This window comes from Bombina bombina, chromosome 1 (assembly GCF_027579735.1).
Source record: "Bombina bombina isolate aBomBom1 chromosome 1, aBomBom1.pri, whole genome shotgun sequence".
Classification (NCBI taxonomy): domain Eukaryota; kingdom Metazoa; phylum Chordata; class Amphibia; order Anura; family Bombinatoridae; genus Bombina; species Bombina bombina.
The window spans coordinates 1,342,115,175-1,342,259,353 of NC_069499.1; the positions used below are offsets into that span (position 1 = coordinate 1,342,115,175).

Below are 144,179 nucleotides of genomic sequence, written 5' to 3' on the forward strand. Positions count from 1 at the left end.
CAGCTGCTGAGATAAAAGTATGTAATTGTGGATTAGAATTATATGAAAAACACATAGGTTACCATAAAGATAACGTGAGTCACGATTATAATTCTAAACAGTTGATATGAGTTTCAAGGAAAAAAAAATAATAGCTTAGAACTGCCACCTGTATGTTACTACAGTTGAATGCAGTTAAGTTTAGTAAATGAAACTTGTGTGGAATAATGACAGAAGTTATAGGAAAAAATATAAGCTGAGATATGTAGTAGCAAAAAGTATCAACTTGCTGAAAACAATTTGGAAAATGAAAGATACAAATGAGACTAATTTGAAAACAATAGGCAGAGTTAAATAGAACTTACATACTCCTGATAGTATTTTGTTAGAGCATGATAGCTGCGAGTATTTGGTTAATTATAATAAGCCATGAAGGAAGAGTGGTACCTTATCAGAGCCGGATGGCAAGTTTAGATTTGAGAAGTAAGTTCAATGTCACTTAGAGTTCCGATGAGTATGAGAGCTGCGGCAATTGCCTGGTTGAACGATCCCGTTGGCGTGTGACGTCACCGCGGATTGATATTGTAGATCCGGCCGGAATATCTGATGGTATAGTAACAACGGGAGAATCTTGAATAAGAGCACAGCAACGAAGTAAAAGGCTTGAAGGGTATTTGTAGATTTGTGCTGAATCACTAGAAAGTTAATCTGTAAATTCTCAAGAGAGCATAGTATCAAAGTTGACTCAATACCAAGCACTGAACTAAAGGAGTGGCAGTCTTTTATAGGAAACAGGAAGTGAAGCAACCTGTTGTTAAAGGTACAGCATCCCTAATTCTTGTTAACAAGTGATACTTAAGGTGAATCCTGACACTAGCATACTTCAGACGGGCCCGGACATGTACTGGCTTAAGCAAGGGGACATGTCTGGCACTGCAGGATCTGAGTCCCTGGCGGCGTAGTGTGTTACTGATGGTAGCCTTTGTTACGTTGGTCCCAGCTCTCTGCAGGTCATTCACTAGGTCCCCCCGTGTGGTTCTGGGATGTTTGCTCACCGTTCTTGTGATCATTTTGACCCCACAGGGTGAGATCTTGCGTGGAGCCCCAGATCGAGGGGGATTATCAGTGGTCTTGTATGTCTTCCATTTTCTAATTATTGCTCCCACAGTTGATTTCTTCAAGCCAAGCTGCTTTCCTATTGCAGATTCAGTCTTCCCAGCCTGGTGCAGGTCTACAATTTTGTTTCTGGTGTCCTTCGATTGCTCTTTGGTCTTCACCATAGTGGAGTTTGGAGTGTGACTGTTTGAGGTTGTGGACAGGTGCCTTTTATACTGATAACAAGTTCAAACAGGTGCCATTAATACAGGTAATGAGTGGAGGACAGTGGAGTCTCTTAAAGAAGAAGATAAAGGTCTGTGAGAGCCAGAAATCTTGTTTGTTTGTAGGTGACCAAATATTTATTTTCCACCATAATATGCAAATAAATTCTTTCCAAATCAGACAATGTGATTGTCTGGATTTGTTTCCACATTTTGTCTCTCATAGTCGAGGTATACCTATGATGAAAATTACAGGCCTCTCTCATCTTCTTAAGTGGGAGAACTTGCACAATTGGTGGCTGACTAAATACTTTTTTGCCCCACTGTACATGTTCAGATTCCTAACGCACCAGGATCTTTATTATTTTTTTCATTACCTAAATTACCTGGAATAGTTGACCAAGCGCTATTATTATTAATACTAACTGCAGCCAAAAAACTAATTCCAAAATACTGGAAAACTTTACCCTCTGAACAAGAATGGAGAATGCAGGTCTCTGGCCTCTTAACATTAGAGAGATATTATTACTTAAAAATACATCAACTAGTGAACCATGAAATGATGCTAGCGATTTGGGACAAAACAATATAAAATCTAGGCCAAAACTACTCTATAACCCTTATCATACAAACACAGCATTAACCTTTTAATACAAATACCATGATTTATGTTTCCTGAAATCCCTTCCCCCTCCCTCCCCCCCTTTGTTTTCTCTCTCTCTTCTTTTGACTATCCCCATTCCAGCTTTCTTTTCTCTGTTCTCTCTTCTTCTTTTTCTTCAGAAGTTTCCTCTGAAGATAAGTATTGGTGAAACACAACCCTTTATAATGTTTGTAGTTACGCCTCTTGAAAAATAAAAGAACAAAAAACGACAAGCTCTTTGGGGAAAAATGGATAATTCTTACCTTATATAAAACTTGACAAGATATACTCCCTATCTATTACTCTGTTAACATAAGTGACATTGTTATACTCCCTTTATAACATCTTGTTAATTTATCTTATTTTTATATTTATACTGAAATGATCATTTACTCTTCTTGACATGATACATGCTTGATTGTTATTGTTGTAAAACTCAATAAAGCTTGTTTAAATTTTTTTAAAAAATAATTATAATATTAATAAAATATGGCGACTGGTGGTACCAAACTATTAAGTAGTTATCTAAATCTGCAAATTAATATAGGCAGACTATATACTCAAATATAACAATGTTCTGCACAAAAGAAAGATAATAAGTAACTACAATGCAAGAATAAGAGCAGGATGATATGATATATCTCTGAGGAGTGGGAGTTCTATAGAAAGTGTCATATATAAATATCTATATATAATAATACTTAGGCCTAACATATTAACAGAAAAGATAGACTACAAGATACACAACTTAATTGGACCATAGTGTATGTGTTCAAAAGAAAAGCCTACTCAAATATATATAGAGAGAGAGAAAACTAGTTTGATGGAAAATATAGAAAGTGATGTGTCAATTAACTTTACTAAGGCTTTGGAACTGCTAAGGCCTAATACATAATTAAGAATTGGATATTTGTAAACTTATTATTATTATTATTATTATTATTATTATCGGTTATTTTTAGAGCGCCAACAGATTCCGCAGCGTTAAACTTATCTTTATTATGTGAGCTTATAATTAAAGGGACCCAACCACCTATGTCACACTCTGCTCAATTGCAAGATAAAGACAATTACTCAATATGCTGAAGTCCTTTTGTGCAAGTATGAAGTATTAACTAAGTAATCACGGGAAAAAACATAGCAAGAAAATGCACATTCATTTTACTATAATTGAAATGTGCATGTGATCAGGTACAAGCAAAATACTCATTAATATGTAAATTTCTGGCACCACAATTGGCCAAACTGAAATGACGAAGTCACAACCATTTTATGGGCTGGAGTACCTGACCTCAATGTGTAAAACAAAATGTACGTTTTCATTATTACAGCAGCTTCATTTCCAGGATTCAGTAAGTGCTTTTTACATAGTATAATTTACACTTTTTGAATTATATATTTATTAGATGGTCAGTTTTGTAAACTTTTGTAATCTTTAACTGAAACAACAGAAAACGTGTACTAAAGTTAGTGAGATCATGGCCCATATACTGCCTTTAAATGCATTTTGTAAATCAACTTCATATTTTCTAAGAAATATCATAACATAGAATGTATTGCCTCCAATAAGTTATCGTAAAAGTTATATTACGGTAATCCCATGAGTATGGGGGTGACTATAATATCTAGCATCAAATTGCATAGTAACAGGTAAACAAAACTACTAGAAATAGTTATAACTGTACAAAAAAACTAAGAAATAAAGCTTTTTACACATAAATGATGAAATGATATTTAAAATGTGCAGCTATTTAAGTTGTGCAATAATAATTCTGAAAGAAGCTGCTACTTGGGTTCATATTCAAAGACATAGCAGGATTAGTAGTGAGCTATAACGTAAATATGCTGAAATATAGAACTTTTGAATCGTTTTGCACTGCTATATTCCTAAAAATACTTTATGAATAAACATATTAAGTGATACAAAAGAAACATTACTGCAACAATTAGTAAACAACATGGCCCAGATAACGAGTGGCGCTAACGGTTGTGCACGATATCGGGTTTATACCGCCTGTTTGTGCGTGTCGGAAGTAGTGTGCATATTACAAGTTGAAAGTAAACGCGCAATGGAAGTTAATGCGCATCGTGTTAGCGCAACCTGAGAGTTCTGGTTAACTGTTACACTCAAATAAAAAGTTGCACCAAACGCACCAAAATGACATGCAAACATAGTTACACTCATAATAACACCATATAATAAAAATGATTGAATACAAAATATTGCACAAGACCAGTGATGTATATAACTGAACTCCTGGCGTTAATAATAATTTGTTATTCATGCACACTGCCAGCATTGCTATGGGTCTTGTTATAGTGTAACTAATCTCTTCTACATCTGTGTTCTCTACAACACAGCAAATCTGTATTTTTACATTTTGACTATAGGGCTTTATTATTAACTATTAAAGGGACAGTGTACTGCAAAAATGTCTCCCCTTTGCTTATATAAAACTGATCTATGTCTAATAAGATGGGGTGGTTATACATAGGCTGACCATATTGCCGCTTTAAAAAGGGACACATATGAAAAATACATATGTCAGGGCTTTTTAAAGAAATGCTTTGAATAATGTTCTGTTATAAGAACCCTGATATATGTATTTTTCATATGTGTCCCTTTTTAAAACGGCAATATGGTCAGCCTAGTTATACAGTATTTAATGTATATCATATACATGGTATCTGATTTCAAAGCAAAATAAATGGTTTGATCAACTCCAGTCTTATCATTAAAGGTACATGGAGACAAATCAATAGGAGTGACACATCATCCTAAACTGATACATTGTTTAACCCTATATAAGGACAATTTCCCAGCATACTTTTCTGCTGTGCTGGTAAACTGAGTATTTTGGAGTTGCTTCATAATAGGGAAAAGCAGTTTCAGCTATTAACTAACTGCAAAGACTACCTTAATGCTGAGAAATGTATTTTTTCTCCCATTTTTCCGCCCCCCCCCTGTATCATTTGACAGACATCAGCCAATCACAGACTAGTACATGTATTTCCTGTAAGCTGGTGCACATGCTCATTAGGATCTTGTTCCCCAGAAAGTGTGCATATAAAAACACTGTGCAAAATTTGATAATATAAGTAAATTCGAAAGTGTCTTAAAACTGCATGTTCTTACTGAATCATAAAAGTTTATTTTGACTTGAGTGTCCCTTTAAGAAACAAGAAAACTGCAATTCCCATAAGTTTATGCCATCACTCAATATATAATCAATAACTAGTTTCCTTCTGGTTTAATGTGGCAATAATGAAAAACATTAATGTCTGCTAAACATCAGGTGACATTAAAGTTGTTGTTTCTTTTATGCTGAGTTTCTACTCAAATCTGAATGTACATCTGTTGTGCTGATCATTTTCCTGTTCTGGAGAGCAGATTAGTCAATGGGTTATTTGGGGTCACTAGAAACAAGCTCTACACAATGCTGTTGAATCTCCTGTAAGCTATATGACAACATATATATCAGATCTGACATTCCTCTATAGGTGTGCTTAGGTTTTAATTACATGAGATATGATCTCCATGTTTTAGTTTCTTTAATTGCTTAATTAGTTTTAAAATTGTTAGAATTCATTTAAAAACCTCCTCTCTTGCACCAGCATTGTGTTTATACCCTGTACAAAGTAGAAATGCTTGTGATAAATAAGCTTAAAATATTTCAAAGGAAGCATCTTATGATTTCCAGTCTGTGGTATGTTCTATAAATTGTACTTTAACTTAAGAAACTGTTATATACTTTCACATGAAATCAGCTTACACAGGTCTCATCTTTTAATACTGGGGTTTAGTGTAAATTGCTTTTGAAGCTTGTTACAGAGACATGTAAACTTGAACTTTCTATTTACTTCTATTATTAAAGGCATATTCCGGTCAAAATTTAAATTCTTCTAGTAAAGGTTATCACTGTTTTTAGTGTTAACATTTTTCTCTGCACATGCATGTGAAGCATACCTGGATATTCTCAGTGCACCAACATTTTAAATACTGCAGCAGCTTAGAGCACCTGTGGGACTTATATCATGTCAGCAATTAACAAATTGAGTCATTACCAGATGCTGCAAGCCCCTTAGGCTCTCTGAGCAAGTGCTGTGTTTAAAATGCTGGTGCACGGTGCATACTTAAATACACCTTTGGAACAGCTATAGTTTTTATTAGAAGCATTTTTGCTAATACATGTATATTGCAAAAATGCTTCTATTCAAAACTGATATGCATCAATGGGGATTCCAATTACATCTTTCTCTTGGTTTATCTTCCTTCCATGACAGCATACTGAGGGAGGCTAAAGAGCGTGCACGTGTTTTAAAACTGTTACAAACTGTGGCCTCAGTTCTGATCTTTCTGAAATTCTGATTTGATATTGAAAAAAACAGGAATGTATGTTACTGTTTTAATCAAAATGATAACAAATTTGTTAACTCCCATGATATAAAATCTTCATTTCACCACAACACCGTTAATGACCTATAATGGCTGTTGATCACTGAAACAATTAATCAAGTGAATTACAGCACTGACCATGTAGATACTAATAGTGGAACCTAAGAACTTTTAGGGCATCATTTTAGTGTTTTAGGAGATGTCACTTAAATTTTATATAGGCTGGAACACCAACTAAAAGGGGCTGAGAGCAGACCCTCACCCTCCTCTGCATATGAAAAGACTCCTTATGCAAACAGTGGCAAGTAGGAGTCTGTAGACATCAATATAGCTCTAAAACTTGGTTAGGAGTCTGAAAATCAGCACAATGTTTTCAAAAAATAAGCAAAACTATACATTGTTACAAAAACACTCCAAAACGGGCTATATAAATGGATCATCTACAAAACATTTATGCAAAAATCTAGTGTACAATGCCCCTTTAAGTCAATTTTGAGAGGATCCTGGAATATAAATATCATTGACCTCCTGACATTTTATAAAGTTAATTTTACAATGAAATGAGCAAAACGTGTTTGTATTATTCATTTACAAAATAAATTCACAAATTTGAACCGATTTTGTCTGAAATGCATTCATTAACTTTATAAACTAATGAACAAATACAAATGTTAATACATTGGGGAAGTTAAATATTTACTTAATTGTATTTTGTAATTGTTTATTAGTTTATTTAATGAAAGAATTTCAGACAAAATAAGTTCAAATTCAATACTTTTTTTTTGCAAACAAATAATGAACACACTTTAATAATTAATAAATGTGTCTAGCTTCAACCAAGGATACTTGGCAGAAGAGATTATTTTTTTAAATAGAAGGAAATTGGAAAGTTTTTTTTAAAATAGTTTATTGCTTAGATTGTAAGCTTTATGTAACACTTTTTTTATCCAAAATATTTTGCTTGAATTTCTTTTTATTATAACTGTATTGTATTCTAAACTATGACATTTTATCATGAGTGCCATTCTGTTATAATTACGTCAGAAAAAAATGTAATAGCAATAAATTATTTCAAACAGTGAGATTCGATGAGCAATTAAAATTGTCTTGGTGCTGACATATATTGTTTGCTTGAATGCTTAACGTTTTGCCGCCAAGTTCAATTTTGTCATCAACAAAACAAATCTGTTCTGCCAGAATGAGGTCTCAAAATCCTCTTATAAATAGACAGATGGCAGTCGGGGAGCAGGGGGGATCGGGGAGTGCGCGCGCTTTACGCTTTTATTTATCCTGGGATCTGCTAGAGATGACAAGCACACAGAGCATGCGTTCAATCTATGCCTTGCTAGGTTATAGATTAATCAGGTTTTATTGCAGTCAAGTGTATGGAAGATCTAGTACAAGGTGCATTGCTTTCTATGCTGGATGTTTGTTCTTTTCATTCTGCATCTATTGGGTTCTGTATCAGCAGATATATACCAGTATGGGATTAAAGCTTTGGAATTTTGGAAGAAAATAATTGCCCTAGACAGAACAAAGTAATAAATCAGATTCATGGTCTGCATTTTCTTTCAGTTGTCTCCAAAAAGAAGAAGATTCTAATGATGGTCGGGCTAACTTTTTTCTATTTAATTTGAACTAGTTTTTATTTGTCATGGAAATAATATCCCAGTAGGACAGATATGAATGACTAAAGCAATAGTGGATTATTAAACATATGCTTCTGCAATCATGTATGTGCTTTGCTCCCTGCTGATTCTGTACTTACAGCATTTAATGAGAGAAGAGAGGAAGTTGGGGTCTGGGAGTCACGATGATATCAGGAAAAAAGAAAAAAGGAAGAAGAAAATATCGCCTGTCAGTTCATTATGTGAAGGTTTCATCTGTCACCGCATGATGCTGCTACCAACGCAACAGGTAAGGAAATCTGGCTCTGTCAAATGAAGCAAATACTATTTACAATGAGTAAATGGGGAGGGACATGGAATTCAAAATTAAATTTTTATTAAGATAGAGCAATTGTAACCAATTTTCCATTTTACCTCAGCTATTAATTTAACCTTTTTATCTAGATATTCTAGTAAAACCATCTCACTTTTCCATGAGATTATATCTAAATACACTCAGGAGTGAGCAAGAACCTTGAGCACTTGTATGGCAGCATTTTTCGCAGCAATGTTTGTAACACATAATACATATAGCACTTAAGACACCAGTAAGTTCCTGAGCTTACCTGTCCATGCTCTCATGAAAAAGAGCTAAGTATTAACCAAGGATACAAAGAGACAGAGGTAATAGAAGAATAAGTAAACTGGAACATTTTATTAAAAAATTGACATTCTCTCTGAGATCCTGATGATCTCAAGCTCTCCACACAGGTGAGATGATCTAAGGAGTCTCGTCAGTATGATGAGGCCCCTCAAATAAAGTTGAAACAAGATGTTACCTTGAGACAAGTTTATGTCACTATCTAGTGCTCTTGGTGTGAAGGGGAGACACCAACATTACAATATAAGGTCTAAAATAATCCCAAATATTTTGTGTGATTTCTCTCCATGCCGGAGAGGTTTTTATCACAAGGCCCTAAATCGTTGAAGTTTTATGTTTACTGTTTCTTTAAATCGTATTAAAATAATGATTGTGCATTTGTAGAAGCCAGTGATGCGTGTCCTCACTGATATAATGGGTCCCATTTATGAAGTCATTAATAAGTAGAATTCCCAAGTTGGGAACTGATATGCAGTGCCTCCAAAATAGCTTAATCTAACCCAGACATCAATATGACTGTCTTGTCACATTTTGTTAATTTGAGGCACAATTGATATGAACCATCAGATAGATTACACATTATATTATTTTCTTCATGCAATCAGTAGGTATTATGAATCCCAAAGATAATTGTTTGCTTTATTTTGTTTAGTGGCAATATCACTGTATCTGTGGATCAGGGTTTTCCGGGGGGGGTTCAGGGTATTTTAAGTACTGTGCAGTTACCTATATTGTTATATTGCTTTTATTCTTTTTATTTTTATAAAGGGACAGTAAACACGTTGTAATTTCAACGTTATCTGCAGTCTTCCAACAGATTAACATATCAGCAAAACATTGCTAGAACAGATTAAAATTGTGTTTGCTGCAATTATTTTGCAATAGTCAAACTACACCCCAACTCCTCTTGGAGGAGCCAGATCAGACTTACTTCTGGAGAAAACAGGGCTTGACGCTTGCTATTATTGTGTTAGGAAAATCTCCAGAAGCAGAAACAATAACAAACTGCAAATGACTTAGATATGTGGCAAGGTTAGGCTTGTAAAGCCTGCCATGTTCTCTTTCAGCTTTCAGAATTTAAAAATTCCCAATATTTAGACTTAAATTAAAGGAAACAGGGAAAAATAAATTATTTAAGTAAGTGGTTTGGATCCTTCTTGGTATTGGCATGCACCTTCATCAGGCAACTTGCCCCATAACTGTTTATTTGCATTATTTTCAAGCTTTATATTCTCTGTTGCTATTTATAACAGCACAAAGAAAGTGTCAGTAAAACAAATAAAACATATGGGTCACTCCCAGAGTATCATCACTTAACCCAAAACTAATAAAGAACACACAAAGACAAGAGTGGAAGGAAAGACCATGTATTGGTCCAGTTATTGAAAATGATTAATCATCAAAACTGACTAAACATTTCAACCAATCCACCCCAAAATCTGTCGTGTTGGGTCCGGCCATGACCTACCGAAGTTAGAGTGTAAGAGATCTCCAACCCTTAAAGGGCCTCGTTGTCACCAGCTGTTGCAACCAGCTAACAAGGGGAGTTCAAGATTAAGGTCATGGGCTTACAAAGACTGGTGTGAATAACCCTATCCCCACCATGACGTTCTACTAGCAGCACTAAGGGAGCCATATTACTTACACCGCCATCCAAACATGATTGGTGGGAGGGAAAATCTCACCAAGGATCAACAGGAGAAGAGATTACACATTGCAGTCTTCAACTATTCAGCTCTCCAACTCTTTCCTCTCCCCTAAGGCCTTAAACCATAAGCTATATTTTTCCTAGGTGGCCTAATACTGACATTATTTTCCATGTCGATGATGGCTGAACTTTAAAAAAAAAAAAATGTGTTCATGTACATATATTCAGTATATAAATACATATACACATACATTAATACAGAAATCTAGAATGTGACAATCTTCCAGAAACACATACCAAATAAATATAATTAATGGCGAGTAATTTTTGAATATCAGTATATATATATATATATATATATATATATATATATGTATATTACAATTTATAAATTGTAATATGAGATTATACACATTCTCAAAACAGGGTACTTGACTTAGCAAGATCCAATACAAAGGGTTAAATGCATTCTGGATTTTAACAGCAAAAAAACACATCTTTTATTGTGATGTTTTGTGTTAACCCCGAAACCACAAGCCTTTGTACTGGATATAAAATATCTCATAAGGCAATTACCTCTCCTTTTGCTCATTTATGGCTATTGATTTTTGCAGGATATCTTACTTAATAGCGGTAATAACATTCCATGGTTTAAAAAAATAAAGAATGCCTTTATTTTTTTAAGCAATGGAATATTTGGTAAATGATGAATTAAAGTGATGTAACACGGCACAGTACAGGTATATGCAGATATGCACAGCTGAGGGTATAAATCAGAATCATATCAAGAAAAAAAATAAAAAAAGTACTTTCTCCGTCTATAGAGTAGCTAGTGCACATTGCTGGCTGACTTGTTCATACCTCCTGCAGTGTCTCAATATGATAGTAAAAAGCAAATAGGGAAAAACATTAATGGTTACAACAGGTAAAGTGAATCAACAAATTGAGAGGCTGCATTGCTCTTCATACTTGTTTTTCTATCATTTGTACATTTTTAGCTCTGACATCAGTACGACCTCTAGTTACTTCCTATAGCTTTCAGGTCTCCTTGAAGAAATGATAACTTTGAAAATAGGCGCTGTAGCTGGCATGGAACAACCTAGCTGCATAAAAAAATATCATCTCTCATGGTCTCATAACCATACTGATCCCAAATGTAAGGTTATTTTATCTAAGGATGACAGCGCTTCATAATTTAGGGTATGGTTAGTGCTGTACTAGACATTGAGAAATCTGTTGCTCCTCAAATTCCCCACCTCCACCTGTTCCAAGATCACATTTATGTTTCTCACAAACATACAGAACACTTAATTTTTCACTCATTCCTGCCAGGTAATTAGAAAAGCATTTAACAGTGACCATACACTTTTGTAAGCCACCTTTAACTCCAGTTACAATTCATTTCTATCCCCTGGAGAGCATTAGAGTGACAAGTCATCATAACATAAAGCTTTATTTCAAAATTTGCCTAGGCAAAAATACGCCCTGCTCAAGTCACTGTGGAGTGTGGCACAAAGTATTGAGCATAAATAACAGTTTGGAGGTGAAGCAGAATAACATGCAACAATGGCAACAGCCAGTGAGAATATCAAATATTAGAACTTTCAAATTCCTCTATTGTGCCCCTTGGCCCTGCTGCCCTCTGGTATATGTAAAATATTAAATAGTTATATGGCCATTTAAATCTACAGACCATAGAGAATCCAATAAAAGATGACAAAGCAGTTAATCAGAAAGGCTAAAGATGATGCAAAAGAGAAAATACACAATCTGTAAAAAAAAAAAAAAAAAAAAAAAAAACGGTGACAAAACCTTCTTTAGATAAATCAGTGAAAAGAGAAAAACTAACAGATTGTAAAGTTATTACGATTCTATTAAGGGATCTTTAATCGATAATGTGAGTAGTACTTTTATTTTTACAGAGGAAGAGGTTTCAAGGGCTTTATCAAAAATAAAAATAAATAAGTCTGTGGGTCTAGATAATATTTATCCAAGGGTTCTAAGAGAACTTAGATCTGTGATAGCTACTCCATTAGCTGATTAAGCTGATAGAAAAGTAAGGAAACATTTTTTATTTTTACAGAAAGGGTGGTGGATTCATATATATATATATTAAAATTTATAAATTGTAATATGAGATTATACACATTCTCAAAACAGGGTACTTGATTTAGCAAGATCCAATACAAAGGGTTAAATGCATTCTGGATTTTCACAAACTTCAAATTCAAAGACTGTAAAGGAATTAAAAAATGACTGGGACATGCATAAGGCTATCCTAAGAAAAAAGTAACATAATATGGGTAGACTTGATGGGCCTTTTTAGTTCTTATCTACAGTCAAATTCTGTTTCTATATTTTTTATTTATATATATATACACACAATTTATTTAACATGTCTTTTTTTAATATTATAATTTGTCCCTTTTCTAGCATTGGCAGAGGTAAATGATTACTATGCGTCTGGGTGGAATGTACCTGAAGCAATTGCTTGCTAAGACCTGGCATCTCTCTGCTCTCATCATTGTCATGTAAATGAGATTTTGTGCCGTAGGTTCATAACTACATACACACCCTCTAACCCATAAACTGCTGATCAGTGTGGCATCTTCAAAGCAATGGATTTCTAGCATACTAATGTTCTAATAGTCAGTTACTGTGCTAATAGCTTATTAGCACCTAAGATAAATTACTGGTATTACGTACAAACACACACATAATGCTATTAATTTCAGGACAGCTGCCAAATTGTAAAGATCCACATCAGGGAGATCAAATGTGAGTGTGTAATGCAGAAAAAATATAGTAATAGACGCAGTTCATATATCACACCCTTCACCTTATTCTTCTTGAATCTCAGATTCCCATGTATCGAAGCACTGGCTCTTAGCGCCATTTAACTGGATACTAGAAGTGTAGATTTACAGTCACAATGGTAGTTCTGTGAGGATGCTAAGTAACCCATTTTCACAGGTTTGCTCTACTCAAGAAAAGGAGAGCGTTAAATGATTGGAAAAGGGGCATTTAAAAAAAAAAAAAGCAGGAAAAATTGCAAAAACTTAAATTACCCACCAGCCTTAATATATATCTCTATGACAGCCTTTGTTTGCACCTCAAATTTCAAAGTCAAGAACCTCTTCTGCGTCATGGAAAAATGAATAAAATGCCCAGGTATGGTTATCCCAGTGTAAACCATGTTCCTGGTCTCCTCTGCTGTGGTGAAATAGAAACAGATATACCTGAGCCTGTGCTTTAAGCTAACTAACCACAGTGTAGAATGTTACAGGGAGATATAAGAAGGAAGACAGAAAGATAAATCATGAGGGAAATAGAAGAGTTAAATATGAGTGTAGAGGTAGAGATGAAATACTGTGTGACATAGGTATTCTCCAGGGGGGGAATTATCCCCCCCCCCCCACAATGGTTACCCCCCAGTTTGCCCCTCACTAGAGATCATTCCACAATTATATATATATAAATAGACATATATAAGTCAATGATTTCTTTTTTTATTAATAGGTCATTGTCCTTTATTGGTGGCCCCTCTACTTTTGACTGTGCCCCCCCCCCTCACCATTTGCAGTTGACAAGTAATTTATAGTAAACAAAGAAAATAACTATACCTTGGGTTATGAACCACACATTTTTCTTAATTTGTGCTTTTTGTACTGTATACTCCATGCAATTTATTTTCACAATGTTTTTCTACTAGACAATATATGCATAAAACATTTAGGGTTAGATTACAAGTGGAGGGCATAATGACGATTTACAAGTTAAGCGCAATCAGAATGCGACCTCGCATTCACATTGCACTGAAGTAACTGTTTGTTACCTTTCAAAATAAGTTTGTTTACTATGCACAATTACTGTTGTTTTTTATGTTATCACTGTTTGTGTTGATTACTTTTAATATAATGTGAGTATACATGCATCTTTATCTACTCGATGGACACTGGACTATTACAACAGATTCCTTTGTTGGAATGACATGATAATACTATGTATATGACCATATCCAATGTATGACTTGAAACGTTTAAATGTATGTTTACTTTATTTCAAATAAAGAATTTTTGAACTGAAAAAAAAAAAAGCGCACATCCATAGGCTCCAATGGGAGCCTCGTTCTCATGCCGTGAAACACGTCATGAGAACCTAGCACAGCGGAGGGGGTAAGTCGCGCAGCAATGGGCAGCAAATTTGAATATATATATTATTTATGTATTAATATATCTATGTACACACATTAACACAAAACTATATATGTATATAAGCATATACATATATATTTACAGGGAACACACAGTTCCCATAGACAGCAATGTAAAGGCACCCCACACCTGCCACTTTTAACCTCTCATAACTGCTTCTTGCGGTTTTTATTTATTTATTTTTTAAATAAAAATGCTACTTTTTTTCCGTTTATTAAAAACTACACTATATAGTATTTTGGGGGCGATTGGGGTACATTTTGAAAATGAACCAGAGGCCGCAAGCTCGCGGTAGCAATAACTAGCAATAACTAGCCACTTGTAATACTACAGATTTATTTAAGCTCTGCATTGCCTAAGGTTTGCATAAAAAATAAATGATTTTTTTTAATTTAATACATTTTGCGCAGTTTTTTACATACAAAGCTACCTAAGGCCACAGCCAATGAATAGAATCTAAGTAAATTTATCTTCTCTGCTTTGCTTGGGCAAGTTAGTGCCTGTGCACCTATATAAGCAGTTGCTATAAAGCCTGCCAGAGGCTCAGGTTAAATACAAACAATATGCAGTGTGCACTACAGCAGATAGATGGGGGCAGATAAATAATTACAGAAAATGATGAAAAATAAATATGGAACTCATTGAAAGGGATGAAACACAACATTTGTCTTTCATGATTCAGGAAGACAGAGCATACAATGTTAAACTTTCTATTTTACTTCCACTATCAAATTTTCTTTGTTCTCTTTCTATCTTTTGTGGAAAATCAGGGATGTAAGCTCAGGAGATTGCACGTGTCTGGAGCACTATATGGCAGAACTATTTCCTGCCATATAGTGCTCCAGACACCTACCTAGGTATGTTTTCAACTGAGAATATCATGGGAGCAAAGCAAATTGGTAATAGATGTAAATTGGAAACTGTTTTAAAAATGGAAAGTCTGAATCACCAAAGAATATTTTTTGGTTTCATATCCCTTTAATTAAAAAAATTAAGAAAAATACAATTTCATATAATATCCCTTTAAGGATTTTAGTACTTGGGCTGTCTAGTGTATCAGCCACTGACAAATCCAAGCTTAGATGGTGAAATCCTTTAAACTTGGCCGGGTAGGGAGGGACACTTAAAGGCTGGAGAAACTGCAGTACAATTAGAGTAAAGCATTTTGTGATACAGCACTGGACGGTTCTCTCTCTCTGGGATCAAAGAAAGGGTTAGCTGCTAGTCTCTCACTTAATATAATCCCTAGTATATATCTGTAATATCACTATGATGTGGCAGAGCAGCATACAGCGTACAAGGAATTATCCAGTCTTGCAGTACTTCATCTGGACAACTGCCCCAAGCAATGAAACTAGGAGCGATTTGACAAGGCTATGGCCTAAACAAAACTGTGTAAGGGAACGTGTAGGGAATGGGCATTGTAATGTAAAACTAATTTACTTTTTTGTCAGAGCATATAATATTCTAACAAATCCCTTTATTTTACTATGTAACTAACACATGAACGGAGGTCGGATACATAGTCAAATTCTGTTTGGGTGTCTATTTTTCTTTTAATCAATATGATTTCAAAGCATCCAGTGTGGCCTTCAGCTGAATTTGTAAATATCAGGGCACTCCTTTTCCACCCAAAGACTTTTTTTTTTCACATGGGTGGAACCATTGCCTAAAGTGTAGAACCCATGGACTGAGGATACTTGAATCCAAAACACATTGGCACAAACGATTATCTTAAGTGGAACAGAGGCAGGATTTGGCCCAGTTTAAGACTCTCAGTGAGCTGCAGAACAACCTGCTTGAGTTGAGAGATTACTCCATCTGACAGGTGATTAACACTGTGTAGTATGAGACGGTGTAAGCCAATGTCTACTGAGGCAAAACACCCGACATAACATGGGCACGTGTATTTGTATGTCAGACCATGTCTCATGTCAGAAAATCTGCTTAGTATAGAACATGGGGTCGGTGTCCCAATAAGACACAACATATTGCTTTGGTTTTGCACTCTGAATATATAAAAAAAAAAAACTTGTGAATTTGAATTAAGACAGAAGCTTGTTAAATCTATATTACATTTCTTATGTTAAATATAAAAATATAGTATCCTATAATGTCTATTGCTTGGAACAGATCAGTGGTTCCCAAGCTTTTTCAGGTCACTGTCCCCTTGGTTCCATGAACTCACTATCAGCGCCCCCAACCTTACCCTGTAAAAATGCAGACTAGCACAGTGCACAGTCCTTAAAGCTAGCTGCTGATTGGTGCCTGCACACATTTGTCTCTTGTGATTGGCTAACTAGATGCGTTCATCTAGCTGCCAGTAGTGCAATGCTGTTCCTTCAGCAAAGGACAACAAGATAATGAAGCAAATTAGATAATATAAGTAAATTGGAAAGTTGTTTAAAATTGTTTGTTCTGTCCAAATCATGAAAGAAAATTTTGGGGTTTCCTGTCCCTTTAATAAAGTTAAAGTGATGGTAAAACCTAGCATTTTTTTAAAGACTAGGATTTACCGGTACTATAAATAAAGGGGACTTTCAGTCATGAAGTATAAATAACCTCATGCTGAAAGTATCCTTATTTGCCCATTTATGCCAAGCTGAGCACTACTACCCACAGCAAAATGCTATGGCCTAGATTTAGAGTTGGGCGGTAGCCGTGAAAACCAGCGTTAGAGGCTCCTAACGCTGGTTTTAGGCTACCTCCGGTATTTGGAGTCATTCAAAAAAGGGTCTAACGCTCACTTTTCAGCCGCGACTTTTCCATACCGCAGATCCCCTTACGTAAATTGCGTATCCTATCTTTTCAATGGGATTTTTCTAACTCCGGTATTTAGAGTCGTGTCTGAAGTGAGCGTTAGAGATCTAACGACAAAACTCCAGCCGCAGAAAAAAGTCAGTAGTTAAGAGCTTTCTGGGCTAACGCCGGTTCATAAAGCTCTTAACTACTGTACTCTAAAGTACACTAACACCCATAAACTACCTATGTACCCCTAAACCGAGGTCCCCCACATCGCCGCCACTCGATTAAAATTTTTTAACCCCTAATCTGCCGACCGCCACCTACGTTATACTTATGTACCCCTAATCTGCTGCCCCTAACACCGCCGACCCCTATATTATATTTATTAACCCCTAACCTGCCCCCCACAATGTCGCAGCCAGCTACCTACAATAATTAACCCCTAATCTGCCGACCGCAAAGCGCCGCCACCTACGTTATACTTATGTACCCCTAATCTGCTGCCCCTAACACCGCTGACCCCTATATTATATTTATTGACCCCTAATCTGCCCCCATCAACGTCGCCTCCACCTGCCTACACTTATTAACCCCTAATCTGCCGACCGGACCGCACCGCTATTATAATAAAGTTATTAACCCCTAATCCGCCTCACTAACCCTATAATAAATAGTATTAACCCCTAATCTGCCCTCCCTAACATCGCCGACACCTAACTTCAATTATTAACCCCTAATCTGCCGACTGGAGCTCACCGCTATTCTAATAAATGTATTAACCCCTAAAGCTAAGTCTAACCCTAACACCCCCTAAGTTAAATATAATTTTAATCTAACGAAATTAATTAACTCTTATTAAATAAATTATTCCTATTTAAAGCTAAATACTTACCTGTAAAATAAATCCTAATATAGCTACAATATAAATTATAATTATATTATAGCTATTTTAGGATTAATATTTATTTTACAGGTAACTTTGTATTTATTTTAACCAGGTACAATAGCTATTAAATAGTTAAGAACTATTTAATAGCTAAAATAGTTAAAATAATTACAAATTTACCTGTAAAATAAATCCTAACCTAAGTTACAATTAAACCTAACTCTACACTATCAATAAATTAATTAAATAAAATACCTACAATTACCTTCAATTAAACCTAACACTACACTATCAATAAATTAATTAAATACAATACCTACAAATAACTACAATGAAATAAACTAACTAAAGTACAAAAAATAAAAAAGAACTAAGTTACAAAAAATAAAAAAATATTTACAAACATAAGAAAAATATTACAACAATTTTAAACTAATTACACCTACTCTAAGCCCCCTAATAAAATAACAAAGCCCCCCAAAATAAAAAAATGCCCTACCCTATTCTAGATTACTAAAGTTCAAAGCTCTTTTACCTTACCAGCCCTGAACAGGGCCCTTTGCGGGGCATGCCCCAAGAAGTTCAGCTCTTTTGCCTGTAAAAAAAACCATACAATACCCCCCCCCCCAACATTACAACCCACCACCCACATACCCCAATCTAACCTAACACCCCCTTAAATAAACCTAACACTAAGCCCCTGAAGATCTCCCTACCTTGAGTCGTCTTCACCCAGCCGAGCCAAATTCTTCATCCAAGCGGAGCAAGAAGAGGTCCTCCATCCGGTAGAAGTCTTCATCCAACCGGGGCAGAAGAGGTCTTCCATCCGATTGAAGTCTTCATCCAAGCGGGATCTTCTATCGTCATCCATCCGGAGCGGAGCGGCAGGATCCTGAAGACCTCTGACGCGGAACATCCATCCTGGCCGACGACTGAACGACGAATGACGGTTCCTTTAAATGACGTCATCCAAGATGGCGTCCCTCGAATTCCGATTGGCTGATAGGATTCTATCAGCCAATCGGAATTAAAGTAGGAATATTCTGATTGGCTGATGGAATCAGCCAATCAGAATATTCCTACCTTAATTCTGATTGGCTGATAGAATCCTATCAGCCAATCGGAATTCGAGGGACGCCATCTTGGATGACGTCATTTAAAGGAACCGTCATTCGGCTAGTAGGCGTCGGGAGAAGAGGATGTTCCGCGTCGGATGGAAGATGATGGCTCCCGAAGAAAGAAGATTGAAGATGCCGTTGATAGAAGACTTCATCCGGATCATGGACCTCTTCAGCTCCCGCTTGGATGAAGACTTCAGCCGGATCATGGACCTCTTCAGCTCCCGCTTGGATGATGACTTCAGCCGGATCATGGACCTCTTCAGCCCCCCGCTTGGGCTTGGATCAGGACATCGGAGGAGCTCTTCTGGATCGATCGGTGAACCTGGTATGGTGAAGATAAGGTAGGAAGATCTTCAGGGGCTTAGTGTTAGGTTTATTTAAGGGGGGTTTGGGTTAGATTAGGGGTATGTGGGTGGTGGGTTGTAATGTTGGGGGGGGTATTGTATGTTTTTTTTTACAGGCAAAAGAGCTGAACTTCTTGGGGCATGCCCCGCAAAGGGCCCTGTTCAGGGCTGGTAAGGTAAAAGAGCTTTGAACTTTAGTAATTTAGAATAGGGTAGGGCATTTTTTTATTTTGGGGGGCTTTGTTATTTTATTAGGGGCTTAGAGTAGGTGTAATTAGTTTAAAATTGTTGTAATATTTTTCTTATGTTTGTAAATATTTTTTTATTTTTTGTAACTTAGTTCTTTTTTATTTTTTGTACTTTAGATAGTTTATTTCATTGTAGTTATTTGTAGGTATTTGTAGGTATTGTATTTAATTTATTTATTGATAGTGTAGTGTTAGGTTTAATTGTAGATAATTATAGGTATTTTATTTAATTAATTTATTGATAGTGTAGGTTTAATTGTAACTTAGGTTAGGATTTATTTTACAGGTAATTTTGTAATTATTTTAACTATTTTAGCTATTAAATAGTTCTTAACTATTTAATAGCTATTGTACCTGGTTAAAATAAATACAAAGTTACATGTAAAATAAATATTAATCCTAAAATAGCTATAATATAATTATAATTTATATTGTAGCTATATTAGGATTTATTTTACAGGTAAGTATTTAGCTTTAAATAGGAATAATTTATTTAATAAGAGTTAATTAATTTCGTTAGATTAAAATTATATTTAATTTAGGGGGGGTGTTAGTGTTAGGGTTAGACTTAGCTTTAGGGGTTAATACATTTATTAGAATAGCGGTGAGCTCCAGTCGGCAGATTAGGGGTTAATAATTGAAGTTAGGTGTCGGTGATGTTAGGGAGGGCAGATTAGGGGTTAATACTATTTATTATAGGGTTAGTGAGGCGGATTAGGGGTTAATAACTTTATTATAATAGCGGTGCGGTCCGCTCGGCAGATTAGGGGTTAATAAGTGTAGGCAGGTGGAGGCGACGTTGTGGGGGGCAGATTAGGGGTTAATAAATATAGGGGTCGGCGATGTTAGGGCAGCAGATTAGGGGTACATAGGGATAATGTAAGTAGCGGCGGTTTACGGAGCGGCAGATTAGGGGTTAATAATAATATGCAGGGGTCAGCGATAGCGGGAGCGGCAGATTAGGGGTTAATAAGTGTAAGGTTAGGGGTGTTTAGACTCGGGGGACATGTTAGAGTGTTAGGTGCAGACGTAGGAAGTGTTTCCGCATAGCAAACAATGGGGCTGCGTTAGGAGCTGAACGCAGCTTTTTTGCAGGTGTTAGTTTTTTTTCAGCTCAAACAGCCCCATTGTTTCCTATGGGGGAATCGTGCACGAGCACGTTTTTGAGGCTGGCCGCGTCCGTAAGCAACTCTGGTATCGAGAGTTGAAGCTGCGTTAAATATGCTCTACGCTCCTTTTTTGGAGCCTAACGCAGCCTTTATGTGGACTCTCAATACCAGAGTTATTTTTATGGTGCGGCCAGAAAAAAGCCGGCATTAGCTACGCGGGTCCTTACCGACAAAACTCTAAATCTAGCCGTAAGTTAGGTGATGTTGCCACCTCTTAGCCAATAGAGTAATACCAATCAGGCATAATGGCTAGCATGGCTATTGGCTGAGGTTAGCCAATGACAAAGGGCATATATGTGTAGCCACCAATCAGCAGCTATCTCCCAGTAGCTCATCGCTGCTCCTGAGCCTACCTAGGTATGTTTTTTAAACAAAGGATACCTAGAGAGAAACATTAGATAATAGATGTTCATTGGAAAGTTGTTTTAAATGGTTTGCTCTGTCTGAATCATGAAAGAAAAAAAATGCTAGGTCCCATGTCCGGTTAAGGTTACTGTAAAACTGTTTATCATGAAATAAAGTTTAATATAGATAGATAGATAGATAGATAGATAGATAGATAGATAGATAGATAGATGATAGATAGATAGATAGATAGATAGATAGATAGATAGATAGATAGATAGATAGATAGATAGATAGACAGACAGACAGACGATAGATAGACAGACAGATGCAACTGCAAATGGAAATATATATTTATATACTCAACTGGAAACAAAGAGATAGTGTGATTAACTCTTTACTCACTGGACACTTCATTAATTGTAAACTTGTAACTTTATGACAACTTCAGAGGGCTTCAAGGATACACCTTATTAATAATTAAACCTAGTGCATGCCCTTGAGGTACCAGTATTATAATTGTAAATGTTTTGTTTAGCTTTGTACCATATGTTTTCCTTTTTGTGAGTTTGACTCCAGCCTCATATTTCTTTTGGATGTTAGGGATTAAATCTATTACATAGTCTGCCCAATGTATTTATTTTAATATCAATCAAATCCAAAGCTATCAAATATAACGCTTCAGACATTACAGGTGAACATAAAAGATATCACTGAGCTCTTTTGCCAAAATATTTTGACTGATACTACTGAGTTTATGCACCTGCCTTATGTGACTACTCTATAAAATGCTGGTTTCCCAGTGATACCTTGTGGGTGCGGTCTGGGGGTTTCCTCCCCTGTGACTGAGGATGAAGCACTGGAGTTGCATCTCTTACACTATTTCCCTGCTGACTGTGAGTCAGATCTCATCAATGTGCTAACCCCGCCTGACACTGTGCATCAACAACTACAGAAGCTCCTTACCCGGTGAGGAGGAAAGAAGATTAGTCTGTGCTGAGCTGCCCGGGGAGTCACACAGGGAGAACACAGCCTGATAAGTGCTAGGTAGGAACTACAAGAGTCAACTCTACTTGAGATTTTTTTTTTAAAAGAAGATACAAAAACAAAGGCACTTACCTGTTAGTGCTATATAAAATGTCTATGATGGAATACTGAATATTTGAGATGGTTTGCTTTTTTTAGTTATAGTTGTAGCAGGGTAGTAGTCTTCTTGTTTGTTTCATCCCTGAATGTTTATATGAGAGCTGCCAAGCTACTTTGGATTGGGGTAGCATGACATTCTGCCCCTGTAACAGTGCAATCCTATTTCAATTTTTATTTGTAATGATTTTACCTTTATCTGGAGTTTTATGTCATTTTGTTTAATTAAGAGAATATGCCTCTTTAAATGTTTATTTGGAGTAGATGCCTCTTGCTCTCTGTGTGTCTATTAGGGGTTATGTGTGCAGTGTTTGGCAAATGATCTGTATATTTTGTCCCTTGAGGGATTATTTGGGTATGGTGCCTATGTATTTATATTATGCTGCTTTATTGTTTACTTGTGTAAGTGATGTGAATCTCTGGTTGTTTATTTTCAGTAGTGCACCTTCTTGGTTGATTTGCATTGAGTCTTTATGTGTAAGAGTGCCTTTATGTATTTTTTATAGAGGATCCCATTGGAGTTTATTTGGGGCAGCATGTATTTTTAATAAAAAATTTAATGTCCCTAGATTTTTCTTCAGAACATAATGATTTGTTTGTCCAGTATAAGTGGCATTATATATATATATATATATATATATATATATATATATATATATATATATATATATATATATATATATATATATATATATATATATATATATATATATACACACACACACACACACACACACACACATGTGTATGTATAGTTTTAATCAAATTTTCACACCCAAGTACAACAAACACAACAAACCTCAGACCATACTCATAAGCATTCACTGACCCATGTGTTCTGTTCTAAGAGGAAAGCTGCAAACATGTTTTGGTCTGTCAGTAATAATAAGCATTCACCTAACATGGTCAGGGCACATAGTAAAAGGAATGATAAGGGTTAATGACAAAGTGGAATGCCCATAGACTTTAATGGGATATCAAATAAAAAATCTCATAGCAATGAACTTGGTGACATATCTTATTGTGACCCATTACAGGTGCCAGTCTTGAAGCTCTGCATTTTCATACCGGGCGCTGCCATCTTGGCGCTCGTATATATTCTTACACCTGGGGACGATAGCTGCACAAACAGATCAGTGGGGATGTCGGCTTTTTTAAAGATGTATCTGCACATAATACAGAGAGGGGGGTTACATGTTTTAAGATTTATAACTGGTTTATAAATACATAACTTGTATAAAAATAATATAAAGCAATGCAGTCATTACAGAAATGTTAAGCTCCCATTGTGTATCATGGTCACTTAAAGGGGCATGAAACCCCAACATTTTCTTTCATGATTCAGATAGAGAATGCAATTTTTGAAAAGTTTCTTTTTTACTTCTATTATCAAATTTGCATTGTTCTTCTGTTCTTCTTTGTTGAAGAGATATCTTGGTAGGTAGCGTGCACATGCCTGAAGCACTACATGACAGGAAAATAGTGCTGCCCTCTAGTGCTTTTGCTACTGTATGACATTCTTGCAAAACTGCTGCCATATAGTGCTGCAGACACGTGCACACTCCTGAACTTACCTATATGCTTTTCAATAAAGGATAACAAGAAAACAAAGAAAATTTGATAATAGAACTAAATTGGAATGTTGTTTAAAATTGTATGAAGCAGGCAGGGATTTTATGTCCCTTTAACACAAAGTGCACAATTCAGGTGTCAAAAAGCCGGGAACATCACTGATCTGTGAATGTGAACCACTTCTGCACAAAGAATACCTAAGCTCCAATATGGTGGCACCCAGCATATGGTTAGTAGTAACCATGTTATTGTAGCTGTGGCCCCCACCAGGGGACATCCCTGCCTAGATGGTACAGTGTAAATCATGTCAGTCAGTGGCCGGAGAGAAAAATGTCATGAGCCTCAGTGGTTTCAATATACACTCGCTTATTTGATTTCATAATGGATTGTGGCAATTGCGCACAGTGGAACATGTGACTTTTAAGATCTTTTATGAAGGTTAAAGGGACATGACACCCACATTTTTTAATTTCATGATTCAGATAGAGAATACAATTTTAACCCCTTAATGACCACAGCACTTTTCCATTTTCTGTCCGTTTGGGACCAAGGCTATTTTTACATTTCTGCAGGGTTTGTGTTTAGCTGTAATTTCCCTCTTACTCATTTACTGTACCCACACATATTATATACCGTTTTTCTCGCCATTAAATGGACTTTCTAAAGATACCATTATTTTCATCATATCTTATAATTTACTATAAAAAAAAATATAAAATATGAGGAAAAAATGGAAAAAAACACACTTTTTCTAACTTTGACCCCCAAAATCTGTTACACATCTACAACCACCAAAAAACACCCATGCTAAATAGTTTCTAAATTTTGTCCTGAGTTTAGAAATACCCAATGGTTACATGTTGTTTGCTTTTTTTGCAAGTTATAGGGCCATAAATACAAGTAGCACTTTGCTATTTCCAAACCATTTCTTTTCAAAATTAGCGACAGTTACATTAGAACACTAATATCTTTCAGGAATCTCTGAATATCCATTGACATGTATATATTTTTTTTTAGTAGACATACCAAAGTATTGATCTAGGCCCATTTTGGTATATTTCATGCCACCATTTCACCGCCAAATGCGATTAAATACAAAAAATCGTTCACTTTTCACAATTTTTTTCACAAACTTTTGGTTTCTAACTTAAATTATTTACAAACAGCTTGTGCAATTATGGCATAAATGGTTGTAAATTCTTCTCTGAGATCCCCTTTGTTCAGAAATAGCAGACATATATGACTTTGGCGTTGCTTTTTGGTAATTAGAAGGCCGCTAAATGCCACTGCGCACCACACGTGTATTATGCCCAGCAGTGAAGGGGTTAATTAGGGAGCATGTAGGGAGCTTTTTGGGGTAGTTTTAGCTTTAGTGTAGTGTAGTAGACAACCCCAAGTATTGATCTAGGCCAATTTTGGTATATTTCATGCCACCATTTCACCGCCAAATGCGATCAAATTAAAAAAAACGTTAATTTTTTCTCAATTTTAGGTTTCTCACTGAAATTATTTACAAACAGCTTGTGCAATTATGGCACAAATGGTTGTAAATGCTTCTCTGGGATCCCCTTTGTTCAGAAATAGTAGATATATATGGCTTTGGCATTGCTTTTTGGTAATTAGAAGGCCTCTAAATGCTGCTGCGCATCACACGTGTATTATGGCTAGCAGTGAAGGGGTTAATTATGTAGCTTGTAGGGAGCTTGCAGGGTTAATTTTAGCTTTAGTGTAGAGCTCAGCCTCCCACCTGAAACATCAGACCCCCTGATCCCTCCCAAACAGCTCTCTTCCCTCCCCCACCCCACAATTGTCCCCGCCATCTTAAGTACTGGCAGAAACCCTGCCAGTACTAAAATAAAAGGTATTTGGCCCTTTTTTAAAAATAAAAAAAAGCATATTTACATATGCTGATGTGTAGGATCCCCCCTTAGACCCCAACCTCACTGATCCCCCACCAAACAGCTCTCTAACCCTTCCCCTCTGCCTTAATGGGCGCCATCTTGGGTACTGGCAGCTGTCTGCCAGTACCCAGTTTTGTAAAAAAATGTGCCTTTTTTTTTTTTTAAATGCCCTTTTCTGTAGTGTAGCTTTCCCCCCCCCCCCCACCAAGACCAACCCCCAACCCCTTCCAGGTCCCTTAGATTACATTTTTAATAGTTACATTTATTATTTTTTTTTAGCTTTTAACTTTTTTTTTTCTGTAGTGTAGCGGTTCCCACCCGCTCCCGCCCCGTGCACGCGCCCGCCCGCCACCCCCCGTGCGCGCGCGCGCTCCCGTGCGCGCCCCCGTAGATCCCGCCCCCGATCCCGCCCCCCTCCACTTCACACAGAGCACCGATGGCCGCCCACCCGCCTCCCACGTAAGCTCCCACCCACCAACGATACCGGCCATCGATGTCCGGTGCAGAGAGGGCCACAGAGTGGCTCTCTCTGCATCGGATGGCCAAGGGGGGTTATTGCAGGATGCCTCCATATCGAGGCATCACTGCAATAACCGGAAAGCAGCTGGAAGCGAGCAGGATCGCTTCCAGCTGCTTTCCAGACCAAGGACGTACGCCACACGTCCTCGGTCATTAAGTGTATTTTTTTTGAGGACGTGTGGCGTACGTCCTTGGTCCTTAAGGGGTTAAACAACTTTCTAATTTACTTCTATTATCTAATTTGTTTCATTCTCTTGGTATTATTTGTTGAAGGAGCAGCAATGCACTAAGGGTTTCTAACTGAACACATGGGTGAGTCAATCACAATCAATATATATATATATGCAGCCACCAATTAACAGCTAGAACCTAGGTTCTCTGCTGCTCATGAGCTTGCCTAGATAAACCTTTCAGCAAAGGATAACAAGAGAAGGAAGCAAATTAAATAATAAAAGTAAATTGGAAAGTTATTTAAAATTGTATTCTCTATCTGAATCATGAAAGAAAATGTTTGGGTTTCGTGTCCCTTTAAGTCTTTTGTAAAAGTCAAAAGCATAGTGTATGCTATTTTATATATATGTTATATTTTCTTCCTATAAACATTCCTTTGTGATCTGTTTTCAGAGTTTTAACAGTGTGACACATCTTTTGTCACCAGCTTTGCTACGAGATGTCAGAGTTTTAATTATGCCTAAATGTTTTATTGGAACATTTTTCAATTTTTATTTCATTGTCTTAAAGCATAGAATGCATCTTATAGAGAATTCCGCAACAAAATGTCCAGTATTTTGAGCCTGTTTGACCTCAAGTTAGCATATGGTTTTGTAATTTCCTGGAGTAAACTAAAATGGCTATCCATTCTTGTAGGGGGGATAGAAACAAAATGATAAGGGTATGGCAGTGTTTCTCAACCTTTTTGTAGCAAGTACCCCTGTAGGCATACATTTGATTTCTATGCACCCCAACTGTAGCACAAATATTATTGATCTTTTACATGAACAAAAAATGGGAATCATGTGTATCACTTTATTTCACAAGCTTTTATCAGATATGTTAATGATGTAAATGTATAGGAATCAGAAATTTGTTTTATGTTTTCAGTAATTTAACCCCTTTGTGTCGGTACAATAGTGTTAACATTGGCAAAAAGTTCTGATGTAAATGCTATTAGTAAAAATGAAATCACAAGATCGTCGATGTGATTACAAGGCTGGGATTGAATTATGGGGACTGCATACACTGCTAGGTATGCCCCCAGGCCAATTCTTGACTTCATCAAAGGGGCAAGTTGCAGGAACGCAGTATAAGGTAGGCTGTTTCATGCAATCCTAACTGCGTTAAAGCCCAGAGCTGTTAGGATTTCATGAAACAGAGAATAATAAACACACACAACACAGATATTTAGTCCATTGATATTAATTATAATATGCAATTAATATGCTTAAAGGTACATAAAACAAGTTGGGATAGAGACAAAATATAATAATATGTACATTAATTACTTTACCTGCAAATGTATACTGCAGTGCCTCGCCATTAACCCATTCTGTTTAGTTTCTGAATTGTAAAGCTCTAACTCCCCCTCCCCCCCACACACACACAATTCCTTTTATGGCTGTATCTATGTGTATTGTTATTTTGGTAGAATACAAAAGTGAATAGGGAGTATCTGCTGGAGCATGCCTAGAAGCTGTGAACTCAGTTGAAATACAATGCCTTTGTCTAAACACTGATAAGGGGGTGGAGTTAGCTGCTCCAGGTAGCTTAGCTATGTAATTCATTTTGCTTATTTTTGAAAATTATTTTAAAATACTTGCCAGCAATTTTTTTATGCAAACTATTTTAAATTAATTAGCCCTTTTAGGATATGCACAGATCTCAACCACTTTTATGGCACTTTAAAAAAGAGGAAAATAAACTATTTTCTGCATAATGAGGAAAGTAGAATTTCTGGCACCATCTTTCTATTTTTAAAAACCATTTCATACACAGTTTATCTGTCTCATTTTACTGTGGCACACGTCAGTATGATGCACTTTACCTTTTTCGAAGTGGCACATTTATCTGCCACTTGGTCACAGTAATACACTTTCTCTGTATATATCAGTAAAGCTCAACTCCAGCCCATATATGTCACTTACAAGCCAGAATCTAAGGTTTTACCAATTTGAGGTGAATCAGTGATAGAGCAGTGGTCCAACCTTGGCAGGGAATTACTCAACACTCTGCCCTGTTAGGAGTCCTCAAGGGTAGAAATGAGAAACACAGCTTTCTTTGATATGTCATGTTTACAATAACTACATCAGGAAAAAAAATAATGAAAGCCAAGCCCTGGAGTATCCCTTGCCAATGACCCAAGTACCCACAGGGGTACGTGTACCACAGGTTGAGAAACTAGGGGGTATGGAACTGGATCTTTGATTAGCTGTGCAACCTATACAAAAAGGTTGGAAGGTCAATAGGTAAAGTGGATACATAATTGTTTAACCTTGCTGCACAAACCCACTTTAAGTTCTAATATTCACCCTAATATTATTTCCAATGTATGTCATCCACTGATATGCAGACTTTTAATGAGGAAAAAGACTAACCAATGTTTTTTTAGGCAACATCTTTAGCTGACATAGAATAATACCGGCTAGTTTGTAGAAGTACTGTATATAATAAAACTGTGACTAATTATTAAATATTTGAAATTATTAACTAGAACAAAGCTAGATAATACTTATTTTGAAGACAGTTATGGACACCATAGATGTAATGTTGACATATGTGATAAATAAGATTGAGGGGATATTGAAAATAAAGATAACGACAAACAGAGAACATATGATTCTACCATGGGGCAATGTGTTCCATATTGTGTGGTTCCATTGGAAATCCTCATTGTCTACTCCAGAGCTTGGCACATCCCAGTAGCTAGGTATCCATGACTAGTAGAGTTTTCATTCTGGCCTCTAATATTTTAGATCATTGCACACATATACCTCTATAAACACCCGTATCTGGCTTCTTAATGTTATTTGTCGATTCTACATTTACAATAAATGTTTCATCTGCTATATTCTCAAAATCTTTACTTTGCAACATTTTTGCTTTGGAACATCCCAGAATATTGAAATGTGTGTGATACCCTTATGTTGTTTTGTAAGCCTATGATATCTCAATAAATTTGTTAGTGTAATTAAAAATATGAAGGTTTAAGAAGCATAGGTAGATAATATATTACAATATCTTTCTACTAAAACGTACAAAGTGTGTGCTTAAAATAAGATATGAGGTGGAATTTGTCATCGTTTGACCCTTAACCCTAATTCTGTGTGACATCTTCAAATGAGGTGACTCCTCAGGATGCCCTGAAGTCTTGCTTTATAATCACTGTTCCAGACTCTGAAAAGCTACTTAGTTTGAATGCAGACACCTATTGCATGCCTAGACAGGAATTCAATGTTATTGAGAAGGTAGGATTCTCAAAGCAGGGTCATTTTTCATGGAAGAAGAGTGGAAGCAAGGGTGAAACTACAGGGGGTGCAGAGGTCGCAATTGCGACTGGGCCCCCAAGTTGACCTGCCACTACCTGCACTGATATCATGTGAGTGTGACATGATGCTTCACTAGTGTCTCTGACTACAGGGGTTAGTGTTTCTGTTTTACCCATTGGTGTTTGTGTGTGTGTGTGTGTGTGTGTGTATGTGTGTGTGTGTGTGTGTATGTATGTATGTGACTGTGTGTGTATTTTTGTGGAACCAGCAAATTACAGACCTTGTTATTACAGCATGGGGGCAGGGGGTAAACAGTGTCAGTTTATACAGTACCCCTATATACAGTACGGGGGCTGGACCATGTCACAGACTACTGTGGTCACTTTCTAAAGTACTGGGTCGGGTAGGGTCAGACCAGCCATCTCGCCGACAGATTACAGACTGTGTCACTGACTCACTATATACAGTGCTGGTGGGTTAAACAGTGTCACTATATACAGTAATAGGGGGTCAGACCATCTCACAGACTGTGGGCACAGGGTACCTCCTTTTGCAGACATTTTATTTCTGTGTTAAAAGTAAAAAAAAAAAAAAAAAGAAAAGATATGTATCAAATTCACTTTTTTGGGGTGGACTTAGATTCTTGCACCTGGGCCCTGTGGTTTCTAGTTACGCCTCTGAGTGGAAGCTGTCAGTGAGCTCCTACTCACTTGTACCCAGTATGTGAGGTGCAATGCATAGAGTCTAGATAAATTATTTTGGTTTCCTGGCAACCAACATTGCAACATCCCTTGTCATAGATAGTTTTGACTATACTGTCCTTTCCTCCTCCTGCATGTTTACAGTATATATAACTTGTAGCGCTAAACTGCTATGCAGGAGCAGTTACCACATTTATAAATAAAAAGTTATTTTTTTTTTGTAAATTATATAATTCAGACCATACATGTATATATTTATTTCTGTTTATGGACTTGCTGCAGCACAGGCAATTACAGGAAGTGTCATTTTGTTATTGCAAAATGACCGGAAGAATTTTTCAGTTCTGGTTAGGACAAATAATTCCCTAAAAATATAGTTTTATCTATTTTAAAATACTAGGTTTTATCAAGGTTAATATTTTTAATAATTTTTAAATGTATTTTTTAATGTTTATTTAATACCACATGTATTTAATTAAAGGGACACTGAACCCAATTTTTTTCTTTCATGATTCAGATAGAGCAGTGTTTTTCAACCAGTGTGCCACGGCACACTAGTGTGCCGTGAGAGATCCTCAGGTGTGCCGCGGCAGACTGACAACAGTGCAGGGGTGTTTGTGAATGAATGTCAATATGTCATGTATAGTTTGTAGGAGGCATGGCATGACAGCACAGTACAGTGTGTGTGTATATATATCCTGTATTAGGCTACAATGTGTGATTTTGTAAAATTTTGGGTGGTGGTGTGCCACAGGATTTTTTAATGTAAAAAAGTGTGCCACGGCAAAAAAAAGGTTGCAAATCACTGAGATAGAGCATGCAATTTTAAGCAACTTTCTAATTTACTCCTATTATCATTTTTTTTCTTCGTTCTCTTGCTATTGATGGATTGAATTTATCAACCAATCAGCAAGAACAACCCAGGTTGTTCAACAAAAATGGGCCGGCATCTAAACTTACATTCTTGCATTTCAAATAAAGATACCAAGAGAATGAAGAACATTTGATAATAGGAGTAAATTAGAAAGTTGCTTAAAATGTCATGCCCTATCTGAATCACGAAAGAAAAAAATTGGGTTCAGTGTCCCTTTATTGTGATTTGAATGCAAAATATTAACTGTAGTTTAAGTAAAATACTATTTTAAATTTAGATGTGAAAGTGTTAAATGGACAGTCTACTTGATTTGTTTAATTGTTTAAAAAGATAGATAACGCCTTTACTACCCATTTCCCACTCCCAGCTTTGCACAACCAACATTGTTATTTATATACTTTACAATGTCTAAATCTCTGCATGTTTCTAAACCCTTGCAGGCCGCCTCTTATCTTAGAGCATTGTATTAGCTTTTCACAGCCGGACACTGCTAGTTCATGTGTGCCATATAGATTAGATAACATTGTACTCCCGTGGAGTTATGCAGCAACCAGCACTAATTGGCTAAAATGCAAGTTTGTAAAAAGCACTGATATAAGGGGGCAGTTTGCAGAGGCTTAGATACAGGAAATCACAGAGGTAAAAAGGTGTATTAATATAACAGTGTTGGTTATATAAAACTGGGGTATGGGTAATAAAGGGATTATCTATCTTTTTAAAGAATACCATTTTTCAAGAAGACAGTTTCTTTAAATTAATCTTTAGTGCACATTTTATTGTTTCTTTGTATTTAGAGGCCATGTCGCCTGAGCTGTATTCTTCTGCACATGCCTATAATTTGTCTATTTGTGGGCTAGATTACCAGTTGAGCGCTATTTTAATGTGTGCCCATAAAGGGGCAAATTTGCCCATTTATGGACACACGTTAAGTAACCAGCCATTACAAGTGGCTGGTATTGCTGAGTGGAGCACAAATATTGTGCTTGTGAAAGCACAATTTTGTGCTCCACTCGTAATCTAGGCCTGTATTGGGGAACCAAGTTGCACATAAGAGGAAGGACATGCTTGTGCAGTGCTAGCTGTCTGTATTTTCTAGGCATCACTATAAATTAAAAAACTGGGAAAACACACTCACATTAATGAATGAAGATCATGTGATACGTGACCAACCCTATCTCACTGATGCTTGTACTTAAAAACAAATGACTCTTGTAAAACTCTAAAGGGACAATGCAATAAATGCATGGCTGATAACTTTAATACTATCATGTCCCTGTATCTCTTGTGAGAGGTCGCTATCTGAGCTAAATACATTTTAATCACATGCTTAGTAATTAAATATTGAAAAGGAGTTGCTTAGGTTTCAGTTGTTCAGCAGAGATGGTAGGAAAATGAAAGTTTGAGAGATACAGTCCCTACTGTGTATTACTGTGTATAGAACAGATGGGCAATGAGTGGCCTGCAGGGCTAGTGCTTTATTTTTCTTATCAGCTGTCCTGATTTCATGTACTTAAAGGAACGGTCTAGTAGAAATTAAACTTTCATGATTCAAATAGGGCATGCAATTTTAAACAACTTTCCAATTCACTTTTATAATAAATGTTGCTTTGTTCTGTTGGTATTCTTTGTTAAAAGCTAAACCTAGGTAGGCTCATATGCTAATTTCTAAGCCCTCGAAGGCCGCCTCTTATCTGAATGCATTTTTACAGTTTTCACAACTAGACAGTGCTAGTGTATGTGTGTAATATAAATAATATTGTGCTCATTCCCGTGGAGTTATTTAATCAGCACTGATTGGCTAAAATGCAAGTACTGAAATAAAGGGGCAGTCTGCAGAGGCTTAGATACAAGGTAATCACAGAGGTAAAAAAGTATATTAATATAACCGTGTTGGTTATGCAAACCTGGGGAATGGGTAATAAAGAGATAATCTATCTCTTTAAAAAATAACAATTCTGGAGTAGACTGTCCCTTTAACAAAGGAATGGTATTGATGATTCAGTTGAAACCATTGGAAACTGCTACTGAAATAGAGGTTTCTAGACTCATAATAGTACATTCATAGGGGTCGATCCGATATAAATCGTCGCCCGCAAAAGCCGGCGACGCCAATATTTGCGCGGGTTTGGTATCACATATACGGCGTAACCTAGAAGTTACGCCCGTATATTTCTGCCGTCGCCCGTAGTTTTTTGGGCCATAGGCAGGTATACCAAACCCGCGCAGTTTGGTATCCAATATGCAGCGTAAGGACTTACGTGGCGAAAATGGAGAAAACTTACTCCATTTTCACCTCGCCACAAAAAGCAGCCGTAAGAAGCCTTACGCTGACTATTGGAGCCCCGTAACTTCCTAAACTGGCTGCTAAAATAAACCTAACACCTAACGCATGCGCAATGTCTATCTCCCTGTCAACCGCGATCTTCTAAAATAAACCTAACACCTAACGCATGCGCAATGTCTATCTCCCTGTCAACCGCGATCTTCTAAAATAAACCTAACACCTAACGCATGCGCAATGTCTATCTCCCTGTCAACCGCGATCTTCTAAAATAAACCTAACACCTAACGCATGCGCAATGTCTATCTACCTGTCAACCGCGACCCCCCCCCCCCCGAAATCCCTAATAAAGTTATTAACCCTTAAACCGCCGCTCCCGGACCCCGCCGCCATCTACATAAACTAACCCCCTACTGTGAGCCCCTAAAACCGCCGCCATCTACCTTATCTATCCCCTAATCTGACCCCTTACACCGCCGCCACCTATATAAAAATTATTAACCCCTAATCTAATCCCCCTATACCGCCGCCAGCTATATTAATATTATTAACCCCTAATATAAGCCACTTACACCGCCGCCATCTCTATTAAAATGATTAATCCCTTATTTAATCTACCTACCCCGCCGCCAGCTATATTATCTATATTAACCCTAAGTATATTATAGTTAATATAGGTATTACATTATATATATTAACTATATTAACCCTAATTATATTAGGGTTAATATAGTTAATATAGTTACTATAGTATTTATATTAACTATATTAACTCTATCTAACCCTAACACCCCTAACTAAATTTAGATTAAATTAATCTAATTCATTTATAAACTAAAATATTCCTATTTAAATCTAAATACTTACCTATAAAATAAACCCTAAGATAGCTACAATATAATTAATAATTACATTGTAGCTATGTTAGGGTTAATATTTATTTTACAGGTAAATTGTTAATTATTTTAACTAGGTATAATAGATATTAAATAGTTATTAACTATTTAATATCTACCTAGTTAAAATAATTACCCAATTACCTGTAAAATAAATCCTAACCTAAGTTACAAATACACCTACACTATCAATAAATTTAATAAACTACAAACATCTATCTAAAAATACAATTAAATTAACTAAACTACAAAAAAAACAAACACTAAATTACAAAAAATAAAAAAAAGATTACAAGATTTTTAAGCTAATTACACCTATTCTAAGCCCCCTAATAAAATAATAAACCCCCAAAATAAAAAAAATTCCCTGCCCTATTCTAAATTAAACAAATTTCAAAGCTCTTTACCTTACCAGCCCTTAAAAGGGCTTTTTGTGGGGCATGCCCCAAAGAATTCAGCTCTTTTGCATACAAATACAATACCCCCCCCCCATTACAACCCACCACCCACATACCCCTATTCTAAAACCACCCAAACCCCCCTTAAAAAAGCCTAACACTACCCCCCTGAAGATCTCCCTACCTTGTCTTCACCACACCGGGCCGAACTCCTGATCCGATCCGGGCGATGTCTTCCTCCACGCGGCAAAGAAGAATTCTTCCTCCGGCGATGTCTTCCTCCAAGCGGCAAAGAAGAATTCTTCCGCCGGCGACGTCTTCCTCCAAGCGGCAGCACAGTCTTCATTCTTCCGGCGGCATCTTCAATCTTCTTTCTTCGCTCCGCCACCGCGGAGCATCCATCCCGGCCGACTGCTGAACTACGAATGAGGTACCTTTAAATGACGTCATCCAAGATGGCGTCCGCCGAATTCCGATTGGCTGATAGGATTCTATCAGCCAATCGGAATTAAGTTAGAAAAATCTGATTGGCTGATTCAATCAGCCAATCAGATTCAAGTTCAATCCGATTGGCTGATCCGAACAGCCAATCAGATTGAGCTCGCATTCTATTGGCTGATCGGAACAGCCAATAGAATGCGAGCTCAATCTGATTGGCTGATTGGATCAGCCAATCGGATTGAACTTGAATCTGATTGGCTGATTCAATCAGCCAATCAGATTTTTCTAACTTAATTCCGATTGGCTGATAGAATCCTATCAGCCAATCGGAATTCGGCGGACGCCATCTTGGATGACGTCATTTAAAGGTACCTCATTCGTAGTACAGCAGTCGGCCGGGATGGATGCTCCGCGGCGGCGGAGCGAAGAAAGAAGATTGAAGATGCCGCCGGAAGAATGAAGACTTTGCTGCCGCTTGGAGGAAGACGTCGCCGGAGGAAGAATTCTTCTTTGCCGCTTGGAGGAAGACATCGCCGGAGGAAGAATTCTTCTTTGCCGCTTGGAGGAAGACATCGCCCGGATCGGATCAGGAGTTCGGCCCGGTGTGGTGAAGACAAGTTAGGGAGATCTTCAGGGGGGTAGTGTTAGGCTTTTTTAAGGGGGGTTTGGGTGGTTTTAGAATAGGGGTATGTGGGTGGTGGGTTGTAATGGGGGGGGGGGGTATTGTATTTGTATGCAAAAGAGCTGAATTTTTTGGGGCATGCCCCACAAAAGGCCCTTTTAAGGGCTGGTAAGGTAAAGAGCTTTGAAATTTGTTTAATTTAGAATAGGGCAGGGAATTTTTTTTATTTTGGGGGTTTATTATTTTATTAGGGGGCTTAGAATAGGTGTAATTAGCTTAAAAATATTGTACTTTTTTTTTATTTTTTGTAATTTAGTGGGTTTTTTTTTTGTAGTTTAGTTAATTTAATTGTATTTTTAGATAGATGTTTGTAGTTTATTAAATTTATTGATAGTGTAGGTGTATTTGTAACTTAGGTTAGGATTTATTTTACAGGTAATTGGGTAATTATTTTAACTAGGTAGATATTAAATAGTTAATAACTATTTAATATCTATTATACCTAGTTAAAATAATTAACAATTTACCTGTAAAATAAATATTAACCCTAACATAGCTACAATGTAATTATTAATTATATTGTAACTATCTTAGGGTTTATTTTATAGGTAAGTATTTAGATTTAAATAGGAATATTTTAGTTTATAAATGAATTAGATTAATTTAATATAAATTTAGTTAGGGGTGTTAGGGTTAGATAGAGTTAATATAGTTAATATAAATACTATAGTAACTATATTAACTATATTAACCCTAATATAATTAGGGTTAATATAGTTAATATATATAATGTAATACCTATATTAACTATAATATACTTAGGGTTAATATAGATAATATAGCTGGCGGCGGGGTAGGTAGATTAAATTAGGGGTTAATCATTTTAATAGAGATGGCGGCGGTGTAAGGGGCTTACATTAGGGGTTAATAATTTTAATATAGATGGCGGCGGTGTTAGGGGCTCACTTTAGGGGGTTATAGATATAATATAGCTGGCAGCGGGGTACGGGAGCGGCGGTTTAGGGGTTAATAACTTTATTAGGTTGCGGCGGGGTACGGGAGCGGCGGTTTAGGGGTTAATAGCTTTTTTATTGTTAGAATAGTGAGGGGGGATAGCGGATAGAGGGTTAGACGTGTCGGGCTATGTTAGGGAGGCGTGTTAGACAGTGCGGGCTATGTTAGGGAGGCGTGTTAGACAGTGCGGGTGTTTTGGACTTTAGTCAGGTTTTATAGGCGCCGGCAGATTCTAACGTGGCGCAAGTCACTGGCGACGCCAGAAATTTGTACTTGCGCAGATTTCTGGACATCGCTGGTTTGTCAGACTTACGGCACGTTAGCATCTGACGGCGACATATATGGGATAGCTCGAGTTGCGAGCTGAAACTGTGGGCGACGCCGGTTCCCTCGCTTGCGCCGCAAACTGCGATCTATATCGGATCGCGCCCATAATTTAGTAGATAATTCTCCCACAGGCTGCTGCTGTATGGCAGTTTATTACAAAGGAGAATTCTGATAAAAGGGACATAATTTAAAAATAACATGCCTCAAATTGTTAGAGCATGTAATACTTGCATTACTGACCCTAAGTTTTAAACACATAGGTAAAGTATTGTGCAGAAGCTCTAAACCACTGCTGCTCCAGCTCAGGACACGGCTAGTGGTAGGCATTAAAATTGAAGTTTTTGTTGCATTTGGTTTGTTTTCATTTAGATACATCTTTTTAACCTTTATTTCAAGCTATCCAATGCATTGTTTGTTGATTGCAACAACTAAAGAATCTAACTTTATTTACTTAAAGGAACAGTAAACATTTTTTGTTTTTATGTAAGTTTTGTATTGCCAGGTGCCCTTATTCTAATAATAATAATATTGGGTCGTGTAGCGCTTCCCCAGCTGTCCCTAGATTGGCAGCTTTTTGTTCTTATTGTCAGCGGCAGTTGGCTTAGCCAATGAGTACAGCACGATAGCGCCATGCAGTTTGTCTTATGCACGCTCCGGGCACAAGCTCACTAACAAAGTCACAAAACAGAAAATGTTTTAGGAACATATATGTTGCTGAAGTGTGTTACAAACTACTAAGGATTTCTTTGATACATTCCAATACACAAATATGATTTAACTAGTTATTTATTAACTAATTATTAAACTAATTTATTAAAAAATTAGTGTTGCATAATGCATATGGCACTTATAGTAAACCAATTAAATGAACCTCCAATTAAGTTAATGTGCCTCATGTATAGCAGCTAATAAAATGTGTCATTCTTTCCAGGGAGGTGAAAGCCAAACTGTAATGCTTCAAATAGAACACATGTACCTTGTTCTCTTGCTATGCTTTGTTTAAAAGCATACCCAGATAAGCTTAGGAACAGCTGGTTATATTGTACAAGGTTCTATTCAAGCAGTAGGGCAATAATACAATGTTTAACCAAGGCATTTAAATGCACCCAATGCATATATATATATATAGCACCCTATGTTTTTAATGACAAGTGCAAAAGTGTTAGTAGCATTATTAGTTTAAAGGGACACTGAACCCAAATTTTTTCTTTTGTAATTCGGAAAGAGCATGCAATTTTAAGCAACTTTCTAATTTGCTCCTATTATCAATTTTTCTTCATTCTCTTGCTATCTTTATTTGACTCTGGACAGCATTTTTTTATTGGTGGATGAATTTATCCACCAATCAGCAAGGACAACCCAGGTTGTTCACCAAAAATGGACTGGCATCTAAACTTACATTCGTGCATTTTAAATAAAGATACCAAGAGAATGAAGAAAATGTGATAATAGGAGTAAATTAGAAAGTTGCTTGAAATTTCATGCTCAATCTGAATCACGAAAGAAAAAATTTGGGTACAGTGTCCCTTTAAGTGTCAAAGGTGTGTGTGTTCATAAATCAGATAGAACATGCAGAAAGAGTATATTTATTCATATGTCAGTTGTTACTTAAAGGTGCATTAAAGGGACAGGAAACCCCAAAAATGTAATTTATGATTTGAATAGAACATACAATTTTAAACAACTTTCCAATTTACTTCTATTATCAAATTGCTTCATTCTCTTGTTATCCTTTGCTGAAGTTACAGCATTGCATTACTGGCAGCTAATTGAAAAAATCTACTTAGAGACAAATGTGTGCAGACACCAATCTGCAGCTAGCTCCCACTATTGTAGGATATGCGCGTATTCTTTTTCAACAAGTGATAACAACGGAACAACAAAGCATATTTGAAAATTGTAGTGAATTTAAAAGTGTCTTAAAATTACATGCTCTATCTTAATCATACAAGTTTAATTTTGACTAATTTTGACACGCTTGACACCATCTGAACCAAATAAGTTTATCTTGGGCTCATCAGACCACAGGACATGGTTCCAGTAATCCATGTCCTTAGTTTGCTTGTCTTCAGCAAACTGTTTGCAAGCTTTCTTGTGCATCATCTTTAGAAGAGTCTTCCTTCTGGGACGACAGCCATGCAGACCAATTTGATGCAGTGTGCGGCGTATGGTCTGAGCACTGACAGGCTGACCCCCACCTCTTCAACCTCTGCAACAATGCTGGCAGCATTTATACGTCTATTTCCCAAAGACAACCTCTGGATATGACGCTGAGTACGTGCACTCAACTTCTTTGGTCGATCATGGCGAGGCCTGTTCTGAGTGGAACCTTTCCTGTGAAACCACTGTATGGTCTTGCCTACTGTGCTGCAGCTCAGTTTCAGGGTCTTGGCAATCTTCTTATAGCCTAGGCCATCTTTATGTAGAGCAACAATTTTTTTTTTCAGATCCTCAGAAAGTTCTTTGCCATGAGGTGCCATGTTGAACTTTCAGTGACCAGTATGAGAGAGTGAGAGAGCGATAACACCAAATTTAACACACCTGCTCCCCATTCACACCAAATTTAACACACCTGCTCCCCATTCACACCAAATTTAACACACCTGCTCCCCATTCACACCAAATTTAATACACCTGCTCCCCATTCACACCAAATTTAACACACCTGCTCCCCATTCACACCTGAGACCTTGTAACACTTAACGAGTCACATGACACCGGGGAGGGAGAATGGCTAATTGGGCTCAATTTGGACATTTCCACTTAGGGGTGTACTCACTTTTGTTGCCAACAGTTTAGACATTAATGGCTGTGTGCTGAGTTATTTTGAGGGGGCAGCAAATTTACACTGTTATACAGGCTGTACACTCACTACTTTACATTGTAGCAAAGTGTCATTTCTTCAGTGTTGTCACATGGAAAGATAGAATAAAATATTTACAAAAATGTGAGGGTTCTACTCAATTTTGTGAGATACTGTAAATACACAGCATCACCATACCCCAGTAATATAAATACACAGCATCACTGTACCTAGTAATATAAATACACAGCATCACCGTACCCCAGTAATATCAATTCACAGCATCACCGTACCCTAATAATATAAACACACAGCATCACCGTACCCCAGTAATATAAATACATAGCATCACTGTACCTAGTAATATAAATACACAGCATCACCGTACCCCAGTAATATCAATTCACAGCATCACCGTACCCCAATAATATAAACACACAGCATCACCATACCCCAGTAATATAAATACACAGCATCACTGTACCTAGTAATATAAATACACAGCATCACCGTACCCCAGTAATATCAATTCACAGCATCACCGTACCCCAATAATATAAACACACAGCATCACCGTACCCCAGTAATATAAATACATAGCATCACTGTACCTAGTAATATAAATACACAGCATCACCGTACCCCAGTAATATCAATTCACAGCATCACCGTACCCCAATAATATAAACACACAGCATCACCGTACCCCAGTAATATAAATACATAGCATCACTGTACCTAGTAATATAAATACACAGCATCACCGTACCCCAGTAATATCAATTCACAGCATCACCGTACCCCAGTAATATAAACACACAGCATCACCGTACCCCAGTAATATAGATACACAGCATCACCGTACCCCAGTAATATAAATATACAGCATCATTGTACCCCAGTAATATAGATACATAGCATCACCATACCCCAGTAAAATAAATACACAGCATCACTGTACCCCAGTAATATAAATACACAGCATCACCGTACCCCAGTAATATCATTTCACAGCATCACCATACCCCAATAATATAAACACACAGCATCACCGTACCCCAGTAATATAAATACATAGCATCACTGTACCTAGTAATATAAATACACAGCATCACCGTACCCCAGTAATATCAATTCACAGCATCACCGTACCCCAATAATATAAACACACAGCATCACCGTACCCCAGTAATATAGATACACAGCATCACCGTACCCCAGTAATATAAATATACAGCATCATTGTACCCCAGTAATATAGATACATAGCATCACCATACCCCAGTAAAATAAATACACAGCATCACTGTACCCCAGTAATATAAATTCACAGCATCACCATACCCCAGTAATATAAATACACAGCATCACCGTACCCCATTAATATAGATACACAGCATCACTGTACCCCAGTAATATAAATGCACAGCATCACCGTACTCCAGTAATATAAATACATAGCATCACCATACCCCAGTAAAATAAATACACAGCATCACTGTACCCCAGTAATATAAATTCACAGCATCACCGTACCCCAGTAACATAAATTCACAGCATCACCGTACCCCAGTAACATAAATACACAGCATCACCGTACCCCAGTAATATAGATACACAGCATCACCGTACCCCAGCAATATAAATACACAGCATCTCCGTACCCCAGTAATATAAATACATAGCATCACCATACCCTAGTAAAATAAATTCACAGCATCACTGTACCCCAGTAATATAAATTCACAGCATCACCGTACCCCAGTAATATAAATTCACAGCATCAACGTACCCCAGTAATATAAATACACATCATCACCGTACCCCAGTAATATAGATACACAGCATCACCATACCCCAGTAATATAAATACATAGCATCACTGTACCCCAGTAATATAGATACACAGCATCACCGTACCCCAGTAATATAAATACATAGCATCACCATACCCCAGTAATATAAATACATAGCATCACCATACCCCAGTAAAATAAATACACAGCATCACTGTACCCCAGTAATATAAATTCACAGCATCACCGTACCCCAGTAATATAAATACACAGCATCACCGTACCCCAGTAATATAGATACACATCATCACCGTACCCCAGTAATATAAATACACAGCATCACCGTACCCCAGTAATATAAATACATAGCATCACCGTACCCCAGTAATATAAATGCACAGCAACACTGTACCCCAGTAATATAAATACACAGCATCACCGTACCCCAGTAACATAAATACACAGCATCACCATAAATATGCGATTTGCGCATCTCGTTTCTCAATTTAGATCTTAAAGCGACATTGTACACTAGATTTTTCTTTGCATAAATGTTTTGTAGATGATCCATTTATATAATCCATCTGGGAGTGTTTTTTGAAAAAAAATTATAGTTTTGCTTATTTTTTATAACATTGTGATGATTTTTAGACGCCTAACCAAGCCCCACAGTGCTAGATGTTTACACGCGTTTACAGACTACTGCTGGCTCCTGTTTATTTCATCTGTCTTTTCATATTCGGGGGAGTGGGGAGTGTCTTCTCTTTTTGCTTTCCAGTATGTATGTACTCTCTAGTCTCTAGTAGTGACTAGTCTGGTCTCTTCCCGCCCGATGTTCAGAGTGACTTCGATGACGTCACTCACGAGCGCTGATTGGCTGGGCAATTGGCTGTGCTCCTGAGGCGTTTAGACTAGCAGCCTCTTGGGAGCAATATGGGCCGCAAACTAAGAGACTTAACCACTGGGTGGCAGTCTCTGCGGGACCCGTATGAAAAAATATCCTCAGACATCCATATTGCGCAAACGGAGGGCAGCTGAACGGCTCACAGCCTCTCCTTCCTTGCGCAATATGGATGAGTAGGTTTTTTTAAAAAAAACAAAAAAACGTTTGCCCTTTGCATTTGAGTGCACTAGAACTTTGAAGTGGTGGGGGGTTGGGGGGGTAGGGTATACAAACAAAAATTTCAAAAAAATAAATAAAAATATTACAAAAAAAGTGTAATTACACACACAGGACAGGTGAGGCCTCCTATGACTGCACATTTGGTATATATCAACAATTAATTACTAAAAACAAATCTCATAAAAAAGAAATAAGAAATGTATTTTTCTTAGCAAATGTGCAGGACTTTAATATTGCAGAGATCATCTGTTGAAGGAATTTGTGTCCCTGGTTTCATTTGCTGTGACCTCAGCAGAGGAGATAAGATAAACATAGTCAAGAGCTTTTCAAGGAGTACGATCCTGGAATGCAAAACAAGCATATTTGGCAAATAAATACATACAAAAGATTTATGTTGTATTCACATATTTTGCAATGAAGTGTTTATTTGCGGATATATAATATGCATACATAAAATTGTTCCTTAAAGGGATAGTAAACCCCAAAATGTTATTTTATGATTCAGATAGAACATACAATTTTAAACAACTTTCAAGTTTAATTCTATTATCAATTTTCTTCATTCTTTTGCTATCCATTGCTGAAGGGACAGCATTGCACTACTGACAGGAAGCTGAAAATATCTATTTAGCCAATCACAAAGAGACAAATGTGTGCAGGCACCAATTAGCAGCAGCTCCCACTAGTGTATGCTATGTGCATATTCATTTTTTAACAAGGGATACTAAGAGAACGAAGCACATTTGAAAATTGAAGTGAATTTAAAAGTGTCTTAAAATGGCATGCTCTATCTGAATCATGCAAGTTTAATTTTGACTTTCCTATCCCTTTAATACACAGACCTGCGTCTAGAGGTTTGTCCTGATACGCCTTTAATATTTATATATGTTCCAGAACTGATGATCATGTCATCAGTGCTGGATTGGCCCACAGGGATACCGGTAGAGCTGATGGGCTGCCGGCACCGCAGGGCCACATTTGTTGAGCAGAGGGAGCCTCCAGGAAGGCCACGGAGCGAGCCTTGTGAGCACACATCTATTCAGGAGGGGTAGATAAGTGGCCCCTTAGAAAAGACAGAAGACTTAGCATGCAACTAAGGTGGGGGGGGGGGGGGCTGGGCCAGTCTTCAATAATGACCAGGACTGGTTTGATTTCCCAGTCTGGCCCTGCATCTCACTATCTGCTAAGATTCTGCATTACTGTCACTATCTACAGTATAACATAGCAATAGTAGCTATTATCATTATGTTCCTATACCTACATATATGGGTAGATCCCCTCATAAAGTCATAGGGACTCTGACCCATAACTTAGATAGAAATTGAATGTTAATGAGTTATTGGAGATTGTTGGCTGAGGAGTAAACAAGTTTTATGAGCCATTTAACGCTATAATTAATAAGAGAGACAGAGTTCATGTACTGTACCTCCCAGTACAACTTTGCTTTATTGCAGGTGTTTGACAATCGGCATAATAAAATGTAGTTTGTATGTATGTAATTGCTATAGCTTATTTTATTATTTGCAGTGTTACTAATGTGTGTTGATTTAAAGGGACATGCAGTTATGGGTTGTGCATAATATAAAGTGCTCTGATGTATATTTTGAGACTATTTATATAATCCCACAAAAAATAACTGTTTCAGTTAAAAGTGACTGCGGCTGGTGTGTTGATATTTCATAATGCAATTGCTGTTTAACTGCCATGGCTATGGGACATCTTCCGCTGGGTTTTCCTAAATAAGGATAAGAGACACCAGCGTATTACAAGCTATGTGTTACATAATGATGGACAGTAAAGATTTTAACATTTGCTGCAGATAACAATTTAACAGTATCTCTTATGCTACAAGTACTTCATAAAGAATGTTACTATGTTCTTATCCAACTCCATCTGTCACCTTTTTATGGTTGTGCATGTTCAGCATTAGAGGAACATAAAATTGAATTTGAAATACACTGATTGTGAATTGTTTGCAATATGCTTCTGTTTGCCTAAATGCACCCTAGGAAACTTACAATGTGAGTGTCATAGAAACCTATTGCAATCCGTTTCCATCCGCACCACTTCTAAACCATCTGAATTGTAATTCTATGTTGGCATGATAGTCAAAGGGCCATATTACAAGTGGAGTGCTATTTTACACTCCCGCTTTAGCGTTAACTGCGCTAGAAGTAAGCTTTTTGCGCGCATCGAGTTGCGCTCGTATGACAAGTTGAAAATATAGAGTTATCGATATATAGAAGTTATAAAAGTCAATAGAAAAAATAAAATAAATGCCCTACTCGTGCACAAACACGATTGCATATTCCCAAGTGCGCTAACCCGACATGTAAATATGAATATTTCACATTACAATGTTCTTCACATAGAAGAATATCTTCTATGTCTTAATAAATACATATTTCTACATATATCTGATGTTTTTGGTACAATATATTTATACAGTATATATATATATATATATATATATATATATATATATATATGAATATATATTTATAAATACATAGAACATATTATGCTATGTGATGAACATTGGAATGTGAAATATTTACAGTAAATACACAGTATAGCAATTTATTAAGCATGAGTATTGCATAAATATGATATTATGTGTTTTCATCTACTTAAAGAGATTGTAAAGTCATAATTAGACATTCATGTCTAGACAGAGCATACAATTTTAAACAACTTTTCTTCTATTCAATTTGCTTCCTTCTCTTGTTATTCTTTGCTGAAAGGTTTATCTAGGAAAACTCAGGAGCTGCAAAGAACCTAGGTTCTAGCTGCTGATTGGTGGCTGCATATATATATATACCAATTGTAATTGGCTCAACCATGTGTTCAGTTAGAAACCAGTATATATGTGTGTTTGTGTGTGTACATGTGTGTTTATGTGTGTATATATTTCTGTAAATACATATATACACATATAAATACATATATACACACATATAAACATAAATAAATACAAAGGGCTCAACATTTCCACTAGCCATTGGTGAGTAGAAATTTAACAGTGGTGAGTGAAAGTTAGTGAGTGAATGTCTACAAATATCTAAAGGGATATTATATATCCATGAAAGGGCAGGGATATGTTATTCCTCTAGGGATATACGGTCCCCATTGGTGCTTAGACTGTTACTTCTGAGAGGGTAAACAGGGGCATAGAGAGATTGGAGAGGAAAAGTGAAAGTGGAGAAAAAAGAGTGAAGAGAGACAAGAGAGATTGTAAGAGTGTAAGGAGAATATATCCCCTGAGAGAACGGATGGGGTAAAAAGAGAGATTGAAGAGAGCGAGTGGAGAAAGATAGATGAGAGATGATCATTCTAAAAAAAAATTCCAGGTCTGCTATGACCTCACATTAATGTCAACACTCCGATTTCTCTGAGTTCAACAACTTATTTTTTCAGTCCAGCTGTTGTCTTCCCCAAAACCCTAGTTGATGTTGCCAACTGCTATGCATTTATTTTTGTTAATTTATTACTGTATGTAGCATTATTTATTATTAATAATAATAATAATTTTGTGGTATAAAATAAAAACTATATTAAAAAATGACTGCACAATAAGGTGTTTCACATTGGCTAAACATATGCAAAGAGGGGGGTTACAAGGTGTGGTGTGGGTGGGATTTAGAAGTGGCGAGTAACATTTTGGGCTGGCTAGTAGCTTAGGTCTTGAAATTTTAAACCCTGATTAACATAGAGATACATATATATATATATATATATATATATATATACACACACACATGTATAAAGATGTATATGTATATTAAAGCCCTTTACCTGCCTTTTTTTTCTAACACACCTGAGACCTAATATTTGTGAGCCCTTATAACTTTTTTGTAAATAATTTTAAAAAATATGGTGTTATTATGAGTGTAACTGTACATTGTAATGTATTTTTTATCTGTTTTGTGACACTTTTTTGTTTTGCGAAACAGTTAACCAGAGCTCTGAAGACATGCTAACCTGACAAGCATATCTGTTAGCGCTCAACTGGCCTCAGGTGTTTAATTATGCATAGTAAAAAAAAAAAAAAAAAATAGCTGCAATATATTTTCATTGTTTATTTTGCTGCCTTTGTGGAATATTACAACTCTTAAAATTGCAGGTTTTCCAGTTTTGAGAATTGAAAGTGTACAATGCAGACTTAACAGGCCTAACCCTAGCACATATCTGCCCCTAATAAGCCTCAGCAAAGATAATTAAATAAAGAATTGTAAAACAATTCAGATTTTGCGACAAAATGACAGTGGCAAGACAGTAGACTTGTCTACTCTAGTAACAATTCCAGGTTGGTGCCTCCAAATAAGGCAAGTGGCTGTGGTGAGGTTTTAGCTACTGAAAAACAGTTGCAACAAAGTGTTAATCTGTTCTGAAATCTTACACACTTGGCTGACATGTTGGGTGATTTGTTAATCTATTACCCTTTAAAGTTTAATGTGCCTTTAATTAGGTGAGTTAATAAACTCAATGAATGATGAACCCTAAACAGAATGTAACAATACATGTCATTTCTTATTTCTAGCTGAGAACCCAGCACAAAGCTGATAACCTACATTCCATAGCAATATGTCTAATCAGATACACAGTGATGCCAGAGCATTTCATGTCAGGTCCTATTTGTGAGAGAATGCAGCCTCTGTGTGCAAACAATAAACAAAGGCCCCAAGTGTCACCACGATCCAGCTCAGTGCCTCACTGCCAGAGCTCTCAGGAACATGAAATGCCACTGTGTAGCTTTACGTTTCCACTAAGGCACTGCTACAAAACACTTTGAAGATTCTCACAAAATGTTGAATTGATTCATAAAAGTTCCTTTCAGGCTGTGACATAAAGTAGATATAGGATAGCTGAGATTATAGTTATGACGTGCGCTGTTATATATGATTTCTTCTAACTTCATCATGATTAGATAAATTGTGTTTAAAAGGGACAATGTATTAAGGAAATTTATAAGAGTTCATTGCCTTCAAAGCAGGTGCAGGAACACCCCTGAATGGGCGAGGTTCTCTCTCTCCGAAAGGGACAGTGTAGGGGCGCAACTAGACCTCACTGGGCCCCAGAACAAAGACTGTAAAGCCCCCCCCACCACCACCACCATTTCACCAGTGCTCATTCTGGCTATAGTCTTTGTCAGAGGACATGCACTCGCACAGCCTTTGTTTAAAAGCAAGGTGGCAGGTTTTTCCGTACAGCAACACTGTGGTGGCCATCTTTGAAATCCCACCATCATATTGTAAAGGTAAATATATACATTTTCCTTTAATTTTGAACCCATTGTTTAATGGGGACACACAGAGGGGCCAGACATCATGCAGGTGGAGCCCAAGCCCAGCCAGGACCCCAGTGTTAGTTGAAACCTCTGAGACCCCTGTAGCTGTGCCCCTTGGTTAGTGGAGTTAGGCAGATGATAGGAGTTCTTTGTATTCATAGGTGGTGCAGGAACACCCTTTCGCCCTCACTGAGGGGATGATTTCTGCTGCTGCCTCTTGTTTGCATAGCTTTTCTGTAGCTGTATTGAATTTTTCAATAAAGGTGGTGGTTTCAGCAGAAAAAAGCAGCTATTTTAAAAGACAAAATAAAAGGTAAATGTAAACCATTGTTAACACATTAAAGAGGAGAAATGTTTACTGTACAATGTCCATTAATGTGAATGCTGTTAACTGTCACTCACAATCAAATCCCCTGTAAAAGGTTTAATTAATCACAGTAAAAAAAAAAAATATGCCCTTTACTTATTTTGTGTAATTTTCTTTAATATAGCTCTTCACATGACCCTTCTTACCCCCCACCCCCAAGATGTATGATGTATGTATGAAATATATTTAGATAAAGGGACATGGAAGTAAAACATAAACATTCATGGTTTATCTATAACTAGTCCTAAAGCCCATGTACATGGGCCATTTTTTTGCAGTACAGCGGTCCCACCCCTTGCTCTCTCTCTCTATATCCCCTCTCTTTTGCTCTCCCTTTCTCCACTCTCCTTTGCTCTCTCTTTCTCCCCTCTCTTTTGCTCTCTCTATCCCCCCTCTCTTTGGCTCTCTCTCTCCCCCCTCTCTTTGGCTCTCTCTCTCCCCTCTTTTGCTCTCTCTTTCTCCCCTCTCTTTTCCCCCTCTCTTTTGCGCTCTCTCCCCCTCTCTTTTGGACTCTCTCCCCCCTCTCTTTTGCGCTCTCTCCCCCCTCTCTTTCACGCTCTCTCCACCCTCTCTTTTGTGCTCTTTCCCCCCCTTCCTTTTGTGCTCGCTCTCCACCTCTCTCTTTTGTGCTTCCCCCCACTCTCTTTTGTGCTCTCTCCCCCCCTCTCTTTTGCGCTCTCTCCCCCTCTCTTTTGCGCTCTCTCCCCTCTCTCTTTTGTGCTCTCTCCCCCCTCTCTCCCCCTCTCTTTTGCGCTCTCTCCCCCTCTCTATTGCGCTCTCCCCCCCCTCTCTTTTGTGCTCTCTCCCCCTCTCTCTTTTGTGCTCTCTCTCTTGTGCTCTCTCCCCTCTCTCTTTTGTGCTCTCCCCCCTCTCTCTTTTGTGCTCTCTCCCCCCTCTCTTTTGTGCTCTCTCTCCCCTCTCTTTTGCTCACTCTCCCCCCTCTCTTTTGCTCACTCTCCCCCCTCTCTTTTGCTTACTCTCCCCCCTCTCTTTTGCTGTCTCTCTCCCCCCTCTCTTTATCCCCCCTCTTCTGCTCTCTCTATCCCCTTCTTTTTAGAGCTCTCTGTCTCAATCACTCACTGTGCACTCGCCCAGCATCTGGCCCCACCCAGCCCCGCCCACACCACGCTCGGCCCAGCCCCGCCCACGTCACAGTCGACCCCATCCGTGCCACGCCCAGCCCCCCCCACGCCACACTTGGACCCCGTCCGCACCCGCCGGCCACGCCCACTCCACCACACGCAACGCCAGGAGGAAGACAGAAGGCCAGGTGTGTTTGTCCTCGTGCGCAGTCTCTACTGCGCATGACAGCTTCGGACAAACACACTTGGCCTTTTATTATATAGGATATGCAGCTTTGAGAAGCTTCTCAATTACTCCTGTTATCAAATTTACTCTTTTGATAGCCTTTATTAAAAAGCATACCTAAGTAGGTTCATGAGTAGCAATGCACTGCTGGGTGCTAACTGGTGATTGGTGGCTACACACATATGCCTCTTGTCATCGGCTCACCGGATGTGTTCCGGTAACTCTCAGTAGTGCATTGATGTTCTGCAGCTGACTTTAAAAGGACCACACACAAAAATTGGCCCTTTTTTAATGTGTTCCCAATGATCCCTTTTATCTGCTGGCGTATATTAAAGGGATATGAAAACCAAAATGTTTCTTTCATGATTCAGCAAGAGCGTGCAATTTTAACCAACTATCTTATTTATTTTACTTCTATTATCAAATTTGCTTTGTTCCCATGATAATTCTGTGTTGAAGAAATACCTAGGTAGTTGTCTGAAGCACTAAATGGCAGGAAATAGTACTGACATCTAGCGCTCTTGCAAATGGATAACATTCTTGCAAAGCTGCTGCCATATAGTGCTCTAGAAATGGGGCAACTCCTAAGCATATGTCCCTGCTTTTCAACAAAAGATACCAAGAGTATGAAGAAAAAGTGATAATAGAAGTAAATTAGAAAGTTGTTTGAAATCACATGCATTATCTGAATCATGAAAGAAAAAATTGGGGTTTCATATCCCTTTAAAGTGATGGCAAACTCTGATAATGTAAAAGTAATAATCTAAACATACGTTAGAAAGATATGCTTTAATCAGATATGTTTTTTTTTTTATTGTACCTCCGTCCTTCCCTCACTAGACTGCTATTTTCAGTTACGTGCGGCATCCAATCACATTGCGTGCTGTTCGGAACTGCAGTACGGTACGTAAAGTTTTTGGATGCCACATAGAGTTTTAGATTATTACTTTTATATTACCAGAGTTTACCATAACTTAAAATTGATTACAAATAACGTATTAACATTTATTTTGTCATTTGAAATAGCTGCTTTTGCATGTTGAATCCCCACCTATACTGAAAAATTAAATACTTAAGTATTCACTATGAAAAAGCTATGTAAACATAACAAGGAGGAGTTACACTCCCAGTGTTGTGTAGTAGAGATACATACTAAAATGTTTATTTTCAATTGTTTTAAGTATTCAAACTGAGATAAGGAGGCTTTGTGTGTATAAATAGTGATAATATAAGGATACTTTATCTCTCTGCAAGCACAGCCCATTTTAATGGTCTGTGGTTTCAAAGAGCTAAACCAGCTAGTTCACATTAAAAAATAAACCTAAAGAAACAATTTATCATACATTTTATACTCTTCAACTGATATAAGGCATTGGAAACATATTGAGGGGAATCCAGTTTTACAGTACACTGTCCCTTTAACCAAATTTGTGCAAATCTGCCTGTTTGCGGGCGTTCGATAAATAAACAGCAATTACAAGTGGCTGGTTATTGCTACTGTGATCAGATCTCTGGATAATTTTCTAAATTTACTCGAAATGCCCCAAAATACAATGGTGTGTATTTTATAAAAAAATTAAAATTGTAGCATTTTTATCTTTTAATAAAATAACTGCACTAGGAAGTATTTTGGGGGTAAAGTTGGCGGGAATGGGGTGTTAGAAAAAACGGCACTGAAAAGTGCCTTTATATTGCGGTCTATGGTAATTGTGTGTTCCCAGTAAATATATATGTATATGCTTATATACATACATATTTAAGTGTGAATATGTGTATATACACACATAATAACACATAAATATATATGTATGTAAACATAAACCTATATATATTTACAATTAGCTGCCATCACTGCGTGACTTACCCCCTCGCTGTGATTTGGTTCTGTGCCGTATATGACAGTATCATAACAAGGCTCCCATTTGAGCCTATGGAAGCGCGCTCTTGTGAGCACAATGCTTCCCAGCAATGTGCACGCAAGCTTGCATTGCTGTCAACTTGTAATACCAGCGCACATTAGCGTGCGCTGGTATTACTCAGTGGAGCACAAATGTCGCTGTCAACAAAGTGGTATTTAGTGCTCCACTTGTAATCTGGCCCCAAATACAGTATAATTGCATTACCAACGTATAGATTTTTTCTTTCAAATTTCAAAATGACTTCCATTTGACATTCCTCTGTGTCATGTGACAGCTATCAGCCAATCACAAAAAGCATATACGTATAGACTGAACTCTAGCACATGCTCAGTGCACATTGTGCACATTGTGATAATGTAAGTAAATTCGAAAGTTTTTTTTAACTTGTGTGATCTACCCGTAGTGTGAAGATTTTTAATTTTGACTTTAATTACCCTTTTAACCCCTTTGCAGGGACAATGGTGCTATAATAATATGCTGGCACATTTAGAAAAATTGTAAGTCCCTTTAAGTATGGTGCTGTTTGCCTGATCATGCTGCACAGTAATTGGCTCAGTGCAGGAGCTCATTTACTGCTCATTTAGAGCTATGACAAAATCAGGAGTGCTCTGGGATTGCTGATTTAAAAAAAATATATATATAAAAAAAGACGCTTAAAAAGATGTATTTTTTACTGACATATTTATATATGCCCTTGTTATTGGCTATTGTTTGTGCATTTATATAAATGAAAAAGTTGTCTGTTTAAGCGGTAGAGGATTTACAGGGTATGCTAGTCCTTGTGTCCCACAGAAGCACAAGGTTATTGTATTGATTGATTACCACATATAATAGGAAGTATGTGGTGAGAAGTGCAAACATAGAAATCACCTTTTATTCACACACCTGGGTTACCCAAGCATGGGGAGCTTAGAGTTTTAATGTAATTAATCTAATCAGTATATGCAGTTGGGAGAAATCTCTGTAAAATATGACAACAGTGCAGGATATGTGATGGCAGGCGTCATGTCAGCCATATATATATATGTGACAGGATTCTGACAAGCCAGCAAGTTACATGACAACTCACCTGACCCCTGTTACTAGTTAGCAATATTCACTGTTAGTCTAATGACCCTACTGATGGTGTGCGACTGACAGTGTGCAAGCCAATGCAATACTATGTTTATGTCTTCTGTGGCTGAGATAATTAGTCAGACAGCTATGCACCTACATAGCTGAAACCCTAATACTAAAACACTATGTATTCTATAGGTAGGCAGAGGGAGTGCAGTGATTTAACTAGTCAGAATGTTACCAGATCATTTTGTCTTTTCAGAATTCTCTTCTGTTTTTAACTTTAGAATTTTTCTCAGATATGCCAATTGATTTTACACAATGGGAAACTCCTGGATTCACACTTATAGGGCTACCAAATCCCAGCACACTTCTGGCAGATTCTATAGGTAAACGTAGGGCTGGCTCTGGAGCATATCCTTTTGGGGGGTGGGGGGGACTAAATATCAGATGTGTGTGGGATATTGTAAGGGAGCATCATCTACTACTAACTGTTCCTACATTTATTTATTTGTTTAACTCCCTATTCTGCTTTCCTAGCTCTGCCAAAAGAATTGGGCACATAAAAGAAAAGTAAAGAGAAGACAAAAACACTGATTAAAGGGACAGTGAACCCAATTTTTTTTCTTTCATGATTCAGATAGAGCATGAAATTTTAAGCAACTTTCTAATTTACTCCTATTATCAAATTTTATTTGTTCTCTTTCTATCTTTATTTAAAAAGCAGGAATGTGATGCATAGGAGCCGGCCCATTTTTGGTTGAGAACCTGGATTATGCTTGCTTATTGGTGGGTAGATGTAAGCCTCCAATAAGCAAGCGCTATCCATGGTGCTGAACCTAAAATGGGCTGGCTGCTAAGATTTACATTCCTGCTTTTAAAATAAAGATAGCAAGAGAACGAAGAAAACATGATAATAGGAGTAAATTAGAAAGTTGCTTAAAATGTCATGCTCTATCTGAATCATGAAAAAAAAAATTGGGTTCAGAGTCCCTTTCATTTCCCATTTGGGGTATGAGGGAGAGAGAGAGAGAGATTTTGTATGTGAAATAACTGCTTGTGCTTATTTAACCCCCCCAGACATAATTAGCATTTCAATAACTTATATTAACTTGCAAGCTCAGTCCATTGTTATGAGCATGCCCTAGGTAATGACCACAAGCTATTTCAAATACAGAAATAAATATCAAGGAACAATTTCCCATACATTTATAATACTTTGCAGTAGGTATAAAGTAATTTGGAAGACATTAATGGAATTTTTTTTACTTCAGTCTTCTGTTTGTATTGCTGTTTTATTTTTGTTTTTGTTTATTTCCCAGATTATAATGTTGTTTGCTTAGTTTATTAGCTTTTAAATAGTTTAACTATTTAAAAAAAACTCTGAATTGGTAGCTGTGTACACAGTGCTTACGTGGTGCTGAATACCCTGTCTGTGTCTTTCCAGACTGTCTCACATTCTATCTCCTGCCCTTGGTGGATCTTCAGGTTGACTCCCTACACCCAAGAGCCTCTAGAAACTAGGGGAGCGTTCCTGAAACAAAGAGGTAAGTACCAGTGTGTGAGAGTTATGGATCACTGTGCCTGAGGCAGAATAGTGAGGCAGAGCAGCAAGTGGTGACTTCCCGCCTGCTGTCTGTGGGAGGGACGTACAGGTGGAGGGAGCAGGTTAGCTCACATTCCAACCATTACTTCTCTGGGTGAGAGTCAAAACACATTTCCAGGTAGTTGATGAGAGTCAACACTGTCGGGAATGTCACCATGTGAAAATAACAGAGGAACAGAACATCTGGTAAGTTTGCTCCCGGCAGGAAACCTGATAGCTGCGTGTGTGGATGTCTTTGTTCTTCTGTACTCTTAACACTTATATGAGAAGGTTATCACTTCCTCACTTTAGCTATAAAGTTAGTGACTTTAGATCATATTCTCAGGTTTCTCTCTCTCTCTTTTTCTGACATTCTTCAATCCTATCAGATTCCTTTTCTATTGAGAAAGCAGAAGCCACAGCCTTTTAAACTATTCTTAAGAACCTGGCTAGATAATTGCCACGTGCTGCCTAATTGTTTGTTGTGTGCTGAGCAGTTACAAATTACCGCAAATTATTTGCCTTGAATGACAGTCATTATTTTATTCTTTAGACTTACAACTCCTATTCCACAAATAAGGAAAACATAAAGCACTGATAAATCAGACAGCTTAACCCAGTGCTCTACATATTAATGCCAGACAAAGCCAATGCACAGCTAATAGCTAAAAGCTTTCTGTAACTGGTATTTTATTTATTTTCTGGTGGTGGTAAATTTGTATTAATAAATGTAGGGGTGGGACATGAGATGGGGAGACTGGTTGGCTTAGAGGAAATGTTTAGTTATTAGGAACATGTATTCCACCAGGCTTTCAAGAGGTATATCCCTGAACTGTTTTTGGTTTGCAAACCCTTGTGAACTGTACTAACAAAATATCAGTGTTAAATAATTTGAAAACATATTTTTGTAATGCAGTGCTTAATTGTTGATATTTTCTGTGGACCCCCTTAATCATATTGCAGTCAGCTAATGTAACCAGGCAGGGACCACTGTCTGTCCCTGTTCAGAGTGAGTGAGGCACTTTAAGAAGCAGTCGCTTGTCCAGCCCTGCTCCCTGATGAATGTGGCCGCATCACTTTAAAATGAATGTGATTTGTATGCTAGGTATCTAAAAAACTAAAGACCTGTCAAAAGAACTGAGATAAGGGGGCAGTCTGTGTTGATTGTGCAAAACTGGAATGGGCAATAAAGAGATTATCTATCTTTTTAAACAAAAACATTTTTAAGTGGACTGTCCCTTTAAAAGCAGAAATACTTGCAGACCAGCACTTTGTAAGACCATTAACCATTAAGGTACTAAGTTACCGTAGAAAATATTATAATTTTTAATTGAAAATTATTACTAAGTAGTCAGTCTTGTTCCCTCTGTTTCTGTGATATTCTGTGCAGATCATTCACTAAAGCCAAGAGGGAAGATTATTTTTGTAAAACAGCTGCAGAGAATAACATTAGCACTGGTGAATCTGGAAAGGCTGCTGAGACCCATAAGGTTGGAGAGACAGAGACTTCTTAGTGTATTTGGTCCACTGATCCACCGGGGCTGTCAGCTGTGTAGGTGAAGTTTAAAAAGAGGGGACCCTATGTTTATATTCTAGGTCTGTGTGCGTACATATGCTTGTAAGTATAAGCCGTGCTTGTAAGTATAAGCCGTATCATACAGCATGATGGAGAGGGGACCCTATGTTTATATTCTAGGTCTGTGTGCGTACATATGCTTGTAAGTATAAGCCGTATCATACAGCATGATGGAGAGGGGACTCTATGTTTATATTCTAGGTCTGTGTGCGTACATATGCTTGTAAGTATAAGCCGTATCATACAGCATGATGGAGAGGGGACTCTATGTTTATATTCTAGGTCTGTGTGCGTACATATGCTTGTAAGTATAAGCCGTATCATACAGCATGATGGAGAGGGGACCTTATGTTTATATTCTAGGTCTGTGTGCGTACATATGCTTGTAAGTATAAGCCGTATCATACAGCATAATGGAGAGGGGACCCTATGTTTATATTCTAGGTCTGTGTGCGTGCATATGCTTGTAAGTATAAGCCGTATCATACAGCATGATGGATAGGGGACCCTATGTTTATATTCTAGGTCTGTGTGCGTACATATGCTTGTAAGTATAAGCCGTATCATACAGCATGATGGAGAGGGGACCCTATGTTTATATTCTAGGTCTGTGTGCGTACATATGCTTGTAAGTATAAGCCGTATCATACAGCATGATGGAGAGGGGACCCTGTGTTTATATTCTAGGTTTGTGTGCGTACATATGCTTGTAAGTATAAGCCGTATCCTACAGCATGATGGAGAGGGGACCCTGTGTTTATATTCTAGGTCTGTGTGCGTACATATGCTTGTAAGTATAAGCCGTATCATACAGCATGATGGAGAGGGGAACCTATGTTTATATTCTAGGTCTGTGTGCATACATATGCTTGTAAGTATAAGCCGTATCATACAGCATGATGGAGAGGTGACCCTATGTTTATATTCTAGGTCTGTGTGCGTACATATGCTTGTAAGTATAAGCCGTATCATACAGCATGATGGAGAGGGGACCTTATGTTTATATTCTAGGTCTGTGTGCGTACATATGCATGTAAGTATAAGCCGTATCATACAGCATGATGGCAGTGCAGTATGTTGTCTGTTTCTTCATCCATTTGTGAATTGTGAATCTTGTTAACAAAAGATGTATTTTTTCATCAAACACATGCGCATAAAGCGACGCTAAAGTCCAAATTAAACTTTCATGATTCAGATAGATTATGGAGTTTTAAGAGACTTTGCCATTTACTACCATTATCAAGTTGTTTGCAATCGTTTTATATGCACACTTTCTGAAGCAGCAGATCATACTGAGCATGTGCAAGAGTTTGCAGTGTATACATATATAAGTTTGTGATTGGCTGATGGCTGTCACATGATATGGGGGGGGAATGGAAGATTTTCTTTTGAATTTGTCAGTAAAACTACTGCTATTTATTACATTGTCTTTTTATTATGCATGTATTGAGTACACAGTTCTATTGTATTTACTGCATGGTCCCAGATAGTGATGGGGATCAGTAGCAGAAACTGTTCCTGTACAGAGGGATAAACATCACAGAGTGACATGAGTAGATGCCTTCTGTAAATAGCCAACAAAAAATACTTATTGGCCTGGATTCATTAAAGCTCTATGTGATCTGTCAGGTCTGCAGTGCTCTGTAAAGTGCCAAGAAGAAAAAATTACTTTTAAACCTTTAAAGGAACATGGAAGTAAACTGTATGCAAAGCAAAGACTAGTAAAAAAAATGCTTTTTTAACATTTCATCAGCACACTCAATGTATATACTCCGTGCACTGTCCTCTTTGCAATCTTGCCAATCAGTGACTCAGTAAGCAGAGAGATCAGCACTGCACATGCACACATGTGGCTAATCTCAGTGTTTAAAAGGGTTAAACAGAGTTCTTTGTAGAAGTTTATTCATGGTAGTACACTGGGGGTGTTCAGCATACTACTGAAAATGTATGTCCCTTTAAATGTTACATGGTTTGTTGAGGAGATTCAGAGAAACCACATATAATATAGTACACAATGAAATGCTATTAAGTATTTTGTGCCTAGTAGTGTGAATATGATTTTATTTTGCAGTGTAAAGCGTGTCTCATAGTGTCATCGGATGGATTGCAGAAGGGTGTTCCTTGTGTTTTGATGTTTATACGCAGCTATCGGTGTAGTCTGAGCCCTGTACCCTTTGCATGTGTCACTGTTCAGTCTCACCATTTCTGGGTTTGTAACATACAGGACAAACTTGCTAAACGTCTATATGAAACCAAAACTGGTTACATGTGAAACTGCTCTGACAGCTATGATTCTGATTTTCCTCCCAATAGAGGGGCTTTCATTAATGCTGGGCCAGGTAAAATCTCACATCCCTGTGCTAAACTCTTCTGCTCTCTATTGAACTTTGTTACTTTTTCATGTGAATCAGCCAATTAAAGGGGCATTATGTATAAGAAAATAATGGGATATATGTCTTTAGGAATTTTGGTTTAAAAAATAAAAATCTCCACTTTTCATTTAATACCCGCAAAACCAGCTCTACTCTACTGGCCAGGCGCAGTGCCTTGTTGCTCCTGATGAGGATATGGCCAGTGGGAGAATTTTATTTTTAGACTATAGTGTCCGTTTTAGTAATTTTTCCTGATGGCATTAAAGGGACAGAAAAGTCACAATTAAACTTTCAAGATTCATATCATTTTACAATTATCTAACTTGATTTGTTTTCTTGAAATCCTTTGTTGAAAAGCATAGCTAGGTAGACTCAGAAACAGCAATGCACTATTGTACATGCCTCTTGTCATTCGCTCACTCAATAAGTTCAGCTAGCTCCCAGAAGTGTTTTGCTGCTCCTTCAACAAAGGATAACAAGAAATTGAAGCAAACTTGATAATAGAAGTCAATTGTAAAGATTGCATGCTCTATCTGACTTGTGAAAAGAAAATAATTGGGTTTCATTTCCCTTTTCATTTAAATACATTTCTGTGTTATTGTTCTATATTTATTGAAACTTACCCAGATAAGTGGTGCCAGTAACTGGCTACATGACACTGCACTGATCATCAGTGTTTTGATTTTATAACTGGTCTCTAGAAAAAATATTCGAATCTAGTTGCAAACACTTTATTCACTGTTGCCATTTCTTAATTAGTTTAAAGATCTTTGTGTCCCGAGGGTGCAGTTTCATTTAATCTTTAACATTTTACTGCTAATAGAAACATTTTCAACATAACTACTGCAAGTTTTCACAAGTCAACTCTTGGCAAAATTTGACAGTAAAAGGGTTGCTTTTCCTTTGAACGTCAAGTTCAATAAAGGGGCAGACGTGTCAAAATAAAATGTTCAATTTCATTAGGGTGTTTAAATTTAAATAAAGTTTCTTTTCTTTTAGGGTTAAATACATAAAGTTGCTCTCCTGGAATCTGCTCCAGAAGAGCCAGCTATTCATTTGATCACCAGCTTTTGCCTCTTTTGGCGTGGCACAACTTTGTATTCAAATCACTTGCAGTGGGTAAAGTCATAGGGAAAGTTAAAAGTGCCATAATAGTCTAATTTGTTATAGCATGTCATTTTAAGACTATCAACCCTACTGCAAAGGGGTTAAACACACAGTAGAAGTGTCGATTGGGAACCACAGAGCACTGCGGGTCAAGAGCAGAAACCACCGCTGATCCAATCAGCAGCGCTAGTTGCACGACTCAGATATAGAAGTTAAATGTAGAAGTTTGATCACAGTGACACTTGTGATGCATTAGTAGTGGCTGCTATTTCAGTATGGCTATATTTGTGCTCACTCATGCATTCTAATGGCTCAGATGATGGAGCCTCTGACTGGCTGTATTGCAACCAGCCCTCTAAAAAAGTAAGGAGCTGTAGAACCATAAATCATGTAAAATAAAATATAAATATAAAATATGATTTCATTAAAAAATGTGCATGATTTAAACTTGACACTCAGTCAAAATAACCTTTTATGATTCAGACAGAGCAGCAGTTTTAAGACACTTTACAATTTACTTCCATTATCAAAGTTTGCACAGTCTTTTTATATGCTTACTTTCTGGGATACAAACTCCTACTGAGCATGTGCACAAGCTCACAGTGTATACTTACACTAGGCTGTGATTGACTGATGTCTGTCACATAATACAGGGGGCCGGAAAATTGGAGAAAAAAAAATTCATTTGCAAAAAAAAAATCTACTGCTTTTTTAAAAAACATAGTAGGTGTTATTGCATCGTCTTTTTATTATGCACTTGTTAATTATACCATTCTACTGTATTTAGGAAATCTAGATGAATCTATCTCTCTCTCTATGTCTATGACATATAACATGGATTATTATTAGTTATTTATAATGCGCCAAGAGTTTATGCAGTGCTATACAAAGGTACACTCACAAGGATACAACAGTAAAAGAGTTACAATGGCAGGTTATACCAGGGAATGCTACATAGATTACACAAACTACTTTAACAAACAATAGAAACGTCTATTAAAACACTTTCATTGAAATTTTCTACAAAAGGAGAGGAGAGCCCTAGTCGTTGAGCGCATTCAGTGGATACATTAGATAAATAAATGATTAAGCACTAGGATCATAGCCAACAAAGCCAGGCAGTATGGTGCTAGCCCAGTGGCAGAGTGTTGTGAGTGCACAACTGGCACCATAGTCTTTGCCCCCCCCCCCCCCCCCCCCCCCCCGGGCTCCTTGTCTTGTCCTCTTCTTTAGCTTCTGTGATCAGTATTTTCTCTGCTCTTTACTTATCTCTCTTCTCTCTGTTCTTCTGCGTCTCTCCACCCTTCATTCTCCTGTTTCCTCTCTCCCCTTTTCCTCTCTCTGCCCCTCCTCTCTCTTATACCCTCCCTTCTATTGCAAACCCTCCCCCATGTGTCTGTTTTCCTCTCGGTTACTTGCCCTTCATCCTGTGAAGTTTGCAATGGACTCGGTGCCTGTTTGTGCCCGTTTAGATAAGGTATGAATTCAATCTCTGTTAACTCTTTCAGACACTGCAAACAAATAGTTGGCCCCAGTTTCTTAACAGATGTATAGTTCAACAAGGGAAGTTCAGGTCAATGCTGTCTTATGTCTCTACTAAGTATTTGTATATGTTGTGCTATTTGACAATGAATAGAGCTGTATATAGAACTTTAGTGGGTTTGAAGTGTGATGCCTAATGGCAGCTGGAGACAAAGCAAGTACATATGTAGTGTTTGTCCTTCTGCTTATAGAGTTTTTCCTATTTTGGAATTCTACACTCCCTACTGCTCCCCTTGGTAATGATTTATTACTGTATATATTGTGGCTTCTTGTACAGCTACAAGCTAATGAGTGACACATAACATAGGGTTTACACACTTTCCTGGCAAGTTAAACTTTAACCCTTTCATATCAGTGGATCTGAAAGTTTTATGGTCACTGAACCCGGACAAAAACTACAGAGCAAATTTTTGTTGTGCATTTCAATGTAGATAAATGTAATTGTACATTCTAATGAAGCTAGAAGACACAGATTGTGGTGTAGATCTTTACCAAAAAAGGTTCCTTTAATGGTACGTACTTATATTGATCCAATAGAGTATTAAATATCCAGGTATCTTATTCCGCCTGCTCTAGCAAAGCAAGGTAGGATAGTTTTACCTTCAACACAAAACCCACTGTAAGGCAGCCTTTCATTTGCTGCTCACAAATAGAATCTTACTTATTTAGAAACATTTTATTAACAATTTGTTTCTAAATTAAGTCTTAAAGATCATAACTTTTAAAGTAAAATTATTTTTTATTTATTTAGTTTTTTGTTTAACTTACATCTCATTTTCTCCTGAGTAGCTGTGTTAGTACAATAATTCAGTTGTAAAAACATCAGAGCATTGCAGTATTTAGTAATCACTATTATTATTATCGGTTATTTGTAGAGCGCCAAAAGATTCTGCAGCGCTAGTAATAGCTCTTTTATTAAATTACATGTTTTTATGAGTTTCCAGAAGTGAAGCTGATCAACGTCAGGGAAATAAAGGAATTATAATTTAAAAAACAGTAATATATATATATATATATATATATATATATATATATATATATATATATACTGTGTGTGTGTGTATATATATATATATATATATATATATATACTGTGAACTTTGTGTATATGCATATTTGTGCCTTTGTATTAATTTTTTTAAATATATGTACTCATGTATATGTGCAGGTGTAGTTGTACACATGTAAGTGAGTTGGTGCTTCCACTTATGTAAATATATGTTATTATGTTACATTATTTATATGCATATATGTTGTGTCAGTGTTCCTCACTGAAAACGTTTCCAGCCAGGTGGCATTATGAAGTAGTCGGCTGGGGACAGTGTCATTACTTAAAAGCAAAGATTTTGATGGCAGATAAGAGCCATAGGCCCAGCGAGTCTGCCCGATATTACCTAAAAGTATAAACTTATCTAGTTGGTAGGATAGCCTTATGCTTGTCCCATTCTTAAAGTCCCCCACAGTGCTTGTCATTACTTCCACCTCTTGTGGAAGTTTATTCCATAAATCAATCGCCCTTTCTGTAAAGAATTGCTTCCTCAAATTACTGAATCTGCTTCAGCTTGAGATCATGACTTCTTGTTCTTGAATTTTTCTTTTTATGAAAATACTCACTGACTCAGTTTTACTAAGCCCTTTAATATACTTGAAACTTACTATCATATCACCTCTCTCCCTTCTCTTCTCTAAGCTATACATATTTAGGTCATTGAGCCTCTCCTGGTACATTTTATTTTTCAGACCATGTACCATTTTGGTAGCGCTCCTTTGCACAGATTCTAGTTTGTTTATATCCTTCTGAAGATATGGCCTCCAGAACTTTGAAACATATAACATTGTCTGTTATTTATAAATATTACTTAAAGGAATAGTGTAGTTAAAATAAAATTTTCATGATTCCGATAGATCAAGCAATTTGAAGCAACTTTCTAATTTACTCCTATTATCATTTTTTCTTTGTTCTCTTGGTATTTTTATTTGAAAAGGCAGGCATGTGATGCATAGAAGCCGGCCCATTTTTTAAATAGAGCTCCACTTGTTATCTAGCCCTAAATAGGTCTTGGAAGAACACTGTTAATTTTTATCTGGGTGATCATCTGATCTGTTTTTATTTTAATGTTTGTTCATCTTTCTGCAGCGTCTACGATTTTGCTAGTCACACCTTTCCTACAATTTTTATCTTCACATTAATTCACCAGTTATTTACGATCCTCACTTTCTCTTTAAAGTTCTCCACTCCTATGACTGTTTTATATAATTGTATTTTATAATAATGCCTTCACCAGTTTCAAGTTATAATTTGTAAGTCATGTCAAATTGATAAGTGTCAAGATTTAAGGAAGATGCATAACAAAGAGTTTATCACCATGCGCTGTCAAACTAATAGCGTCTCACATTCACTAATATCACAGGACAACTTGCTGACTTAGGAATGGCTTTGTTTTAAAAATACCAGGTAACTGAATGAATATTTACACTACTGTGCAAAAAGTTTAAGGCAACTGTGAACAAAATTCTGTAAAGTAAGAAAGTTTTCAAAAAAGAAACGTTAATAGTTCTTTTTTTTTTTTTTATCAAAGTGAGTGAACAAACGAAAAATCTAAATCAAATCAATATTTGGCGTGACCACCCTTTGCCTTCAAAACAGCATAAATTCTTGATTACGAGTGGAGCGCTAACAGTTTAAGTTTTTTTTCGCATATTTACACTTGTCGGGTTTACCACTGGTATTATGAGTTGAAAGTAAACACGATTGCCCTCAAGTGATTTACACTAGAATGATTACTGCATCATCAGAGGTCAGAGCTCTGGTTAACTATTTCACAAAATAAATGAAAAATACATTACAAAGTACAGTTATACTCATAATAACACTATCTGATAACAATTATTTAAAAAAATATTGCACACAAAAGTTATAAGGGCTCATAGATATGAGGTCTCAGGTGTTAGAATAACAGGCAGACAAAGGGCTTTAACATACAAAGTTATACATTTGTAAAGATGTATATATTTGTATATACAGTATCTCACAAAAGTGAGTACACCCCTCACATATTTGTAAATATTTTATTATATCTTTTCATGTGACAACACTGAAGAAATTACACTTTGCTACAATGTAAAATAGTGAGTGTACAACCTGTATAACAGTGTAAATGTGCTGTCCCCTCAAAATAACTCAACACACAGAAATTAATGTCTAAACTGTTAGCAAGAAAAGTGAGTACACCCCTAAGTGGAAATGTCCAAATTGGGCCCAATTAGCCATTTTTCCCTGGTGTCATGTGACTCGTTAGTGTTACAAGGTCTCAGATGTGAATGGGGATCAGGTGTGTTAAATTTGGTGTTATCGCTCTCACACTCTCTCATACTGGTCACTGGAAGTTCAACATGGCACCTCATGGCAAAGAACTCTCTGAGGATCTGAAAAAAAGAATTGTTGCTTTACATAAAGATGGCCTAGGCTATAAGAAGATTGCCAAGACCCTGAAACTGAGCTGTAGCACGGTGGGCAAGACCATACAGCGGTTTCACAGCACAGGTTCCACTCAGAACAGGCCTCGCCATGGTCGACCAAAGAAGTTGAGTGCACATGCTCGGCGTCATATTCAGAAGTTGTCTTTGGGAAATAGACGTATGAGTGATGCCAGCATAGCTGCTGCAGAGGTTGAAGGGGTGGGGGGTCAGCCTGTCAGTGCTCAGACCATACGCTGCACACTGCATCAAATTGGTCTGCATGGCTGTCGTCCCAGAAGATGATGCACAAGAAAGCCTGCAAACTGTTTGCTAAAGACAAGCGGACTAAGGACATGGATTACTAGAACCATGTCCTGAGACCAAGATAAACTTATTTGGTTCAGATGGTGTCAAGCGTGTGTGGCCGCAACCAGGTAAGGAGTACAAAGACTAGTGTGTCTTGCCTATAGTCAAGCATGGTGGTGGGAGTGTCATGGTCTGGGCCTGTATGAGTGCTGCCGGCACTGGGGAGCTACAGTTCATTGAGGGAACATGTATTGTGACATACTGAAGCAGAGCATGATCCCCTCCCTCCGGAGACTGGGCCGCTGGGCAGTATTCTTACATACCGACCCCTTACACACCTCTAAGATGACCACTACCTTGCTAAAGAAGCTGAGGGTAAAGGTGATGGCCTGGTCAAGCATATCTCCAGACCTTAACCCTATTGAGCATCTGTGGGGCATCCTTCAACAAAAGGTGGGGGAGCGCAAGGTCTCTAACATCCACCAGCTCCATGATGTCGTCATGGAGAAGAGGAAAAGGACTTCAGTGGCAACTTGTGAAGCTCTGGTGAATTCCATGCCCAAGAGGGTTAAAGCAGTACTGGAAAATAATGGTGGCCGCACAAAATATTGACACTTTGGGCCCAATTTGGACATTTCCACTTAGGGGTGTACTCACATTTGTTGCCAACGGTTTAGACATTAATGGCTGTGTGTTGAGTTATTTTGAGGGGAGAGCAAATTTACACTGTTATACAGGTTGTACACTCACTACTTTACATTGTATCAAAGTGTTATTTCTTCAGTGTTGTCACATGAAAAGATATAATAGAATATTAAAAAAGTGAGGGGTGTACTCACTTTTGTGAGATACTGTATCTATGTTACTATGTGAATTTATGTATTTACAGACATATATATATATATATATATATATATATATATATATATATATTGGAGCCCTTTGTAGTTAAGTAGATGAAAACATGTAAAAGCATATTTATCTAATATTCATATTTAATAAAAACAGTTATAGTGTTATAAATATTCTTACTTTTGTGCTTGTTGGGTTAGTTCGAGAGCACAGTTTACTTTCAACTCATAATATGAGCACAATATGACAAGTGCAAAAAGCTTACCTCTAGCGCAGTTACAAAGTTAGGGATTTTGTAGGCATATAGCCAGGTGCATGATTAAACAATTATTATTATTATTATTATTATCGGTTATTTGTAGAGCGCCAACAGATTCCGCAGCGCTAATACCAAACAAGTGTTAATTATCATCAAATTAATATGAAGGTTGAAACACAATCATTGACTGAAAATTAAACATCTGTGTAGGAGGATTAAAACTGAGCGAGGAACGGCCAAACTCTGCTGACAAGGTGAGGTTGTTGAAGACAGTTTAATGTCAGAAGTCATACACCATGGCAAGACTGAGCACAGCAAGAAGACACAAGCTAGTTATATTGTATCAGCAAGGTCTCTCCAAGCTAGAAATTTCAAGGCAGTCAGGGGTTTCCAGATGTGCTGTCCAAGCTCTTCCAAAGAAGCACAAAGTTACGAGCAACAACAGTGGGACCCTGGTAGGGCTGAAGAGTGGTTAAAAAAAATGAGTGTCTGCAGGCAACAGTGAAGCGTAGTGGAGGTTCATTACAAGTTTTGGGCTGCATTTCTGCAAATGGAGTTGGGGATTTGGTCAGAATTAATTGTCTCCTCAATTCTGAGAAGTACAGGCAGATGCATATCCATCATGCAGTACCATCAGGGAGGCATCTGATTGGACCCAAATATATTCTGCAGAATGACAAGGACCCCAAACATACAGCCAAAGACATCAAGAAATATCTTCAGCGTAATGAAGAACAAGGAGTCCTGGAAGTGATCATATGGCCCCCACTGAGCCCTGACCTGAACACCATTGAGTATGTCTGGGATTACATCAAGAGGCAGAAGCAACTGAGGCTGCCTAAATCCACAGAAGAACTGTAGTTCTCCAAGATGTTTGAAATAACCTAGCTGCTGAGTTCCTAAAAAAACTGTGTGCAAATGTACCTAGAAGAACTGGTGCTGTCTTGAAGGCAAAGGGTGGTCACACCAGATATTGATTTGATTTAGTTTTTTCTTCTGTTTACTCACTTTGCAATTTGTTAATTGATTAAAGGATTACTTTCTGTTATAATTTTTAAGCTAAACAACTAACATATTAAAGTTAAAATGGAGAGAATTGGACCGAGCGCTACAATGGGGCCTTAAGCTTACTAACAGTTAGCCTCCTAGTAGGCTGATAATAGTACAAATATGAAAAGGTGAGAGTAAGCGCTAAAAGAGCTTAAAAGGCTAACAAACTTGTGGCTAAATCTTACAATTTATTACCTTCGATAAAGGCTAAACATAAAATATCACAATAAAACCACAATAACACAATAAAATAACACAATAATGTTTCTAATTTTATTGTGTTATTGTGGTTTTATTGTGATATTTTATGTTTAGCCTTTATCGAAGGTAATAAATTGTAAGATTTAGCCACAAGTTTGTTAGCCTTTTAAGCTCTTTTAGCGCTTACTCTCACCTTTTCATATTTGCAACATATTAAAGTTAATAAACATTAATTAAAACCTACTGACCTATATTTTCTCCAAAACGAAGTTTCATAACGTTCTAAAAGTTATATCTTTTATTCGCCGATTATGTCACATTATCCTGCCCACTATTTTCAGCACTGAGTGTTCAAAATACTTAAACCAATAACTTTGTGTTTAAAGCGCCATTTTGAAACCTAGGTATTGTAAATGGATTGGTACAGAGCAAAGGATACACACGGAGTGGGTTTGGAAAACAATTAAATTTGCAGCCAAGATTTCTGATATACGGTAGAGATATGTTAATGAAATGCTATGGATAAAAAGCGTATTTGGGGTAGTTAGTTAGTAACAGGCATAGAAAATATTTACTTACAGTGGCCCTTTAAAATAAACCATTAAAGTTTAAATTTTTTAAAACATTCTTACTTTATAGAATTTTAGGGTATGTTCAACTTTTGTCTCTTAATTGGTGACTTTACCATGATAAAGGCAGCAGAATTACAAAAACATAAGTACAATCTTATTGGTAACCTCTGGTCCTATATGAAATGCTTTGTTGGGGCAACACCTTTGCAGTACAGTATGTAGGGGTGGTTTTTCACTTTCAAGGACGTTCCATATGTATATTTTTTTAAGTTTGCACCCCTCCCATAATAGAAAGTATTCCAGTCCATCAGAAAATACTTATTGCACAGGTCTTCCCATGATTTTTGGATTTATCACACCATTTTGGGTCTCTTTCAAAATCCATTTTGTTTTTTTTGTACAGCTTTTTTCTTTGGTGCATACTCAGTCGTTAATCATGGTTTAATCAAAAGTGAAAAAATATGGTCAATGGAATGTTCATTTTTAATTGCAGTAAAGAGTTTACATGTAATTTTACATGACCCAGTTATTATTGGCTAAGTGGAAAAATTGCATTGAAAACAAGCCTAGTTATCATACGTATGAATCGGTTAGTCATCATGTTTTACTGTCATGTGTTTTGAAAACTGAAGAAAAAAAAAAGCCTGTTTCTTAGTCAAAGTGTAAGACAAGCAGATGTTACAGTTCTATTGCATGCACAATTATGGTGGCTTAACCAATTCAAACTGCATTCTTCTAATATATTGTAATGGTATATAGCCAAAGACCACTCAAGCTGAATGAAATGTTTTGTGATGAGGACCATGTAGTTGGAGCACAATTTAGTTTCTTGTTGGACTTTTTGATATTTTATGTTTCCTGTGTATGTTTGTTGTATGTTTAAATGTGCAGAAAAAAATGTTTTATAAATACTCTTACAACTCAGCTTAACTTTAAATATGGCCTTTGTTGCCCACTCTACCCTTAAAATAATGTCTAGTGGAGATATTTTTCTATTTTAATTGAATATAAATCAGACATTTCACAAATCAAAAACAGTTTGAGAAAAAAAATTTCAGCTGAATGAGGGGTTCGGGAAGGTGCCAGGTGAATCAAGGAAACTTTGAGGCAAATTGTAAGAGAGTATGGGCCGCATTTCAGTACATATGCTTGACATTCCAGAGCCAAGAGCAAATGAAACCCTTACTGTTTGTAATCTACACTGCCCTATTTAATTGTCTGCTATTACTTCTTAGGATATTGGTGGTTTGCTGTGGGGGATCTTTTTAGAGCCACTGACTCACAGACAATGGTGGGGACCCTGAACCAGATGCAGCAAAGTTCACAAGATGACAAAGAGGAAGTTCTAGATGAGAAGCTACATAACAAAATGGACATGCAGTATATGAAAGACTTCCAAGTCAGGAGGCCAGTACCTGTGAAGCTGCGGCAGAAGAGTTCTTTACAGGAAATGTTGTCAGCAAAAAGGCAGACGCAAATCAAACATGTTCTTGAAGATACAAACGGGGCACAAGGAAATCTGGAATTGCTTATGCGCCCGACAGACAAAAGAGCATGTCAGGAAGGAGAGCTACATGAGAAAACTCATATTCGGGAAAAGAAGTTAGAGACATTAGTTCTGCCAGAGTGGATACAGATACTGAGCAAGAAGCAGAACTTGCAAGACGCAAGCAGTCAGCAGGAGAAGCTAGACAAGAAGGATAAAGAGCAAGGAGGCGTGTGCAGGAAGCTTCAGCAGGTGGGCACAAACCACGATAGACAGGTGTGCATTGTCACGCAGTTTAGAGATATAACGTGATGTTTTTTTATATACCACCTATGTTCATAGCGCTGCGGAACCTGTTGGCGCTCTACAAATACCTGATAATAATAATAAAATGTTTTGGCAGGTTCAACGGCATGCGGAGGAGATCAGCAGTCTTCAGATAGAGCAGGTAAGCCTGACAACCTAACTATTTTGTGGGTTCTGTATTCATATTTTACTGCACCTATTCATTCACACTTGTCTTAAATTCACCCTAACTGGACCAAAACTCCCTGTTAAAATGTTGGTGCAGGTCAATGGAATATGCTTAAAGGGCCATTATAGTGAGAGAAAATATTACATGCTCTTGTTAGAACTTTTAGTTTTATCACATTAGGCCCTGCAAATCTATGTGTTTAACCCTCACCAAGAACTGCAGGTCCCAAGTAGTACTTTAAACTGCTGCAGGCATGTGCGATTAGCAATGCAGATTGAGTTAGTAGCAGTTTCCCCTCAGGACCAGCAGTTCTGTGCAGCTCCTGAACAGTACTTTACATATGTGTTTAACCCATTTGCTGGGGTTAAACACATACAGTTTCAGGGTTGATAGTGATAAAATTACACAGTGAGCAGCCTTCTTTCTCTCTCACTATAATGGCCCTTTAAAGACAAGATCAGAACATCTTCCAAATGGGGGGCGCAGACCTTTTCAGGGCTGTAGTTTTACTCCAGTAACCTTCATCCACCTCCAGGAATCAGTCTTGAGAGACGGCAACCAAATATAGTGAAGTAGGCTTAATAAATGGAAGGTACTCACAGGAAATGGGTAAAGTTGCTTTATTCACCAGAGCCTGGTGCTGAATATAAAAACAAATAGGTTACAGCTTTTATTAAATGCTTAAAGTGTTTCTGAGGAAACAAGCCACCTATCTTAATAAAACCCTTGTAAAAGACCTGTCTGAACAGACACCCTCAGGAGGACAATAGTGTCACAAAATGAAGTGAACCTAAAAGCTAAAAACATGAGATGTAGATTATATTCCAGTTAAAGGGACAGTCTACACCAGAATTGTTGTTGTTTAAAAAGAAAGATAATCCCTTTATTACTCATTCCCCAGTTTTGCATACCCAACACAGTTATATAAATACACTTTTTACCTCTGTGATTACCTTGTATCTAAGCTTCTGCAAACTGCCCCCTTATTTCAGTTCTTTTGACAGACTTGCTTTTTAGCCAATCAGTGCTCACTCCATGGTAACTTCACGTGCATGAGCTCAATGTCATCTATATGAAACACATGAACTAATGCCCTCTAGTGGTCAAAATGCATTCAGATTAAAGGCAATCTTCAAGGTCTAAGAAATTAGCTTATGAACCTCCTAGAATTAGCTTTCACATAAGAATACCAAGAGAACAAAGCAAAATTGGTGATAAAAGTAAATTGGAAAGTTGTTTAAAATGACATGCCCTATTTAAATCATGAAAGTTTTTTTTTGGACTTGACTGTCCCTTTAAGTAATGTAACAGAATTTATTTACAAAACTCCACTTAAAAATAAATCCCCTCTTAATTCCCAGATTAGTAATAATGTTTGTTACAAAGTAAAATCATATCCTGAATAAACATGTCTTTCTAGTAAAGACCAACCCATTGTTAAAACCTTGAGTGTAGCTTTCATGCAACCACCTCCTAAAATAAAACACCATGTTGTTATGTCAAGGAACTTTATGCACTGGGGCGTATTTAACTACATATGATCAGAAGACAGCAGCCAAGTGTTAATGGAAGGGAACTCTGTTATAGAGAGGGTGGCACATATTAACTAGCTTGTATATGGGGAATTTTCAGCTAGCATTTTCTGACTAATGGTTTTATTGGTATACATAGGGTGCACGTAGAAACATACAACTATTGGAAGATAAGCAAAAGCATGACAATTCTCCTTTCTACTTAAATATTGTCAGCTGATAATCAGGACAGGTTTTCAAAGACTATTAGAAGACTTCTCTGGAACCAGAGATAGAAAACGTAAATTTTTTTGATCAATCATACAAAAAAAGAGCGCTGTTTAAACAAAAGAGGTTAAGATACTTATAGTAATTGTGAAGCAAACATCGTGTACAAGCCTGATTGCTCACTAGCTGATAAGTAGATCCACCACTATTGATGGACTGTGACACACCTACAAGAATAAAGTGTGTGTGTGTGTGTGTGTGTATATATATATATATATATATATATACACACACACACATATTACTTGACATTGCTATTCCACTCGTTAAATATAGGAGAAAAGTCAACTTTCTTACTCTTCCACTGCAATTTCTTAGTACATATATATATAAATAAACCACTACCTATGCCATCTCAGAACAGCTAATACTTGTAATCCTACTGTAAATACTCTAGTTTTCAAAATAGTATGCTGCAGAATATATCAGGCATTAAAAATAATTCTGTCCCTTTGTTTTGCCCAAAGTTTCATGATAGATCAGTCAATGAGTACCGATACCTTTTTATATACACACACACACTATTTTTGGGAGATTTGGCTAAGGAGACATGATAAAATATAATCTTTTGTCTGCCCCACGTCTAGGGTGGAACAGATTTAGAGAAACACAGGGACCTCCTGGTGTCAGAGAATGAGCGTTTAAAGCAGGAACTACAGATTTTGAGGAATCGTATTGAATGTGAAAATAATCAGGTAAATTATGTCATACAATCACAGTGCAATAGTCTTGTTATGCAAATATAACACATGTGCATTACTTAAATAATCCAGTGTTATGACATTGTAGTGTTAATAAAGCACCTGTTACAGTTCTGATATTAGTAGGTTACAATGATGTCAATGTAACATAGTAACATAGTAGATGAGGTTGAAAAAAGACCGAAGTCCATCAAGTTCAACCTATACAATTCTAAAATACTTTCAAGCTCCAGTTAAGCTTAAATAATCCCACTAAAAGGTGACCCATTTAATACTAGCAATCCTATTTATGAATTTTGAATATAGACCGAAATCTATCCAAACAAATTTTAAATGTATCTAGGGTATTGGCATTCACTACCTCCTTTGGTAATGAGTTCCACAATTGTATTGCTCTTACAGTGAAAAAACGTTTCCATTGCAGGAGATTAAATCTAATTTCCTCCAACCTTAAATTATGACCTCTTGTAACAAACAATTTTCTTGGAATAAACAGAGCTTCTGCCATCTCTGTATATGGGCCTTGAATATATTTATATAAAGTAATCATGTCACCTCTCAAGTGCCTCTTTTCTAAAGAAAACAGACCCAGTTTGGCTAGCCTCTCCTCATAGCTTGAATTCTCCAATCCCCTTATTAACTTTGTGGCCCTTCTCTGAACTTTTTATAGTTCTGCAATATCTTTTTTTGCGAATGGTCCCCAGAACTGCACTCCATACTCAAGGTGAGGTCTTACCAGGGCTTTATATAGTGACAGAATTATGCTTTCCTCCCTTGAATCAATGCCTCTTTTAATACATGCTAGTATCTTATTAGCCTTTGAAGCCGCTGCCCTGCATTGTGCACCCATCCTTAGCTTGTTATCTATTACTACTCCCAAATCCCTTTCCTCCTGTGTTTGGCTAAGTCTTGTCCCATTTAAATAATACGTTGCCTGCTTACTTTTACTTCCAAAATGTAGAACCTTGCATTTTCCTGTATTAAATCTAATTTTTCATTTACCTGCCCATACTTCTATTTTTTGCAGGTCCCTTTGCAACAAAAGTTCATCCTGCTCTGACCTAATGACCTTACTTAACTTAGTATCATCTGCAAAAAATAGAGATGTTGCTATTTAATCCTTGCTCCAAGTCATTTATAAAAATATTAAAAAGAACAGGGCCCAGTACTGATCCCTGGGGGACTCCACTGTTTACCTTTGTCCAATCTGAGTATGATCCATTTACTACTACTCGTTGCTCCCTGTCTTTTATCCAGTTATTTATTCATGAGCTAACATTTTCAGCTATTCCCAGTCCCTTAATTTTGTGCATTAATCTCTCATGTGGCACTGTATCAAACGCCTTTGCAATCTAAGGCCTAGATTTAGAGTTCGGCGGTAAAAGGGCTGTTAACGCTCCGCAGGTTTTTTTCTGGCCGCACCATAAATTTAACTCTGGTATCGAGAGTTCAAACAAATGCTGCGTTAGGCTCCAAAAAAGGAGCGTAGAGCATTTTTACCGCAAATGCAACTCTCGATACCAGAGTTGCTTACGGACGCGGCCGGCATCAAAAACGTGCTCGTGCACGATTCTCCCATAGGAAACAATGGGGCTGTTTGAGCTGAAAAAAAACCTAACACCTGCAAAAAAGCAGCGTTCAGCTCCTAACGCAGCCCCATTGTTTCCTATGGGGAAACACCTCCTAAGTCTGCACCTAACACCCTAACATGTACCCCGAGTCTAAACACCCCTAACCTTACACTTATTAACTCCTAATCTGCCGCCCCCGCTATCGCTGACCCCTGCATTACACTTTTAACCCCTAATCTGCCGCTCCGTAAACCGCCGCCACCTACGTTATCCCTATGTACCCCTAATCTGCTGCCCTAACATCGCCGACCCCTATGTTATATTTATTAACCCCTAATCTGCCCCCCACAACGTCGCCGACACCTGCCTACACTTATTAACCCCTAATCTGCCGAGCGGACCTGAGCGCTACTATAATAAAGTTATTAACCCCTAATCCGCCTCACTAACCCTATCATAAATAGTATTAACCCCTAATCTGCCCTCCCTAACATCGCCGACACCTACCTTCAATTATTAACCCCTAATCTGCCGACCGGAGCTCACCGCTATTCTAATAAATGTATTAACCCCTAAAGCTAAGTCTAACCCTAACACTAACACCCCCCTAAGTTAAATATAATTTTTATCTAACGAAATAAATTAACTCTTATTAAATAAATGATTCCTATTTAAAGCTAAATACTTACCTGTAAAATAAATCCTAATATAGCTACAATATAAATTATAATTATATTATAGCTATTTTAGGATTAATATTTATTTTACAGGCAACTTTGTAATTATTTTAACCAGGTACAATAGCTATTAAATAGTTAAGAACTATTTAATAGTTACCTAGTTAAAATAATAACAAATTTACCTGTAAAATAAATCCTAACCTAAGATATAATTAAACCTAACACTACCCTATCAATAAAATAATTAAATAAACTACCTACAATTACCTACAATTAACCTAACACTACACTATCAATAAATTAATTAAACACAATTGCTACAAATAAATAAAATTAAATAAACTATCTAAAGTACAAAAAATAAAAAAGAACTAAGTTACAGAAAATAATAAAATATTTACAAACATAAGAAAAATATTACAACAATTTTAAACTAATTACACCTACTCTAAGCCCCCTAATAAAATAACAAAGCCCCCCAAAATAAAAAATTCCCTACCCTATTCTAAAATACAAATATTACAAGCTCTTTTACCTTACCAGCCCTGAACAGGGCCCTTTGCGGGGCATGCCCCAAGAATTTCAGCTCTTTTGCCTGTAAAAAAAAACATACAATACCCCCCCCCCAACATTACAACCCACCACCCACATACCCCTAATCTAACCCAAACCCCCCTTAAATAAACCTAACACTACCCCCCTGATGATCTTCCTACCTTGTCTTCACCATGCCAGGTTCACCGATCCGTCCTGGCTCCAAGATCTTCATCCAACCCAAGCGGGGGCTAGACATCCACTGAAGAAGTCCAGAAGAGGGTCCAAAGTCTTCCTCCTATCCGGCAAGAAGAGGACATCCGGACCGGCAAACATCTTCTCCAAGCGGCATCTTCTATCTTCTTCCATCCGATGACGACCGGCTCCATCTTGAAGACCTCCAGCGCGGATCCATCCTCTTCTTCCGACGACTAGACGACGAATGACGGTTCCTTTAAGGGACGTCATCCAAGATGGCGTCCCTCGAATTCCGATTGGCTGATAGGATTCTATCAGCCAATCGGAATTAAGGTAGGAATTTTCTGATTGGCTGATGGAATCAGCCAATCAGAATATAGTTCAATCCGATTGGCTGATCCAATCAGCCAATCAGATTGAGCTCGCATTCTATTGGCTGATCGGAACAGCCAATAGAATGCGAGCTCAATCTGATTGGCTGATTGGATCAGCCAATCGGATTGAACTATATTCTGATTGGCTGATTCCATCAGCCAATCAGAAAATTCCTACCTTAATTCCGATTGGCTGATAGAATCCTATCAGCCAATCGGAATTCGAGGGACGCCATCTTGGATGACGTCCCTTAAAGGAACCGTCATTCGTCGTCTAGTCGTCGGAAGAAGAGGATGGATCCGCGCTGGAGGTCTTCAAGATGGAGCCGGTCGTCATCGGATGGAAGAAGATAGAAGATGCCGCTTGGAGAAGATGTTTGCCGGTCCGGATGTCCTCTTCTTGCCGGATAGGAGGAAGACTTTGGACCCTCTTCTGGACTTCTTCAGTGGATGTCTAGCCCCCGCTTGGGTTGGATGAAGATCTTGGAGCCAGGACGGATCGGTGAACCTGGCATGGTGAAGACAAGGTAGGAAGATCATCAGGGGGGTAGTGTTAGGTTTATTTAAGGGGGGTTTGGGTTAGATTAGGGGTATGTGGGTGGTGGGTTGTAATGTTGGGGGGGGGTATTGTATGTTTTTTTTTACAGGCAAAAGAGCTGAAATTCTTGGGGCATGCCCCGCAAAGAGCCCTGTTCAGGGCTGGTAAGGTAAAAGAGCTTGTAATATTTGTATTTTAGAATAGGGTAGGGAATTTTTTATTTTGGGGGGCTTTGTTATTTTATTAGGGGGCTTAGAGTAGGTGTAATTAGTTTAAAATTGTTGTAATATTTTTCTTATGTTTGTAAATATTTTATTATTTTCTGTAACTTAGTTCTTTTTTATTTTTTGTACTTTAGATAGTTTATTTAATTTTATTTATTTGTAGCAATTGTGTTTAATTAATTTATTGATAGTGTAGTGTTAGGTTAATTGTAGGTAATTGTAGGTAGTTTATTTAATTATTTTATTGATAGGGTAGTGTTAGGTTTAATTATATCTTAGGTTAGGATTTATTTTACAGGTAAATTTGTAATTATTTTAACTAGGTAACTATTAAATAGTTCTTAACTATTTAATAGCTATTGTACCTGGTTAAAATAATTACAAAGTTGCCTGTAAAATAAATATTAATCCTAAAATAGCTATAATATAATTATAATTTATATTGTAGCTATATTAGGATGTATTTTACAGGTAAGTATTTAGCTTTAAATAGGAATTATTTATTTAATAAGAGTTAATTTATTTCGTTAGATAAAAATTATATTTAACTTAGGGGGGTGTTAGTGTTAGGGTTAGACTTAGCTTTAGGGGTTAATACATTTATTAGAATAGCGGTGAGCTCCGGTCGGCAGATTAGGGGTTAATAATTGAAGGTAGGTGTCGGCGATGTTAGGGAGGGCAGATTAGGGGTTAATACTATTTATGATAGGGTTAGTGAGGCGGATTAGGGGTTAATAACTTTATTATAGTAGCGCTCAGGTCCGCTCGGCAGATTAGGGGTTAATAAGTGTAGGTAGGTGTCGGCGACGTTGTGGGGGGCAGATTAGGGGTTAATAAATATAACATAGGGGTCGGCGATGTTAGGGGTAGCAGATTAGGGGTACATAGGGATAACGTAGGTGGCGGCGATTTGCGGTCGGAAGATTAGGGGTTAATTATTTTAAGTAGCTTGCGGCGACGTTGTGGGGGGCAAGTTAGGGGTTAATAGATATAATACAGGGGTCGGCGGTGTTAGGGGCAGCAGATTAGGGGTACATAAGTATAACGTAGGTGGCGGTCGGCAGATTAGGGGTTAAAAATTTTAGTCGAGTGGCGGCGATGTGGGGGGACCTCGGTTTAGGGGTACATAGGTAGTTTATGGGTGTTAGTGTACTTTAGGGTACAGTAGTTAAGAGCTTTATAAACCGGCGTTAGCCAGAAAGCTCTTAACTCCTGCTATTTTCAGGCGGCTGGAATCTTGTCGTTAGAGCTCTAACGCTCACTGCAGAAACGACTCTAAATACCGGCGTTAGGAAGATCCCATTGAAAAGATAGGCTACGCAAATGGCGTAGGGGGATCTGCGGTATGGAAAAGTCGCGGCTGTAAAGTGAGCGTTAGACCCTTTAATCACTGACTCCAAATACCAGCGGGCGCCCAAAACCAGCGTTAGGAGCCTCTAACGCTGGTTTTGACGGCTACCGCCGAACTCTAAATCTAGGCCTTAGTATATTACATCAACTGCTTCCCTTTTATCTATATTTTTACTTACTTCCTCATAGAATCTAATTAGATTAGTTTGACATGATCTATTTCTCCTAAAACCATGCTGATTAGAACTCATAATCTTGTTTACACGAATATGATCACCAATATAATCCCTTATAATCCCATCAAATATCTTCCCCACTATTGAGGTCAGACTAACTAATCTATAGCTTCCTGGATCATCCCTGCTTCCATTTTTGAAGAGTGGCACCACATCAGCTTTACGCCAAACTTGGGGTACCATGCCTGAGGATAATGAGTCTTAAAAAATTAAGAATAGAGGTTTGTCTATAACAGTGCTAAATTCCCTTAACACCCTTGGGTGTATTCCATCTGGGCCTGGAGTTTTATTTACCTTAATTTCATCCATTTTTTTCCTGATATCCTCTATACATAACCCAGTTAATGGTATGGGGTGGCATGTTCTATTTTGTTCCGAAGTATCATCCAATGGTTCCTCTCTTGTGTATGCTGAAGAAAAAAAATGGTTTAGTACCTCAGCCTTCTCCCTGTTACTGTTAATCATGCTATTGTCTTTCTTAGATTTTTTTGCTATTTATGTACTTAAAGAACCTTTTAGGGTATAGAATCCTTTGCAATTCATTTTTAATTTTCAATTTTGGCTAATTTGATTGCTTTTAAGTAAGTCCAGGACAATGGTCTTGGGCTAATATAAGCCTGGTACCATGATCTTGCAGGGTTGATATAAACCCAGTGAAATGGTGTTATAGTGCTAATCAAAGTCTGGTTATATGGACTTGCAATATTAATTTAAGCCTAGTTTAATGGTCTTGCAGTGCTATTAGAAGTTCAGTGCCATTATCATCCATGGCTAATAGTCGTATAGTGTTAATAGAAGTATATAACTCCTGTATCTTTTTTTGTTGTTGTTGTGATAAACGTATCATTGTATAATGAGTTTATTGTTGCTACAAATCCATTGCTACAGGAATTGAAGGCCTTAAAGCAGCGACTGTGTGACCTGGAACAAGAGGAGGGTGAGCGGAAGCTACTGATCTCTGCTTTGCAGAGGGAAGTGCAGCAGAAGTCTGAGCGTTTGGCGGAGGCTGAGCTGCGTTTGAGGGACTCTGTAAGGGAGAAGGTGGAAGAAGAGGAACGACTGAGCCGTATAATACGAGAGCACCAACTTTCCCAGCAACCCCAGATAAAGGTAGGACATTGTTTGCACTGTTACAACAAGGCATGACCATGCTGCATGACAGGTCAACATGATATAGGTTTCATCCAATATTGAATAAGTAAGGAATGACGCTGGATAGCTGTGTTGTATGGTGGAACTGGAGAAGAAGAGTGAAACTTCAAAACTTAACTGTACTAGACTGTTATTCTCTTTTTGGCTTTTTTTGTTGTGTTATTGGAATAGTGAGGGGCAGAGTATCTCTGTGGTTTTGTGATGGATTTGTGCCAATCAGATACTCTGAGTAATTCTACTACATATTGTGTGGAAACTCGGATTTGTTGTGAGATTATTCCTCACTGGCTACTCAGTTTAACCATATTATTGTCTTAATACGCACTGTTGTTTATGCTTCTTGAGAGAGTACTGTTTTCCATAAAATAGGTTCAGAGCTACACATCACAAGGTAGATGTAGTGTGCATTGTGGTCTACGTCACTTCTGTTTGTTGTCTGGTACACAACGGATTAGGGTAAATGCATAAAAACCACAGAGGGTGGAGGTTTAATATGAACATGGTTGAGTGTAAAATTGAAAATGAGAGAAATTACTTAAACGTTTAACAACATTCCGGAGACCTGGGATGAAATAGCAGAGAATTAGCTTTAAAGGGGGGAGAAGTATACAAGAGGAGCAGCTGCCGAACACCAGAGATATGTTTCAGTTGTTTAAAGACTGTATTTATTTTATTATGGGAATAATTAGCTAGAGAAAGGGGGGGAAGGGTTATGCAAATGAGAGCTAAGGTATAGGCAGATGCTGTGTCACTGTATTGATAGACACACCACCCAGTGGATTTTGCTTAACAACCAGCTCAAATTTAAGCCAATATTAAGCTAAAATTAGCTAATATTAATTTATTTTGTCAATGTTTGTTGCGCAAATTATCTTTAAATCACTTTGTTAAATTATGCAATTAGTTTGTGCTGTTGATAGTAACATTAATAAATAACAGAAACTGTTATAACATTGCAAATATTACATTGCCCACTCCCAGCTACTTCACAATGCCAACCGGCTGGTAATATTTTCTGTGTACAAGACTGCTGTTATTAACTAGGGCAGAACATTACACTTAACTCTAGAACAGATGGGAAGCCGTTAGGAACCAACTAGGTGGCACAGCAGAAAGTGACTGGTGAGAGGACAGCGTTATGATTATTTGTGCTTAAAAGGACATGAAACCCAAAAGTTTTCTTTCATGATTCAATTCAGATAGAGCATGGGATTTTAAACAAATTTCCATTTTATTTCTATTTTCTAATTTGTTTTGTCCTCTTAGTATTCTTTGTTAAAAAGGATACCTAGGTAGGCTCAGGAGCTGCTGATTGGTGGCTGCACATATATGCCTTGTGTTATTGGCTCACCCAGTGTGTTAACTAGGTCCCAGTAATGCATTGCTGCTTCTTAAAAAAAATGATACCAAAATGAAGCAAATTAGATAATAGAACTAAACTAAAAGGTTGTTTAAAATTGTATGCCCTATCTGAATCAAGAAAATAAATTTGGGTTTCATGTTCCTGAAAGTGAATTGTTAGCTTAGCATTTTTATGGATGTAAAAAGGGTTATTTTGCAGTTTTGCTTGTCAAATACACAGTATTTTGTGTGGCTGAGTTTGAGGAATGAGAGTGCAGAGCAGTATATGTGCAAGCAGGACGCTATTGGTGTGTGATTGTGACACAATATGTGGCTCCATACGTTTGTATACAGTACTTGTGTTCTGTGTTTGCAGTATGTGGTGAAAACAGTAGAAGTGGAGTCTGAGAAGATGAAGTCTGCTCTCAGTCAGGCTCAGAACCACAGCCGGTACCTGCAGGAACAGATTGATATTCAACGTCAGGCTCTGCAGGAGATACAGGAACAACTCCAGAGGGAACAAAAGGATGCTGCACATCTCCGGCAACAGGTTAGATTACCAGTAAAGTGTCTAAAATACCACTTTCTCTCTATTACTAAACTCTTCTGAAAACCTTTTATTATCCTACGTGTGTGACCTTTGTATGTTTGTGCATATAAGGTTTATGTTTGTATGTTTGTGAATAAAAGGTTTATGTTTGTATGTTTGTGCATATAAGGTATATGTTTGTATGTTTGTGCATATAAGGTTTATGTTTGTATGTTTGTGCATATAAGGCAAATGTTTGTATGTTTGTGCATATAAGGTATATGTTTGTATGTTTGTGCATATAAGGCAAATGTTTGTATGTTTGTGCATATAAGGTTTATGTTTGTATGTTTGTGAATAAAAGGTTTATGTTTGTATGTTTGTGCATATAAGGTTTATGTTTATATGTTTGTGCATATAAGGTATATGTTTGTATGTTTGTGCATATAAGGTTTATGTTTGTACGTTTGTGCATATAAGGTATACGTTTGTGCATATAAGGTATATGTTTGTATGTTTGTGCATATAAGGTTTATGTTTGTATGTTTGTGCATATAAGGTTTATGTTTGTATGTTTGTGCATATAAGGTATATATTTGTGCATGTAAGGTATATGTTTGTATGTTTGTGCATATAAGGTTTATGTTTGTATGTTTGTGCATATAAGGTATATGTTTGTATGTTTGTGCATATAAGGTATATGTTTGTATGTTTGTGCATATAAGGTTTATGTTTGTATGTTTGTGCATATAAGGTTTATGTTTGTGCATATACAGGTAAAACTCGAAAAATTAGAATATTGTGCAAAAGTTCATTTATTTCACTAATGCAACTTAAATGGTGTAACTAATATATGAGATAGACTCATTATATGCAAAGCAAGATAGTTCAAGACGTGATTTGTCATAATTGTGATGATTATGGCTTACAGCTCATGAAAACCCCAAATCCACAATCTCAGAAAATTAGAATATTGTGAAAAGGTGCAATATTCTAGGCTCAAAGTGTCCCACTCTAATCAGCTAATTAAGCCATAACACCTGCAAAGGGTTCCTGAGCCTTTAAATGGTCTCTCAGTCTGGTTCAGTAGGAATCACAATCATGGGAAAGACTGCTGACCTGACAGTTGTGCAGAAAACCATCATTGACACCCTCCATAAGGAGGGAAAGCCTCAAAAGGTAATTGCAAAAGAAGTTAGATGTTCCCAAAGTGCTGTATCAAAGCACATTAATAGAAAGTTATGTGGAAGGGAAAAGTGTGGAAGAAAAAGGTGCACAAGCAGCAGGGATGACCGCAGCCTGGAGAGGATTGTCAGGAAAAGGCCATTCAAAAGTGTTGTGGACTTTCACAAGGAGTGGACTGAGGCTGGAGTCAGTGCATCAAGAGCTACCACACACAGACAGATCCTGGACATGGGCTTCAAATGTCATATTCATCTTGTCAAGCCACTCCTGAACAACAAACAACGTCAGAAGCGTCTTATCTGGGCTAAAGAAAAACAGACCTGGTCTGTTGCTCAGTGGTCCAAAGTCCTCTTTTCTGATGAGAGCAAATTTTGCATCTCATTTGGAAACCAAGGACCCAAAGTATGGAGGAAGAATGGAGAGGCACACACTGCAAAATGCTTGAAGTCCAGTGTGAAGTTTCCACAGTCTGTGTTGATTTGGGGAGCCATGTCATCTGCTGGTGTTGGTCCACTGTGCTTCATTAAGTCCAGGGTCTACCAGGAGATTTTGGAGCACTTCATGCTTCCTTCCGCAGATGAGCTCTATGGGGATGCTGACTTCATTTTCCAGCAGGACTTGGCACCTGCCCACACTGCCAAAAGCACCAAAACCTGGTTCAATGACCGTGGGATTTCTGTGCTTGATTGGCCAGCAAATTCGCTTGACCTGAACCCCATAGAGAATCTATGGGGCATTGCCAAGAGAAAGATGAGAGACATGAGACCAAACAATGCAGAAGTGCTGAAGGCTGCTATTGAAGCATCCTGGTCTTCCATAACACCTCAGCAGTGCCACAGGCTGATAGCTTCCATGCCACGCCGCATTGAGGCAGTAATTGCTGCAAAAGGGGCCCAAACCAAGTACTGAGTACATACAGTATGCATGCTTATACTTTTCATAGGTCCGATATTGTTCTATGTACAATCCTAGTTTTATTGATTGCATGTAATATTCTAATTTTCTGAGATTGTGGATTTGGGGTTTTCATGAGCTGTAAGCCATAATCATCACAATTATGACAAATCATGGCTTGAACTATCTTGCTTTGCATGTAATGAGTCTATCTCATATATTAGTTTCACCTTTTAAGTTGCATTAGTGAAATAAATTAACTTTTGCATGATATTCTAATTTTTCGAGTTTCACCTGTAAGGTATATGTTTGTGCATATAAGGTATATGTTTGTATATTTGTGCATATAAGGTATATGTTTGTGCATGTAAGGTATATGTTAGTGCATATAAGGTATATGTTTGTATATTTGTGCATATAAGGTATATGTTTGTATATTTGTGCATATAAGGTATATGTTTGTGCATGTAAGGTATATATTTGTGCATATAAGGTATATGTTTGTGCATGTAAGGTATATGTTTGTGCATGTAAGGTATATGTTTGTGCATATAAGGTATATGTTTGTATATTTGTGCATATAAGGTATATGTTTGTGCATGTAAGGTATATGTTTGTGCATATAAGGTATATGTTTGTGCATGTAAGGTATATGTTTGTGCATGTAAGGTATATGTTTGTGCATATAAGGTATATGTTTGTATATTTGTGTATATAAGGTATATGTTTGTGCATGTAAGGTATATGTTTGTGCATATAAGGTATATGTTTGTGCATGTAAGGTATATGTTTGTGCATATAAGGTATATGTTTTTATGTTTGTGCATATAAGGTTCAGTTTTTAATACAAACATTTTTATAGCACATGTATTAGCAGAAATGCTTCCAGTAAAAAAACATCACCGTTTGTGGTGTGATATATTCGACATAAGTGCACACATAGCATATGTACATATACTCTGGGCACAATAAATGTCATGCTTGCTTATAGCATCTTTTGTTTAAAATGCAAAACATAAATATATACATCTAACATTCTTGTTGTGTAACAATGTATTCTAGTGCTTTATAACTTACTATGGGCTAGTTTCCATTGAGTTGGTAAAGTTTGGAAACTTGTGGTAACATAAAATCTTTCCATAGATTTTAATGGAGATAAATGTTTTTATCATCAGTTTCCAAAATTTACCACCTCAATGGAAACAAGCCCTGTGTGATGCTGTTGCGGCAGATTTTGCAATTTGGATTATTGCAGAGGTGGTAACTGTGACTTTATAAAAGACTATTTAAAATCACAATCTTTAGGGAAGTCATATTAACTGATGTGGTGCTCTTATGGGTGTAAATAGTGCTTTGTATTTCTAGGTTGAACTCTATGAGCAGGAGTTGGATCAGTCTCAGGCCCAGATGGTGCAGGAGTATCAGTCTCTGCAGGAAGAGAAAGAACAAGCAGTTGCTGATGCCTTCAAAAGAGCACAAGAGGAGATGAGAGCTGTGCACTATAGTCTGGATGGTAAGATGTGTAGGGCTACTGTGCAAACATATGATTCCCAGGGAAATTAAAACTACTGTTTACCATGTGATTTGTTAGGGGTCTGGTTTGGATATCAGTGTTATTAATCCATATCTGTATTTTTTTTATGTTTGTTGTATGCGTGATTTATAAGTGTAAGTCTGTGTTGTGCTGCTATATGTAATGGACCCTCTGTGTGTGTGAGAGAGATGGGTACTTTCAAGAATATATACAATACAATAATATATATATATTTATCCTATATGGATTTGTTGGGCATCCCATTTCAGAAACCTTGCCATTAATATGGAGTTGCCCCTTCCCCACTTTGCGACCATAACAGCTGCAACTCTTCTGGGAAGGCTTTTTCATAATATTTGTAATGTGATCACTCAGACACTGGTTTGCAATTGTGTTCCAGTTCATCCCAAAGGTGTTCAATGGGGTTGAGACCAGGGCTTTGTGCCGGCCACTAGTGTTCCTGCAGACCAAACTCAGGAGGCAGGAAAATGCCTTTCTTAAACTGTTGCCAGAAAGTTGGAAGCACCAAATTGCCTAAACTGTCTTAGTATCCTGTAGCATTAAGATGACCCTTCTCTGGAATTAAGGAGCCTATCCCAAACCCTGAAAACCAGCCTTAAAGTAGGCACCATGTATACTGGCAGGTTGCGTTCTCCTGGCACCCAGTTTTTTTTCATCAGACTGCCAGAGAACACATTTCCACTTCTCAAGAGTCCAGTGGCTGTGTGATTTACACCACATCTGCCAACATGAAGCTCCAAAAGCAAAGTTCTTGTGCTGATGTTGCTTAAAGATACAGTTTGAAACTCTGTAGTGTGTGATTCAACAGATAATAGGTGATTTTTATGCACTTCAGCACTCAGCAGCCTTGCTCCTTAGTTTGCATGGTCTAACATTTCATGGCTGAGCTGGTGTTACTTCTATATGTTTCTGCTTCACAATAATAGCACTTACAGTTGACCGGGGCAGATCTAGTAGGGCACAAATTTCACAAAGCGACTGCTATTATCCTACATTTATAGTCACTGAGTTCTTCAGTACGACCCATTGTACTGCCAATGTTTGTCTATGGAGATTTCACGGGTATGTGCTGGGTTTTATGCACTAGTTAGCAAAGGGTGAAGCCAGAGGCGTAACTAGAAACCACAGGGCCCAGGTGCAAAAATCTAAAAAGGGCCCCCCCCAAAAAAAGTGGGCCCACAGTCTGTGAGATGGTCTGACCCCCTATTACTGTATATAGTGAGTCACTGCTTAACCCACCAGTACTGTATATAGTGAGTCAGTGACACAGTCTGTAATCTGCCGGTGAGATGTCTGGCCTGACCCTACCCACCCCAGTACTTTATAAAGTGACCACCATAGTCTGTGACATAGTCCACCCCCCCATACTGTATATAGTGGTACTGTATAGTGACACTGTTTACCCCCTCCCCCCATGCTGTAGTAACAAGGTCTGTAATTTGCTGGTTCCACAGACATTCACACATATACATGCATAAATACACGCACAGTCACATACATACGCACACACATATAAACACCAATGGATAAAACAGAAAGACTAACCCCTGTAATCAGAGACACTAGTGAAGCATCATGTCACATCATGATATTAGTGCAGGCAGTAGCAGATCAACGTTTTTTATTATTATTATTATTATTTTTTAAGCTGGGCCCCCACCTTTGGGGACCCAGTTGCAATTGCGACCTCTGCACCCCCTGTAGTTTCGTCCCTGGGTGAAGCTGAAACACCTGAACTTAATAATCAGTTGGGGTGTCCACTTGCTTTTGGCCATATAGTGTGTCTGTATAAACATATTGTCACATCTTTGTGCGTTGTATTTACAAGGTTCTTACCCTATATATTTGACACTGACTGTTTCAGGTGTGCGTAAGAACCTCCTTACTCTGCAGCCTGCTCTTCGAACTCTAACCTATGATTACAACGCACTCAAGCGTCAAGTACGAGAATTTCCTGTTATGCTGCATGAAGCCATGAGTGACGCACACAAGGAGGTATCAATTACTTTGTACTGTGGTAGCATATGTTTAGTATAACTGTCACTTTTGTACTTTTTTTCTCTTACTACGTCTATTAATTAATTCAGCCAGTATGTAAAAACTGTACATCAAATGGAATGAAATTACTAAATATATTAACCCTTTGAGTGCTAATGACGGCTCTGAGCTGTCACAGAGTTTCTCACTCTCAGAGCCGTCATGAGCACACTCCCAACTTGAGGGAGATCTGGGGGCTCCTTAATGCTGCTACCCCAGCGATCGTGCCTGTAGAGTGACAGGCATCGCCGGGGCTTCACGTGATGCACGGTGACGTCACGCGCAATGACGTGATGACGTCACCGTGCAACTTTATTTATACTTAACAATGTTAAGTATAGGAGGAGGGGGCATGCTGCTAAGAAGCCTGTATCTCAGGCATCTAAGCAGCTACAGACCCCCAAGACCCACTGTTGGAAAGGTAATCGCCTAACCTTTCCAACAGTGTAAGTCTTGGGGGTCTGCAAAAAAAAAAAAAAAAAGTTTAAAAAAAAATTCAAAAATTTCCAAAAGAAAAAGAAAATATTAGCACCCAGGTGGGAAATGGCTTAGCAGCCAAAGGGTTAAGTGAAAACAAATATATTAGGTGATTAGTGATTAGGTGAAAATATTTATATCTCCTGTTCAAGTTGCATTTTTATTAACCTATTTTGTTTTAGTCTTCAAGTTCAGCACAAAGATAGAATTGAAATATAGTAATGTTACTTTGTTGTTGTTTTTTTAACTTGATCTATAATGAAGATAGGCTTGTATATCTGAGATCAGAGTGGTCACTCCAGGTTACTTTATTTGTGTTGCCTAGTAAAGCATTCAGTTCACTGCTCTGGGAAGATTTTTTTCACTTTTATGCAGTATTTCGTGTTGTCACTCATATACTGTTTTCCTTGTTAAAGGGGCATGAATCACATGTTTTTTTTCATGATTCAGACAAAACATACACTTTTCAACAATTTTCCAATTCACTTCTATTATCTAAATTACTTCATCCTCTTGGTATATTTTGTTGAAGAAACAGCAGTGATGTGGCTAAGCCAATAACATGAGACAAATATTGTGTTCTCCCCAGGATATTTTAAGCAGAGGCACCACCCAGCTGATTTTACTGATCACCAGGCTAAAATTTTATCAGATATTCAGCTAAAATTAGATAATATTAACAAATACATTATACAGTTTGAAATTTCCGACATGCACTTTATGATATTCTGAAGCTTGTGCACGATCATGCTGACACTAATAATACTGTTCACAGCCAAATTACTGACAAGATTGGATGCATGTTCAGTAGTGAAGACAATTTATACACAAACATCTATACAGCATGAATAAACTACCATCAAATGGTGAATGAACCTGATAAACCTGCAACAGAGATCAAATCGGTTACAAAATCTTGTATAGCAAAGCTGCAAGATATTTTTTATTATTATTATTATTATTATTATTATTATTATCAGGAATTTTTAGAGCGCCACCAGATTCCGCAGCGCTATAAACATAGACGGTATGCAAGATAACATTTATAGGGATCAGATGGGTAGAGGGCCCTGACGAAAGTTGCACTGTTGTAGTCATCTCTTATGAAGGCGATCTACAAACAGCTGGGCTCATAGGCTTACATTCTAAGGGGTTCAAGGGGAAAGCAATGGAGTTAGGAAAAGTTAGAGTAGGTTGTATGCATCCCTGAATAGTAAAGTCTTTAGGGAGTGCTTGAAGCTGTTAAATCTAGGGGAGAGTCTTGTGGAGTGAGGCAGGGAGTTCCACAAGATGGGAGCCAGTCTGGAGAAGTCCTGTAAAAAGGAATGTGAGAAAGTAACAAGAGAGGAGGAGAGGAGGAGATTGTGAGCAGAGCAAAGGGGACAGGAGGGAGATTATCTGGAGACAAGGGCAATGCAGTTGAAAAACTTGCATGTCAGAGTGAGGATTTTGTGTTTGATCCTGGAGGCAAGAGGAAGCCAGTGAAATGATTGGCAGAGAGGTGCAGCAGATGAAGAGTGAAGTGTAAGGAAGATGAGCCTGGCAGAGGCATTCATTATGGATTGTAAAGGAGCTAGGCGGCAGCAAGGTAGACCAGAGAGGACAGAGTTGCAATAGTCAAGGTGGGAAAGGATGATAGAGTGGATTAATATCTTAGTTGTGTCTTGTGTAAGGAAATGTCTAATTTTAGAGATGTTTTTAAGGTGGAAGTGGCAGGCTTTAGCCAAGGATTGAATGTGAGGAGTGAAAGAAAGGTCTGAGTCAAGTGTGACCCCAAGACATCGGGCATGTGGGGTAGGGGTAATGATGGCATTATCAACAGCTATAGAAAATTGGGGGGGAGGAGATTTTGGAAGAAGGGGAGAAAATAAGGAGCTCAGTTTTGGAGAGATTTAGCTTAAGGTAGTGAGAGGACATCCAAGATAAGATATGAGAAGGACAGTTAGTGACACGGGTTAGTAAGGAAGGAGGTAGGTCTGGTGTAGAGAGGTAGATTTGGGTGTCATTGGCACACAAATTGTATTGAAACTCATGGGACATTATTGAGGAACCCAATGATGACGTTTAGATTGAAAAGAGAAGGGGACAGAGGACAGAGCCTTGAGGTACCCCAACAGAAAGTGGTAATAGGGCAGAGGATGCTCTAGAGAAGGCTACATTAAAAGTATGGTTAGATAGATAGGAAGAGAACCACGAGAGAGCTGTGTCACAGATGCTGAAGGATTGGAGGGTTTGGAGCAAAAGAGGGTGGTCGACATTGTCAAAGGCTGCAGACAGATCAAGGAGGATAAGCAGAGAGAAGTGGCCTTTGCTGTAAGTAGGTCATTGGTAACCTTGACAATTGCTGTCTCTGTGGAGTGATGGGGATGGAATCCAGATTGCAGTGGGTCAAGAAGAGAGTTTAGTGCAAAAAAGTATTTTAAAAAAAGTAAAACAAATAGGGTGGTAGTTGGAGGTTGGATTGAGGGAAGGTTTTTTTAGGATAGGTGTGACCAGTGCATGTTTTAGAGATGAGGGAAATATACCAGTGCTGAGGGAGAGGTTGAAAATGTGTGTGAATTTAGGGGTGATGGTAGAAGAGAGGGAGGGGAGTAACTGTGAGAGGATGGGGTCGAGGGGACAGGTAGTGAGGTAGGAGAACAGTATAAGGGCAGAAACTTCTTCCTCAACAACAGGGGCAAAAAAGCTAAATTTATGTCTATTTTGGTTTTGGATGATTGTGTGCATTTGAGGGGTTGGGGGATTATATGTTGAGAGCTGATTTCTTTTCTGATGGAGTCAATTTTTCTATTGAAGTGGCTGGCAATATCTTGAGCTGAGAGAGAAGTTGTATTAGGAGGTGCGGGTGGGCGGAGAAGAGTATTGAATGTGGAAAACAGATGTTTTGGGTTAGAGGAAAGAGTAGAGATGAGATTAGATAAGTATTGTTGCTTATAAAGATTAAGGGCAGAATAGTTGAACTTGTAGTGAGGAAAGTCAGCTGAACTCCGAGATTTCCTCCAGTGTTGCTCAGCAGTACGGGAACATCTGCGTAGGTACCGCGTCAGAGGAGTATGCCAGGGCTGATGATGAGAGTGTGGTTTCTGAGCTATGGTAGGTGGGGCCAGATTGTCAATGACCGATGTAAGGGTGGAGTTATACTGGCATATAGATTGGTCAGGGCAGGAAAATGAGGGGATGGAAGAGAGGAGAGGTTTGAGAGAGCTAGCGAGCTGTTGCTGATCTAATGACTTAGTGCTTCTGTGAAGCTTGGTGTGAGGGTAGAGGGAGGGGGAGTTGTAGGGAGGGAAGTGATGTTGCAAATGAGGAGATGATGGTCAGAAAGAGGAAAATGGGAGTTTGTGAAATTTGAGATAGTGCATCGATAGCTGAAAATCAGATCTAGGGAGTGACTATCTTTGTGAGTGAGAGAGGCAGAAGTTGTTTTGCAGAGGAGGCAGTGGGATTATCAAGAGGGATGTTGAAGTCGCCAAGAATGAGGGCAGGGGTGTCTGAGGAAAGGAAATAAGGAAGCCAGGCAGCAAAGTGATCTAAAAATTTAGTTGAGGAGCCAGGGGGACAGTATTTGACTGCACGTATAGAGAGGAGAGAAAATAAACAAATTATGTGTGCTTCAAATGAAGAAAATGTGAGGGAAGAGAAGGGCTGTATTTGTTGAAAGTTGCAACAAGAGGAAAGTCAAGTGGAGTGGAGAATGTTCTTTGGTTTCTTCAGATCTTAGAGTACTGAGTCTAGGAAAGTATAATATTATCAGTATCATAGCAATGAGAACAGGTTAGAGTGATCACAAGACTTTTGCACTATGGAGCCTGAACTCGTATACACTCTGACAGTTCATCACAATGGCATTACTCTCAAATGTATGTTTAAATTTAGAAAAAATCTAAAGGTAGACAAGGCATCTCTTCCAACTAATCCTCTTACTTCCAGGAACATCACATTGAAACCGTGCTACTGGCATACTCTGTACTCATTCATGATTGAAAAGTACTCGATTCTCCACCTTGTTCAAGAGATTCATAAGATCCCTTAGAAGCTTCTGTCCTATGGTTATTTTTGCCAACAGAACATTCTATATCTGGCATTGGGGGCAAACCATAAAATCGTGAAGTTCTTTTTGGTGTTGTGACCTCATAGGTAGAATTAGTCACTCTAACTGCTGTAATTACCTTTTGAATTCTGAATGACTTGATAGGGGTTTCTGCAGCGATAAATTGAGCTGGTATTCAAGTCATTCTTTATATCAATATTTTTGTTCACTGTTTTAAAAGGTTAAGACTGTTTTAAGTTGCCAACGTGCCTATCAAATGATTATATGATGCTTAGCAGGCCAGGATTCTTCATTTCAATGACAGAATGCAATGAACCTCACTCAGATGGTCAATCAGCATTTTTGACGTGGGGTATTCATGAACTAAGAATGAAACAATCCATACCAGAGTGATCAGCAGCCTCAAAAGGAATCCTCAGCATCACAAAACCAAGGGAAATCACTGTAAATGGTGTCCTCAATATATCACGTTTGTGGAAGTAAAGAGCAAGAAAGCACTTTTAAAAAGTTTAAAAATTGTATTTAAAGAGACAGTCTACCACAGAATTGTTATTGTTTTAAAAGATAGATAATCCCTTTATTACCTATTCCCCAGTTGTGCATAACCAACACAGTTATATAAATACACATTTTACCTCTGTGATTACTGTCCCTTTAAACCATATTAAAACCAGGCACTAGACTAAAAACCCACAGTAGATGGGGAGATACAGATGACTTAACGCAAGAACTAAGCACTCTTTCTATTAATACCCTTTCCCGCTCTTGCACCTGGATAGAGTGGTACCAAAAACTTTTTCAGTATTTCTAAAAGAAATATCATGATTTTGTCTTAGATTAGTTAAAGGGACATGAAACCTGAAGAATACGTTCCAAAGGGTTTTGTTGAGTACAGTTGCCTGTCCATAAGGCCCAGAATATGATTTGACCATTTAAAATCACTGCCTATTATACCTTTGTTGTAGTTACCTTATAAGTAGATAGAACTGATAATATAGCAGTAGTGCACATTGGCTATTTGGTCTCACTGCACTATTAATTCATCCATTTAGATATGAGACTGCCCTAGACACATTTTCTGTGACTGTGTTTCTGCACTTTATTATTGTACATTGTCCCAGTGAATCCTTAAAAAAAATATTTTGTTGATTTCTTAAAGGGATACTGAACCCAATTTTTTTTCTTTCATGATTTAGATAGAGTATGCATTTTTAAGCAACTTTCTAATTTACTCCTATTATCAATTTTTCTTTGTTCTCTTGGTATCTTTATTTGAAAAAGCAAGAATGTAAAACTTAGGAGCCGGCCCATTTTACGTTTAGAACCTGGGTTATGCTTGCTTATTGGTGGCTAAATGTAACCACCAATAAGCAAGTGCTATCCAGGGTGCTGAACCTAAAATGGACTGGCTCCTATGCATTACATTCCTGCTTTTTAAATAAAGATAGCAGGAGAATGAAGTAAAGTTGATATTAGCAGTAAATTTGAAAGTTGCTTAAAATTGCATACTCTATCTGAATCCAATTGTAATTGTGTAACACATTTGTGGACGTATCACCTTACTTTACCCTGGGAAGTGCACATATTGTGACATTATTAAAAATGATGCATGTGGTGTGAAAAGTTATATTAATAGATTTCATTATAAAAATGACATTATTTTGTATATCCTCTGTACTAATGGATTATTTTGTTGGAGAGGTTGGCTATCCAGAAGAAGAAGCAGATATTCTACAATAAGTTATATTTAACCCCTTAGTGACCAGAGCACTTTTCCATTTTCTGTCCGTTTGGGACCAAGGCTATTTTTACATTTTTGCGGTGTTTGTGTTTAGCTGTAATTTTCTTCTTACTCATTTACTGTACCCACACATATTATATACCGTTTTTCTCGCCATTAAATGGACTTTCTAAAGATACCATTATTTTCATCATATCTTATAATTTACTATAAAAAAAATGATAAAATATGAGGAAAAATGGAAAAAAACACACTTTTTCTAACTTTGACCCCCAAAATCTGTTACATATCTAAAACCACCAAAAAACACCCATGCTAAATAGTTTCTAAATTTTGTCCTGAGTTTAGAAATACCCAATGTTTACATGTTCTTTGCTTTTTTTGCAAGTTATAGGGCCATAAATATAAGTAGCACTTTGCTATTTCCAAACCATTTTTTTCCAAAATTAGCGCTAGTTACATTAGAACACTGATATCTTTCAGGAATCCCTGAATATCCCTTGACATGTATATATTTTTTTTTTGTAGACATCCCAAAGTATTGATCTAGGCCAATTTTGGTATATTTCATACCACCATTTCACCGCCAAATGCGATCAAATACAAAAAATTGTTCACTTTTTCACAAATTTTTTCACAAACTTTAGGTTTCTCACTGAAATCATTTACAAACAGCTTGTGCAATTATGGCATAAATGGTTGTAAATTCTTCTCTGGGATCCCCTTTGTTCAGAAATAGCACACATATATGGCTTTGGCGTTGCTTTTTGGTAATTAGAAGGCCGCTAAATGCCACTGCGCACCACAAGTGTATCATGCCCAGCAGTTAAGGGGTTAATTAGGGAGCTTTTAGGGAGCTTGTAGGGTTAATTTTAGCTTTAGTGTAGTGTAGTAGACAACCCCAAGTATTGATCTAGGCACATTTTGGTATATTTCATGCCACCATTTCACCGCCAAATGCGATCAAATTAAAAAAAACGTAAAATTTTTCACAATTTTAGGTTTCTCACTGAAATCATTTACAAACAGCTTGTGCAATTATGGCACAAATGGTTGTAAATGCTTGTCTGGGATCCCCTTTGTTCAGAAATAGCAGACATATATGACTTTGGCGTTGCTTTCTGGTAATTAGAAGGCCACTAAATCCTGTTGCGCCTCACACGTGTATTATGGCTAGCAGTGAAAGGGTTAATTAGGGAGTTTGTAGTGAGCTTGCAGGGTTAATTTTAGCTTTAGTGTAGAGATCAGCCTCCCATCTGACACATCCCACCCCCTGATCCCTCCCAAACAGCTCCCTTCCCTCCCCACCCCACAATTGTCCCCGCCATCTTAAGTACTGGCAGAAAGTCTGCCAGTACTAAAATAAAAGGGTTTTTAAAAAAAAATGAATTTTTTTTTTAGCATATTTACATATGCTACTGTGTAGGATCCCCCCCTTAGCCCCCAACCTCCCTGATCCCCCCCAAAACCGCTCTCTAACCCTCCCCTCTGCCTTATTGGGGGCCATCTTGGGTACTGGCAGCTGTCTGCCAGTACCCAGTTTACAATAAAAAAATGCTTTTTTTTTGTTTTTTTTTGTTTTTTTTCTGTAGTGTAGCTTCCCCCCCCCCCCCACCCCCCACAGACTAACCCCCACCACCTTGCTTATTGTTTGACATTTTATTTTTGATATATTTTTTATTTCCCATTTTCTGTAGTGTAGCGGTTCCCACCCGCTCCCTCCCCGTGCACGCGCCCGCCCCCCACCCTCCCGTGCACGCGCGCGCGCCCGTGCGCGCCCCCAGCCACCCCCGCCCACGATCCCGCCCCCCTTCACATCCACATGGCCATCGATGGCCGCCACCCGCCTCCCGGTCCGGCTCCCACCCACCAACGCAGGTAGCCACCGATCTCCGGTGCAGAGAGGGCCACAGAGTGGCTCTCTCTGCACCGGATTACTTAAAAACGTTATTGCAGGATGCCTCCATATCGAGGCATCACTGCAATAACCGGAAAGCAGCTGGAAGCGAGCAGGATCGCTTCCAGCTGCTTTCCACACTGAGGACGTGCAGGGTACGTTCTCAGGCATTAACTGCCTTTTTTCTGAGGACGTACCCTGCACGTCCTCAGTCGTTAAGGGGTTAAAGGGACACTGAACCCAATTTTTTTCTTTCATGATTCAGATAGAGCATGAAATTTTAATCAACTTTCTAATTTACTCCTATTATCAATTTTACTTTATTTCACTTGATATCTTTATTTTAAAAGCAGGAATGTAAATCTTAGCAGCCAGCCCATTTTAGGTTCAGCACCAGGGATTGCTCTTGCTTATTTGATGCTTTCATTTACCCACCAATAAGCAAGCATAACCCAGGTTCTCAACCAAAAATGGGCCGGCTCCTATGCATCATATTCCTGCTTTTTAAATAAAGATAGCAAGAGAACGAAGAAAATTTGATAATAGGAGTAAATTAGAAAGTTGCTTAAAATTGCATGCTCTATCTGAATCATGAAAGAAAGAAATTGTGTTTAGTGTCCCTTTAATTTACATCTTTATGCCACATTTATATTTGCGTATGCAACAGTCTAATATGGTTGTACAAGACAATTAACCTTTCATGATTCAGAGGTTTTATTGGTTTGCTTTGTTGAATTCAGGGGCAGCAGTTTACCACTGGATGCTAGATGAGCACACAGGTTGAGCTAATGACATGAGTCATATGTGTGCAGCCGCCAATCACAAGCTACCTCCCGGTAGTGCACTGCAGTTCCTGAGCCTACCGAGTTAGGTTTTCAACAAAGGAGATCAAGAGAGCAAAGCAGATCTGACCATAGAAGCCAATTGAAAAGTTGTTTAAAATTGCAAGTTCTAGCTGAATCATGAAGTTTAATTTTTTACTTTATTGTCCCTTTAAAAAGTTACATAATACTTTTAGTGACAAATTTGCAATGATTTTTCATTATTTAGTTTACTCAATTTTCCTGGCTGTTAACTGTTAAAATTGAGGTTAATTACTTTATTGAATTAGTCTCACGCTGCATGTTGTGTTCTCTTAGTTTGCACTGGCTGTTCAAAGTGTTCGAGATACAAATACAGAACTTTTGAGAAAATATCAAAGAGAACTTCAGCTACGCAAAGAGTGTCACAATCAATTGGTTCGGCTCCGAGGTGGGTGGCTTGCTTTGTCAATGTTTGAGTATTATATATTAATTTAGGTGTCATAGTGAAAATTTAATTTCCTATTTCAATTTTTGTAGGCAATATACGTGTCCTTGCTCGAGTCAGGCCGATCACTCCAGAGGATGGAGGGGGGGCAGGAGCACAGAATGTGGTAAACTTTGACCATGATGATGATGGTATTTTGTACGTCACCCACAAAGGGAAGGATCTCAGCTTTGAACTTGATAGAGTCTTCACCCCACATGCAACACAGGAAGAGGTGAGATGTACTAGGAGGAATAACACATGAATAAAGTAGATGAGCGAATAAACATATATATGAGACAAATGCCATTAATACCCTAACTCAGCGATCCTACAAGGATATAACAATGTCCAGTTCAGGTCTGCAGTGAGTTCAGTTTTAGTGTGTGGTCCATACCATAACCAACTACACAAAGGTTTAATTTCTTAACAACTAAGTCCAACATCAGCCATGATAGCCACTCTCATAGAAACTGAGTGACAGATCTCAAACAACCATTTATAAAAAACAAAAGCAATATCTGATGAAAATTAGCTGAAACTCTGCTCATTAAATACAGGTGTTTAACAAAAACGTAATCTGGAGTGTTTCAGATGTTAGAGTAGGTACCTCTTTAATACCTTTGATCAGACATTTTGTGAATATTCACCAAAAAGATATAAGTAGCTTTAAGTGGACAATCATTGAAAAAGTGCTGCCCCCAAAAAGGGGGGGGGGGGGATAAGCTGCTAGCAAAAATAAAAGTCTATTTTTAATTTCAAACTGAAGTCAAGGGTACCAAATGGGTTAAATTCAGAATATGACCTTATACATTTTTGGTAAACATATCTTTTGGGACGTAAGTTGATTCCGCCTTCACACAGTATAGAACATAGATGTTAGCAAAAGGAGGTTCCTGTGTATATTGGTCTTAGAATAAGTAATGACAAGGAAGCCTAGACACATACACACGCTATACCCTGTATTAGTTCAAATGATTGCAGTTTGTATTTAGCTGCAATAATGTAATAATTTATGATGTAACCGTAGCCACTATTTTTCTGCTATGACTTTAGGCAAAAGGTTTGGTCAGAGACATGAGTGCAATATTTACTTTTGTAAATTGACTTTTCAAGCAGGGGCATAACTACAGGGGGTGCAGAGGTCGCAACTGCGACCAGGCCCCCAAGGGTGGGGGCTTAGCTTAAAAAAAATGTTTTAATTTTTTTTCAATAAAAAACGTTGACCTGTTACTGCCTGCACTGATATCATGTGAGTGTGACATGAGGCTTCAATAGTGTCTCTGTCTCTGACTACAGAGGTTAGTGTTTCTGTTTTACCCATTGGTGTTTATGTATGTATGTATGTGACTGTGTGCGTATTTATGCATGTATGTGTGTGTGTATGTTTGTGGAACCAGCAAATTACAGACCTTGTTACTAAAGCATGGGGGAGGGCTGGGGGTAAATAGTGTCACTATACAGTACCAGTATATACAGTATGAGGGCTGGACCATGTCACAGACTACTGTGGTCACTTTATAAAGTACTTGGAAGGGTAGGGTCAGGCCAGCCATCTCACTGGCAGATTATAGATTGTGTCACTAACTCACTATATACAGTACTGGTGGGTTAAACAGTGTCACTATATACAGTAATAGGGGGTCAGACCATCTCACAGACTGTGGGCACAGGGTACCTCCTTTTGCAGACGTTATCTGATTCACATTATTTTTTTTTTTGTGTTAATCGTAAAAAAAAAAAAAGTATCAAATTCACCTTTTTTTGGGGGGGTGGGGGGGACCCCTTCTTAGATTCTTGCACCTGGGCCCTGTGGTTTCTAGTTACGCCTCTGTTTTCAAGTGTTATCTAGAAAATGTAGAATGTTTATGCTCACATGGATGTAACAGATGTCTGCTTTACATATTTAAAAGCCAACACCATTTAATTTATGTGTGAAGCATTTACTCAGTGCTTGAAACAGTGCAGTCTGTATTGAAATGGAATTGAATGGGTATGTTAGGTATCAGTGTCACTTGTTATGGTACTTAACATTACCAAATAGGATTGCAGGCTGTTCCTTTATATGCTGGAAACCATAATTATAAACAGACGGCTAGGAGTACAGCGTAACCCGAAATGTGTCAGCCGTGTTTCTTGCTTTCTTTCAACACAATTTTACCTCTCTTTGAATTGTAATATGGAGTTTTAATTATTTAAAACAAATAAAGTGGATTTTTTTATACAGTGCTGAATCCGGTGCTCCTTACTATTTGCTTTGTGTTTACCTGGAATGTCCCTTTAAAGGGACAGTATACAGTTTTTTTTCTCTCATTTAATGTGTTCTTAATAATCTATTTTATATGCAAGAATTTATGAAACTGTTTACAATCAATTGTTTACCTTTATTTTGTTGTTTGAAATAGTTGATTTTACCTGTAGTATCCCCACCTATACTGAAAATGTCAGTAACTAGTGACAAAAAAGCTAGAAGGTTTAGATTAAATTTAGATAGGGTGTGACGGAGAGGTACTAACATTTTTATTTTCTATTGTTCTCTCTTTCTATTGGTATTTGAGAAAACAATGAGAAATAAGATAAGGGGGACTTTGTATAAATAGTCAGATATGATAATTAGGTCTGCTCTCTCTACGAGCCTAGCCCATATCATTGGGTTGTGGTTTCAATTGCCAGATACTTCTATTTCATATACAACAATACACCTAAAGGAACAATTTCCCATACAGCTGGTATAACAAGTAATTGGAAACACATTAATGGTAAACCCGTTTTACAGTACAGTATTCCTTTTAAGATTCAAAAATTGTGGAATAATTTAGAAGGAAAATGTGACCTCAGATAAGAAGTTTAGATTGGGAGCTCAGAGGGACATTCATTGATTTACTACAAATTTCATATAACAGAAGTGTGTAAGATTGCGGCAGATGGATAGGATGTGGTGTTGGTCCTTACTGTGTCATACTTGTTTTTTTCTAGGTATTCCGGGAGGTTTCACCACTCATCACTTCATGTCTGGACGGTTACAGTGTCTGTATTTTAGCTTATGGGCAGACTGGCTCTGGGAAAACGTACAGCATGGAGGTAAATGTCTCTCAGATCTGTCACTGAGTATTGTGCTGTTGTGTAGAGTTAATTTGTTTTGTATTCTGTACACAGCTTGATATTGCTCAGGGAGTTTTAAACATTAAAGGGACAGTTTACTCAAACATTTTCTCCCCTTTAATTTGTTCCCAATGATCCACTTTACCTGCTGGTGTGTATTAAATTGTTTACAAGTATTTCCTTTACCCTTATATTGGCATTTGAAATAGTTTATTTAGCTTGTGGTATCCCCACCTATCCTGAAAGTTTTTGGCCTTAAGGCCAAGCTGTGTTAACACAGCCAGCAGGAGAAATTACACTCCCAGTGTGGGTTATAGAAGAGATAAGGTAATAAAATGTTAATTTTCCATTGTTCTCTCAAAGTATTGGTCTTTGGTTTACTGACAGACATAAGATAAAGAAGCAGGTATCTGTACAGTGTACACAATATGATAAAGTAATGAGATCTGATTATACCTACAAGCTCAACCCATTATTTTAGGCTATGGCTTCAAACACAAAACAGCTAATTCATATATACACATAAACCTTAAAAAGCTAATTTTCATACATTTTATACTCTGCAGCTGGTAAAAAAAAGTAATTAGAAACACATTAAGGGAAAAACAATTTTATAGTATACTGTCTCTTTAAGGATGGCTAAATGCTAAAGTGTAAAAATAGACATAAGTTAAAACAGTGGTATTACAATTGAAAGTATATCTGTGTATTGTGGTACTGTACTTACATTATAGATTATGTGATATTTAAATACCTTTTTCACAATAATTGTAAGCTGATGTCTACTGAGAGATAGTCGGCTAAGCCCATTGTATTTCCCACACTTGTGGGTGCCATCTAAACATAGTCAGTAGTTTATTAGGGGTCTTTTTTACTCTGTGGACACGTTACAATGGGCCTCTGATATTGTGTGAATCTGTATTAATTTTGGAAGCCTCGATCTTGCGTTTTCACTATATGATTACCAACTGATACATTGTTATGTATCTTTAACCAGATACTCCGACAGTGCTACTTTGTTTTTACATTTTATACCTATCCCTCACAGGATGTCTATTTTTATGAATTAATGATATTGAAAGTTAAGTTTTATTTATTTTTGGTCCCACTTGGATAATGATATAAATGCAATAGTTCTATACCTTCTTTATTGATTTATAAATGCTAAGGTGGTCATAAAGCTTATCTTGTACGCCTGTCACTGGGCTAAACTGGTAGAGCACTTTCTAATTAAAGGGACAGTAAACACCTTGTAATTAATACAATTATTTTGTGCTATAGAATAACGGATCAACCAAGTCTAAATGTTATTAAAACAAGTTAAAAGGACATAAAACCGAAAAATGTTCTTTGAAGGATCAGATGGAACAATTTTAAACAACTTTCCAATTTATTTGTATTATCTGATTTGCTTTGTTTTGTTGATATCCTGTGTTGAAAAATATACCTAGGTTGGCTCAGGAGCAGCAATGCACCATTGAGAGCTAGCTGCTGATTCGTGACTGCACATATAAGCTTCTTGTGATTGGTTCACCTGATTTGTTTAGCTAGCTCCCAATAGTGCATTGCTGCTCCTTCAACAAAGGATACCAAGAGAATGAAGCAAATGTATTAATACAATTGCATTGGAAAGTTGTTTGAAATTGTATGTTCTGCATTTTGGGTTTTATGTCCCTTTTAACATCCATTTTACTGTAGTTGTTTTTCAATAGCCAAACACCACCCACCATTTACCTCATTCGGAAGAGCCAATCTGGGCTTTAGACTGCAGACAACAAGGCTTGCCACAGTCATTATGTTAGTATAAAGTTAATTGTTTTTAGTTGTTATCAGTTAAAATTAAAAAAATGACCAAAATAATAAAAAAATAACTATATATTGTGATTATAAGCATAGCAAGTTATATACAGTATGGGCATTGTTTTCTTTCCTATGACATGGAGAGTCCATGACATAATTCCAATTACTAGTGGGATATTCAACTCCTGGCCAGCAGGAGGAGACAAAGAGCACCCCAGCAAAGCTGTTAAGTGTAACTTCCCTTACCCATAACCCTGAGTCATTCTCTTTGCCTCTGTCAATGGAGGTTGTACAAAGTTGGTGTCTGAAGAGATTAATCCTTTTATGGGTAATTTTCCCTGCAAGCAAGGATTGGGGTCTATCTGTGTCTATGTTAATCTCTTGAGTAAGAGTAGTGGTGGCTTTTAGCAGTTAAAAGGCGGCGAGGAAGTCTTTGCTTTGCTTTTAACACTTTGCTACCTCTTTGTAGAAAGCCAGAGTTAGTTACTCTGTTCTTTCTTTTCTTACAGGTCTATGACAGGGGGTGAAGTACCTGCCACACCTAAGGATCAGCATCTTGAATGCAAAATGATCTAAGGTAAGTGCCTCTACCTTCTAGGTACACGAGGGCTGCAGCACTTAAAGGGTCACTAAACCCAAAATCTTTCTTTCATGATTCAGATAGAGAATAGAAATTTAAACAACATTACAATTTACTTCCATTATTTATTTTGCTTCATTTTTTAAATATCCTTAGTTGAAGATAAAACAATGTACATGGTGAGCCAATCACACGATGCTTTTATGTGCAGCAACCAATCACCAGCTAGTGAGCATATCTAGATATGCTTTTCATCAAAGAATATCAAGAGAATAAAACAAATTACATAATATAAGTAAATTAGAAAGATGTTTAAAATATCATTCTCTTTCTAAATCATAAAAGAAAAAATGTGGGTGGCATGTCCCTTTAAGAGGATAATCCTCATTTACAGATCCATTCTGGGACATAGTAATCCTTCTAGTGTAAGGATTCATATTGGGGAAACATTTTTTTACTTAAATCAGTATGGCACTTATTCAGTATGACCAGGCATCTTGGCTAAGAGATGTAAGAGGTTAATAATAAGGCTATCCTTTATTTATTAACCTATCTCTCCTTTTTATTATATGATGGGGGTTTTATTTATTTATTTTAATATACAAGGATAACTGAGAGCTTTTTTAAACTTAAAACGGAAAAGCCGTTTTTTTAAGCTGTTAAACTTTTTCGTGCACTTTTGTTTCACTGATGAATTGCGCAGTTAGCTATTGGGCCTGCTCACGTGACCCGCACATCTGGTTTTGCGGAGCAGTTGAGATCAATAGAGATCTTTTTCTTCTGAGCAGAGCTACAGCTAGAAGTTTTATACTCAGCGGTCACACAGTATAGACTCCCAAGTCTATCTTCTATCCGGATCGTCTACGAGGAGATGAAATCTCTACTAGGAGTTCCATTTTTTCCTCTTGCTAGTGGGGTGTTCCTCTTGGCTGGTAGGAGCCTCAGGCAACTGAGTTTTTTTATTCACTAGCGACATTAATGTTTATTCTTCTCTACCTCCCTGCATAATTAGTTTGGTAAATAGTTTTTATTTTATTTATTTGTACTAGTGGGACTTTTACGCCATAGCATGGACTGTGCATGACATGCCTCAGCTTTCTCCTCAAACGTCCCAAGCCTTAGTTGTTTCTAATACTGTGCTTTCCGTGTCCTCTCAACAACCTGGGGGTGTTAATTTACCTGGGGATTTTGCTGTTTAGATTTCTTCTGCAGTAACCGCGGCTTTGTCAGCTTTCCCTTCCTCGGGTAAGCGTAAGAGAAAATCTAAACATCTGCCTGATAGTAAGGCTTCTAACTCTAGGACTGCATTAGCCAATCTTTCTCAGATGTCTGATGAGGAGCATACTTCAATAGCTTCTAAGGGTGAAATCTCAGACTCTGACACTTTAGCAGAAAAATCTTCAGAAACTGAAGAGGTTAATTTTCGATTTTAAGCTGGAACACCTCCGGTTATTATTGAAGGAGGTTTAAGCTACTTTAGATGACTCTGAACCTTCGGTTGCTGTCAACCCCACAAAGTCTTCTAAATTGGATAGAGTTTATGATTCTCCATCTTTTGAGGAGGCTTTTCCTGTCCCAAGGGAGATGTCTGAAATTATTGCTCAGGAATGGGATAAGTAAGGGGTTCCTTTTTCCCCTTCCCCTGTTTTTTAGAAGATATTTCCTGTTGCTGACTCTATTCGTGACTCATGGCGCACTGTTCCTAAAGTAGAAGGAGCTATTTCTACTCTTGCTAAAAGAACTACCATTCCTATAAAGGATAGTTGCTCTTTTAAGGACCCAGTTGCGAGTATTGCTACGGTTTCAGGAGCTGCATCTTATGGTGTGATGCATTGTCTGATCTTATTACAGAGGAAACTACAGTAGAGGAGATCCAAGATAGTATCAAAGCTCACAAATTGGCCAATACTTTTATCTGTGATGCCAATATGCAGATAATTCATTTGGGAGCTAAGATGTTTAGCTTCACGGTACTAGCTTCCAGGGCTCTGTGGTTAAAATCTTGGTCTGCCGATGTCTCTTTTAAGACCAAGCTTTTGGCTTTACCTTACAAGGGAAAGACTCTGTTTAGACCTGGTCTGGCGAGATCATTTCAGAGATTACAGGTGGAAAGGGACCTTTCCTACCTCAGGACAAGAAGAATAGACCTAGAGGTTGTCAGACTTCTAATTTTCGTTCCTTTCGTAACTTTAAGGGACAAAAGTCCTCCTCTTCCTCTTCAAAACCAGATCAACCCAGATCTTCTTGGAAATCCAACCAGCCCTGGAACAAGGGAAAACAAAACAAGAAGCCTTCTGCTGACTCTAAATCAGCATGAAGGTTCCGCCCCCGATTCCAGTGAGGATCAGGTGGGGGGCAGGCTTTCTCTTTTTCGTCAAGCCTGGATATGCAATGTCCCAGACCCTTGGGCGGTGGATATAGTACCACAGGGTTACAGAATGGAATTTAAGTCTTGCCCTCCCAGGGGCAGATTTCCACTGTCAAGACTATCCTCAAACTAAATAAAGGAGGAGGCCTTCTTAAACTGTGTAAAAGACCTATACTCTCTTGGAGTTATTGTTCCTGTCCCTCCAGCAGAACAGGGTCTAGGATTCTATTCAAATCTGTTTGTGGTTCCCAAAAAGGAGGGAACTTTTCAGCCCATTCTAGACCTCAAGTGTCTCAACAAATTCCTCAGGGTTTTGTCCTTCAAGATGGAAACTATTCGCTCCATTCTTCCTTTGGTACAGGAAGGTCAGTTTATGACGACCATAGACCTGAAGGGCACATACCTTTACGTTCCCATTCACAGGGAACACCATCAGTATCTGAGGTTTGCGTTTCTAGACAAGCACTTCCATTTGGTCTGGCCACGGCTCCCAGAATATTCACAAAGGTTCTGGGGGCGCTACTGGCTGTGATCAGTTCCCAGGGAATTGCTGTAGCACCTTATCTAGACGACATCTTGGTTCAGGCATCATCTTTTCAACTAGCCCAATCTCATACAGAGATGCTGATGTCTTTTCTACGTTCCCATGGGTGGAAGGTGAATTTGGAGAAAAGTTATCTTGTTTAATCTACCAAAGTGTGTTTCCTAGGGACTATAATAGATTCCCTGTCCATGAAGATTTTTCTGACGGAGATCAGAAAAGACAAAATTCTTGCTTCCTGTCTTTCTCTCCAATCTGCCTTTTGTCTATCTGTGGCCCAATGCATGAAGGTGATTGGTCTGATGGTGGCATCCATGGACATCATTCCTTTTGCTCGGTTACATCTATGACTGCTGCAGCTTTGTATGCTCCGTCAATGGAACGGAGATCATTCAGATTTATCTCAGAGGATAAATCTGGACCCTCTAACAAGAGACTCTCTCTTGTGGTGGGTGTCACAGGAATATCTGTCTTGGGGCACTTGCTTTCTGAGACCTTCTTGGGAAATTGTGACTACGGACGCCAGCCTGTCATGCTGGGGAGCTGTTTGGGGCCCTCTAAAGGCTCCAGGGCCTGTGGTCTTGGGAAGAGTCCTCTCTTCCCATAAACATCTTTGAGTTGAGAGTTATCTTCAATGCCCTATCAGCGTGGCATCAACTGGCATTGGTCCATTTTATAATATTACAATCAGACAACATAACCTCAGTGGCTTACATCAACCACCAGGAAGTGTTCTCTTAGATATCCCTCAAGCGGGGGGGGGGGTTTCCAGAGTTGGATCTGATGGCATCCCGCCGTAAACGCCAAGATTCCAAAGTACAGTTCAAGGTCAAGAGATCCTCAGGCTGTTCTGATAGACGCTCTATCTGTTCCTTGGAGGTTTTCTCTGGCTTATCTATTTCCTCAGTTTGCTCTCCTTCCACAAGTCATTGCTCATATCAAACAGGAGAGAGCATTGATGATACTAATAGCTCCTGCATGGCCTCGCAGGATCTGGTTCACAGATCTAGTGAGGATGTCATCTCTACCTCCTTGAAGGTTACCTCAGAGGAAAGACCTTCTACTTCAGGGTCCTTTCCTCCATCCAAACCTAGATTCTCTGAAGCTAACTACTTGGAGATTGAACACCTAATTCTGTCTAAACATGGTTTTTCTGAAGCGGTCATTGAAACTATGATTCAGGCTCGAAAACCGGTTACTCGCAAGATTTACCATAAGATATGGCGTAAATATCTTTCTTGGTGTGAATCTAAGGGGTTCTCCTGGAGCCGGGTGAGGATTCCCCGGATTTTGTCTTTTCTTCAGGATAGACTGGATAAGGGTTTATTGGTCAGTACTCTAAAGGGTCAGATTTCTGCGTTATCTATCCTTTTGCACAAACGTCTGGCAGACCTACCAGATGTTCAAGCCTTTGTACAGGCCCTGGTTAGAATCAGGCCTGTATTAAAACCTGTTGCTCCCCCGTGGAGCCTTAATTTAGTTATTAAAGTGTTGCAGCAGGCTCCGTTTGAGCCAATGCATGTTGTTGATATAAAACTGTTATTGTGGAAAGTTTTGTTTCTTGTTGCCATTTCTTCCGCTCGCAGAGTGTCGGAGCCTTCAGCTCTGCAGTGTGATTCCCCCTACCTTATTTTTCATGCTGATAAGGCGGTCCTTCGTACTAAATTGGGGTTTATCCCTAAGGTGGTATTGAATAAAAACATTAATCAGGAAATTGTTGTTCCATCTTTTTGTCCTAATCCTTCTTCTCAAACGGAATGTCTTTTGCATAACTTGGATGTTGTGCAGACTCTAAAATTTTACTTACAAGCTACTAAGGATTTTCGGCAATCTTCTGCCCTGTTTGTTGTTTTCTCTGGAAAGCGTAAGGGTCAGAAGGCCACTTCTACTTCTCTGTCTCTCTGGTTGAGAAGTTTGATTCGTTTGACTTATGAGACTGCGGACAGCATCCTCCTGAGAGAATTACGGCTCATTCCACTAGGGCTGTCTCCTCTTCTTGGGCTTTCAAAAATGAAGCTTCTATGGAACAGATTTGCAAGGCAGCAACATGGTCCTCTTTGCATACTTTTTCCAATTTATATAAATTTGATACTTTTGCCTCGGCAGAGGGTTCTTTTGGGAGAAAGGTTCTTCAAGCGGTGGTGCCTTCTGTTTAGGTTCTCCTGCCTTTTTCTCCCTCCCTGTTCATTCCGTGTCCTCTAGCTTGGGTATTGGTTCCCACTAGTAATTGGAATGACGTTGTGGACTCTCCATGTCATAGGAAAGAAAACAAAATTTATGCTTACCTGATAAATTTATTTTTTTCCGGACATGGAGAGTCCACGACCCCGTCCTCTGTTTTAATTATAATTCGGCAGTTTTTTTGTATAACCCTCAGGCTCCTTTTCACCCTTGTGTTTCTTCCTTTTTCATTTCCTTCAGCTGAATGACTGGGGTAAGGCAGATACACTTAACAGCATTATTGGGGTGATCTTTGCCTCCTCCAACTGGCCAGGAGTTAAATATCCCACTAGTAATTGGATTGACGTTGTGGACTTTCCATGTCCGTAATGAAAGAAATTTATCAGGTAAGCATAAATTTTGTTTTTTTATTAAATGTTTTAATAGAATTGTAATATATTTTAATAAAATGTCTACAGTATTATAATAAATTCTTAAGTGTATTTATTATTCTCATAGAACAAGGTTTGCGTGAAATGTAAATCGCATAGAATGCTGATACACTAGAGCAGAGTTTGCTCTAACTCTTATGTACATGTTAAAAGATTATTTTAAGGTTGGAAGATGCAAATTGGATAAAGATTCCTATGGACATATCCTTATTATATATATATGTTAATTTTATTACTATATATTTTCATTTAGGGACAGATATGCAACAGGTTAACCTTAAGAAGTCAACTGGGTACATTTCAAGTTCTGAGAATTAGAAAATCCTCAATTTTCAGACCTAAATATAATACTATAAAAAACTTGAAAGTGTTTACTTTCATTTAACACTCAGCTGTACGTTTTTTTGTACATAACGCTCAGCTGTACGTTTTTTTTGTATGTAACACTTAGCTGTACATTTTTTTGTACATAACACTCAGCTGTACGTTTTTTTGTATATAACACTGAGCCATATATTTTTATATAAAACACTCAGCTATATGTTTCTTTGTATATAACACTGAGCTATATTTTTTCTTTGTATTTAACACTCAGCTATATGTTTTTTGTATATAACACTCAGCTATATGTTTCTTTGTACGTAACACTGAGCTATATTTTTTCTTTGTATTTAACACTCAGCTATATGTTTTTTGTATATAACACTCAGCTATATGTTTCTTTGTACGTAACACTGAGCTATATTTTTTCTTTGTATTTAACACTCAGCTATATGTTTTTTGTATATAACACTCAGCTATATGTTTTTTGTATATAACACTCAGCTATATGTTTTTTGTATATAACACTCAGCTATATGTTTTTTGTATATAACACTCAGCTATATGTTTTTTGTATATAACACTTAGCTATATGTTTCTTTGTACGTAACACTGAGCTATATTTTTTCTTTGTATATAACACTCAGCTATATGTTTTTTGTATATAACACTCAGCTATATGTTTTTTGTATATAACACTTAGCTATATGTTTCTTTGTACGTAACACTGAGCTATATTTTTTCTTTGTATATAACACTCAGCTATATGTTTTTTGTATATAACACTCAGCTATATGTTTCTTTGTACGTAACACTTAGCTATATGTTTCTTTGTATATAACACTGAGCTATACGTTTTTTTGTATATAACACTCAGCTATATGTTTTTTGTATATAACACTCAGCTATATGTTTCTTTGTATATAACACTCAGCTATATGTTTCTTTGTATATAACACTGAGCTATACGTTTTTTTGTATATAACACTCAGCTATATGTTTCTTTGTACGTAACACTGAGCTATATTTTTTCTTTGTATATAGCACTCAGCTATATGTTTTTTGTATATAACACTCAGCTATATGTTTTTTGTATATAACACTTAGCTATATGTTTCTTTGTACGTAACACTGAGCTATATTTTTTCTTTGTATATAACACTGAGCTATACGTTTTTTTGTATATAACACTCAGCTATATGTTTTTTGTATATAACACTTAGCTATATGTTTCTTTGTACGTAACACTGAGCTATATTTTTTCTTTGTATTTAACACTCAGCTATATGTTTTTTGTATATAACACTCAGCTATATGTTTTTTGTATATAACACTCAGCTATATGTTTTTTGTATTTAACACTCAGCTATATGTTTTTTGTATATAACACTCAGCTATATGTTTTTTGTATTTAACACTCAGCTATATGTTTCTTTGTACGTGACACTGAGCTATATGTTTCTTTGTATATAACACTTAGCTATACATTTTTTTTTGTATATAACACTCATCTATATGATGTTTTTTTTTGTAAATGCAAAATTAAAATTACTTTAACTTCTCATGAAATGAGTAATTATACTTTGCAAAAACAACTTGTATTCTTGTTTTGTCTTCTTTTGCTGTAATTTTACTTTGAAAACTGTGACTAAGTCACTGTTTTCTTGTCACACTTGCAGAGGTGAGAGACAGTCATCATCTGTAGAAAGTACAAAACCAATACAGAAGTATTAGTTTCAATGTAAGCAAACATATATTTGTTATGTGTAAATGCTGATTTTTGATCTGCATGATCTCTGACTACAGTGTGTGTTATGCTGAATTTACTCATTCTTTGCTTCTTGGTCCCAGGGCATTTCTTCAGACCCTGGTATTAACCAGCGAGCCCTGCAACTTCTTCTGGCGAACGTGAAAGAGCGATCCAGTGCCTGGGAGCACCAGATGAGCGTTAGCATGGTTGAGATTTACAATGAATCCCTACGGTAAGCTGGTGAGACTCTAAAACAAACACAGCAGGAGGAACTGGTTATTTGTAGTTGTAAATGGGGAAATGACTTCACAGATGAAAGATTGTTGTGAGATACTTAAAGGTTGTTAGTGGGTTATTTGAAGCAGCAGGAAAGGGGCTCTATATACATAACCTCTCCAGTTATTGCTTAAAGGGGCAATACACTCCACATGTACTACATTTATTTAATTAGTGAAAATAAAACAGTATTGTAATATACATTCATTCTTTATTTATGTATTGCTTTTGCTGTAAACTACATCTGAAATTTGTTCTTGATCCATTCTCATTAGAGAGATTGGAGCTCGTATTCTGTAACCTAATTGTGCTGCAAGTTGCTAAACTAGCTATAATCAAGGGAGATACAATAACCACACTCAACGGGGTTTTCAAGTACTTTATTACTGATTGTCATTTTGTTATTATAAAATATCTCTCTCTCTGCCTGTCTCTCTCTTGCACTCTCTGTCTGTCTCTCTTTGTCTCTTTCTCTGTCTCTATGTCTGTGTCTCTCTCTCTCTCTCTCTGCATTGGATTTCAGAAGAGGATTCTTTGCAAACTTTTGTTAAATCTTGTTTAAAATGACTGATTATGAGTTGAATAGAATAATTAGGAAGCACCAAAAAGGCTGAAGTGTACAATGAAAATAAAAAAGTATTAATACATAAAATAGACCATATATGTTGTGTGGTATTCATGTTTTACACATATGGTCTATTTTATGTATTAATACATTTATATTGTCATTGTACACTTCAGCCTAATAATTCTATTCACTGTTTAGGATTTGTTAGGAAATATTGGTGGGAGCTTGTGTATTATATCTTTTTGTTACTGATTATGAGTTGACCTTGTTTCATGGCAGCGACCTGCTGGGCACAGACCCTCAAAGCTCTCTGGACATAAAGATCTCCCCAGGGAGTGGAGGGGAGCTGTATGTTCCTGGCCTGACCCAGAAGAGTGTACAGAGCATGCAAGATATCAATAAGGTTAGCAAATTATTTTATCTCATGCCATAAAGTATGTCTTCTTTGTTTGTATGTACATTATTGGCACTTCTTATGCAATTTATATATTGAATACAATTTCTAAAATGTTTCCCTGGCTCTGCGAGTGAAAGAGGATTCTGTGTAGCCCCTTGTATGAAAAGGTTGGACACCCCTATACAAGGGAGTAAATGGAATATGAACCTTGCCCTACTGTCCAATGGTCAGTGCGAGGTGTTAAAATAAATAATTTGACTATGCAATGTGGGTTTTTAGTTGTATCATAGAATAGGTAGAGTTCTGCATGCTAGAAAAGGAGCAGTGAACACAGTAGATTACCATGTGACAGCCGTCAGCCAATCACAAATGCATATACACTTATTGTGTGAATTCTTGCACATGCTCAGTAGGAGCTGGTGACTCAAAAAGTGTAAATATAAAAAGACTGTGCACTTTTTTTATTTAATTGGAAAGTTGTTTAAAATTGCTGCTCTATCTGAATAATGAAAGTTTAATTTTGACTTGAGTGTCCCTTTAATGCACATGGCACATTATAAGATATTGTGCAACATAGTAATATTAAGTAAACCTCTCGCTACACAGTCTGAGGTCATTATAGCAAATTATACAAAGCCCACCCCAAAAATTAAATCTGATGCAAAAGCCAGCAAACATTGTACACCCAAAAAAGACATCATATCAAAGTTAGCAGCAAGCTTCACCTTACACGAGATCCTAGATAAGTGCAGGGGAGGGCAGCGACCTGTGAAGCAGTAAAAATCAGGTCACTTTATGTCATAAAGCACAGCGGTGCAGAACAGCACGCAGATTAATGTGAAGAACCAAGCAAATAAACACTTATGTAATAGACGCACAAGCCATCTGTGCTCTTATTGCTGTGTGTGTTAGTGTATAACTCGATTTGCTAATATATTGTTCTGTATTTTGTTCCATGATTCTAATCTGTGTGATAATTAGGTTAGTGCTTAGCATTCTTTACTATGACATAACAATCCATTAGAAAGGCAGCTGTTGGAATTTGTATGTAGATTTTATACAGTCATATTAAACACATAAAAACGTATTGGCAAAAGGTTTTTCCCAGGCTGGGTTTAAAAGCGCAACAAAGCTAAATGTGAACAGCTGATGTGAAAGGAAAAAATGACCACTGAGGAGGGATTGCCGTATGGCTTTGAATGCAGTGTTTATTATTAATAATAATTAAAGGGACACTGAACCCAAATTTTTTCTTTCGTGATTCAGATAGAGCATGCAATTTTAAGCAACTTTCTAAATTACTCCTATTATCAATTTTTTTCGTTCTCTTGCTATCTTTATTTAAAAAAGAAGGCATCTAAGCTTTTTTTGGTTCAGGCCTCTGGACAGCACTTGTTTATTGGTGGATGAATTTATCCACCAATCAGCAAGAACAACCCAGGTTATTCACCAAAAATGGGCCGGCATCTAAACTTACATTTCAAATAAAAATATCAAGAGAATTAAGAAAATGTGATAATAGGAGTAAATTAGAAAGTTGCTTAAAATTGCATGCTCTATCTGAATCACAAAAGAAAAAATTTGGGTTCAGTGTCCCTTTAATAATAATTTATGACATAAGTGCAATTAACCCTTTCTTATCGTGTACTATCTGATAATTAAAGGGACATTAAACACTTTGAGATTGTAATATAAAATTGTTAAATTATATGTTGTAAAAAATACTTAAAGGGCCATAATACCCAAATGTTTAAACACTTGAAAGTGATACAGCATTGCTGTAAAAAGCTGACTAGAAATTATCTCCTGAACATCTCTATGTAAAAAAGAAAGATATTTTACCTCAAAAGTTCCTCAGTAGACACCTCCCATTGTAAAGGATTTCTAAGCAGCATTTTATTGTGTCTGTCCTGGGACATCTGAAGGGATGAGCATCGTGCGCTCTCATCTTATTTCACCAATCAGGTAAAGGAAGTTTACAATGAAATCTCATGAGAGTTAAGTCAAATCTCATGAGATCACAGTAAAAGTTCATGACCTCAGCACTGCTGATGCTGATTGGCTGCTGTTCATTTCTTCATTTTTTTTTAATTTTTTTACCTGCAGCTGGGAGCAGTTGAGTATAACTTTTTACACATAACTTACTCTGCTGAGCTGAAGAGATTGTGAGGTAAAATATCTTCCTTTTTTACATAGAGATGCTCAGGTGATATTTTCCTGTCAGCTTTTTACAGTTATACTGCATCAGTTTCAAGTGATTTAGCATATGAGTATTATGTCCCTTTAATATATTTTCATTATTTATTTTGTCCACTTTTCCTGTAATTTAATTCTGAAGTAAAAGCTTCCACTTGAGGGCAAATAGAAAGTGTGCTCAAACTTGTATTTAGCGAGACTTGAGACCTAGCATAAGTGTAAGGGTAAAAAAAAAGTTTACAAAACATATTTAAATAAACTATTAATAGTTATGTATGTATGTGTGTATATATATATATATATATATATATATATATATATATATATATATATCAATGTGCAAAAAGCCCAAGATATGTGGTCTGAAACAGGCCAGAATTAATTTTTGAAAGACTATTTGAAATATTTACAATTTTCTTATTTGTTTTGCTCTACAAAATACATTTTTGAAAAGGTCGCAACCTTTAAATTAGAAAACTTAACTAAACATGCAAAAGCTGATGTAAAAAGTATTTACTGATGCACCGGAATCTTAATGCCGATTAATTACAGGACAACATTAGCAGAAACTATAAGCATACTATTTCATTGGGATTTGAATTGATTTTTTTCTAACAAACTGCAATAGACTTTGGTGTTTGCAGATTTAGTTTATATTTTGTTTCCAATTGTTACTATATTACTGTGTTCTGTTAAAGGGACACTGAACCCAATATTTTTCTTTTGTGATTACGATAGAGCATGCAATTTTAAGCAACTTTCCAATTTTACTCCTATTATCAACTTTTCTTCGTTCTCTTGCTTTCTTTATTTGAAAAAGAAGGCATCTAAGCTATTTTTTTGGTTCAGAACCATGGAAAGCACTTGTTTATTGGTGGGTGAATTTATCCACCAATCAGCAAGAACAACTTTGTGTGTTCACCAAAAATGGGCCGGCATCTAAACTTACATTCTTGCATTTCAAATAAAGATACCAAGAGAATGAAGAACATTTGGTAATAGGAGTAAATTAGAAAGATGCTTAAAATTGCATGCTCTATCTGAATCACGAAATAATTTTTTTGGGTTCAGTGTCCCTTTAAAGTAATTGTGAAACGCTAGGATTGACCATTGGAACAAATGAAGGGGACTTTAATTCATGAAGTATAAAATACTTCATGCTGAAAGCTCATTTATTTGTTTCAAGCGTTGACGCACTGAGCTGCTAAAGCAGCCCATGGCAGAACGCTGTTTTGATTGAGAGGTGATGTTTTCACCTCTTAGCCAATAGCCATGCGGGAAAACCGGACGGCTATTTGCTAAGAGGTGGAAACGTCACCTCTCAGCAAAATAGTGTTCTGTTGTGGGCTGCCTGAGCAGCTTAAAGCGGCGAACGCTTGAAACAAATAAAGGAGCTTTCCCCTTTATTTATTCTAATGGTTAATCCTAGCGTTTCATAAACAATCACTTTAACTTATGCTGTTGGTATATCGCTATGTATAGAGCTATTTGTTACTACTACTGTACCATTGTCTCTTGTAGTACATATCTGCTGTGTATTTATAATATACACTTTGGGCAAAATTTATGATGAGGCGAATGCCTTGATCGTTTGCATGCTCAATCATTTGAGCCTGCAACTGATATTTATAAAGCAGCGGTTTTAGTCGCCAGTCTGTATCTCCGAGGACTGATATATTATTATTCACTGAGGAAAGCCTGATTTATTGTACATTATTAAATTCCTTTTTTTCTCTCTTCCCTTTAGATCTTAGATATGGGCCACAAGCAGCGCGCCACAGATAACACAAATCTCAATGCCCACAGCTCGCGTTCTCACGCCATGCTTATCCTTACAGCTAAAGGCAGAGAAACTAGCACTGGCATTTGTACGACAGGTGAGAAGAAAAAATAACAGCTAACTAGAGTTAAATGATCTAACACTACCATCAATTTTGCCTTTCAGTATGAGTATTATTTCCCAAAAATAATGTATCATTAGATACAGCCTTGGTCTGGATAACTCTACATGATAGCAGTGTCACAAGATTATCTAGCAGTGCATATCATTTTGTTCCATATGAATCCTAGAAGTTTAATTCTGAAATTCATGTCAGTTTAAGGCACGGATTACATTGCTCCTTTTTTGAATGTACTATTTCAGTTTTATTCATGATAGCTGCAGAACATTTTGCTAAAAACAAAACAAATTACATCAAAGAGATCTGTTGAAACTTTCAGTAATATTAGTATCAAAAAGAAAATAGGTAATGTTTATAATTAGAGTAAATACCCCTGATATTAATATTGTATTTTGCATTATTTCTAAACATCAGTTGTCTTTTCTGTTTTTAGGTAAACTTTACCTAGTGGATCTAGCTGGATCAGAAAGGGTGTCACGCTCAGGGGCAGCTGGTGATCGCCTGCGTGAGGCTCAGTGCATTAACCGGTCACTGTCTGCTCTGGGCGACGTGTTCTCAGCTTTGCGATCACAGCAGGGACATGTTCCTTATCGTAATTCCAAGCTCACATATCTGCTACAAGAGCCTCTGAGCCGTGATGGGAAGGCTCTGCTACTTCTACAGGTGAGTTTGGGCTTCACACAGTAACTTTACTACGAGTCATTTATTTTACCTTTATGGCTGCTACCCAGCCGGTATTTTAAAGCTTCAGGTCAATATATATAATGAAGAATAAATAGAGAAACAAATTATCATTTAAAGTCAGCCCTAGCAGCTTTAGTCACTGAGTTATGCTGTATAATTAATTGTGCTGATGTATGCTAGAAGACAGCTGGTATTTGTTTTCCAAGAAAGGTGGTACCCTAACTGCCTCCAGCCTACCAGCTTCAGTGTACAAAGTCTGCATTGTCCTCTTTCAATTAATTACATAAGAAGCAAAGATGTCTTTACACACTGCGTTAAACATCTATGTTGGCCCGAGATTAAAAGCAAAGAGTAATACCTTGTGTTTTACAAGCAGGATGGGTGGAAATGTGTAAGTTATTTATAGAATTATCATTTGTATTAGCACATGATGGTTGTGGATGATGATTTTGCAGGAGTTTCTGGTTTGCTAAAAAATATATATGTAATTATAAACATATCTTTTACAGGTTTCCCCGGCTGAGAAGAATGTGAATGAGTCCCTCTGCTCACTGAGGTTTGGAGATAGGGTGCGGGCAGTAGAGTTGGGTGCACCTGCAAGAAAAATCGACGTTTCATCCCCTTCCAATGCAGAGGTATGGAATGTTCAGTTCAGGAAAGAGTTGATGAGATATGACATTTATTAAAACATATAATATATCTATATATTGAGAGGGAGCAAAAAATGGAAAAAGCCAATTCTAAATCTATTTAACCCCTTAAGGACTAGGAATTTCAGAGAAAAACTTGCCCAAAAGACCAGAGGATTTTTGTTATCACGCCATTTAAACAGAAATAGAGCCTTGTTTTTTAGTTTACCTATCACAACTATATATATACTATTTAATATGCTGTGCAGACCCTTCCTTCATTGGGGTAGATTTATCAAATGGCGGACGAACATGCAAAATTCTTGTGAAATGCTAGTGCAATGCCACCCCCTACACATTCAAAGGAGCACCGGTCTTATGACCGCTGCTTCTAAACTTAGGTTTCCGGCGAGCATCCGCTGCTTGATAAATCTACCGCATTATCTCTGTCTTGACCTGGTGTAAAAAAAAAAAAAAAAAAGATGAGTGAAATAATCTATTACACTTAAAGGGACAGTGAAGTCAAAATTAAACTTTCATGATTCAGATAGAGCATGCAGTTTTAAAGGGACAGTTAACACCAGAATTTGTATTATTTTAAAAGATAGATAATCCCTTTATTACCCATTCCCCAGTTTTGCATAACCAACAGTTATATTAATACACTTTTTACCTCTGTGATTATCTTGTATCTTAGTCTCTGCAAACTGCCCAATTATTTTAGTTCTCTTGACAGACTTGCATTTTAGCCAATCAGTGCTCACTCCTCTGTAAATTCACGTGCATGAGCTCAATGTTATCTATATGAAACATATGAACTAATGACCTCTAGTGGTCAAAATGCATTCAGCTTAGAGGCGGCCTTCAAGGTTTAAGAAATTAGCATATAAACCGCCTAGGTTTAGCTTTCAACTAAGAATACCAAGAGAACAGATCAAAATTGGTGATACAAGTAAATTGAAAAGTTGATTAAAATTACATGCCCTATTTGAATCATGAAAGTTTTTTTTGGACTTGACTGTCCCTTTAAACAAGTTTCCAATTTACTTCTATTATCTACCTGCTTCAGTCTCTTGGTATCCTTTATTGAAAAGAATACCCAGATTGGCTCAGGAGCAGCAGTGCACTACGGAGAGCTAGTTGCTGATCATGGCTGCATGTATATGTCTTTTGTCATTGGCTCACCCAATGTCTTTATCTAGCTCCCAGTAGTGCATTTTTGCTGTTTTAACAATGGATATACCAAGAGAATGAAGCACATTTGATAATATATGTAATGTTGTTTTAAATTGTATACATGATCTGAATCTGAAAAATGTTACGTTTCATGTCCCTTTAACACCACAAACTATACTATGTAGGTACCACTGGTGTCCCTATATATTAGGAGATCATCTGATCAATCTCAAAGCACTGGCAATTGAATTAAAGGGTACATCATTGGTCCTTAAGGGGTTAACACCCTCCTTCCACACTTTAACTCTTTGTGAATCAAGAAAAGTCCAAATCTCCAGTGACTCAAAGTGACCTTTATTTGCAATATGTGGGGGATCCAACAACAAAATAGCAACATTTCGGGTTCAACATAACCCTTAATCATGCATACTTTAACTCTCTACCACTCACATTTACCCTAAAATTACCCCATCCCCTCATACATTGCTCACTCTCCCATGTTCCAGTGTTGTCCTATTCTTGACTGGATCCTTCTACTACAGCTTCTCAGTGCCAAATGAGAAATGGTTTGTTGGAGACGGATTATACATTTATATTGAATTTGATTAATGAGGATTAAAGGAACATGAAACCCACATATTTTATTTATGATTCAGATAGAGAATACAATTTTTAAAAAGTTTTCATTTTTTGATATTTTCAAATTTGCATCGTTCTCATGTTATTCTTTGTTGAAAAGATACCTAGCTAGGTAGTGTGCACATATCTGGAGAACTACATGACAGGAAATAGTGCTGCCATCTAGTGCTTTTGCTAAAGTATAACATTGTTGCAAAACTGCTGCCAGACACGTACACACCCCAGAACTTACCTTCCTGCTTTTCAACAAAGGATAACAAGAAAATAAAGAAAAATTGATAATAGAAGTAAACTGGAAAGTTGTTTAAAATTGTATGTTCTATGTGAATCATGAAATCATTTTTTTGTGCCATCTCTGTCTAGTCAGTGTTCATAAAGGGACACCCTGGTCAAAATTTAAATGCACATAGATGAATTACATCTTTGAATAGAAACATGTTTGCAATATACAGGTATTGGCAAAAATGCTTCTTGTAAAAGTTATCACTGTTTTAGTGTTAGCATTTTCTCTGCACGTGCATGTGAAGTAGAGCTAGATATTCTCAGTGCACCAGCATTTTAAATACTGCAGCTGCACAGAGCACCAGTGGGGCTTTTACCATGTCAACAGTTAACACATTGAGTCATTACAAACACCTTAGGCTCTCTGTGAAAGTGCTGTGTTTAAAATGCTGGTGCACAGTGAAATAGCTATAGCTTTTAATAGAAGCATTTTTGCTAATACACGTATATTACATAAATGCGTCTTTTCAATACAGAAATGCAACCATGTGGATTCCAATTAAGGCTGGAATGTTCCTTTAATATTTTGTATAGAGAAATAAAGATTCTTACAAAAAATATAGCTTTTTGTGCGGAATTTTACAGATATTAGACGTTTTTTTGCTTTTTCAGCGGGTAATATATTTAACCCTATGTTTGCCAGAGATGGGGTTACAAATGCAGGATCAGCAGAAAATAACTACATTTGAGGGTACACGACTAAAAATGATGTTTAAATATAAATATGAAATTGTAAAAAAAATCAATATTAAGCCCTGTTATGTTGAGACAAAATATAACTCTTTTACAAAGCCATGACTGATGAACTCTTGGCTGTGGTTTATGTTGAAAGTTGTATACGTGTGTGTGCGTGCGTGTGTGTGCGTATGTATGTGTGTGTGTATGTATGTGTGTGTGTGTGTATGTCTGTGTGTATGTATGTGTGTGTGTGTGTGTCTGTATGTATGTGTGTGTGTGTGTGTGTATGTGTATGTATGTGTGTGTGTGTATGTGTGTGTATGTATGTATGTATGTATGTGTGTGTGTGTGTGTGCGTGCGCGCGTGTGTGTGTATGTATGTATGTGTGTGTGTGTGCGTGCGCGCGTGTGTGTGTATGTATGTATGTATGTGCGTGTGTGTGTGTGGCATCCAAGACTTTACATTAGCCTTACAATAATTTAATATATCAGCCAAATGTAAACATTTTAATGTTTTAACATTTCTTTTGCTGCAGTTGTTTTTGAAAGGCAAAACTTGCCTTATTTAGAGGAGGCAATCCAGACTTGTTACAAGCTACTGTCATTTTATTAGCAAAACTTGTATAATTTTATAGTATCTTATCCCTTAAGTCGATTCCATTTAACAAATGTAATAAAGTTAGGCTTGTATAGACAGCCCTGTGCACTTCCAATTAGTTTGATTGGAAAACCCACTTTTCAGTGTTAAATTAGAGTAAAAGGTAAGAAAAATAAATAAAAGCATATTGCAGGGTATTTTTACTACGTATAATTAAAGGGACAGTCTAGAAAGAATTAAACTTTCATGATTCAGATAGGGCATGCAATTTTAAACAACTTTGCTATTTACTTTCATCATCAAATTTGCTTTGTTCTCTTGGTATTCTTATTTCCAAGCTAAACCTAGGTAGGCTCATATGCTAATTTCTAAGTCCTTGAAGCCGCCTACTATCTGTATGCATTTTATAGGTTTTTACAGCTAGAGGGCATTAGTTCGGGTGTGCCATATAGATAACATTGTGTTCATGCTCGTGGAGTTACCTAGGAGTCAGCACTGATTGGCTAAAATGCAAGTCTGTCAAAAGATCTGAGATAAGGGGACAGTCTGCAGAGGCTTAGATACAAGGGAATTATAGAGGTAAAAAGTGTATTAATATAACCGTGTTGGTTATGTAAAATTGTGAAAGGGGTAATAATGGGATTATCTATTTTTTGTAAACAATTAAAATTCTGGAGTAGACTGTTCCTTTAAATATTTTAATTAAATAATCTCAAAGTGTTTCATGCCCGTGTAACATGGCTTTGTGTTGGCTTAACCGCAATATCTTTTTCCCCCCTTACAGAGTGAAAATGCATCACCGCGTAACTCCAAAAGCACTTCTATTCGAAGAAAACCCACAAGCTCGGGTACGTCACAATCTTGAGAAGTTTTGTGGAAGTTCTTCTGTTTATTTATTTTTTGCCATTTGCAATGTCTGATTAATAGATCAGGGGGTGATAATAATCCTTACAAGGAATAAGGCTACCTCCCTTGCATGCAGATTTGGAAAACTGTGCACATTGGCTAATGCATGAAAATAATTTGGATTTTCTTGGTCCCTCCAGTCCGTCATCGTATAGGACCGCCGTGAAAAGAGATAAGTTAGGATTCGCAATCACAGAAGATTTTGTCTCAACTAACAAAGGTTTGTTGGCCTTGACAATCTACTCTTCAGAAATCAGAGCCACTTTACCGCTTCTCATCTTGTCATGGAATTACAGTTTCTGAGAAGTTGGAAACCACAGCTGGTGTTCCTGGGGGAGTGTGGCAAACAGGAGTCCATGTCTAATGCACCTTACCTTTCTCAATTGCAGGTCCCAACAGTGACTCATGTTTAAGCACAATTGCTTATAAATATAGATCAATATAAATATATACATTTTATTTCTGTAATAATATATTTATAGATTATATGTACTATTTCATAAAAAATATTTTATAAGAAGCTGAAGTTGTGTCTTTATTCTCCGAGTTGTGTATTAGTGATTACAAAATAATGACTATTATAATTCGTATAAGAAATGTTTTTACAAATAGCAGAAACTGTTTTTACATGTGGTTTATACACTGCATTGCTATGTGTGTCTGATCCCACATCTTATATTCCTAAGAACTCAATACCCCACGGTTTTTACACCTTCCACAATCAGTAGTGGTCAAAATTCTAAATGCTCCCATAATGCAAAGTGCACATTAAATTAAACCACTAAACATAATGAACCATTATTATTTATATTATTTTATGTAAAAAATGTACCACCTAAATTAAACTAAATGAAAAAAATCAAGTGTCCTATGATATTCCAAAATTATGTGTTTAATTGTGATGCTACAACAGATTCTGCAGAGTCAGAGTCACATTATACAGACACAGTGACATATCTTTCCTATCACACAGTTATTTATAAAACGTCCCTTTTCTTTCTAATGACACGATAAATCCACGGATCATCTAATTACTATTGGGAATATCCCTCCTGCCCAGCAGGAGGCAGCAAAGAGCACCACAGCAAAGCTGTTCAATATCACCTCCCTTCCCTCCCACCCCAGTCATTCTCTTTGCCTACGTTAGAGCAAGGAAGTGGTAAAGTTTATTATTTTTTAAGTAGTGCAAGATTGTGCTGCTTTGTTCTAGGGTGTAGCTGTAGTCCATATCAGTCTCTTCAGTAGAGCAGTGGTGGCTTTAGAGCAATGGGAACTTGTGGGACATAATTCTCATTGCGCCTCCCATATACTGAGGCTGCCCTAACTCTGAAAGCCTGAGTAAAATTACTCTCTTTTTTCACAGGTCCATGTGAGGGAGAGGACCTCTCAAACCTGGGAGCTGCCTTGCTGTCTGGCAGGTTAGGAAGTAAGTTCTTACTTTACTCTGGGGTTGCAAAGAAGAGACTCAGAATAAGCGGCACTTTATTCAATATGGGACACATTCAAATGCTCTGTGGAGTTTGGGCTCTTTAATGTGGACAGTTTAGACGCAGGCACTAGGGCTAGAAAATATTTAAGGCATGTTGGTGGTTCCATACTCCCGGCGGTTTCACTTATTAAAAAAGCAATATGCCGACCGGGAGAAGACTTTTGTGACGCCCACGATGGGCGGACCTAGAGGAGGTGGCATTTTGTGTTGCGCGCCTTTTTCCTTTCCTTCCTGTTGATCGGAAGGGGAAGCAGTGTTAGCATCTGTTTCTATTACGCATACTCACTAGATGTGCAGCACTTGAGAAGTGCCACAGGTGCAGGCTGGATCATTAATAGCTACCCAGCGAGCTATCCTCTCCGGATCTGTACCGTACACAATGCTTCTGGGTTCTCGTTCACTTAAAGAGAACCAACGGTGAACTTTTATAAGTGGTATATCAGTTGCCACTTAAACGAATATTCAAATACCTAAATACAGTATAAAAACTAAGTAAAAGCTTCAAAATAAAAACTTTGTGATGTCAAGGAGTAAAATAAAAATGGGTATTTTATTAGGACCCAATTTACTACGCGTTTCTCGGTATAACAACCGTTTCATCAGGTGCATATTTCAAACTGTATAACATCACGATTTATAGAACAACACTCGGTGTCTAGAGCCGAAGAATGCGCATGCGCGCTAAAACCATGGACCAATAGCAGCCTTCGGCTGAGCCGGCTCACCGTTGATACGCTAAAAATGAAGGTGTGTCTGAACCCAACCCCTATATGGAAGTTTAACCCAATCGGAATGGGTAGTATGTATAACAATACTAGTGAACAAATATCGGTCAGTATAAACCAATAACACTACATAAAAATATGATAAAAAATCATTTTATATATATATATATATATATCTCCCATAGCAATACGAAAACAATACTACAAGGTAACCTGATGTCAACATCAGACCTCATATTATGTCAATAACGGGCCGCATATGTATGGGGATATGATTAAAATAACGAGCCACATATGTATGGGATATGATTAAAATCTCAGTAAAGGGAGACAATTCTATTAAAAATTTACAAAAAATCCCTACAATGGAAATAACCATCAACAGTCAACATAAGATATGTATATATAAAAAAACAACCGCTGTTAAGATAAACATTATGGGAAAGCTGACTGTAGTTAGTAGGAATATAATTCAAATGATAAAAATGGATGTGTAAACGTAATAGAATACAAAAAATATGGGAATAAAGTTGCCACCAAAATGAGTATTATATATAGTCTGTATAATATCATCTACATATATATTAATAATGCTAATCCCAAGAGTGCATGTGGCGAGAAATAGTGTAAACAAAACTACTTCCTGTAGTGGATATACAGATATGTGGTGGATTAGAAGGCTGTGTAAGATTAAATAACCCCATAACTTACATAAAAGCCGGCTCAGAGGCTAAACATTCATGCACAGTCCTTTACAAAATGAATCATAACTATAAATGAAAAAACATAAATAATCATAAAATGACAAAATATAAGTCAATTTACTAACAAAAATAGGACAAGAAATAATATACCCAAGATAACTAGTTAAAAGCTGCCATATCGGGGGCGGAGCCAACCGCCATTGCTAGAAGACGCATTGTTCAGGAGCTCCCGACCTAAACTTTAGAAAATATGAATTACCCTTGCTAAAATCGGACTATATAACTGGTGTTGGGAGGACGGTGACACATAAAGAAGCCTGGGATATGTGAACAGCAAACTGGTGGCTGTATATTTACTACTCAGCTGAAAAACCTGATCCGGAGCTCCCTGACACGCACTGAAGCGCCATTTTGGTTGAGGATACGCTACTACCCGCCATGGAGATCCCTGTGCTGTATTCTGACATCAGGGAGCTATTGGAGGAATATGGACAGCGAATGTGTGAGAGACTAGACGCTCTCACTGAAAAAATCCAAGAGGCAGGCTCACGCCACATTGCCGCTGCTGAGGAGCGCGAGGCGGCACCGGAGTCACAGCGGGACGCAGTGTCTGTGGATCCCCGGGGGGGCCTTCCGCTGCAAGCGCTGGTGAGTGCAGACACCAAGAAGGAGTCCTGCCCGCCCTTTGTCGCCACGAGAGACATAACCACAAGGGGAGCAGCTCAGTACGACCTCTTACAGGCGGACGCAGGCCCTGTGGGTCAGGGCAGTGGTCGCGCCCTGTTGTCCGCGCCCCCCTCTGAAAGGAACTATGCGGTCATGTTGCGACGGCCAGACTGGGGTCACTTCCACAGTATTCAGATACCCTGGACTTGGTGTCATTGTTTCCCTTGGGCCCCCCGGGCTGGCTGCTCCCATCTGAACGTGGGTGGGTTTGCCTGCATGCAAACAGGGTGAGCGGGACTTATAAGAGACAGATATGGCCCCCGGAGCAGTTGCAATATATATATGAAACTTAATGCTTCAGTCAATTGGAGGCTCCCTCTCTATTGAGATTAGTAATCTGCTCATGATGACACATAGTCGGATCCCCACTAGAGGATTACCTCCTGCTCCTCCATATTATTTGTCATATTTGTCTGTTATGGATATAGCACATACAACTGTACATTACTTAGCCCTTGCCTATGTCTATTAGCTTGTCATTATTCTGCTAGAGGTGGCAGGGCAGACTCTGGACTATACATGAGATATTATGTTATTATCAGCACTAGTCTTAAGCAGCCAGTGTCATAAATATTTTTGTCCATCTGGATCTTCCCAGACTAAATGTATCTGTGTTCCAGAGTAACAATAAGGATCTAGAGTCAGGCAGTTTCTACATATGCACTGAGTACTAGCAGCTGACCTGTGCTACATTTGTTTACTATTTAGACAAACTATTCCTTAGAAAAGTACCTATCTTCTATATGCTGGTTGCTACTCACAAAGATATGCAAACTTTTGTATACAGTTCCCTGGGTGGTTTTAAGGCAGCCATTACCTATATGAATTGGAGTCTCTCAGTATCATAGAAAGGTTAATTCCTCCTAATACTGACGTATATGAGAATGGTGGCCCCCTCCTATATTATATTTAAAATCACACCATATATTCATCCATCTTAGGCAGTATCAGTATCATAGTATCAGTGACTATAGAGACTTGTTTCTCCTGTTTGCGTTGTAATGACAATTTTCTAATAAACCTATTTAAGTCCACAAAAAGTTCGAACATATTATGTTCTTTTGAAGAACAAAAAGATAATCCTCTACTTAGGACACATATTTCTTCATTAGTCAATACATGGCTAGAGAGGTTAAATATACCCTCTTTCATTTTTGTAAGTTTCTTCTTTTTGGTAAATTTTGCTCTCCCTCTGCTGCCACGTTTGCGTAAGTTCTTTTTTTTATAGGAGTAAAATATTCCTCTTTTGCATAATTTGTTTCCATTTGTTTTAATCTGATGGGTAAATGTTTCTGCTGATGTTTGTATTGATCTTGTTTTTTGTTGAAGTGAAAAACCTGTGGTTTCTCCTCCTCATATTGAGACCTATTGTTTGAATATACTCTATCTGACTGATTTTGTCTATAATTAGTGTTATTATAAGCCCTATATTGTTCCCTTTTATACCATTCATTTTCTTCATCTCTAGAATTAGTATAATTAGTATAATTATTTCGATCTTCAACATATCTTTGGGGATAGGAGAAATTGTCCTGTCTCCAAGTAGAGAAATTTTGTCCTCTATTTAAATTTCTATTTTGAAAATTATTTCTATTTTTGTTCTTAGGGGTCATATTCTTTTTTTTGTCTCTAGGTTTTTTATATTCCACTTTAACCTAATTGTCTTTTTTTCTCAATATTTTTACTAGTAGAAGGTTCATTTAGCTTCTGATCTTCTTCAAGATTTACCACAGAAGTGTTCTTATTGGTATAGATACAACCTTCTGCGTAATCTTTCTCATCTCTAGCTAGTTTTTTAGCCTTGATTTTAATCAGTTTTCTCTGATAAGCATCTGTTTTCTCTAGAATCTCTTTATTCTTATTTTCATAATCAGAGTGTTGTTCATATTTAACCAAAGCTATTTGAAGCTCTTCTATAGATAGTTCTGTATCTCTCAATAATTTCTCTCTATGCTCAATCAAGAGATCAATTAGTTTATAAGAGCACTCAGATAGTAAATTCTGCCATCTAGATGTTAATTCTTCATCATTGGTAAATGAACAAAGTTTAGAAAGTCTTAGGCCCCTAGAAATATGTCCCTTTTGTTTATATTTCTTTAAAGTATCAATGTCCCACCAATGTCTGTGTTCCTGTTTCAATGCATCCTCAAGTTTGCTAAACAATTGACTCATTGAAAGATTAACGTTATTTGAAGGTGCAGAGATTTCCATTAAATTTTCACAGCTACTTAGAGTCAAACGGCTCTGATTCCGTAGCTCCTTACTCTGCATCTTCAAACACAATGTGAATAAAAATAAAAATGTAATACTATTTGTACAACAATAGTCGCTCTATAACAGTGCCAACTTCCATATAGGGGTTGGGTTCAGACACACCTTCATTTTTGGCGTACGGTCAGCCGGCTCAGCCGAAGGCTGCTATTGGTCCATGGTTTTAGTGCGCATGCGCATTCTTCGGCTCTAGACGCAGAGTGTTGTTCTATAAATCGTGATGTTTTACAGTGTGAAATATGCACCTGATGAAACGGTTGTTATACCGAGAAACGCGTAGTGAATTGGGTCCTAATAAAATACCCATTTTTATTTTACTCCTTGACATCACAAAGTTTTTATTTTGAAGCTTTTATTCTGAAGCTTTTACTTAGTTTTTATACTGTATTTAGGAATTTGGATATTCGTTTAAGTGGCAACTGATATACCACTTATAAAAGTTCACCGTTGGTTCTCTTTAAGTGAACGAGAACCCAGAAGCATTGTGTATGGTACAGATCCGGAGCTTATAGCTCGCTGGGTAGCTATTAATGATCCAGCCTGCACCTGTGGCACTTCTCAAGTGCTGCACATCTAGTAAGTGCATTGTTGACAGATAAAGGGGCTTTTTGTTCTGACGTTATTACACTATTGTGGCGCCCTTTGTCTTTTCTTTATTCTCTACAGAGTTTCGTTGTTTGTCATTCATCATACACTCCGAGAGGATAGCCCGCTGGGTAGCTACTAATGATCCAGCCCGCACCTGTGGCACTTCTCAAGTGCTTTACATTTAGTAAGTAGCATTTGAGCATACATAGGGGCATTGGTACCTGACGTATTCACACTATTGTGGCGCCTCCTTTCTTCTCTTCATTTTTCTACAGATCTCCGCTGATGGCCCGTCAGTCCTAGAAGGAGCACAGCTGCCACACTTTCTTCTTGGATATATGAACTATATTCTGGGTGATTTTCCCTGGAGGGTTTTTTGGTTTGATATTACCCACAGTGTATATATATATATATATATATGGACTGTTGCACTTTAATATTATGTCACAAAGATTTTTTTGATACTTCACTAAGTCGTCACAGTTAGTATCTATTACTATTTATGTTCAATAGCATTTTTTATACTATATATATATATATAGTGTCTCTCTTTTTGCATTTTTAATTCACACTATACTGTGACATATATTCACACTGCACTTTTTATTGTTTTGATTAATAGGCGCCTATCACTTTTTTCAAATCATTTTGATATTTTCGTTTGGCACTGTTATAGAGCGACTATTGATGTACAAATAGTATTACATTTTTATTTTTATTCACATTGTGTTTGAAGATGCAGAGTAAGGAGCTACGGAATCAGAGCCGTTTGACTCTAAGTAGCTGTGAAAATTTAATGGAAATCTCTGCACCTTCAAATAACGTTAATCTTTCAATGAGTCAATTGTTTAGCAAACTTGAGGATGCATTGAAACAGGAACACAGACATTGGTGGGACATTGATACTTTAAAGAAATATAAACAAAAGGGACATATTCCTAGGGGCCTAAGACTTTCTAAACTTTGTTCATTTACCAACGATGAAGAATTAACATCTAGATGGCAGAATTTACTATCTGAGTGCTCTTATAAACTAATTGATCTCTTGATTGAGCATAGAGAGAAATTATTGAGAGATACGGAACTATCTAAAGAAGAGCTCAAATAGCTTTGGTTAAATATGAACAACACTCTGATTATGAAAATAAGAATAAAGAGATTCTAGAGAAAACAGATGCTTATCAGAGAAAACTGATTAAAATCAAGGCTAAAAAACTAGCTAGAGATGAGAAAGATTACGCAGAAGGTTGTATCTATACCAATAAGAACACTTCTGTGGTAAATCTTGAAGAAGATCAGAAGCTAAATGAACCTTCTATTAGTAAAAATATTGAGAAAAAAGACAATTGGGTTAAAGTGGAATATAAAAAACCTAGAGACAAAAAAAACAATATGACCCCTAAGAACAAAAATAGAAATAATTTTCAAAATAGAAATTTAAATAGAGGACAAAATTTCTCTACTTGGAGACAGGACAATTTCTCCTATCCCCAAAGATATGTTGAAGATCAAAATAATTATACTAATTATACTAATTCTAGAGATGAAGAAAATGAATGGTATAAAAGGGAACAATATAGGGCTTATAATAACACTAATTATAGACAAAATCAGTCAGATAGAGTATATTCAAACAGTAGGTCTCAATATGAGGAGGAGAAACCACAGGTTTTTCACTTCAACAAAAAACAAGATCAATACAAACAGCAGAAACATTTACACATCAGATTAAAACAAATCGAAACAAATTATGCAAAAGAGGAATATTTTACTATATATTTAACCTCTCTAGCCATGTATTGACTTATGAAGAAATATGTGTCCTAAGTAGAGGATTATCTTTTTGTCCTTCAAAAGAACATAATATGTTCGAACTTTTTGTGGACTTAAATAGGTTCATTAGAAAATTGTCATTACAACGCTATTTCTGTGACAAAAAACTCAAACAGGAGAAACAAGTATCTATAGTCACTGATACTATGGCTGAAAGACCACATACTGATATTATATATTATGAGCCAGAGTAATTGTGTAACTCTCTGTTTGATGATTTTGTGCACTCAAATTTAATGTTAAAATCTAATTTCAATCCTCCCATTATGAGTCATCATATCCAAATCTTTCAAGATTTAGTCTTGGAGGATTTTGGATTTATGAACAACAATAAGAAAAATAACACTTTGAACTTAAACACTTTTGAACTTAGAGCCTTGTCTAACTTGGTAAAAAAGGACTCTCTGGTAATTAGGCAGACAGATAAGGGAGGTGGGGTGGTATTGCAAGACTGGGATGACTATTTAAAGGAAGCAAACCATATTCTATTAGATACTGAATACTATAAGAGGCTTTCTTATAACCCCACAAAGGATTACACCACTAGTCTGATCAAATTAATAGATGATGGGTACTACAAAGGCATTCTAACTAAGAAAGAAAAGGAATATCTTTGTCCTGGTACCCCCAGTCTTGCATACTACTACCACCTCCCTAAAATCCATAAATGCAAAATCAATCCCCCAGGTCGCCCAATTATTTCGGGTATTGGCAACCTCACATGCAATTTATCTGAATATATAGATTTGTTTTTAAAAAAGATAGTAAAAGGTCTACCATCCTATATAAAGGATACACCGGATCTTATAAACAAACTATCGAAACTAAATAAATTTAATGTGGCTTACATGCGATATATCAGCCCTATACTCTAATATTGCTCATGATTTGGGTGTACAAGCTGTTGGGGAATTTCTAATGAGAGATATATACTTACCAGAACAACAAAGAAACTTTTTAATGGATGCTATTTCATTTGTGCTGAAGCACAACTATTTTGTGTTTCAGGAGCAGTTTTTTCTGCAGATCAAAGGAACGGCCATGGGGACTAGGTTCGCCCCTTGCTTCGCTAATCTTTTTATGGGAATCTTTGAAGAAAGATATATATATATAATTCCCAAGCTGGGGCGAGCCTAGACTTCTATGGTCGTTTCATAGATGATCTACTTTTTATTTGGAGCGGAACAGAATCTGCTGCCATGGAATTTGTTAAATCGCTTAATATGAACAATATGGGATTAACATTTACTTCTAATATATCTAAAGAACATATAGAATTTCTGGATCTCATATTGTATTGGGATCACAAGGGACACATTCTAACTTAAACTTTCTTTAAAGCTGTGGATACAAATAGTTATTTGAATTATAGGAACAATCACTATAGACCATGGAAGGAGAACATACCTTATAATCAGTTCTGCAGAATACGCAGAAACTGTACGGATATTCTAGTATTTGATGAGAAATCAAAGGTTTTAAAAGAAAGATTCCTAGAAAGGAACTATCCACCTAAACTAATAGAAAACAGTTATTTAAAAGCTAGAAATAAAGAAAGAGGGGAATTCTTTACCTCCAAAGAAATACATCTACAAGATGAAACATCAAATAAGAAAAAAATAAATAGCAATCCCCGTTTTATTACTAGATACAATAACAATCACAATATAATTAGAAATATTCTACAGAAGCATTGGTATATTTTAAAGGGGGATCCAATTTTAAAATCACTACTGGAGGATACTCCATTTGTACCTTTAGGAGAGCTGAAACTTTAAAAAATAAACTAGCGCCCAGTAAGATTTTAATGAAAAAACCTTTAAATAGGGATCTCAACAAAGAAATACCAATAGTTTTTTGGAAAGTAAGAAGGGCTTCTTTAGATGTAGAAGAGCAAATTGTGGTTTGTGTAGCTATACTATGGGTAACACTACTGAATTTATATCTCATACCACTAAAGAAGTGTTTAATATTACATCACACTTTACGTGTGATTCTGCCTTCGTTGTTTATATGCTACAGTGTAAATGTGGGGTACAATACATTGGAAGAACGTCAAGACCTATTAAAAAGAGATGGGGGGAACATATGAGAAATATTAAAAACTCAAAGAAAACACCTATTAACCATAGTGTTCCCCGCCACAAAGAAAAATGCCATATAGGAGAAGAAGACATCTTTAGAATTTTTCCAATAGAGTATGTGGCTCCCAAATGGGGTAGAAATAGATTCATCCATCTTAGGCAGAGAGAAACCTTTTGGATTTGGAAGCTTAAAACCCTTAAACCTCATGGTCTAAACGAAAACATAGATATGGCAGCTTTTAACTAGTTATCTTGGGTATATTATTTCTTGTCCTATTTTTGTTAGTAAATTGACTTAGATTTTGTCATTTTATGATTATTTATGTTTTTTCATTTATAGTTATGATTCATTTTGTAAAGGACTGTGCATGAATGGTTAGCCTCTGAGCCGGCTTTTATGTAAGTTATGGGGTCATTTAATCTTACACAGCCTTCTAATCCACCACATATCTGTATGTCCACTACAGGAAGTAGTTTTGTTTACACTATTTCTCGCCATATGCACTCTTGGGATTAGCATTATTAATATATATGTAGATGATATTATACAGACTATATATAATACTCATTTTGGTGGCAACTTTATTCCCATATTTTTTGTATTCTATTACGTTTACACATCCATTTTTATCATTTGAATTATATTCCTACTAACTACAGTCAGCTTTCCCATAATGTTTATCTTAACAGCGGTTGTTTTTTTATATATACATATCGTATGTTGACTGTTTATGGTTATTTCCATTGTAGGGATTTTTTGTACATTTTTAATAGAATTGTCTCCCTTTACTGAAATTTTAATCACATCCCCATACATATGTGGCTCATTATTTTAATCATATCCCCATACATATGCGGCCCATTATTGACATAATATGAGGTCTGATGTTGACATCAGGTTACCTTGTAGTATTGTTTTCGTATTGCTATGGGAGATATATATATAATGATTTTTTATCATATTTTTTATGTAGTGTTATTGGTTTATACTAACCGATATTTGTTCACTAGTATTGTTATACATACTACCCATTCCGATTGGGTTAAACTTCCATATAGGGGTTGGGTTCAGACACACCTTCATTTTTAGCGTATCAACGGTGAGCCGGCTCAGCCGAAGGCTGCTATTGGTCCATGGTTTTAACGCGCATGCGCATTCTTCGGCTCTAGACGCCGAGTGTTGTTCTATAAATCGTGATGTTATACAGTGTGAAATATGCACCTGATGAAACGGTTGTTATACCGAGAAACGCGTAGTGAATTGGGTCCTAATAAAATACCCATTTTTATTTTACTCCTTGACATCACAAAGTTTTTATTTTGAAGCTTTTATTCTGAAGCTTTTACTTCGTTTTTATACTGTATTTAGGTATTTGGATATTCGTTTAAGTGGCAACTGATATACCACTTATAAAAGTTCACCGTTGGTTCTCTTTAAGTGAACGAGAACCCAGAAGCATTGTGTATGGTACAGATCCGGAGAGGATAGCTCGCTGGGTAGCTATTAATGATCCAGCCTGCACCTGTGGCACTTCTCAAGTGCTGCACATCTAGTAAGTGCATTGTTGACAGATAAAGGGGCTTTTTGTTCTGACGTTATTACACTATTGTGGCGCCCTTTGTCTTTTCTTTATTCTCTACAGAGTTTCGTTGTTTGTCATTCATCATACACTCCGAGAGGATAGCCCGCTGGGTAGCTACTAATGATCCAGCCCGCACCTGTGGCACTTCTCAAGTGCTTTACATTTAGTAAGTAGCATTTGAGCATACATAGGGGCATTGGTACCTGACGTATTCACACTATTGTGGCGCCTCCTTTCTTCTCTTCATTTTTCTACAGATCTCCGCTGATGGCCCGTCAGTCCTAGAAGGAGCACAGCTGCCACACTTTCTTCTTGGATATATGAACTATATTCTGGGTGATTTTCCCTGGAGGGTTTTTTGGTTTGATATTACCCACAGTGTATATATAAATATATATATATATATATATATATATATATATATATATATATATATATATGGACTGTTGCACTTTAATATTATGTCACAAAGATTTTTTTGATACTTCACTAAGTCGTCACAGTTAGTATCTATTACTATATATGTTCAATAGCATTTTTTATACACTCTCTCTCTCTCTCTCTATATATATATATATATATATATATATATATATATATATATATATATATAGTGTCTCACTTTTTGCATTTTTATTTCACACTATACTGTGACATATATTCACACTGCACTTTTTATAAGTGTTTTGATTAATAGACGCCTATCATTTTTTTCACATCATCTTACTGACACAGTTGTTGCTATTGTGGATGCCTCCTCGCAGAAGCCTAAAGAGGAGGATCCTTCGGTAGCATCTGAGGGTGAGATCTCAGACTCTGACAGTGTAATTCCTCCTGCTGATACTGAAGTTGTATCCTTCAGGTTTAAGCTTGAGCACCTCCGTTTGTTACTTAAGGAGGTTTTAGCTACATTAGACGACAGTGACACTATGGTCGTAGTTAATCCGAAGAAATCCAGTAAGCTAAACAAATATTTTGAGGTACCTTCCTCGGTAGAGGTTTTTCCTGTACCAGACCGAGCTTCTGAGATCATTGCTAAGGAGTGGGAGAGACCGGGTATCCCTTTTTTCTCCATCTCCTATATTTAAAAAGATGTTTCTCATAGCAGACTCTGTCAAGGAGGCTTGGCAAACAGTATCCAAGGTGGAAGGAGCTGTTTCCACCCTGGTCAAGAGAACTACTATCCCCATAGAGGATAGTTGTGCCTTTAAAGATCCTATGGAAAAAAAGTAGAGGGGTTACTCAAAAAGATGTATGTACACCAAGGTTTACAATGGCAACCAGCTGTGTGCATTGCTACCATCAATAGTGTGGCGGCATATTGGTTTGATGCGTTGTCTGATGCTATTAGGACAGACACTCCCCTTGATGAGATCCATGATAGAATTAAAGCCCTTAAATTGGCTAATTCCTTTATTACTGATGCTTCCTTACAGGTTAACAAACTGGGAGCAAAGATTTCAGGCTTTGCTGTTCTGGCCCGCAGGGCTTTATGGTTAAAACCATGGTCTGCGGATGTATCATCTAAGTCTAAACATTTAGCGATTCCTTACAAAGGAAAGACCTTGTTTGGGCCGGGCTTGATGGAAATAATCTCTGATATTACAGGAGGTAAGGGTCATCTTCTCCCTCAGGATAAGAGAAACAAACAAAAGGGACGTTAGAGTAATTTTCGTTCCTTTCGAAATTTCAAGGGAAATTCTTCCTCTTTCAAGCAGGAGCAGTCCAAGCCTTCCTGGAGACCCAATCAGTCTTGGAACAAGGGTAAACAATCTAAGCTATTGAATCAAAGACAGCATGAATGGCCTGCCCCCGATCCAGGATCAGATCTTGAAGGGGGCAGGCTTTCCTTTTTCACTCAGGCTTGGGTTCGAGATGTTGAGGATCCCTGGGCAGTGGACATAGTGTCCCAGGGATACAAACTAGAGTTCAAGAATTTTCCTCCCAGAGGCAGGTTTCTGCTTTCAAGATTATCTGTAGACCAGACAAAAAGAGGCATTCTTACACTGTGTACGGGACCTCTCCGGCCTGGGAGTGATAGTTCCTGTTCCAATGCAGGAATGGGGTCTGGGGTTTTATTCCAATCTGTTCGTGGTTCCCAAAAAGGAGGGAACCTTCAGACCAATTTTAAATCTCAAGAGTCTAAACAAATTCCTCAGAGTACCGTCCTTCAAGATGGAAACTATTCGTTCCATTCTTCCTTTGGTCCAAGAGGGTCAATTTATGACAATGGTGGATTTAAAGGACACGTATCTGCATGTTCCCATTCACAGGGATCACCACAAATTTCTAAGGGTTGCCTTTCTAGACAAAATCTTCCAATTCGTGGCTCTCCCTTACACTCTTGCCACAGCTCCCTGGGATCTCTGTTGGCGGTGCTCCGATTACGGGGCATTGCAGTGGCGCCTTATCTAGACGACAACCTGGTCCAGGCACCATCCTTTCAACTAGCAAGGTCCCACACGGAAATGTTGTTATCTTTCCTGTGATCTCACGGATGGAAGGTAAATTTGGTTCCAAATACAAGGGTAACTTTCTTGGGAACCATAATAGATTCCCTATCAATGAGGATTTTTCTGACAGCGCTTCAGTCCGCTCCTCGGCCATCAGTGGCTCAGTGCATGGAGGTAATTGGGCTGATTGTGGTGGCAATGGACATCATCCCGTTCGCTCGTTTCTACCTCAGACCTCTGCAGTTAAACATGCTCCATCAATGGAACTGAGATTATGCAGATTTGTCTCCACGAATACTACTGGAGCAGAAGACGAGGGATTCTCTTCAATGGTGGTTGTCTCAGGATCATCTCTCCCAGGGAACCTGCTTTTGCAGACCTTCCTGGGTGATTGTGACAACAGACGCCATCCTTCTAGGTTTGGGAGCAGTCTGGGGCTCCCTAAAGGCTCAGGGAGTTTGGACTCAGTCAGAGTCTGTTCTGCCTATAAACATTCTGGAGCTGAGAGCGATCTTCAATGCTCTTCTGGCCTGGCCCCAGTTTGCCTTGGCCCAGTTTATCATGTTCCAGTCGGACAACATAACTTCAGTGACTTACGTCAACCATCAGGGAGGAACGCTGAGTTCCTTAGCCATGACAGAGGTAACCAAGATAATTTGGTGGGCGGAGACCCACAATTGCTGTCTCTCAAGGATCCACATACCAGGGGTGGACAACTGGGAGGCAGACTTCCTGAGCAGACAGACCTTTCACCCGGGGGAGTGGGAACTCCATCCGGAAGTGTTTTCCAGCTTGATTCTCAAATGGGGTCAGCCGGAATTGGATCTCATGGCATCTTGACAGAATGCCAAGCTTCCGAGGTACGGATTGAGGTCAAGGGACCCTCAGGCGATATTGATAGACGCCCTGGCGGTACCTTGGAATTTCAGTCTTGCATACCTATTTCCGCCGTTTGCTCTTCTTCCTCGAGTCATTGCTCGAATCAAGCAGGAGAGGGTGTCGGTGATCCTTATTGCACTGACTTGGCCTTGCAGGATTTGGTATGCAGATCTGGTGGACATGTCATCTCTTCCACCTTGGAGACTTCCATTGAGGAAGGACCTTCTACTTCAAGGGCCCTTCCTTCATCCAAATCTAGTTTCTCTGAAGCTGACTGCGTGGAGATTGAACGCTTAATTTTAGCCAAGAGGGCATTTTCAGATTCGGTCATTGAGACCATGATTCAAGCTTGTAAGCCTGTGACTAGAAAGATTTACCACAAGATATGGCGTAAATACCTATATTGGTGTGAATCCAAGGGCTACTCCTGGAGCAGGGTTAGGATTCCTAGAATTCTGTCATTTTTCCAAGAAGGTTTAGAGCCATCATTGAAATCTCGCGATCATGCTCCAATGTAGACTTTATAACCCTGTCACGAAAGGGTTAATACACTGTCAGAGGCTGTCGAAACATTGCGAACAATTACACCTAGCTCAACTAGATGCAAAAGAGGAAAGTTTAGCTTTTTGAGACCTATTTCCCATTCAAATTTTAAAACTTGCAAATAATGTTAGCGTTTCAATGTAGAAAAAAATTGTAATATGTAATATTTATTGTTGTACCATGTATAGGAATAGTTGCACTTATGTTCTTATGGAAATATCAGTATGTAGTGAAATATAAAAATATATGCAAGCACATATCTACAGAATTCCAAGTAGACCTATGACTAGGGCATCAATACATTAAATATATTAATAAAATGAAAATAGTATTTGCTTATAGTTAAAAAAATACGTATTATAGGGGGGCGGAGCCTGTTCTCACTGAGGATAAACATGTCTTTATGAAGCTCCTCAGGTTTGAAAAGATTTTAGGTGGACTTCAAACAGCAAATCTACCATATCATAGACCAATGTCAACATCTGTTCAGTTGAGATCCAGCAGATGTTAAGAGTGGATGATCCGACTGAGTTTACTCCTATGTTCTTTGAGACAGCTGTGCGACACCCGTCCCCACGGGCCTAGAACGCTATTTTGCAACCTGCTGCGCGCGAGTAGCGTGAGGATCTCTAGAAGCAAGGCCTGTGGGGTGTTTGAAGCATAGGTCTGGGGCTGCCGCAGTGTTACACCCCCCCCCAAACTCTGGGGTTAAGAAATCCTGTAATAGGATAAAGACTGCCTTCTTATATACTAAAAGTAGGGAACCATCTTGCTGGATATAACTGCTTGTAAGAGTATTTGAAGAGGAGCTAAACAAGTATCATTTAAAAAAAAAAAATGGATGCCCTAAACAGGTGGGAAAGTAAGATGACGCAGCTTATACAGGACCATTACCGGAGTCTAGCAATAGAATTATGTAAACTTTTTCTAGGGCCCGCAGCCACAGCTGTCCTACCAAATGAATATAACCTCAAATGTACACCTAACTCCTGTAGACCATTAGACAATACCTGGTATTCGCATAAAGAAGAACCAGATCGCAGACCTGTGTCCATTAAAACCGGTGAGCCTAACATACAGATGTCCCCTCCCTATAACCAGATGGGTGACATAAGCTCAGTTAACGAAAAAATTCACTCACCCTGGCCTCCCACTTGAAAGGACATGTGGATATGGAAGCCGAGACCTGTGAAGTGAAGCCGCCTATACTTGCATTGCAGATTGAAACCGGAAAAAAGAGGCAAGTGAGGGCGTTATTTGCTTTAACAGGAGATTTCGCTTACCCATGTAATTCCCGAGAGGTAGATAAGACCGATGCCGAGAAGCAGAGACAAACCCACGTTGGATCTAACACGTCTGAACTCCACACTCTGTTCTCTCCTATTCATCCACCCATTACTGAGACCGGAGCTGGAGGAAAAATGAGTGGAGCACTCTCTACCGTCCAAGGATATGGTATTCCTGGTGAAATAAGTCGTTTGCAAGTAGCCTTATGGAGTGAGTGTTTATTTTCATCCAGGGTCCCTCATCTGAGTGAGTCCTTTGAAAGATGACCGACACGGAGTGGTCTTAGTGGGACCGAAGTCCAATATATATATGACTCATGGCCGGGACAGCTAGGCTTCAAAGAAGCAAGGGTGAATTCCTAGTACCATTACCCGGTATCATTGCTAGAGTGGGTCTAGATGTAAGATACAAAGCTGTTATATATTGGACGATTATCAGCTTGAGGTATAAATATTAGTTATAGATTGTTTAAACTGTTCAAATTCATTATTTTATTTATACACATCCACTATACTTGCCGGATGTGGTGGTTATAAGTTTTCTGCCCTAGTTAAGCTGCTCTTTAATTATTTATGACTCCCAGGTCATTTCTATTAGAATTGGTGGTATCAACATTATTATTTCCCCCTTATACCTACATCATAATTTTTATGTCCATAGTTAAGTACATTACCATATATCCAAGGTACTAAATGCTCACTACACCTTTATTATTGGATGGGTCCACATATGGGCAAGTCAAGGTTAGCTAATAATGGGCAGAGTACGCAACGCTTTAGCTTTAATTTAATTATGAACCTCTAATGGTTTATTACAGTTCCTTATGAAATGCATTCTAATACACTAGTAGGTAGAACTCTACCATTTTCATTTATATCCCCTATCAGGGCTCAGTGGTATACAGTACCCTGTGGCATCACATTTCCACTCTGTAATATTTTGAGACAGAAGGGAGGTGTGAGGCAGTTCAAGGTCATTCCTTAAGTGGATATGCATAGAATACAATATTTTAGGCTCTTGACTTCTAATCTTTGTGAGTATAGACTTAGGAGGGGTCGTTTTAACTTATCCTATGTAAACGGTGTGCTGTCTGCAGCCGGGATAGCATATCAAAATCTTGTTTTAATGACCTCTAATATTAATATAGTTAGCCATTAGCCCATATATAAGAATGTGTATTCAACTGAATTCTTGCTCTGTAATGTTTCTAGATTGTATGCATGTGGACACTAGGAAGACACTTAATCTAATGTAGCTGCCTTGGCAACTGCCTATTAGTGGACTTTAGATGGTCATATATATTTACATTGCTATGTTATTCAATCTCTCTGTACCCTGTAATAATATTTTCCTGTAAATCCTCCCCCAACTACTTACTCCAAAATATTAGTAACAGTGGTTCCCTCATCAATATAATTTTCAACACTTAAACAAAAGAAATAATGGGTCCAAAAGAGGCCCTACCATTATTTTTCCCTCATATTCCCTCTCTCAATTCTTCTTGGTGGTCAGCGGTCCAAGAGTGGCCATTATAGTTTAATAGGGCGACACTCCTCACTACTAAGTCTCGAGATATAAAGGGAAATAACATCATATTGGGAAAAAAAAGAGGTTATTGTGATGTACAGTTGGTTTTCTCTAATGTATTTACTAGCATTACAATTTTACTTATGCAAGATTATTCTATCGTGTCATTTTATGTGGAACCACATGTTGTTGGTATATGTAATGTTTAAACCTCAAAAATTATTATAAAAACAAAACAAAAAAACACACATAATTTATATAAGAATTTACCTGACAAATTCATTTCTTTCATATTGGCAAGAGTCCATGAGCTAGTGACATATGGGATATACAATCCTACCAGGAGGGGCAATGTTTCCCAAACCTTAAAATGCCTATAAATACACCCCTCACCACACCCACAATTCAGTTTAATGAATGGCCAAGTAGTGGAGTGATAAAGAAAGAAGTAAAAAGCATCAACAAAGGAATTTGGAAATAATTGTGCTTTATACAAAAAAAATCATAACCACCATAAAAAGGGTGGGCCTCATGGGCTCTTACCAATATGAAAGAAATGAATTTATCAGGTAAATTCTTACATAAATTATGTTTTCTTTCATGTAATTGGCAAGAGTCCATGACTTAGTGATGTATGGGATATCAATACCCGAGATGTGGAACTCCACGCAAGAGTCAATAAGAGAGGGAGGGATAAAAATAAAGAACAGCCATTTTACGCTGAAAAAATAATCCACAACCCAAAATATGTTTATTCTTTAATGACAAGAAAAACTTAAAACATAAGCAGAAGAATCAAACTGAAACAGCTGCCTGAAGAACTTTTCTACCAAAAACTGCTTCTGAAGAAGCAAATACATCAAAACGGTAGAATTTAGTAAATGTATGCAAAGAGGACCAAGTCGCCGCTTTGCAAATCTCATCAACTGAAGCTTCATTCTTAAAAGCCCACGAAGTGGAGACTGATCTAGTAGAATGAGCTGTAATTCTCTGAGGCGGGCCTGACCCGACTCCAAATAAGCTTGATGAATCAAAAGCTTTAACCAAGAAGCCAAGGAAATAGCAGAAGCCTTCTGACCTTTCCTAGAACCAGAAAATATAACAAATAGACTAGAAGTCTTCCTGAAATCTTTAGTAGCTTCAACATAATATTTCAAATCTCTCACCACATCCAAAGAATGTAAGGATCTTTCCGAAGAATTCTTAGGATTAGGACACAAGGAAGGGACAACAATTTCTCTACTAATGTTGTTAGAATTCACAACTTTAGGTAAAAATTTAAATGAAGTCCGCAAAACCGCCTTATCCTGATGAAAAATCAGAAAAGGAGATTCACAAGAAAGAGCAGATAGCTCAGAAACTCTTCTAGCAGAAGAGATGGCCAAAAGGAACAACATTTTCCAAGAAAGTAGTTTAATATCCAAAGAATGCATAGGCTCAAATGGAGGAGCCTGTAAAGCCTTCAAAACCAAATTAAGACAAGGAGGAGAGATTGATTTAATGACAGGCTTGATACGAACCAAAGCCTGTACAAAACAGTGAATATCAGGAAGTTTAGCAATTTTTCTGTGGAATAAAACAGAAAGAGCAGAGATTTGTCCTTTCAAGGAACTTGCAGACAAACCTTTATCCAAACCATCCTGAAGAAACTGTAAAATTCTAGGAATTCTAAAAGAATGCCAAGAGAATTTATGAGAGGAACACCATGAAATGTAAGTCTTCCAAACTCAATAATAAATCTTTCTAGAGACAGATTTACGAGCTTGTAACATAGTATTAATCACTGAGTCAGAGAAACCTCTATGACTTAGCACTAGGCGTTCAATTTCCACACCTTCAAATTTAATGATTTGAGATCCTGATGGAAAAACGGACCTTGAGACAATAGGTCCGGCCTTAACGGAAGTGGCCAAGATTGGCAACTGGACATCAGAACCAAAACCTGTGAGGCCATGCTGGAGCCACCAGCAACACAAATGATTGTTCCATAATGATTTTGGAGATCACTCTTGGAAGAAGAACTAGAGGCGGGAAAATATAAGCAGGTTGATAACACCAAGGAAGTGTCAATGCATCCACTGCTTCCGCCTGAAAATCCCTGGACCTGGACAGGTATCTGGGAAGTTTCTTATTTAGATGAGAGGCCTTCAGATCTATCTCTGGAAGACCCCACATCTGAACAATCTGAGAAAACACATCTGGATGGAGAGACCACTCCCCCGGATGTAAAGTCTGATGGCTGAGATAATCCGCCTCCCAATTGTCTACACCTGGGATATGCACCGCAGAAATTAGACAGGAGCTGGATTCCGCCCAAACAAGTATCCAAGATACTTCTTTCATAGCTTGGGGACTGTGAGTCCCACCCTGATGATTGACACATGCCACTGTTGTGATATTGTCTGTCTGAAAACAAATTAATAGTTCTCTCTTTAACAGAGGCCAAAACTGAAGAGCTCTGAAAATTGCACTGAGTTCTAAAATATTGATTGGTAATCTCGCCTCTTGAGATTTCCATACCCCTTGTGCTGTCAGAGACCCCCAAACAGCTCCCCAACCTGAAAGACTCGCATCTGTTGTGATCACAGTCCAGGTTGGCCGAACAAAAGAAGCCCCTTGAACTAAACACTGGGGATTTAACCACCACGTCAGAGAGTGTCGAACATTGGGATTTAAGGATATTAATTGTGATATCTTTGTATAATCCCTGCACCATTGATTCATCATACAAAGCTGGAGAGGTCTCATGTGAAAACGAGCAAAAGGGATCACGTCCAAAGCTGCAGTCATGAGACCTAAAACTTCCATGCACATAGCTACTGAAGGGAATGACTGAGACTGAAGGTGCTGACAGGCTGCAACCAATTTAAAAAAATGAAATAATAAGAGATTTATCGATATTGTAAACAAACAGCTCCCATGGCTCGGCAGAATAGGAGTCTTAAAGATGAATGTTCTCCCGAGAATCCTGTACCTGCTTCCGACCCTACCTATCCTACTACCTGAGGGATATATAAACCAAATACAGAAAGCTTTTAAGCAATACATCTGGGCTGGCTCCAGATCTAGAGTTCCCATAAAAAACTAGGTTTCTCTCTAGGAATAATGGGGGATTGGGGGTCCCAAACTTGCAAGCATACAAACACCCAATAACATTACAACATATAGTATAACAAAGCGTGGATACAAATTGATAGGCAAGTCTTTAGATTAAACAATGTAGCAACAATGGCATGGACCCTACCTCAAAAGCGACCCAAAGTAGTACATCTTTATCATATCACAGCAGGCATACTATCAGAATGGGACAAAATCCTAGCTTCCACCACGCACATATCATCCAAACATGCCCCGCTTTCCCCACTCATTGAGCATGTGGACCTTCCCTACCATCGTCTGGGCTTCACTATGAAACAACCCTACAACCTCAAAACAGGCTCCATCCAGTATGCCACAGAAAATGGTATATTTAAAAAAACAAGCCGCACTGGAGGAAACTCACGGGGAGATTTTCTCCTCATGGCTTCACTATCACCAATTATTGCACTTTATTTCCCACCATAAGCAAAAAAAAAGAATTAGGCAGAGAAACTACAGCCTTTGAAAATGTATGCACCTTGTCAATACCCCCAGCTCACCTTATCTCCAAAGTTTACAAAAGAATAAGTAACCCAGACTCACCAACTCTCCCGTCTTACACACATTCTTGGAACAGGGAACTCGGGTATGACTTTGATGAGGAGATGTGGCATAAAGCTTTCAAACTAACCAACCAATCCTAATACAGGAAATTCACTTCAAACTTTCTAGCAGGTGGTATCTAACCCCCTCACGTTTACATAAGATTTTTCCCTCACTAAATAGCACATGTTGGAGGGGATATGGGGAGGAGGGCTCTCTTCTCCACATATGGTGGACATGTCCTAAGCTGGACAAATTTTGGATAGATATCTTCTCAGCTATCTTTGAAAATCTCAACTCAGATCCCCCCCAACCCGAAAACTATTTTATTTCTTTCCTTACCCAAGTTGACAGGGTTAGGCAAACATCCATTGGTATTGATAATGCTTACGGCCGCTAAAAAACTTATCCCAAAATACTGGAAAACTCAAACAATTCCCTCATTAGAAGAATGGAGAACAATGGTCTCTGATCTCTTGTCCCTGGAGAGATACCACTACCTAAAAACACACAGATTAGATACCCATGAACTGATTAAGTCAATCTGGCATAACACAATTTGAGTCCTCTATCATGAACCCTGGCCGCTTGTTCCTTCACCCTGACAGGATTGTGGTTGCCCCCTCCTCCCCCCCTTTTTTTTTCTCTCTCTTCTTTTCTCCTCTTTCTACCCCTTTTCTTCGACTTCCAAGGTGTCTTCTCTCCTCTCTCAATTTTAGAAGAATTTTTCCTATTTGTATATATATTCCCATATATAGCATTTACAAAATCTAAAAATGATAAGCCCTCAGGGGAACAATGCTGAGTACTGAATAATTTGATGTATGTTATTGGATCCCCTTACTCTTTCTCTTACTATTGGAAGCGACAGCCTTCATTTATCTTGTGTATAACCTGTTGTTTTACGCTATTCATGTGACTATTTGCACCTGTATTTTGTACCTCATGTTTATTTTATCATTAAACATGTATCATCGTTGTCGTTCTAAATAACTCAATAAAAATTTATATAAAAAAAAAAATAACTGTCTTAATAAAGGGTGGGGTCGTGGACTCTCCATATCTGTAAAGAAACAAATTTATCAGGCAAGCATAAAAATTGTTTTCTTTCCTAAGATATGGAGAGTCCACAACGTCATTCAATTACTAGTGGGAACCAATACCCAAGCTAGAGGACACAGAATGAACAGGGAGGAAGAACAAGACAGGTAGACCTAAACAGAAGGCACCACCGCTTGAAGAACATTTCTCTCAAAAGAGGCCTCAGCCGAGGCAAAAGTATCAAATTTGAAAAAAGCATGCAGAGAGGACCAAGTTGCAGCCTTGCAAAGCTGTTACACAGAAGAATTACAGCCCTAGTGGAATGAGCTGTAATTCTTAGTCGCCTGTAGGTAGAATTTTAGAGCAAGCACAACATCCAAGTTGTGCAACAGATGTTCTTTATGAGAAGGAGG

At 37.6% G+C, this 144,179-nt stretch overlaps 1 protein-coding gene across 3 annotated transcripts; it reads left to right on the forward strand.

The window, feature by feature from the left end:
- The first annotated feature begins 54,602 nt into the window (after window positions 1-54,602).
- KIFC3 (kinesin family member C3) lies at window positions 54,603-120,872 on the forward strand. 3 transcript variants are annotated; one of them, XM_053702676.1, is made up of 18 exons: window positions 54,603-54,702; window positions 69,272-69,774; window positions 69,926-69,970; window positions 72,384-72,491; window positions 79,091-79,312; window positions 81,072-81,245; window positions 84,669-84,816; window positions 86,723-86,853; window positions 96,201-96,312; window positions 96,402-96,583; window positions 99,325-99,429; window positions 109,524-109,654; window positions 110,546-110,669; window positions 114,607-114,736; window positions 115,194-115,423; window positions 115,954-116,079; window positions 120,231-120,294; window positions 120,493-120,872. In XM_053702676.1, exons 2-18 carry the CDS (start codon window positions 69,325-69,327, stop codon window positions 120,516-120,518), a joined length of 2,508 nt encoding a protein of 835 aa, XP_053558651.1. In that variant the 5' UTR covers window positions 54,603-54,702; window positions 69,272-69,324; the 3' UTR covers window positions 120,519-120,872. The 3 variants fall into 3 exon arrangements, with proteins under 3 accessions (XP_053558651.1, XP_053558643.1, XP_053558636.1); XM_053702668.1 differs by lacking the exon at window positions 54,603-54,702 and adding an exon at window positions 54,847-54,947; XM_053702661.1 differs by lacking the exon at window positions 54,603-54,702 and adding an exon at window positions 61,160-61,272.
- Window positions 120,873-144,179: the final 23,307 nt, after the last annotated feature.

Excerpts from the sequence above, each read along its gene's own strand:
- KIFC3 (XM_053702676.1), top strand. The coding sequence starts at position 69,325 with ATGGTGGGGACCCTGAACCAGATGCAGCAAAGTTCACAAGATGACAAA. Across the intron at positions 116,080-120,230 it reads CATCCCCTTCCAATGCAGAG|AGTGAAAATGCATCACCGCG; the intron begins GTATGGAATGTT and ends CCCCCCTTACAG. Across the intron at positions 120,295-120,492 it reads AAGAAAACCCACAAGCTCGG|TCCGTCATCGTATAGGACCG; the intron begins GTACGTCACAAT and ends TGGTCCCTCCAG.